This window comes from Gymnoscopelus microlampas (assembly GCF_963454915.1).
Source record: "Gymnoscopelus microlampas genome assembly, chromosome: 9".
NCBI classification, from domain to species: domain Eukaryota; kingdom Metazoa; phylum Chordata; class Actinopteri; order Myctophiformes; family Myctophidae; genus Gymnoscopelus; species Gymnoscopelus microlampas.
Window position 1 is genome coordinate 23,970,176 of NC_139946.1, and position 144,179 is coordinate 24,114,354.

General features: G+C 41.1%; 5 protein-coding genes and 1 long non-coding RNA gene across 22 annotated transcripts in view; 4 read left to right on the forward strand and 2 right to left on the reverse strand.

Moving 5' to 3' along the window:
• Positions 1-8,262: 8,262 nt before the first annotated feature.
• Positions 8,263-9,374, forward strand: LOC311052567. Its single transcript, XR_014601524.1, has 4 exons — positions 8,263-8,314; positions 8,746-8,829; positions 8,991-9,091; positions 9,332-9,374. It is a non-coding gene; the product is annotated as an uncharacterized lncRNA (long non-coding RNA).
• A 17,736-nt stretch (positions 9,375-27,110) lies between these two features.
• On the reverse strand, positions 27,111-39,463 carry LOC311052758 (torsin-1A-interacting protein 2-like). 6 transcript variants are annotated; one of them, XM_084067954.1, is made up of 9 exons: positions 39,249-39,463; positions 37,076-37,201; positions 36,427-36,585; positions 35,983-36,117; positions 34,478-34,631; positions 34,203-34,324; positions 34,069-34,116; positions 33,411-33,423; positions 27,111-27,900 (listed from the first exon to the last, which is right to left on the reverse strand). In XM_084067954.1, the coding sequence occupies exons 1-9, from the start codon at positions 39,313-39,315 to the stop codon at positions 27,135-27,137; spliced, it is 1,590 nt and encodes a 529-aa protein (XP_083924080.1). In that variant the 5' UTR covers positions 39,316-39,463; the 3' UTR covers positions 27,111-27,134. The 6 variants fall into 6 exon arrangements, with proteins under 6 accessions (XP_083924080.1, XP_083924078.1, XP_083924076.1 ...); XM_084067952.1 differs by having other exon boundaries at positions 34,203-34,334; positions 34,494-34,646; XM_084067950.1 differs by having other exon boundaries at positions 34,478-34,646.
• Positions 39,464-39,972: 509 nt separating this feature from the next.
• LOC311051710 (uncharacterized protein) lies at positions 39,973-49,413 on the forward strand. Of its 10 annotated transcripts, none has more exons than XM_084066307.1 (13): positions 39,973-40,074; positions 40,690-40,737; positions 41,247-41,384; positions 41,803-41,919; positions 42,082-42,153; positions 42,694-42,810; positions 42,990-43,061; positions 43,662-43,778; positions 44,215-44,352; positions 44,767-44,838; positions 45,103-45,219; positions 45,385-45,435; positions 47,392-49,413. In XM_084066307.1, exons 2-13 carry the CDS (start codon positions 40,719-40,721, stop codon positions 48,159-48,161), a joined length of 1,800 nt encoding a protein of 599 aa, XP_083922433.1. In that variant the 5' UTR covers positions 39,973-40,074; positions 40,690-40,718; the 3' UTR covers positions 48,162-49,413. The 10 variants fall into 10 exon arrangements, with proteins under 10 accessions (XP_083922433.1, XP_083922439.1, XP_083922438.1 ...); XM_084066313.1 differs by having other exon boundaries at positions 45,385-45,429; XM_084066312.1 differs by having other exon boundaries at positions 44,767-44,832.
• Positions 49,414-50,297: 884 nt separating this feature from the next.
• olfml2ba (olfactomedin-like 2Ba) lies at positions 50,298-60,011 on the forward strand. The gene is made up of 8 exons (XM_084067300.1): positions 50,298-50,807; positions 51,310-51,576; positions 52,334-52,441; positions 53,448-53,600; positions 55,041-55,257; positions 56,260-57,249; positions 57,880-58,056; positions 58,465-60,011. The coding sequence occupies exons 1-8, from the start codon at positions 50,643-50,645 to the stop codon at positions 59,079-59,081; spliced, it is 2,694 nt and encodes an 897-aa protein (XP_083923426.1). The 5' UTR covers positions 50,298-50,642; the 3' UTR covers positions 59,082-60,011.
• A 579-nt stretch (positions 60,012-60,590) lies between these two features.
• On the reverse strand, positions 60,591-114,781 carry atf6 (activating transcription factor 6). Of its 2 annotated transcripts, none has more exons than XM_084065779.1 (16): positions 114,487-114,781; positions 112,109-112,185; positions 108,367-108,445; positions 107,282-107,382; positions 106,216-106,339; positions 105,525-105,728; positions 101,072-101,247; positions 89,709-89,894; positions 89,393-89,484; positions 87,651-87,782; positions 84,634-84,729; positions 83,895-84,000; positions 80,849-80,919; positions 79,209-79,320; positions 71,561-71,645; positions 60,591-62,812 (listed from the first exon to the last, which is right to left on the reverse strand). In XM_084065779.1, exons 1-16 carry the CDS (start codon positions 114,593-114,595, stop codon positions 62,616-62,618), a joined length of 1,947 nt encoding a protein of 648 aa, XP_083921905.1. In that variant the 5' UTR covers positions 114,596-114,781; the 3' UTR covers positions 60,591-62,615. The 2 variants fall into 2 exon arrangements, with proteins under 2 accessions (XP_083921905.1, XP_083921904.1); XM_084065778.1 differs by having other exon boundaries at positions 84,634-84,732.
• A 7,745-nt stretch (positions 114,782-122,526) lies between these two features.
• Positions 122,527-144,179, forward strand: part of rxrgb (retinoid X receptor, gamma b) — a 49,781-nt gene continuing 28,128 nt past the window's right edge. The window contains exon 1 of one of the 2 annotated variants that reach the window (XM_084067055.1): positions 122,527-122,681. In XM_084067055.1, coding sequence (XP_083923181.1) covers positions 122,651-122,681 — 31 coding nt within the window. In that variant the 5' untranslated portion in view covers positions 122,527-122,650. Of the gene's footprint in view, positions 122,682-132,877; positions 133,080-144,179 lie in introns of those variants that run through there. The other variant, XM_084067054.1, reaches the window with a different exon arrangement.

A 144,179-nucleotide genomic window follows, 5' to 3' on the forward strand; every position in this document is an offset into this window, starting at 1 on the left:
AATCAAAATATCTTTAAGATGGTGAAACTGTATACTGTAGATAAGTGAACAATAGCGTTGTTTGTAAATGTGCTCTTGTTTGTAACTGCTGGAGAATCTGTATACTGTAGATAAAATTGTTCTTAAAGGTGAGAGATTGGTATCTTCAGTACACCTGACGAAGGTCGCAGAGGCCGAAACGTAGTTATTTTTACCGCTTTAATAAATACATATTTTGGGAGCATTAAGATTGTGTGCTCTCTACAGTCTTCTGTTTAACACCATCACTTTGTTTCACTATTAAAAGGGACAGGAGATAACTGTCTCCCTTTGAAATCAGAGCTTTATGCCTTGAGTTTATGATCATGTCAAGTGTAAACTTTAGGTGGCAGATTTTGGAGTTGGTCCATAATTGATAATGGATCAGTAACTAACTTTGTGTTTGTGGGTTGTGCTATATGGCCTCGCCATGTAACAAAGGCTCACCAGAGATTTATATGTAAGTACACCACAACAGGGAGTTTATCCAACAAATAGTGTATCTAAAGAGAAGCAAACATACCCAAAGTGTAAAAAAAGAGCACAAAACAAAAGGGGTAGTAGATTAATAATTCAGCATTTCTGTCACAGTATATATTGTTTTTCTCTTTTACTGAGGATGCATAGTCTTGGGTCATTCTACAAATGACTAAATATTGCCATCTACAGGTGGAAAAAAACGTATTTTCAAGTTGGCGGACCAATATAGTTGTTTTTTTGCTAGAACTAAATGAGATAGGCTACTGAACACATTTTGGATTGTTTAGTTATTCATAGAAAAGTAAGAGAGATGCTGTGTAATAATTAGACAGTTTTTGTTTTTATTTGGTTTTTAGTACTAGCTTAACATTACAGAACCAGTTGGAAACATCAGATCATTTATCTGATTAATATTAACCACTTGACCCAACTGTCTAAATGCAGCTTAGAAAGCTCTCTCTTCCAATGAATCATGGCAGACCCTGATGGGACTGAGAAACTTCAGCCAGGTAAGGTCCAGTGGTGGACGGTAACTAAGTAGGCCTACATTGGATACATACACTTCACTGTTAAGTTGCCTTTTTTCTTTCTTTTCTTTTTTTTCTTTCAAAATGTACAAAATAAAGAATTTGGTCTGAAAAAATGTTTAAATAACAAAGAATTTGGTCTGAAGTAACGTGAAGTAGGCCCTACACGATTTGCACAGTAGGCTACATCATTATGAGACCTACAATTCCCCATTTCTTGAGTACTGTAGTAGGCTACATAGGTATGGGAGGGCTGTGGTCTGTGGACACAGAAACCCACCTACCAGTGACATCATCATAGGCAGTTTATTAGGCATATTAGGCATCATATTAGCTTGGATTCCCCATCGATGATCAGTCACTGGTAGGCAGGTTTCTGAACTGTCCACACGCAGCCCTCTTCTGAGACACACACAGACCGAGTAGCCAGAAATGGTACCATAAGGAGCATTATAGTGAGGACCAATACACCAATTATATGAAGATAGGTTGAAAATTGGTGACGTCGTCCTTTAAGTAATTCTAAAAGCATTTGCTTTTGAATAACACCTATCATCAGCTCCCAGTACAGAACAGAAAACAATTCACTCATTTACACAGACCCACTTCTCTAAACGAAAGACTGAATAGTATGGAAGTCCATGGTCCAAATAAATACTTAATATTTCATCATGATTTTTATTTATTTCATTGTGTTTTTTAGTTGAACCAATGGACTTCCATATAGAATAGCAGCATCTTTGTTAACAGTAAACTAGGTCTACTGTATCACAGAATCCTGTAGAGGGCAGTCACATATAATGTTCTTGGATATATGGATTTAGTACAAAACAAGAATAAATCAGAGATAAGATTCCTTGAAGCAACCATTTAAAGACAGTCTACTTTGGCTTTTCACAGAGGAATGCGGTATCAGTTTAAACATCCAGTTCACAGTCAAAGGTGTTGAAATCCCTGGTTGAGGTTAAGCAGACTTTGATTTACACCATACAGTATGCATGAACACAGTGCAATAAGGAACAAGGAATTCCTTCTTCAGTCAACTGTCAAGTTGCAGGCTACATAGACTACTGCTATAAGGTAAGAGGAAAGGTAACTGTTGCTATCATAGGCAAAGCTGCTGTCACATTACTGTACAATATTTCCCAAACCAGTATTAATGCAGGTGGCAAGGCAGAGGCTGTATTGGTTTACTATTATACAGATAGTTTAACCAATAGCATGTTGATAGTTGTATGGCATTGTTTTACTTATGTTGTCCTTGAGACAGGGTGAATTTATTTACGTGAGTAGGCTATGCATCTATGACAAAGGGCCATGAACATTTTTTCTTTTTTACCTTTTCCTGAATTGAATTGAAAGCCAACCAAATATGTTGTTATAATCAGAACCTTTTAATATTTATAATTGGTAAAGCAATGTTGAAATGTTGAAATGTCTCTTAAATGAGGATCCAAATTAAATGTCATTCAGCATAATTTGAGTAGCAAAATTAAATAAAAATCAATAGTGATTCATATTAGAGGTAAGTTGAACCATTGTCTGAATTGATTGAATTTGGTTCACTTCAGGCAAATCTTTAGCTAAATTATTCACATGGTTTTAGACATTGGCAAATCACCAACATGTACAGTATGATATATATTTTTAGACCTGGATACATTTGTTCTGACATAACACAATATCTGTACTTTGAAATGTAGAAAATGTACTTCGCCAAGACGCCAAACCTTCAATCAGCTGTGCAAAAGAGCCATTGGATTTGGACCTGTAACATCATGTTTTATTCTATGTATATACTTAAATATGTATATTCATATTATTTTTGTTTCCAGATGTATATCTTCTCAGGGGTCCTTGGCATTTCAATTACCCTTCACATCTTTACAAATGTGTTAGGTTACAATGACGGTAATTTCCCAGAGTCTTGTGCATCGATGTTGCCACAACATCTTGCTCCTGACAGCGGTATCTTATATGAACCTCAACCTCTCAGCAACAAACCACCCTATGAGATCACATACACAAAGAGAACCAACTTGGAAGAGCCGATTACAGGTACAGTATGCCAGACTGGGGGGGGGGGGGGGGGGGGGGCAGTTAAGTGACAATTTAAGGACTTTTAAGACATTTTTTAATAACAAAAAAAAAGAAGAAAAAGACAATTTTCACTGCATCAAAAGTAATCAACAAACTACGTATACTATATTAACTGGTCAAACATTGGCCAAATTTAAGAAAGAGGCAAACATTTTGAAAATAGCCGATATACAAGCCTTGTGGCGTTGTGAGCTTGTGAATCTGCTATTTTCACAATATTTATCTATGAAACAAAAACAAACTCAAACTCAAACTAAATGTAATGCCTCAACTCCTGCATTCCAAGTGCTTGTCAGGGTGGGGGGTCCCTAGTTCAAATATGATTATTTTGGGGGGTCACGGCCTGAAAAGGTTGAGAACCACTGCTGTATGCTACAGATCAACATATTCTCACTCCCAACTTGTCAAATATGGCCACTTGAACTGCCACGGCACCACTTTCCAACACCCCCGATGTCCTCTTGGTGTGTGGTGATATTCTGTATTTGATTGAGACACAACTAAAGTTATGAGGGAAAAACACAGAACGTGTTGGACTGATTTATTTCTTCTCACACACTTCTGCTTATTTGTTTTAAATGGATATTTAACGTAATTTGATTGTAAGTAACTGAATGTAACGAAAATAAATATGATATAAATATATTGTTCTACCGTGGCTAAATATGACACTGTGGTATTTAAATATAGTAGCCTACTACCATGGGCATCTAGGCCTAAATTATGACGCCTGGGATATACAGTATAATAGGCCTACTGTATTATACGTATATTTGCCATGAGACGGGCGTGTCATTGTATTTTCATTTCCAAAAACAAGCAAATTACATGTCAGATAACAATAGCTCTGTAGCTATATCCGCTGGCACCGCTGGTGTCCAAATATGATACCGCGGTATTTCTGTAGAAGTCGAAAATGGAGACGAATAGAGGACGAAGGAAACTAATTGGCACTTGACCAAGCGGCTGTATTTGACAGGTTGGGAGTGAGAATGTGTTGTACAGTAGTGGTCCTCCCCTTCTCTTTCTCAATACTACAGCTGATCTACAACTTATTACCTGTCTTATTGTCACGTGTTGTGAGCTCGTAAATCGGCTGTTTTCGCCGCACAATGTCGTACAATGACCGATAAGGGCTTAGGCTACTGTATCTGTCTATCTTCTTTTCCAGTGACTCTTAAAAGCAACTCAACCAATCGTTTCAAGGGGTTTATGTTAGAGGCTCGGGACCAAACGACAAACCTTCCTGTGGGGACATTCACTTTGTTGGATGATAAACTGACTCGTCTCCTGACGTGCAATAGATTGCCGGTAAGCATTTATATATATATATATATATATATATATATATATATATATATATATATATATATATATATATATATATATATTCATTGTTGATAGGAGCAAGAGTCATAGTTGTTTATGTCTTTTGTTTAGCTTTCATTCTCATTTATCCATTAGATTTTGTGATAAATTAACTTTACTTGAACAAAAGCCTGTGATTCTCAAATCTAGCCATGCATGGGGACCCATACTGCTGCTAGCTTTCTATTCTAATTGTATTTAGTACCTGGGTTCCCAAGGTTTAAACTCCCTTATTATGGCTCTTGAAAACCCTCAGTACTCGACAGTAGGTCCCCAGCTCCAGAGTTGAGACCACTGGCTTTAACCCCAGCTATAATTCTTGACACAAACATACAGAAGCTTTAAACATATGTACGTGTCTCTTAGGCTTCTACTGTTAGTAGTAATAACAACAGAAGGACGACATCCATTCATGTTAACTGGACTGGAACGGAACCAAACATCTTTTTAGGTTAGTGTTTTAAAGGATCTACACCATGAATTAAAACATATATATATATATTTAATATCATATTGTTTATGTCCCTCAAACGTTTTTCAAAAGGTTTGAGCCTAAATCAAGCCTCAGATATACTCATTCCAACTAACTTCTCTCTGGCTTATAAAGCACTTTCACCTGCAATATTGTCCTGTTTGGCACGGGGCGCTGTGCATGTTATCTCCTGGTTCTGTGTGGAAAAAGTAAAAAAAAAAAAAAAAAAAAAGATTATTATTATTTAATTTTTTTGGTTGGAACTTTGGTTGGAAAAACGGGACGAATTGTACCCTAACGTGACGTCACGTCAGGGTGCAAATCAGTTTGGCCTGTTTTGAGACCAATTTACAGAAAACCCCAGATTTCCTGTGAAAGCCTGACTGTTCAAACTGGGGTATTTTTGGGGATAGAAGAGAGGTAGGGGAGACCAAAAACACACAAAAAAGAAGAAAAAGTTCAAATTCATGGTGTAGTCCCTTTAATAATTATGTAGGCTTATAAATAGTACTATCAAATAATATAATGGTCTATTGACTTTTGCATACTTGTTAATTAACAGAATAGTGTAATAATGTGTAATGCATGCCATGTATGTTCTTTATTTGTTTTGCTTATGTACAGTGTATTTGAATAGCCAGAAAAGTGCTCTATGAATCTGTGTGTCATTATTATTATTATTATTATTATTATTATTGTGTTTCAGAGACACATTTCTTGAGGAATACGATATGTTTTGGAATCCAATTAGTGAAACTGTACAAGCTCCAACTACAACCACTACTACAAATTCCCCAACTACACAGACCACCACAACTCCAACTGCACAGACCACAACTACAACTACACAGACCACCACAACTACAACTACACAGACCACCACAACTACAACTACACAGACCACCACAAATACAACTACACAGACCACCACTACAACTACACATTATCATTGTTGATATGAGCAGGAGTCATAGTTGTTTACATCTTTAGCTTTCATTCTCAATTTTATATCCATTAGATTGTGTGATAATTAATTAACTTGAACACAAGCCAGTGATTCTCAAATCTAGCCATGGGGACCCATACTGTTGCTATCCTTCTATTCTAATTGTATTCAGTACGTAGCCTACGTTTAACGCTTTACATGGCCATTACACGGCCTTGCCCATGCACCTTACATCTCCGACCTGTTAGTCCCTCTCCCTGCCACTAGGTTGCTTAGGTCAATCATCCATCCAACAGCGAGTCTCAGATCCTCAAACACGCCTAAAAACTAAAGGTGATCAGGCATTCTCTGCTGCTGCCCCCAAACTCTGGAACAATCTTCCACCACACATCCAGTCCAGCCCCACTATTGAAAATATTAAATCAAACTTAAACACCAACTTTTTCTATGAGGGGTGTCTGTTTAGAGATTGTTTTTCTTTTTTTTTCCTTGAATCTGTCTGTTTGCTTTTGATTATCGTTTCTGTTCATTTGTTTGCTTCCATTAATGTGTTGTCTGTTTTTTGTATTTTTGGGTCTATACAGTGTCTCATTATGTTTTGAGCTCTCTCTGAACTCTGTAATATGTGTCATTGATGTTGTTTTCTCCTGACTGGAAAGCACTTTGGATCAACTCCTGTGGTTTTTAAGCGGGCTATACAAATAAAGGTGTCTTGACATAATGTGTCTCTTAGGCTTCTACTGTTAGTAATAAAAGCAACAGACCGAAGACATCCATTCATGTTAACTGGACTGGAACGGAACCAAACATCTTTTTTAGGTTTGTGTTTTAATAATTATGTAGGCTTGATAATAATAATAATAATAATAGCTCAGGCTTATATATAGTACTATCAAATAATGTAATGGTTTATTGACTTTTGCATACTTGTTAATTTAACAGAATAGTTTGCACTAGCTTTCATAATTTCTGCCAGATCACATTTAGTCTGAAAGTGATGGTTGTGCATGAAAATGTGTGCATGTTCTATGTATCTAGTACTGTATGTATGTATGTATGTACTGTATGTATGTATGTGTATGTATACTATGTATGTAAGTACTGTGTGTGTGTGTGTGTGTGTGTGTGTGTGTGTGTGTGTGTGTGTGTGTGTGTGTGTGTGTGTGTGTGTGTGTGTGTGTGTGCGTGCGTGCGTGCGTGCGTGCGTGCGTGCGTGCGTGCATGCGTGTGTGCGTGCGTGCGTGTATGTATGTATGTATGTTCAATATGTATGTGTAATGTATGTATGTTCTTCATTTGTTTTGTTTATGTACAGTGTATTTCAAGACCCAGAAAAGTGCTCCATAAATCTGTTTATCATCATTATTATTATTATTATTGTTGTGTTTCAGAGCCACATTTCTTGAGGAATTTGGTATATTTTGGAATCCCATCAATGAAACTGTACAAGCTCCAACTACAACCACTACTACAAGCGCCCCAACAACACAGGCAGCCACAACTACACAGACCACCATTACTCCAACTATACAGACCACCACAACTCCAACTACACAGACTGCCATAACTACAACTACACAGACCACCATTACTCCAACTATACAGACCACCACAACTCCAACTACACAGACTGCCACAACTACAACTACACAGACCACCATTACTCCAACTATACAGACCACCACAACTCCAACTACACAGACTGCCACAACTACAACTACACAGACCACCATTACTCCAACTATACAGACCACCACAACTCCAACTACACAGACTGCCACAACTACACAGACCACCATTACTCCAACTATACAGACCACCACAACTCCAACTACACAGACTGCCACAACTACACAGACCACCATTACTCCAACTATACAGACCACCACAACTACACAGACCACCATTACTCCAACTATACAGACCACCACAACTACAACTACACAGACTGCCACAACTACAACTACACAGACCGCCACCGCAACAAGCCCAACTCCAAAACCTATCATCTTGGTAACATAAATTCAGCAACATTTTGTGAATTAATTTATGGCCTACCACCATTTATTGCACTAACTTCTCTCTCTCTCTCTCTCTCTCTCTCTCTCTCTCTCTCTCTCTCTCTCTCTCTCTCTCTCTCTCTTTGTTTATATTCAGTCCTTTCTTCGGCTAGGCTTAGCATTCTTGATTGGAAGGAAATGTTTCTACACACTACCTTGGGTAAGCTTTTTTGAAACATATAACTTCAATAATTAACTTCAACCACGACTTAATTAGACATACAAATTGGTTCTAAAATATATGCCTTAACATTGTTCACAAGTTCAACCTCCCCTTTCTTATTATCTACAGATAGACACAGAATTCATGCTTGATGGCTATCCTTACCTTCGTCTAAATTGGGTGAGGTTGAGAAATTAAAAATTACACATTTATGCACCCTTTACATCTTAAAGCTGCACTATGTAACTGTCCTCTTCTAACTCAGGTCTCCTGCGCAAGTGCTGACATTTTTACCATTGAGCTAATAGACCCTGCCTGCTTGCTCGGGATGAATTGAATCTTGACCTTCAGGTCAAACTTTGTGTCAAACCAGAAACGGGATTGTGTCAAAGGTCATGTCTCACCTAGACACAGGATCTATATGTCTCAATAGAAGAGCAGGGAGACAAAATACCAATTGTATAAGTTATATTGCATTAACATACTCTACCATACAGTTTGGATAGAATTACATTTTATTCCTTTAAAAAAAAAAGAGTTACATAGTGCCGCTTTCAGTGTGCTATGTGGGTTTGTGAATGAAGAAAATAATAATACTTACATTTTTGTAGGTGTGTGTAACCTTTTGTTGGATGCTGACTCTGATAGCTGAGATCATTGCCTTGATCATGTTTTTTCTGTTGGAAACCAGAAATGTGAGTGAATAATCTACAGCATCTGAATATGTACTGAGATTATTTGGACAACAAAACTGTAATTTACCCTGTGTGTGTGTGTGTGTGTGTGTGTGTGTGTGTGTGTGTGTGTGTGTGTGTGTGTGTGTGTGTGTGTGTGTGTGTGTGTGCGTGTGTTGCAGGTCACTCTCATTGCTCTCGTTTGTGTGGCGATTGTTGTTACTGTAGTGAAGTTGATATCAAGTTGTATCATCCTACCGCTCATTGGACCGAGTCATGAACTGTAAGTTTCTGCTGAATCAATAGAGACAGACAGACAGACAGACAGACATGGAGACATATTATATACAAAAACAAATCAGACAGATCCGTCTTGATCACATGACTATAGAGATACTGTGTACCGATTTGCGTGATGTATGGATAAAATCTGTAGGAGTAATATTTAAAAAAAATGTTTGCCTTCGGCCTGGCGGAGACAACTACTGTATCTGCACAAATGTTCTTTTTTGTTCTTTTTAAGGAAGGACATCTATCTTCGGGCTGACCAAGTGGTTTCCTTCATCCATGAGATTTTTAGCAGTAAGGAAATCCAACCATTTTTTATCTCATTGAAATGACCGGAATGTATTGCTCAGAGTGGAGCATTTGGGCACAGTCTTGGGGTAAATTTAGACTCTTAGGGGTTAATCTTTACATAAAGTTAAATTAATACTCAGGATCTCGCTGTGTATCATATCATGTTTCATAATGTTAACTGTCACTTATAGAAAATAATACCTGACTGACTCAAACACAGTTGCTGCCATCTTCGTGGGTTCGAGGGAGATAGAGGATTGTGCCCGGCAGAATAATACAACAGCCCTCTTGCTTCTGAAAGTGATGGGCGGCTATACGACTTGGAGGTTCCTGTTTTACATGTTAGTCTTTATTAGCCATATCAACAGAAAGAACAGGCTGTGCAAGAAAGGTGAATTTAGTATTTTTTGTTTTTGTTTTAAATACTATACATGTTTGTGCAGTGATTGGTTAAATAAATAGCAGAATAAACTCTTTATCATTATCATTATTTAGCCACTTTTTCAGTTGCAGGAAGTTTACAAATGAGTGACGTAAGGAAGGGTGGAAACATAAAAGTGAGAATCTACACTCTACATCAGGGGTTCCCAAACTGTGGTGCGTGCACCCCTTGTGGTGCGCGAGCGCCCACCAGGGGGTGCGTGACCTGAAAAGCCTATGGCGGTTCTATGGTGTTATTTTACTAATAAACAGGGGGGGGGGGGGGGTGCGTCATCTAGGTCAGGAGGTAGCAAGGGGTGCACAGCTAAATAAGTTTGGGAACCGCTGCTCTACATTAATGATGACATACTCTTGTAATAAGAATATTTAAATCATGGCAAGATAATGCATTACTATTACATTAACACTAATAATAATAATAAGTGCTTTTCACTTCTGTTATTACTTCTGAATTCAAGGTGGTGCCCAGTGGAGGAACAACAGGTCAGAACGCCTAACATTCATTCACATGGATCAATATATTTGTTTCTTCTCAAGAAATCATTGCAAGCTTTCCGTAATTAATTACAAAAAAAAAACATTTGGAGACCCCATGCAATGAAGTTTCTTTCAACATTTAAATTCTCAGTTTTTTGATATTTTGAAGCTGAACAGAGATGTAGACTAGAAAAGGTGCTTCTCGGAGCACAGGTCTCCGCCAGGTCAGGTAGGTTAGTGTGGGCCAGCAATGTTAGGAGATCGGACGGATGCGTCTTGATCACTTGACTAAAGAGATAATATGTACCGATTTGCGTGATGTTTGGACAACATTTGTAGGAGTAATATAAAATACATGTTTTTCCAAAATCGGCCTCCTGGTGGCGTTATAATAGGGCAATGTTGAAAGGGTGGCAGTCGTTCCTCAACGTAGTGCGAATGTGCATGCAAAGTTTCACCGCAATCAGATGCTGCATTCATAATTTGTGGCATTTTGTTAAAAACAGGCCACTCCAGCAAACTTCAGATGTCAATAGTAGCCAATCAGGATGGAATATGAAAAATCAAATAGATCCGTCTTGATCACATGACTATAGAGATCATGTGTACCGATTTGCGTGAAATTTTGATAAAATATCCAAAAATTAGTTTTACATAAATTGGCCTCCTTGTGGCAGATGTAAAAAAATGCAGGGCAAAGGTTTTTCCTGGGCCTCTAGGGAGTGCGCATACAAAGTTTTACACAGATCGGTGCAGTTATAGGTAAAAAAACAAATTGGCCTGTTATAGCGCTACCATGAGGCTGATGCAAGTTGCTCACAGAGATGGGCGAAAATACATTGAAAAAAATACTGGGTCAAACAATTTATCAAAATATAAATACAGGTCAGAGAAATGTATTTGAGATGCAAATACGTATTTTGAAAATACAAAATACGTATTTTGTATTTTGAAAATACACAAAATACATTTCATAAAAAAATTATGAAATGATTATTTATTTAATATATTGATTGCCAAATATTAAATCAATTGCCTGTCAGAATTTCTAAGAATAAATTGACCATACAAGCAGAGTGTTTTTGATGGTGTTGGCTTTGGAGCATGCAGCCTAAATGTTTACCATGTGTGTGAGAGCGCATGCCAGAGTTACCGTTATCATCAAAAACTAGACAATAACTATGGCATGAGACTGAATGCACAGCTGCCTCTACATCTGTACTTCAAAGCCTGCAAAACCGCTCTGCCAGCCTAATAATAATAATAAATATAGCTGCAAGCAGCGATAATACGGGGCCAGTGAATAGAGAGAGAGAGAGAGAGACATGGAAACGGAATAGATTGAAGAGAGAGAGAGTGACATGGAAACAATAGATTGATGAGAGAGAGAGATGGAAACATAATGGTTTGATTGGACATCTCAACCTACTGCCATTAACAGGATTCGAACTCTCAACCTTCAGACTAATAGGCTGCAACACTACCTATAGTGCTATAGCTTTGTCCAGGCTGATATTGTCTGTTGAAGATCATAAACTCTTGCCTTCTTTCATGAACCAAGCCCCTGTTTCACTAACACTAAGATCACTCGTTCACAAACCATTTACCAATGAAGAAATTGTACATCTCCTCAGAACCAAAACTAGTGAAAGTAGCCGATCTACAAGCTCACAAACCATGAGAAGTTGTGAGATTGTAGATCAGCTATTTTCAGAATGAAGTATGTCATACGTTGAAAAAACGTACTCTCAAATAAGCATTTCAGGTTATCTTTACCATTTGCATATGTATTCATTGATACAGTCATGTTGTTTGCAATTCAACTTAAATTAAGTCTGCATCAAGTGAGGCTTGAACTGGCAACCTTGAGATTGTGAGGCATTCATTTAAGGGAGACACCATTGGCCCAACAGACAAGTAACTGTGAAAAAGGAGATCACACAGATGATACAGTTTCACGCAAATAGCTGAAAAAATCCTGGGTTTAAGTGTTTTTCAAACTGTTCAAAATTGCGGACAATCTAAGGGCGGCACTTACTGGTCAAAGCGATAGATGTGTTCCTCATAAGTCAAGGCACATGTGTAAGCAAGTTTCACGACTTTCGGCCAAACGAGGCATGACTTATGCCTGTTTAAAGTCTGCCTTTTCAAAAAATTGCTATAGCGCCCCCTTTTGGCCAATTGGAGTAAGATTGGTTTCAGTGATATTTGGAATGACCCTGTACATTTCTGCAAAGTTTCAAAGAAATGTGAGTCTGCATGTATGTTTTAGGCACAGATGAATAATTTTCATAAAACTGTAATAGTTAAAATCTATCTCCTCCTGGGATTTTTGAGCAATCTGCACGAAACGTTTAACACTTGAACTTTGGACCTCTGCATACAAAAATTTCCAACGGATTTTCCATAAGTGAAAAAATGCAGAAGTTAGGAGCCAATGACTGTTTTTCATATAATTCAAAATGGTGGGCGATCTAAAGGTCAGAGGTCAAAAGTCAGACCACGAAAGTTGTCGGGCATGAAGAGACGCATGTGTGTATCGAAGTTTCATGGTTGTAGGTCAAACAGGGCATGAGTTGTACCTGGTCAAAGTTGGCACTTTCAATTCAGTGCTATAGCGCCACCCTTTGACGAATGAGTGTGAGAATTATTTCTTGGTAGTTTTTCATGAGCATCTACCATATGGCCGAGTTTCGTAAAAAGCGTATGCACAGTTAAGCCAGAACTGGCAAAAACAAGTATTTTTCAAACTGCTCAAAATTGCGGAAAATCTAAGGGCGGAGCTTAATGGTCAAATCGATACGTGTGTTCCTCATGAGTCAAGGCACATGTGTAAGCAAGTTTCACGACTTTCGGCCAAACGAGGCATGACTTATGCCTGTTTAAAGTCTGCCTTTTAAAAAAATTGCTATAGCGCCCCCTTTTGGCCAATTGGAGTAAGATTGGTTTCAGTGATATTTGGAATGACCCTCTACATTTCTGCAAAGTTTCAAAGAAATGTGAGTCTGCATGTATGTTTTAGGCACAGATGAATAATTTTCATAAAACTGTAATAGTTAAAATCTATCTCCTCCTGGGATTTTTGAGCAATCTGCACGAAACGTTTCACACTTGAACTTTGGACCACTTTCTACAAAAAATTCCAACGGATTTTCCATAAGTGAAAAAATGCAGAAGTTAGGAGCCAATGACTGTTTTTCATATAATTCAAAATGGTGGGAGATCTAAAGGTCAGAGGTCAAAAGTCAGAGTGTGAAAGTTGTTCAGCATGAGGAGACGCATATGTGTATCCAAGTTTCATGGCTGTAGGTCAAACAGGGCATGAGTTGTACCTGTTCAAAGTTGGCATTTTTCAATTGAGTGCTATAGCGCCACCTTTTGACAAATGAATGTGAGAATTATTTCTTGATCGTTTTTCATGACCATCTACCATATGGCTGAGTTTCGTAAAAAGCGACTACACGGTTCAGCCAGAACTGCGAAAAGTGGCAGAAGAAGTGACAGAATAATGCGAATAACAATACGTGTCCAGAGCAGAGCTCTGGCCCCGTAAATATAGCTGCAAGCAGCGATAATACGGGGCCAGTGAATAGAGAGAGAGAGAGAGACATGGAAACGGAATAGATTGAAGAGAGAGAGAGTGACATGGAAACAATAGATTGATGAGAGAGAGATGGAAACATAATGGTTTGATTGGACATCTCAACCTACTGCCATTAACAGGATTCGAACTCTTAACCTTCAGACTAATAGGCTGCAACACTACCTATAGTGCTATAGCTTTGTCCAGGCTGATATTGTCTGTTGAAGATCATAAACTCTCGCCTTCTTTCATGAACCAAGCCCCTGTTTCACTAACACTAAGATCACTCGTTCACAAACCATTTACCAATGAAGAAATTGTACATCTCCTCAGAACCAAAACTAGTGAAAGTAGCCGATCTACAAGCTCACAAACCATGAGAAGTTGTGAGATTGTAGATCAGCTATTTTCAGAATGAAGTATGTCATACGTTGAAAAAACGTACTCTCAAATAAGCATTTCAGGTTATCTTTACCATTTGCATATGTATTCATTGATACAGTCATGTTGTTTGCAATTCAACTTAAATTAAGTCTGCATCAAGTGAGGCTTGAACTGGCAACCTTGAGATTGTGAGGCATTCATTTAAGGGAGACACCATTGGCCCAACAGACAAGTAACTGTGAAAAAGGAGATCACACAGATGATACAGTTTCACGCAAATAGCTGAAAAAATCCTGGGTTTAAGTGTTTTTCAAACTGTTCAAAATTGCGGACAATCTAAGGGCGGCACTTACTGGTCAAAGCGATAGATGTGTTCCTCATAAGTCAAGGCACATGTGTAAGCAAGTTTCACGACTTTCGGCCAAACGAGGCATGACTTATGCCTGTTTAAAGTCTGCCTTTTCAAAAAATTGCTATAGCGCCCCCTTTTGGCCAATTGGAGTAAGATTGGTTTCAGTGATATTTGGAATGACCCTGTACATTTCTGCAAAGTTTCAAAGAAATGTGAGTCTGCATGTATGTTTTAGGCACAGATGAATAATTTTCATAAAACTGTAATAGTTAAAATCTATCTCCTCCTGGGATTTTTGAGCAATCTGCACGAAACGTTTAACACTTGAACTTTGGACCTCTGCATACAAAAATTTCCAACGGATTTTCCATAAGTGAAAAAATGCAGAAGTTAGGAGCCAATGACTGTTTTTCATATAATTCAAAATGGTGGGCGATCTAAAGGTCAGAGGTCAAAAGTCAGACCACGAAAGTTGTCGGGCATGAAGAGACGCATGTGTGTATCGAAGTTTCATGGTTGTAGGTCAAACAGGGCATGAGTTGTACCTGGTCAAAGTTGGCACTTTCAATTCAGTGCTATAGCGCCACCCTTTGACGAATGAGTGTGAGAATTATTTCTTGGTAGTTTTTCATGAGCATCTACCATATGGCCGAGTTTCGTAAAAAGCGTATGCACAGTTAAGCCAGAACTGGCAAAAACAAGTATTTTTCAAACTGCTCAAAATTGCGGAAAATCTAAGGGCGGAGCTTAATGGTCAAATCGATACGTGTGTTCCTCATGAGTCAAGGCACATGTGTAAGCAAGTTTCACGACTTTCGGCCAAACGAGGCATGACTTATGCCTGTTTAAAGTCTGCCTTTTAAAAAAATTGCTATAGCGCCCCCTTTTGGCCAATTGGAGTAAGATTGGTTTCAGTGATATTTGGAATGACCCTCTACATTTCTGCAAAGTTTCAAAGAAATGTGAGTCTGCATGTATGTTTTAGGCACAGATGAATAATTTTCATAAAACTGTAATAGTTAAAATCTATCTCCTCCTGGGATTTTTGAGCAATCTGCACGAAACGTTTCACACTTGAACTTTGGACCACTTTCTACAAAAAATTCCAACGGATTTTCCATAAGTGAAAAAATGCAGAAGTTAGGAGCCAATGACTGTTTTTCATATAATTCAAAATGGTGGGAGATCTAAAGGTCAGAGGTCAAAAGTCAGAGTGTGAAAGTTGTTCAGCATGAGGAGACGCATATGTGTATCCAAGTTTCATGGCTGTAGGTCAAACAGGGCATGAGTTGTACCTGTTCAAAGTTGGCATTTTTCAATTGAGTGCTATAGCGCCACCTTTTGACAAATGAATGTGAGAATTATTTCTTGATCGTTTTTCATGACCATCTACCATATGGCTGAGTTTCGTAAAAAGCGACTACACGGTTCAGCCAGAACTGCGAAAAGTGGCAGAAGAAGTGACAGAATAATGCGAATAACAATACGTGTCCAGAGCAGAGCTCTGGCCCCGTAAATATAGCTGCAAGCAGCGATAATACGGGGCCAGTGAATAGAGAGAGAGAGAGAGACATGGAAACGGAATAGATTGAAGAGAGAGAGAGTGACATGGAAACAATAGATTGATGAGAGAGAGATGGAAACATAATGGTTTGATTGGACATCTCAACCTACTGCCATTAACAGGATTCGAACTCTTAACCTTCAGACTAATAGGCTGCAACACTACCTATAGTGCTATAGCTTTGTCCAGGCTGATATTGTCTGTTGAAGATCATAAACTCTCGCCTTCTTTCATGAACCAAGCCCCTGTTTCACTAACACTAAGATCACTTGTTCACAAACCATTTACCAATGAAGAAATTGTACATCACCTCAGAACCAAAACTAGTGAAAATAGCCGATCTACAAGCTCACAAACCATGAAAAGTTGTGAGATTGTAGATCAACTATTTTCAGAATGAAGTATGTCATACGTTGAAAAAACGTACTCTCAAATAAGCATTTCAGGCTATCTTTACCATTTGCACATGTATTCATTGATACAGTCATGTTGTTTGCAATTCAACTTTAATTAAGTCTGCATCAAGTGAGGCTTGAACTGGCGACTTCGAGATTGTGAGGCATTCATTTAAGGGAGACGCCATTGGCCCAACAGGCAAGTAACTGTGAAAAAGGAGATCACACAGATGATACAGTTTCACGCAAATAGCTGAAAAATCCTGGGTTTAAGTGTTTTTCAAACTGCTCAAAATTGCGGACAATCTAAGGGCGGAGCTTACTGGTCAAAGCGATAGATGTGTTCCTCATGAGTCAAGGCACATGTGTCCAACAGGCGAATATTCTTTTCAGCCCAACCCAGCTGAGGTGGTCATATATAGGACGCAGGGGGGCAATCCCAGGTGAAAAACCTCACCCATTAACATCTCAACCTATTGCCATTGACAGGAATCAAACTCTCGACCTTTGGATTCACAGGCTGAGACACTACCTATAGGGCTATAGCTTTGTCCAGGCTGAGGTCATCTGTTGAAGATAAAAGTGAACCAGTGAAAGCAGCCGATCTACAAGCTCAGAAACATGTTGCTATCTGAAAAGTTTTGAGATTGTAGATCGGTTATTTTCACAATGAAGTTTGTCATACATTAAAAAAACATACTCTCTCCAAGAAGCATTTCATCATTACCTTTAACAGTTGCACATGTATTCAATGATACAGTCATGTTGTTTGCAATTCAACTTAAATTAAGTCTGCATCAAGTGAGGCTTGAACTGGCGACCCCGAGATTGTGAGGCCTTCATTTAAGGGAGACGCCATTGGCCCAACAGATAAGTAACTGTGAAAAAGGAGATCACACAGATGATACAGTTTCACACAAATAGCTGAAAAATCCTGGGTTTAAGTGTTTTTCAAACTGCTCAAAATTGCGGACAATCTAAGGGCGGAGCTTACTGGTCAAAGCGATAGATGTGTTCCTCATGAGTCAAGGCACATGTGTAAGCAAGTTTCACGGCTTTCGGCCAAACAAGGCATGACTTATGCCTGTTTAAAGTATGCCTTTTCAAAAAATTGCTATAGCGCCCCCTTTTGGCCAATTGGAGTCAGATTGGTTTCAGTGATATTTGGAATGACCCTGTACATTTCTGCCAAGTTTCAAAGAAATGTGAGTCTGCATGAATGTTTTAGGCACAGATGAATAATTTTCATAAAACTGTAATAGTTAAAATCTATCTCCTCCTGGGATTTTTGAGCAATCTGCACGAAACATTTTACACATGAACTTTGGACCACTGCCTACAAAAATTTCCAACGGATTTTCCATAAGTGAAAAAATGCAGAAGTTAGGAGCCAATGACTGTTTTTCATATAATTCAAAATGGTGGGCGATCTAAAGGTCAGAGGTCAAAAGTCAGACCACGAAAGTTGTCGGGCATGAAGAGACGCATGTGTGTATCGAAGTTTCATGGTTGTAGGTCAAACAGGGCATGAGTTGTACCTGTTCAAAGTTGGCACTTTCAATTGAGTGCTATAGCGCCACCCTTTGACGAATGAGTGTGAGAATTATTTCTTGGTAGTTTTTCATGAGCATCTACCATATGGCCGAGTTTCGTAAAAAGCGTATGCACGGTTAAGCCAGAACTGGCAAAAACAAGTATTTTTCAAACTGCTCAAAATTGCGGAAAATCTAAGGGCGGAGCTTAATGGTCAAATCGATACGTGTGTTCCTCATGAGTCAAGGCACATGTGTAAGCAAGTTTCACGACTTTCGGCCAAACGAGGCATGACTTATGCCTGTTTAAAGTCTGCCTTTTCAAAAAATTGCTATAGCGCCCCCTTTTGGCCAATTGGAGTAAGATTGGTTTCAGTGATATTTGGAATGACCCTCTACATTTCTGCAAAGTTTCAAAGAAAATTGAGTCTGCATGTATGTTTTAGGCACAGATGAATAATTTTCATAAAACTGTAATAGTTAAAATCTATCTCCTCCTGGGATTTTTGAGCAATCTGCACGAAACGTTTCACACTTGAACTTTGGACCACTTTCTACAAAAATTTCCAACGGATTTTCCATAAGTGAAAAAATGCAGAAGTTAGGAGCCAATGACTGCTTTTCATATAATTCAAAATGGTGGGAGATCTAAAGGTCAGAGGTCAAAAGTCAGAGTGTGAAAGTTGTTCAGCATGAGGAGACGCATATGTGTATCCAAGTTTCATGGCTGTAGGTCAAACAGGGCATGAGTTGTACCTGTTCAAAGTTGGCATTTTTCAATTGAGTGCTATAGCGCCACCTTTTGACAAATGAGTGTGAGAATTATTTCTTGATCGTTTTTCATGACCATCTACCATATGGCCGAGTTTCGTAAAAAGCGACTGCAAGGTTCAGCCAGAACTGCGAAAAGTGGCAGAAGAAGAAGTGACAGAATAATGCGAATAACAATACGTGTCCAGAGCAGAGCTCTGGCCCCGTAATAATAATAATGATTAGGAGAAATTCTAAGCAAATCAAAGTGCTATAACTGTATCAAACATCCACCACCACCAAATGACATTGAAAAAAGTGGCAATTATCTTTGAACTGCATGCTGTATATACATAGCATCACAAATAATATTAGGCTTGTCTGACCATTTATGTGTTATGCAGTAATTTACAAAAGTAAACTATCTATAATGCATAAGAAAACCAAACCTTGTGGCTGTGTTTGTCATATCCATGGACATGGTGAATAAACAAAGCTGCACTGCACAGATGCCACAACTTGAACTTTATTTAGTAATCAATTCACATCAAGTCAAAAACTGAAACTGACTCCACTATGCTGGCTTCAGTGGCTTGTAGGGGTCAGGTTTGTCAAAAATAAATAAAAACTTGGCATGGACATATATTCCAGAAGCACATAGGGCCTAGCCCTAAATTCCTGAAGGGTGCCACTTATTATGGACTTTTTAGAAGTGCACAGCTGACACTCAGCCTCTACCTTTCCAGTTTCAGTGTTATGCTTAACGATTTTATAATATTTCCCATCAAGCATTGCACGGTTAGACTTTGGTAGTATGACTGTGCCTGTGGCCTCTTCTGGTTCTGGTGGTGTGGCAGATGGGCCAACCCGGCAAAGTTCTGGTCCTTCACTGTCACTCATCTTTGACTTCTACCTCAAGAAAAATGTAGAAAGAGATTGATTGATTAGGCTTACCAGTTGCAAATTTAAACCAACATAAAAAAGTTAAGTTAAAGTTAAGTAAACAAGAGACTACAGACTAAAATGTATAGATTATCAATTAATTGCCATTTATAATTTAACCGATTTAAAATGTGAACAGCGTGACATTACTACAACAAAAAAGCACTTTATTAAACAGGCTTAAAAAATGAAGTGTGATTTCTCAAACAGTACAAAGGATAACTTTGATTTTACTTGGATAAACTCATAAAAGTGGTGACTCATCTAAAATGTAAATGGTGTGTCTAGTTTAAAGTATGAAGGACCAGGACTGCTAGGTGGCTTTTTAATGAGATTAATTACAGCCAGGTGTGTTTTGTGAGACTGAACAGGGCAAACAAAACGCCAAAAATAAAATCATACACCCACTGTTGAAATAGTGCAGCACCTGCAACATTTAGGCTCTACACAGTAGTACCAACATATTTTAAATTGTGGTCGTTTGGTGTGCCCTGTTCACATGTTTCCACCTGTTCTGCCTGTCCAGAGTCAGACATACCCAGCTACAGCTTCCCTTCACCTTCCACTACTACTATGGTAACATCAATACTAATATTTAAATGTGTCCTGTTGTAAGCTTGCCATAGCATGCAATATCTAATAATCATGTTTAGATTAATACATACCGGTTATCTCTGGGGAATTGTCCACGAGGATTCATTTAGTTGATGCAACTTGGAGGTCTGATGTGGACTCTGTTTGTCTCAACTCAAGGCCCGCCCTACTATGCCTCTCATTTGTGGTTCAATTTCAGGGTAAGCCAATCAGAGGCGGAGTAAAAGTGACATCACACATTTCTCCTACAGTTTAAACCTGTGTAATGTTTAAAACGTGTCAATTTGTGGGGGGGAAAATAAAAGTATTTTATGTATTTCAAATACAGAAAATACATACTACATTTGAAAGTATTTCATTTTTTCCATCCCAGCCAAATACAAATTACAAAATACAAAAAAGTATTTCAAATACATGGATTTCAAATACTGCCCATCTCTGCTCCTGCAAACTTTGAAAGCCATTCTAGCCAATCAGAAAAATCTGAAAGACCTGTTTCGTTTATTGACTATAGAGCTACTGTGTACCGATTTGCGTGTTGTTTGGACAAAATCTTTAGGCCCATGTGAAAGATTTGGGGCAGAGGTTCTGAATTGGCACCACAGACAGAATGGCGAAGACAATAAGTAAACAACAGTGCATGGCAGATGTGTAGGACTACATGCATGAACCTAATTTTATCTGCTATACTTAGTGGTATAATCTGAGAAAATTACCGAAAAGAATATTTTCGGTAATTTTACTGTTTTACTTTTGCAGTAAATATTTAAATAGATAATATAGTTATTAAATGCTGTGACAGGGCCTTGTGTTGAAACATTGTCACTTCATGACTGGCTTTGTTACACAAATAATTTACCAGACATTTTGTTCCACTCTAATTGGGTTAGGATTAGAATTATACTGTACTGTATATACGTGTAACAACCATAAGAATGTATCTAAATGATTTTTGGATTGTCACATTTTTTTTGGTCTTACTTTAGGATGTAAATGATTGAAAACTACATCTGTTTTAGTCTTTAATACACACATCAAGAGCACAATCTAATCTAAATACACTGCAGGCAGTGATTGATCAATAACAGAATAAACATTTTCTGTTGCAGGAAGCTTACAAACATGTGATGGATGGAAGGAGGTGAGAATGTGCACACTTTATATTCATGACTTAATGCCTTACCCAGTTGTGAGTAGGGATGTCTGATTTTATCGGCCTCCCGATATTATCGGCCGATATTAGCATAAAAATTGATATCGGGAAAATATCGGTATCGGTTTTTGAAAAAAAAAAAAATTTTTTTTTTTTTTTTTTTTTTTTTTTTGCTTTATAAATAAGTTACAGGAGTTCTTACTGTATATGGTGTGTGTGATATGAAATTTGAGCTTACCCTAATCACAATAATCCCCGCGTATATCGGTATCGGTTGATATCGGTATCGGTAATTAAGAGTTGGACAATATCGGTATATCGGTTATCGGTAAAAAAGCCAATATCGGACAACCCTAGTTGTGAGCATAATTAAATAACCGCAAGAAGTATCAATTCAATATAACAGATCATGCATTATGACAGTAATGTAATAAACATGCCTTTTTCACTACTGTCTGAATTCCAGATGGCACGAAGGCGCAGCAAAAGAGCCAGGACAGTCAATGCTGCCGTCTCTTTTATCTTCTACCTTGGAAACATTTGTTTTGTTGTGACTCTTATTGTCTTATTGTATCGCATAAATGAATTTATCCCGTAAATAGTAAATTAGGGGTACCACACTTACATGACACACGCAACATAAATTATTGGGGTATTATACAGTAACATGATGATATACATCTTGACTGAAAGTTACAGTAGTGGATACCATTTCCTTATACATAGCAATCATCATTGTTGAGTTGTACTCACTGGCTGTCTTCCACTCTATTCAAGGGTTTTGGGGAGAAGGGTCAATAATACTTTGTATTGCTGCATGATCAAATAGATATCTAAGACTGCTTGTAAATCCTTTACAAGCAACCCTCTCTAGTATCATGGAAAAGTGCTTTATAAATAAAGTTTATAAACTCAGATTCCACTACAAGAAAACAAAGATTAAAGTATCGTTCGTCTCTTATATATTGTCATTGTGAGCTCAATATCGTGTATCGTATTCTATTGTGAAATTAACCCTTCCATTGTGTTAGGGTCATTTTTTACCCGTTTTCAAGTTTAAATAGGTTAAAAGTACCCTTTACATTTCTTTATTGGAACAAGGCTTCATGATATCCTCAGAAACAGCTTTTAATGCAACAAAATTAATTACCACCATTTTAGTTCATTCTGATGGTCTCTACAAAAAAAAGTGACATCTGTGGTGTTGAGGGTCAAATTTGACCCGGCAGAGAAGTGTTGCTCAATTCCCCCCAAATTGTCAATATTCAATGTTTACATGTTTGAGAGTAAGAGAAACTTGTCCTCAAATTGCATTTGCTATTAGGAGTAAAATAAAGTTTGGATTTATGAAAAATAAATAACTTTTTACCTTCTATGGTATAAGGGTAAATTTTGACCCTTAACACCACAGATGTTACTATTTTTAATAATATTAACACATTTTAAAGTTAAAAAACTAAAACAAGTGTGTTCTAATATTTATATTCTAGAGTCTATTAGCTAGATAACATCATTATCCATTGTCTTCATTATAGGAAATGTAATGAGTGAATTGTAACATTTTTATAATTGAAAACGAGATATATTGAAAGATGAAACCCTAACCCTAACACAAAATAATATTTTAAAAAGTGTTTACCCTGGATATGAATGCATAACAAGTCAGCTATGGGGTGGGAGAAAAAAATAAAGAATTATTTTTTGAGTATTTTGAGTTAAATCACGGGTCAAATTTGACCCGCTAATACCAAAAGTGTATGCAGGTTTCTAACACAATGCAAGGGTTAATGTATCATGATTCGTGACACCCTTAATGTAAATGTGATCGTTCATATTTGTGTTATTATGGAACCAGTGATTTTAGCACTGGTTATCATTAAGCACTTTGTTGTTGCAGAGTGCTTACAAAAAAAATAGACTGCATGTGCCTTTTTGTTCTTTAACCACTTGAACCCTAGCATCCCTTTTCTGGGGTGTACATTTGGCAAAAACAGCCAATCTACAAGCTTAAAATGCATCGCAGCGTGATGCGTTGTTAGCATGTAGATCAGCTTTTTTCAGCGAAGAGATATATATAGCCATTGGGAATCCGGTCAACTATGTATAGGGCCCATGGGAACTAAGTATAGGGTTTAAGTGGCTAAACATCTATTTTAATTGATGGCTTATATAATTGTAATTTACAGTCATTTACAGCCACTTTACAATAATGAAATTGGCTTGTTATTTCTTACATACAGTAATGTCACCAAATAGGCCAGCTTAAGGTGGTTTATTCTTTGTCAGCTGTTCATTTCCTGGGGATGTGTTGCATAGTGTTGAGGTCAATAAGGAAGTGAGCAATCTTACCAACAAGAACTGCCATGAAATCTTCAACACTTCATGTGACAAAGTCAACATTTATTTTGACTTGAAGCTGAACTCTGAAATACTTTACTTGCCTGAAATGGGAGTTAAATATCTTCATGTGCCAAGCACCACCAGTCAGTAGACCAGGAATGTTAGCAGCATTACATCACACAGTCAAATGTGCCTACGAAAAACAAGGAATATCATTACAAAATGATGCCATCAGTTTATCATCAATGCGTATATGTTAATATAAAAAAGTATTCAATCAATCAATCAATCAATCAATCAATCAACCAAAGAATCAACACATGATGTGTCTTGATTTCCATATTTCTTTAATTGTAGTGCTGAAAGCTTTGTATCAACTTTCTTTGCATGACAAACTCTAGAAGCAGATAATGTGCTTATTGAAGGGAAAGCAATTCAAAATAAAAACCAATAGACCCCAATAAAGCATTATAACTAATCTATGCTTTATACATACATCTCTGATGGTCTATACATCAGTTGGACTGTTGATCTAATCATGTGGTCAATGTTTACTGAGCCTGGGGTATTAGTTAATTGTGGTATCGCCTGCAATTCAAAGTATGAGGATAAACACATTTCTTGATACTAAACACTATTGACATTATAGGAGATAATTCAATATTTAGAAAATAAATTAAACATACACATTTATTGTGTTTGAATGACATTCATAACGAGGGTGTGGTGCCGTTCCACAGGGTAAAGACTGAATGGCTCGATATCGTGTCCGTGTCTGTGTATCATTAACTCCTCTACATGAAGCAAAGGGTTTATGAGTCAAACAAGCCACTTGCATTTACTTTGCACCCACAATGACTCAGCCTGGGTAACCAGGTCACATACTCAGTCACGCCCATTACCTCAAACGCAATTTCAGTTCATAATAAAACAATAAAATATGTTTCCTCATGTGCTCCAGGGTCTGTTTTTCTCAAACCATTGCACATAAATTGCAAAAGCAATATGGCACCCCCTGTTGGAGCTCTGTTACAAATGTTATGATTTTCTGGACTGAAGCCATACCCTATCTTCACCGAATGTGTTGCCAGAGCAATTGATAATTAAGATATTGTGAGACTCATTGTATTGCAACATATGGAAACTCATGAAAGTCCCTGTAATTGCTGGCTGCCTTCGTTTTCATTATATGAAAAAAGAAGAGTGTATTACAGTATATGGAGGACCACTATGTGATTTGAATATATTTACTTCTGACATTTGTGAGTTTGGCAAAACAACAGCATAGTGTCAGCTCAAGTGAGGTAATGCCTAGAAAACAAATCTCTGGGTAAGATACAGAACAGACACATGGGTGTAGTAGATCACCTTGTAAATGACTCATCTTTCGCCTCTTTTTGTAACTTGCTTGTTCCTGTTGTTCGTGTTTTTAAATGTTGATTTGTGCGTACTGTGAGTGCATTCAATAATATATTTTTTAATGTGGATCCCAGGAAGACTAGCTGTGATCCTAACAAATTAACACATCTTTTTGACCACTGAGAAACTTCAACCCTGGTTTATACAAATGCATTAACACTGGCAAGTACCAAAATAATCTTTATTGAGAAATAATTCACAACTAAACATGTACTCATATGAGCAAAATCACTACAAAAAACCCATCTCAATATGACAGAGACAAGAGTGTGAAGGAGTGGGGAAATGGTCAAACCATTTAAAGCTACGTTCCATAAGTTTCATCATGCCTGTTGTCTCTCTCTCTCCAAACCGAGAGGCAACTGCAACGATGACTGAACTACAATAAAGATGGCAGTGTATCTAGTGTCCAATCCGGTGCGCCGTCTGCTTCAAATAACTTCACTTGACATTGTCATACCCAATACCAGGTTCTACATGGAGTAGGGGAGACCACATTCAACCACTGCAGATGTGCTATTATATTGTATTAACATATCTGCACTACCATACAGATTGGTTAAAGTACTTTTTATTCCTCAAGTCTTTTAACTTTTCATGTTGAAATATGTGGAAAACCTGATATTGCCATAATCAAGTAGTTCATAGTAAATGTCAAAATAATCTTCTCTGTGTGAGAATGTAAGGCACAATTTGTGATTTGCTGACTAGGATTTAGTCAAAAATATTACCATATCAAATATTACATTTGTAAATGTCATATTATAATCCCCAGCTAAATTTGTTTCAGAGCTCTTCATGTCAGAAGTAAAGAATAAACATTGTGTGAACAGTGTCACAAAATATATATACACATAGGTTTAAAAACACTCCAATCCAGATAACAGCATCACAAATATACTTACCAAATGCAGCATGGAATCAGTAGCAACTACGATGAAGGTTAAAATCAGAAGATACAGTACTAGAGCAAAAGCAAAGGAAATGATTTACAAAAGGGATGGAATGAAATTATCTACTGCTGCGTAGATCAAACTCTTTACACGATTGAAAAGTTATCCCTTACAAAGTGGTTGAACAAGGTGCTATCAGTTTGTAATTCAGACAAAATAAACAGACAAGATAAACCATAATAGGATATATTGTATAAAAAAGAATTGAGCTCATGTCATGAACAAACTGGATATGGAATAAAAACAAAGCCTGCTGTACGGTACCTCACATTGGTTGTCAAATGTCTTCTGGATTTACTGCCATGAAGATGAAGTACAGAACAAGAGTGGTATATAGTGCAGTTATGCCTAATTGTAACATTGGTCTGCAAACACAGGTATATAATAATATATTATCCTGAGAGGGGCGCACATGCGACCTTCAAATATTTCGCCTCCATGTCCAATGGTGGGGTTCGACAACACAGAAGGCAAACCTCCACATCACCTTTCTGGTATTTCTGCTCTTTTCTCCAGAACTCCTTCAGGAAGACTAGAGGAACAAAGCTCATTTGAAGCGGTATCCTGAGTCTGACATCCTCAAAGTTGCCAGTTCAGTTCACTGGTAGTCTCTCAAGCCAGACAACCATTCCACAAACTCTGAATGAAACAGAGTCTGTAACTGTATATATATATTTTTGGATTTTCATTTCTACTAAGCAGCAAGCTATTAAATAGGCTTCAACAAATTTGATTTACAGTACAAAATTGTGCAACTGGAAAGACAAAAAGAAACTCCTTCTCAATTTCATCGCTTCTGTTGCATAGACTGTTTAAGCGCAAGCATTAGAAAAGTGTGTGAGCCTACAGTCTGGCTCGAGAGGCTAGTTCACTGGCATCCCTTCTGCTCTACCTCGTCCTCTGCAGCCACTGGCAGGATAAGGTGTGAAATGCGGCTCCACAGTCCACTGAGCTTGTTCACGTCCATCTCGTTGAACTCAGTCTGTTTGTCAGTGCCCACGAAGCGTTCGTTAATGTAATCGTGCACCATCTCCTCAACATCCTTCAGGCTCTTCTGCTCCTGCACCTCTTCTTGGGGAAGCAGCACCGTGAAGGCCAAGAACACCTGCTTGTAGGCAGCAGTCTCGTGGTCACAGTAACGGTAGAAGATGAGGGTGGAGCCCGGTGGCAGCTCCTCGAATCGGTGGATGACAGCCACGGGCTTGTCCCCTTCGAAAGCTCCCCGCAGCTGGTTGTCAATGTCCAGCTCGACCTCGTCACTGTCCAGGTGGGCTTTACTGGCTCCGTCAATGTGGAGGACGGAGGCGTTGAGGGCAGAGGAGAAGGCAGAGGCCAGCCCTCCAGCCAGGCAGTGCAGAGTCTTCTCTGCCTTACGACCTGCAGTCAGGATGAGGCTGACGGGCTCAGTCGGCTGGTCCATTTGGAGATGCTTGCCTAGGTGGATCCTGCTCCTTTTCCACAGCTCAGCACGCTGGCTAGGGAACTGGGCCTCTAGCGCCGACATGTGAGCAGCAAACCCGTCTAGCGCCACGGATCTGGATGTACGCTCTCTGCCATCTGCATGCTGATGGAGTGCTGGGAACTTGTAGGCCAAGAGAGCTGCAGAGCCGAGTAGCAGTAACATGGGAACCAACCTCCATATGCACCCTGTGGAACGTAGTTGGACATGAGACGTAACATGAAAGTTAGAGTGTGATTACAAGTAGGGCTGCGGCGGCTGCCACAATTCAACTCAACCCACTTAAAACCCTATACTTTGTTGACCGTATTTCCATGGGCTCTAGTTGAACGTATTCCCATGGGCTGCATTAGTACATACATAACATTTTCAATGTTATTTGATTGATAAATAGTAGTAGCAAGAAAGGGTAGGACTAGATACATTTTTAACTTCATCCTATGATATAATTCAGTTAAGGTCCATACACACTGGGAGCGTTTATTTTGTGTTTAATTCGCATTAATTTAAACTGCTGCTTGCATTATGAGTACAGCTCACAGATGCACAGTGAGTGGGATTACACCGAGAAGATGAAGTGACGTAATTTTTCAGAACCAGGAAAAATTTTCTGCACAAATAAAATCATCAACCTGTAAGAATGAGGCATCACCAAAATAAAAGATTTAAGTGAAATAATCATGTTACTTTTTCCATGTTGTTTATTCGTGTTGCTCCTGGTGTGTAATGACCTTTAGATTGAACATTAACGAGACATTTTAGACTGACTACAGAGGAGTAGAAAATGTGACTGAACAAAAGCAGCACACATTACAAACGCAGTTTCAAGTGATGCTGAAAATTGTACTGTTGAGGTATGTGTGGCAGTAGCACAAGCACACTTCTAACTTCCATTTCGTAAACGGTCATAAGCCAATTATTAGCCTTTATTATTCCTCCCATATTGTTTACTATGATTCCCTTTACATGGGAGTCAGTCAGTCATCTCTATCTGGGCTGCAGTTAGTTCAAAATGCAGCTGCTGGTAACAGGAAGAGGGACCACGTCTCCCCTGTACTAGCTTCTCTTCACTAGCTGCCTACAGTTTAAGGTTTTTAAAGTACTCCCACGGATTGGCACAAAAATATATTACTGACCTCCTTTGCTCATCTTCTACCTTTAGGCCTTTAGGCGACAGCAGCAAAGTGGCAGAGAGGAGCGCAGAGAGTGAGATAGAGCTATGTGGTTAGCGGTTTAGCCTTTCCAAGGAGGGATAGCAGGGGATATTTCACAAATGGGGGGGGGGTAGACTGGAGTCGAACAGACTATGCTGTCGCTTGAAGGCTTATAGATCGTGCAACGCTGCATTACTCCCGGCAAAATCAAATGACAACGACATCACACACACACACACACACACACACACACACACACAACGTCTTGACCCAAAATTACACCAAAATTGTAACAAGTTACTTTTGGGGAAATGGTTAAAGGCAGACTAGGTAACTTTGAACCTACATTTTAAATGTACATATATTTATTTTGCATTTTTTTCCCCTCTATCAGCCACTACATAAGTATGCTTCTGCAGAAAGACACATCCCTCTGGCAGTATTTTGGTTTTGTTCCACTGTTTATGTTGACATTCATCTCTTGCAGGGACTGAAAAGTCTGTGGGGGGAGAGGGGGGGCTCCCGGAGCCCTTAAATTGATCCCTTTGAACTTCAAAGGGGTTGAGCACTGTGTTGATTGAATGGGCCATAAAAGTGTCAAACTCGTTAGTGTTCTCTGTAATCAATGAATGCATCAAAGACATAAATCACTTTAATACCTGTCAGAGAGGGGAGGAGGGAGTGTGTGTACTCACACAGATCTCTGATCCTGCCTAGTATCCCGTTAACGTAAGAATATTACATTTTGGTAATTAGTCATATTTTATTTTTTTAAATATTAGATTTTTCAATTTTTTACAAAAGTAAACATACAACACATTCAAATATCAATGGTTCCGTATAGCCCCATTACGAACCTCTCCCTCTGCAGCTGTATAGCGGAGGCAGAGGTTCGTAATGGGGCAAGTTTCCGTGAAGTGTTCCTTACTAAAAATGGATGGAATCAATTCAGTGAAGAAACGCCTAGGGTTGGTTCCTTCACTGCCCTCTGGCAGACCGGCAATTCGGATATTATTTCGGCGGCTGTAATTCTCGAGCTCATCAACCTTCTCAAGAAAAAAGTCATTTTCTTTACGCAGCTTGAGAACATCCGCATTCATCACTCCAAGTTTGTCCTCGGCTGTGCTGATGCGTTCTTCAGCCTTGGTAATACGTGCGCACAGTGCACTCACACCATCAATTAAACCCTTCAGTCCAGAAATGGAACGATTGATTTTGTCAGTTTTAGAGTCCAATTTGTCAGATAGGGCCTTGATACCCTGTCTAATCTCCTGAAGTATGCGTGAATCTTCTCCAGTCTCATCAGCTGGTCCACGTGAAGTCTCAACAACATTAGCAACAAGATGGTTGTTAATGCTAACAGGTGGAGCCGTCACCTCTGGTGTGGAAGTTTGTTCCATGTCGTCGTTATTCTGTCTTATTCTGGCTGAAGTGGGTCGTGTTAGCATAACAATGTCTTCAGATAGAAAAAGTAGCACTCTGTTTGTATTTAACGGTCCAAGAGATGAGTTAAATCAGGATAAATGTCGGCACTCCCGGACCCTACGTCTGTCTCAACTTACTGGAAAGGTAACCTCGCATAACCAGACTTTCCACCTCGGAGGCCACGCCTACTGAAAAAAAAACTCTTGGTTCCAGGTGTGGTGGGTTCTGGCTTTTCGGTATCGCTTTGTTTTGGTTCCCCCTGTTAGTGATTTGAACATTTTTACTTCTGATATTTGTGAGTTTGGCAAAACAACAGCATAGTGTCAGCTCAGGTGAGGCAATGCCTAGAAAACAAATCTCTGGGCAAGATACAGAACAGACACATGGATGTAGTAGATCACCTTGTAAATTACTTATCTTTCGCCTCTTTTTGTAACTTGCTTGTTCCTGTTCGTGTTTTCAAATGATGATTTGTGCGTACTGTGAGTGCATTCAATAATATATTTTTTAATGTGGACCCCAGGAAGACTAGCTGTGATCCTAACAAATGAACACATCTTTTTGACCACTGAGAAACTTCAACCCTGGTTTATACAAATGCATTAACACTGGCAAGTACCAAAATAATCTTTATTGAGAAATTATTCACAACTAAACATGTACTCATATGAGCAAAATCACTACAAAAAAAACATTTCAATATGACAGAGACACAAGTGTGAAGGAGTGGGGAAATGGTCAAACCATTTAAAGCTACGTTCCATAAGTTTCATCATGCCTGTTGTCTCCCTCTCTCGAGACCGAGAGGCAACAGCAACGATGACTGAACTACAATAAAGATGGCGGTGCATCTAGTGTCCAATCCGGTGCGCCGTCTGCTTCAAATAACTTCACTTGACATTGTCATACCCAATACCAGGTTCTACATGGAGTAGGGGAGACCACATTCAACCACTGCAGATGTGCTATTATATTGTATTAACATATCTGCACTACCATACAGATTGGTTAAAGTACTTTTTATTCCTCAAGTCTTGTGACTTTTCATGTTGAAATATGTGGAAAACCTGATATTGCCATAATCAAGTAGTTCATAGTAAATGTCAAAATAATCTTCTCTGTGTGAGAATGTAAGGCACAATTTGTGATTTGCTGACTAGGACTTAGTCAAAAATATTACCATATCAAATATTACATTTGTAAATGTCATATTATAATGCCCAGCTAAATTTGTTTCAGAGCTCTTCATGTCAGAAGTAAAGAATAAACATTGTGTGAACAGTGTCACAAAATATACACACATATAGGTTTAAAAACACTCCAATCCATAAAACAGCATCACAAATATACTTACCAAATGCAGCATGGAATCAGTAGCAACTACAATGAAGGTTAAAATCAGAAGATACAGTACTAGAGCAAAAGCAAAGGAAATGATTTACACAAGGGATGGAATGAAATGATCTACTGCTGCGTAGATCAAACTCTTTACACGATTGAAAAGTTATCCCTTACAAAGTGGTTGAACAAGGTGCTATCAGCTTGTAATTCAGACAAAATAAACAGACAAGATAAACCATAATAGGATATATTGTATAAAAAAAGAATTGAGCTCATGTCATGAACAAACTCTAGATATGGAATAAAAACAAAGCCTGCTGTACGTTACCTCACATTGGTTGTCAAATGTCTTCTGGATTTACTGCCATGAAGATGAAGTACAGAACAAGAGTGGTATATAGTGCAGTTATGCCTAATTGTAACATTGGTCTGCAAACCTAGGTATATAATAATATATTATCCTGAGAGGGGCGCACATGCAACCTTCAAATATTTCGCCTCCATGTCCAATGGTGGGGTTCGACAACACAGAAGGCAAACCTCCACATCACCTTTCTGGTATTTCTGCTCTTTTCTCCAGAACTCCTTCAGGAAGACTAGAGGAACAAAGCTCATTTGAAGCGGTATCCTGAGTCTGACATCCTCAAAGTTGCCAGTTCAGTTCACTGGTAGTCTCTCAAGCCAGACAACCATTCCACAAACCCTGAATGATACAGAGTCTGTAACTGTGCCTCCTGAATGCCGATAACAGAAAATGTTATGTGTTCGTCATTTCGGTTCACCAAAATAGATTTTTAAATATCTTAAAAATATATGTTTGGATTTTCATTTCTACTAAGCAGCAAGCTATTAAATAGGCTTCAACACATTTGATTTACAGTACAAAATTGTGCAACTGGAAAGACAAAAAGAAACTCCTTCTCAATTTTATCGCTTCTGTTGCATAGACTGTTTAAGCGCAAGCATTAGAAAAGTGTGTGAGCCTACAGTCTGGCTCGAGAGGCTAGTTCACTGGCATCCCTTCTGCTCTACCTCGTCCTCTGCAGCCACTGGCAGGATAAGGTGTGAAATGCGGCTCCACAGTCCACTGAGCTTGTTCACGTCCATCTCGTTGAACTCAGTCTGTTTGTCAGTGCCCACGAAGCGTTCGTTTATGTAATCGTGCACCATCTCCTCAACATCCTTCAGGCTCTTCTGCTCCTGCACCTCTTCTTGGGGAAGCAGCACCGTGAAGGCCAAGAACACCTGCTTGTAGGCAGCAGTCTCGTGGTCGCAGTAACGGTAGAAGATGAGGGTGGAGCCCGGTGGCAGCTCCTCGAATCGGTGGATGACAGCCACGGGCTTGTCCCCTTCGAAAGCTCCCCGCAGCTGGTTGTCAATGTCCAGCTTGACCTCGTCACTGTCCAGGTGGGCTTTACTGGCTCCGTCAATGTGGAGGACGGAGGCGTTGAGGGCAGAGGAGAAGGCAGAGGCCAGCCCTCCGGCCAGGCAGTGCAGAGTCTTCTCTGCCTTACGACCTGCAGTCAGGATGAGGCTGACGGGCTCAGTCGGCTGGTCCATTTGGAGATGCTTTCCTAGGTGGATCCTGCTCCTTTTCCACAGCTCAGCACGCTGGCTAGGGAACTGGGCCTCTAGCGCCGACATGTGAGCAGCAAACCCGTCTAGCGCCACTGATCTGGATGTACGCTCTCTGCCATCTGCATGCTGATGGAGTGCTGGGGCCAAGAGAGCTGCAGAGCCGAGTAGCAGTAACATGGGAACCAACCACCATATGCACCCTGTGGAACGTAGTTGGACATGAGACGTAACATGAAACATGAAAGTTAGAGTGGGGTTACAAGTAGTTGGTTCCCATGGGCTACATTATTACATACATAACATTTTCAATGTTACTTGATTGATAAATAGTAGGAGCAAGAAGGGGTAGGACTAGATACATTTTAAACTTCATCCTATGCCCTTTTTGAGCACTCTTGTGTTACATGTTTTTCATATGTTTATGTTATCTTATGTTAAGTTTTCTTTTTTAACAATGTCTGAAATTGAATTGAATTAAATCAATCAATCTCTTTGCTGAAAACAGCAGATCTACAAATTCACAATGCATCGAAGTGTGATGTGTTGGGAGATTGTAGATGTACTATTTTCGACAAATGTTCACCCCAGGATAGGTATGCTAGGGTGCTATGTGGTTAACCACTAAACTTATATTATAGTTCAAGGTTTTAAAGTTCAAGGTTTTACACCAATTCGCCACGGAAGCCAAAATTTAGTTTGCCACACAATTTCTATTGTTTTTGCATAAAGCACTAAAATAATTGTTTTTGTACCAATAACACAATTCATAATAATCACAATAATTGTCAGGCTACTCATAACCAAAGTTATCATTAGGGTTAAGTCTTTTAACCGTCAGAGTTTACCTCTAGAAGGTGATCCAGCACTTTCTTCGATGGCAGACTTCTTTACACCTTCAAAATAAATGCACTCTTATCAAAATAAATACAAACAGCTGACAAATAGACAACTAAATATTTGCACGGTGAAATGTTCTTACCTTGTGGTTTGTGTAGAATTTTCTCAGGTTTTCTTTTAGCAGGAATGTTATTGACACATTGTCGCCGTGTTGCATTGGACGCTTCAGAGGTGGGGGGCCTCTTTTTGTCAGAGTGGTAAACCCTCGGAATATCTTCAAATGTGTGATAAATATTATTAGCATAAGAAAATAATATTTTATATATATTATTATTGTAAATTCTTATTTTCAAATTTTTTATTTGGGCAATATCATCTAACACGTAATTATATATATTTTTTCAAAATCAAGGTTACACCAGTCTATAGTTACCATTGCTCTTGGCCTCCATCTTCTCTCTGTACTGTGCCATGCTGCTGTAGGAGCTGGGGACCTTGGACATGTTCTCTGCTGGTCTGCGCTGGGGAGCAGACCTCGTGAAGGTTGGAGGCACAGCCCTATCCGTTTCATCTGAACACAATGGAGCTAGAGTGTGACAGTAGTATGACAAGGATCAGTCGTTTCATGCATTATTGTTGCAATTTCGAAGTTGAAATAATTCAATTAAGGTCTGTACACACTGGGAGCGTTTATTTTGTGTTTAATTCGTATTCATTTAAACTGCCATTTGTGTTATGAGTACAGCTCACAGATGCACAGTGAGCACGATTACAACGAGGCGATGAAGCGACGTAATTCTTTTTCGTAACAAGGCTGATTTTTTTGCGCAAATAAAATCATCAACCTGTAAGAATGAGGCATTACAAACGCAGTTTCAAGTGATGCTGAAAATTGTACTGTTGAGGTATGTCTGGCAGTAGCACAATCACACTTTTAACTTCCATTTTGTAAACGGTCGTAAGCCAATTATAAGCGTTTATTATTCCTTCCATATTGTTTACTATGATTCCCTTTACATTGGAGTCAGTCATCTCTATCTGGGCTGCAGTTAGTTCAAAATGCAGCTGCTGGTGCCAGCCTAGGAAGAGGGACCACATCTCCCCTACACTAGCTTCTCTTCACTAGCTGCCTGTCGAATACAGAATACAGTTTAGGATTATTTTTTTTGTATTTAAAGTACTCCCACGGATTGGCACAACAAAATATTGCTGACCTCCTTTTCCCCTCTTCTACCTTTAGGCCTTTAGGCGACAGCAGCAAAGTGGTGGAGAGGAGCGCAGAGAGAGAGATAGAGCTCTGTGATTCGCTGTTTAGCCTTAGCAAGGAGGGATAGCTGGGGCTATTTCACAAATGGGGGGGGGGGGGGTTAGACTGGAGTCGAACTGACTACGCTGTTGCTTGAAGGCTTATAGCGCACACACACACACACACACACACACCGTCTTGATCCAAAATTCCACCAAGGCTCGAGAAAATTGTAACAAGTTACTTTTGGGGATATGGTTAACGTAAGAATATTACATTATAGTAATTAGTTATATCAAACGTTACTGGAAAAGTAATAATATTACAGTAACACAGTTACTACAGTAACGTTTACCTAGTTACTGCCCAACACTGTTCAACAGCATCATCTACGTGTTATTGCTGTTACTATTATACTGTATGCCTTTGCACCACAGGGCACATGAATGCATTGGTGTATTGAGGGCTTGACAGCCTATGTTTCTTCCATACAACTCAGTAAAGTCAACACCCAAAACATAGAAGCAGACAACCAAAGATTGAGACAGATGACAGAAGACTTAACCCAATATAAAAACAGGGTTAAGGTTGTCATGGATGCACATTGTTGAATAGTAACCAAGGGGTTAGTAACCAAGCTTTTGTGAGATGTATTTACACTTAGACACTACCGTACCTCTGTTGGTTCTTGACCGGCCTGTGGCCAGATCCTCAGCATGGATGGGTGGCCGACGGTGTAACACCACACAGGGGTTCATGCTGGAGTCCAAAGCTGGAGTGCTCTTGGGTAGTGGTGCGAAGACACGGGCAGCTGACAAAATAAGATGCCTGAATGAATTGCCAAGTTTTACAATACATAATTGTGAAACATATAAAGACTTTGATTATTTTCGACTAATTGTGTAACACTACTACAGGCTCAGCTTCTGTCCGCTCATAACAGATTTCCTCTATTGATCACTCTCACTCGTCTGGTTGACGAGGTCATATTAGATCACATCGGATTTCAAAACTCAAAAGACTACTTGAACAAGTTCCATGATCTAATCATGACATTGCCTAAACATCTAATCATACAAAATACCACAATGAAATGTCAAGTAACCAGGACAAATCTTACACCGCAGAGTAGTAACGCAGGAATCATCTGTTTGGGTCATTTCCTGGTCTTCAGCATTTTCTGAATTATCATCTTTTTCCTGGACTTCCATTTCATCTTCATCATTACTGTCACGCGTTGCTCCTTCAGTCTCCACTTTGCTCTTCTTGTTGGGGGATTCTGAGTTAGTCGGAGAAATTGAATTTACATGACCTGGAACCAAGTACCTTTAGGACAAGGGTTCCCAATTTTTTCATGCCGCGACCCCCCCAAAATAATCATATTTGAAGTGGGGACCCCCCACCCTGACAAGCACTTGGAATTGTAGGCATTACATTTAGTTTGACTCGATTCCACAGATAAATAGTGAAAATAGCCGAATTAAAAGCTCACAACGCCTCACACTGCGAGGCGTTGTGAGCTTGTAGATCGGCTATTTTCACGATGTTTGCCTCTTCCTTACGTAATATTTGACAATTTGACCAATTTGGTATTAAAAGGGTCTTAAAAGTCCTTAACTTTAGAAATGTTTAGATACCCTGTAAACACTTATACAAATGATTTGGGGACCCCCCCTGCGGGTCCCGACCCCCAGTTTGGGAAACACTGCTATATGATATGACAATTATGAAAATGCTGTATTACTAATGCATTCCCTGATTCTTCTTACCACCATCCTTCTCTGATTCACTGTCTTCATCTTTGGAACCGTTGACATCTATGGCTGGGATCTGGTTCTCTGTCCCAGATGTACGCTTCCTCTTTAGAGCAGCTCTGGATGCCAACTCAGCAGTCTCTGCAAAACATAAGTGATTGAGTTAATCCTTAAATCAGTCATTGTGAGCCAAACAATGCTAACCTGGGATAAAGACTGATTGCTACGTTCTGCGTTTTTTTGTGAGAAAAAGGCAAACATAGCGAATCAGTCTAAAACAACTCAGACTAATAAACAACTTAGGGAAAACTACACTTGTAGCCGCCTCTTTCCTGAATACCGATGAGTCAACCAGTGGTGTAACTAAGTAATTACATTTACTCAAGTACTGTAGTTAAGTTTAATTTTAGGTATTTTTTACTTTACTGGAGTAAAGTTCCAGTTTTCATACTTTTACTTCTACTCCACTACACCTCAAATATTGTACTTTACTCCACTACATTTATTTGAAAACGTTAGTTACTAGTTACTTTGCAGATTTTGATTATTATTATAAGACATACATTAACCACTTCAGCCCTATACACTTTGGCTATTTGAAAATAGCCGACCTACAAGCTCACGCGACGTGTTATGAGCTTGTAGATCTGCTATTATCAAAGGATTTTCATACATTTTAAAAACTTGTGAAATCTGACAGTCTGCATAATGACTATTTTTGGGGTACTAAGTATGATTAGATGCCAATACTTTTGTACTTTTACTCAAGTAATGTTTTTATACTGGACTTTTACTTGTAACAGACTATTTCTACATTATAGTATTGATACTTTTACCTAAATAAAACAATGTAATACTTTTTCCACCACTGGAGTCAACAACTGGCTTTTTGTGATTGCTATTGTTGTTGTTATTGTTCTCTTAACACAACGCGCATCCATAGCCAAAGTTTATACTGTATAAACCATTGGTTCTCAAAGTGGGGTCCGGGGACCCCCAGGGGTACTTGAGGGGTCCCCAGCTAAATAATTTATAGACCAATTATTTGTTTACAAACATTGGGACTGGACGCACAGGTGACTGTTTCATGTAATCAATTCCCAACAGATCCCCAAACCTGCTGTTTTAGGGTGAGCTTGTTTCAGTTCATTCAACCTCCTCTGTGTGTAGGCTAGTGGGGTGCGCCCTGGCGACACATACATACTTCATCGCGTAACGGTATTGCGCAACGAGAACAGCTGACATACAAGCTCACAACCGGGTCACGGATGTGACCGCTGTGAGCTTAGAGATCTGCTATTCTCGGCCGTTAGGCTCTGCGCGCGACACCTTCGCGGGACGGAGCATAAATTAGTCTTGACGGGCTGCAGCTGTGCGAGCCAAGCAGGTTCTGGTGCCATGATCATAGAGCGCTCCCTCTGTTCTTATGACAGCCACTGGAGGTGGAGTTTTGAGGACAACTGCTTTGAATTGTTATTATTGTTTACACACAACAGAAACCAAGGATTATATATTTCAAGAGCGAGAGATCACAGTAAAAATCCTAAGCATTCTTCCTCCACACTGGGAGAAAAACAGGATCTGAAAGTTTGATGGGATGCATTTTTACACGTGAGACTGTGACCACTTTTACATTGCATCTTATGAGCGGTGGGGTTCTTTTGCTGCCGACCTGCGCGCGCATACTGTTTCGTATCAGTGTGACGTCGTCTGTTAAGGCGTCTATTGGAACCAAATGGACCCTTACGGGTCTGCAACTCTGAGAGTGTACAAATGGAACCAAATCTGGACCCTAACGGGTCCATTTGGTTCCATTTGTACACTCTCAGAGTTAAATTAACATTGATTTTACAATGTGAATTGAGGTCCCATGATAGAAATGCCATTAAATGGGGGTCTGTATGGGGCCTAATGCACGTCAAACTGGGGGGGTCCTTAAATTACAATGATTGAGAATCACTGCTAGAGCCGTACAAATCTTCTCTTGTGGGGGTCCCTGGCTTATCTTTACAAATGGGGGTCCACGGGCTAATAAGTGTCAATTTGGGGGTCCTTGACATGAAAAAGTTTGAGAACCACTGGTATAAACCTATAAATAGCGGTGGGTGACAACGTTAAATGTGTTGTTATACATCGGACATTTTAGAGCTCTGAATGTGAAAGCGAAAGCTTGTGATAATAAACCAACCTTTGATCAGAGACGACCGTGTTCGTCGTCTCTCAGGAATCTTCTTCCCCGACTCCTTGTCGTCCATGTTGTTGTGATCAAACTGACGCTACCGTGTGATGATGATGCCAAGTGAACTTAGCTAGATATATTCAGACAAGAAAACATGGTCATTTCAACACAACACAACAGATCAGATCAACTTCCTGGTGGTGGTCGTTCCAAACGCAAACGGCTGTGTGCGCGCGCGGGGACGTTTTAGGCAGAACACCGGAAATGTATATCAGGAAGTCAAGTACAGCGTTGCCAGATTTTGCGAGAGAAATAACAAGCAACCAGGTCTATGAAAACAACATGTTCTGCTATTTTCCAAAAAAGAAGGGGAAAAAATCGTGGGGGAAAATAGGTCATTTTGGAACATTTCTTTTAACATTTTAACAACACAAATCAAGTATGGGGGCCGGGGGTCCCTGGCACAAAATATTTTCAGATGGGGAGGGTCTGTGGACAAATTCATATTAATCTGGGGGTCCTTGCCATGAAAATGTTTAAGAACCACTGGTTTAACAACATTAGGAACCAAGTTCAAATAATTAACTACACTTTAGAAGCAAGCCCCCCCAAAACAACAATTTACAAGCAACTTTAAAGAAAAACAAGCCCAAAGTCGCTTATAATAAGCGGACATGGCAACACTGAAGTCAAGTACCATGTATCACATGAGATCTCGTGCAGAACATGTAAAGGGAACCTAACCGATCCGCCTGTCTGTCTGTCTGTCTGTCTGTCTGTCTGCTGATATCATGGGTCAAATTCCACTGTATTGCTTTTGAAAAGAGTACGCCTGGTAAGATATTGAGTCATTTCTAAAATATAAATGTATTGAGATATGCATTGTGACGTAGTTTAATTAAAATGTGTTTGGAAACACCTAAAGCAAGTAACGTGATGTTTCTTCATGCTGAAAAGACTGGTGACGTATGTGTTAGCCTGATGTCAACAACATTGTGACAATATGGTAACAATATATTATAACTCTATGGTAACAATATATATTATAACTATGGTAACAGTATATATTATAACCCTATGGTAACAATATATTAGCTTTGGGAGTCTAGAAACGAGACACTGAACACATTTTTGCCTGTTTACAGTTTGTTCATAGAAGAGGGGTGTACTGTTTTGGTTTCGTTTTTAGCGCTAGCTTAGCCCTTGGATCAAGTCTTCAGTTTATCATAGTAGATGTCTTTTTATCAAGTGAGTCTGACTTCCGTATCATGGAAACGAAAGCAAACGTTAAACTCGATTTAATACACCTATGATAGTCTTGATCCAAGGCTAGCGCTAGCGTAACGTTACAGTTAATAGCCTCGGCTTGAACACCCGGAAGAAACATCAGATCATTTTATCTGATCTTTAACATGATTGAATATCACTTTACCCCACTGTCTAAATGCAGCTTTGAAAGCCCCTCACTTCCAATGAATCATGGATAATCCTCAGCCAGGTAAGATCCAGTGTTGGACGGTAACTAAGTACATTGGAGACTAGTAGCCTTGGACCAAGACTATCATACTAGATGTATTTTATGACTTTTACTTTAGTATCTAGATATGCAAATGTCAAAATCGATCAAATAAATCTATGATAGTCTTGAATATTGATCCAAGGCTATAGTATCCAATGTACAAGGTTATTTTTATTCTGTTGCATTTATTCAGTTTTTTTAAAAGCACTTCTTAACTTAGTTTTGATAAGTGCTACAGTGTATGTAAGTAATAGTTTTTTTGTATCTTACTATTGTTTCTCTTCCATTTCATGGATATTGTGTTGTGGGTATTTGCCCCTTTCATCTACATATGTTACAGAGAGCACAGGCAAATGTGGACAAAAAAGACACGTGTAGTAATTTGGGCTGCAGAAAAGTAACGGGAGCTGACAGTTTGCCAGTTCTGAAAAGAAGTAGAAATTGCTTATCAGTCAGGATATTTGACTCTCCATTACTTTTTCCTACAGGTGACAGTCAGCCTGAAATAGTGATGAAGCCTGACACTCCACAAAAGAGTCAAGAAGATGTAAACCGTGATAAATCAAGAGACGCAAACAACGACTCTATGGAAGGCAAAGGAACCGAGTCCATTCAGGAATCAAAAGGTTAATAAATAAGGGAATCTATTAAAACTAAAACAACTATAGAGTCATTGGACTGTTGAAGTAAATCATGACAGAAATGAATGCAGTGCAAGGATGTGTGAGCCGAAAATAGCGGATCTACAAGCTCAAAACGCATCACAACGCTTGTATATTGGCTATTTTCACAATTATGAAAGAGAACGTGACGTCACACCATTTGAAAGTAATAGCTGAAAAACTCCCAAGATGGCGCCACGTCGCCCGCCACCTGTCCATTGAACTCAATGGATGGGGAAGGGACAGACAGTCAGCCTGAAATAGAAATGTAACCTAGCTATTGCGTCACAGCTTTTAATTATCATAGAACACACAAGCCTATGTAGTGTATACTCTCCAACTAACAACCAGCCTTTTTTATTTTCTGCACATTCTCCATCAGAAGAACACCCCGTTGACACTCAGCAAAAGAGTGAAGAACATGGAAACCGTGATAATGCAGGAGAGACAAACAACGACTCTAAGGAAAAAGAAACCGAGTCCAGTCAGGAATCAAAAGGTTAACTAACGGAATCTATTTAAAATAAAACACTCACACGCTCTAAATTATCGTTTTTTTTAACTTTCTGGAAAGTGTTAGAATTTTGGGGGGAAATGACAAAATGTATCTTTGTTTCTCTTTACCATTGTTTCTCTTCCTTACACCTGCCCTTTTTTACAGGCTTCTCCACCACCTCCACAGGTTCATCAAACATGTCTGTTGAAGGAATTCATGCTGGAGATCAAGGATATGGTGAGAATCTTATCTACATTTTTCATTTTGTTTAATTCCCTTAATGTTTTTATTTGACACTGCGTTTTATACACTTTGTGCTTTGTTATTTTTATTCTGTTGCATTTATTCAGTTTTTTTTTTTTTTAAAGCACTTCTTAACTTAGTTTTGATAAGTGCTACAGTATATGTAAGTAATAGTTTTTTTGTATCTTACTGTTGTTTCTCTTCCATTTCATGGATATTGTGTTGTGGGTATTTGGTATTTGCTTTATCTACATATGTTACAGAGAACACAGGCAAATGTGGACAAAAAAGACACATGTAGTAAGTTGGGTTGCAGAAAACAAACTGGAGCTGACAGTTTGCCAGTTCTGAACAGAAGTAGAAATTGCTGATCAGAGAGAATATTTGTGACTCTCCATTATGTTTACCTGCCTTTTATATTTTTTTTAGCTATTACGTCACAGCTTTTAATTATCATAGAACACACAAGCCTATGTAGTGTATACTCTCCAACTAACAACCAGCCTTTTTTATTTTCTGCACATTCTCCATCAGAAGAACACCCCATTGACACTCAGCAAAAGAGTGAAGAACATGGAAACCGTGATAATGCAGGAGAGACAAACAACGACTCTAAGGAAAAAGAAACCGAGTCCAGTCAGGAATCAAAAGGTTAACTAACAGAATCTATTTAAACTAAAATCTATTTAAAATAAAACACTCGCTCGGTCTGAATTATCGATGTTTTTTAACTTTCTGGAAAGTGTTAGAATTTTGGGGGGAAATGACAAAGTGTATCTTTGTTTCTCTTTACCATTGTTTCTCTTCCTTACACCTGCCCTTTTTTACAGGCTTCTCCACCACCTCCACAGGTTCATCAAACATGTCTGTTGAAGGAATTCATGCTGGAGATCAAGGATATGGTGAGAATCTTATCTACATTTTTCATTTTGTTTAATTCCCTTAATGTTTTTATTTTACACTGCGTTTTATACACTTTGTGCTTTGTTATTTTTATTCTGTTGCATTTATTCCGTTTTTCTTTTAAAGCACTTCTTAACTTAGTTTTGATAAGTGCTACAGTGTATGTAAGTAATAGTTTTTTTTGTATCTTACTGTTGTATCTCTTCCATTTCATGGATATTGTGTTGTGGGTATTTGCTTCATCTACATATGTTACAGAGAACACAGGCAAATGTGGATAAAAAAGACACATGTAGTAATTGGGTGCAGTACGTTAGTCCGACAGCGCATTCCTCCGACAGCGCAGCGCTCCGACGTTTCCAATACTAAACCCGAACCAAACCCGCACCCTAACCCTAACCACACGCGGATGCCACATAGTCGGAGAAAAGGTCTGTCGGATTAACGCATGCCTCCCGTAATTTGGGTTGCAGAAAACAAACTGGAGCTGACAGTTTGCCAGTTCTGAACAGAAGTAGAAATTGCTGATCAGTGAGAATATTTGTGACTCTCCATTATGTTTACCTGCCTTTTTATATTTTCTGCACAATCTCCATCAGAAGAACACCCCATTGACACTCAACAAAAGAGTGAAGAACACGGAAACCGTGATAATGCAGGAGATACAAACAACGACTCTAAGGAAAAAGAAACAGAGTCCAGTCAGGAATCAAAAGGTTAACTAAGGGAATCTATTCAAACTAAAACAACTGTAGAGTTATTAGAGTGTAAATCATGTCAGAAATGAATGCAGTGCAAGGATGTGTGAGCCGAAAATAGCCGATCTACAAGCTCACAACGGATCACAACGCTCTGTGAGCTTGTACATTGGCTATTATCACAATTATGAAAGAGAACGTGACATCACACCATTGAAAGTAATAGCTGAAAACATCCCAAGATGGCACCACACCGTCACCTGTCCATTGAAACCAATGGACTTGTTTTTTCATTCTATTGTAGATTATTTATTCAGTTTTTTATAAAGCACCTTTTAATTTAGTAATTTGGGCTGCATAAAAGTAACGGGAGCTGACAGTTTGCCAGTTCTGAAAAGAAGAATAAATTGCTTATCAGTCAGGATATTTGACTCTCCATTACTTTTTCCTACAGATGACAGTCAGCCTGAAATAGTGATGAAGCCTGACACTCCACAAAAGAGTCAAGAACATGTAAACTGTGATAAATCAAGAGACACAAACAACGACTCTATGGAAGGCAAAGAAACCGAGTCCATTCAGGAATCAAAAGGTTAATAACTAAAGGGAATATATTTAAACTAAAACAACTATAGAGTCATTGGAGTGTTGAAGTAAATCATGACAGAAATGAATGCAGTGCAAGGATGTGTGAGCCGAAAATAGCCATTCTACAAGCTCACAACGCATCACAACGCTCTGTGAGCTTGGACATTGGCTACTATCACAATTATGAAAGAGAACGTGACATCACACCATTGAAAGTAATAGCTGAAAACCTCCCAAGATGGCACCACACCGTCACCTGTCCATTGAAACCAATGGACGGGAGGTGGGGCGGTAGCTCTAAATTATCGATGTTTTTTAACTTTCTGGAAAGTGTTAGCATTTTGGGGGGAAATGACAAAATGTATCTTTGTTTCTCTTTACCATTGTTTCTCTTCCTTACACCTGCCCTTTTTTACAGGCTTCTCCACCACCCCCACAGGTTCATCAAACATGTCTGTTGAAGAAATTCATGCTGAAGATCAAGGTAATGGTGAGAATTGTATCTACATTTTTCATTTCGTTGAATTCCCTTAATGTTTTTATTTGTTTTATACACTTTGTGCTTTGTTATTTTTTATTCTGCTGCATTTATTCAGGGTTTTTTAAAGCACTTAATTTAGTTTTTATAAGTGCTACAGTATACGTAAGTAATAGTTTTTTTGTATCTTACTGTTGTTTCTCTTCCATTTCATGGATATTGTGTTGCTTGTCCCCCTTTCATCTACATTTATATTTTCTGCACAATCTCCATCAGAAGAACACCCCATTGACACTCAACAAAAGAGTGAAGAACATGGAAACCGTGATAATGCAGGAGACACAAACAACGACTCTAAGGAAAAAGAAACCGAGTCCAGTCAGGAATCAAAAGGTTAACTAAGGGAATCTATTTAAACTAAAACAACTGTAGAGTTATTAGAGTGTAAATCATGTCAGAAATGAATGTAGTGCAAGGATGTGTTACCATTATTTCGCTTACTTATACCTTCATTTTTTTTACCGGCTTCTCCAAACTCTGTCTCCACCACCTCCACAGATCAAAGTGGCATGGAGATCAAAGAAACTCATGCTGGAGATCAAGGTAATGGTGAGTATTGTATGTAAATTCCTTATTTTGTTTAATTCCCTTAATGTTTTAGTTTGACACTGCGTTTTATACGCTTTATGCCTTGTTTTTTATTCTGTTGCTGATTATTTATTCAGTTTGTTATAAAGCACTCAATAACATAGTTTTGATAAGAGCTACAGTGTATTAAAAGTAAAGTGTGGAAAACAATCAACAATTATGGATTTGTGAGGCTGAAAATAGCGAAGTTCACAACTCATCGCAACATGTTTTGAGCTTGTAGATGGGCTATTTTTGGCATGAGATACCGGCGAGCAACAAGATATGAATTAAGCATGAGCTGATGTGGCCCTCTACCCAGAATGCATAATGCACCACAATCAGCTGATGGCCCTCCCAGCTCGTGTCACACTATACAATACATGATCATTATTCACTATTATCATTGTCGCAGCTTATAATTCTCTTTTAGAACACAGAAGCCACTCTTACTCTCTTTCTAGGGGTTGTGAAGGTGTCAATCTTGAGGATGCATTGAAGATCTGGGTCCTTTTTTACAAGCTTTTGAAAACCATTGGTCCCATTGTCTGTTATCATTTAGGGTCACATCAAGCTATTGCTGAGTGCCTAACACTGAGTAGCAAAGATGGATATTTTATAGTAATAGTCTAGATTAACCTCGTTCCCAGCCTTACTCATCTGCAAAGAGAAAAGCCCGGTCACAACCTAAATCAGAGAGGGTCTATAGGGGCAGGACTTCCGTCGTACGCGTTTCCCCCGGAAACTATCTTTTTCGACCAATCACATCACTTGTTTCATTCACGGAGAACATAAACAGATTTGTAAAGCGTCAACGTCATTTCCTGGGGCGGTACCTCCGCCAAATTCTTTAGACACTAAAAACATTTCAAAAGGATTGAAAAAATCACACCCAGTGTGAAGAGAGTGGTGCCTTTATGTGTTTTTACTCATTTTAACATCTTTTACGTATTTTTACTCATTTTAAGTATTTTTACTCAAAAGTGTGTGCGCGTGTGTGTGTTGCACTCCTGTTTGTGTGTAATTAGTGTAACTGGTTGTATCTTTGTGTTGCAATCAGCCCCAGCTGTTGAGGTCATGCTGAGGTCGCGCTCAAACATACATACATACAGACACACACACGGACAAAGTCACGTATAGGAGTGGTTGGCACCACTCAAAAATAAAGATGTATAGAGGATATGCGCATGCTTAAAGTGAATGGCACATCGAGTGGCAAATCGAGTGGCAAAGCAACATGCAAAGTGAGTTTAACATTGTTTAATGTTGTTTAATGCAATCAGATATGACTTTTCTGTTTGGATGCATGGGCTGTCAAAGCCAGAAAGTATTTTTTTGACACTCAGTAGGCATTCCTGCATAACTTCCGGGTTTGATGATGATGTCACACGCATATCCTCTATTCCCAATCAGTTTAATCCAAATTATGATATCGTTTTCATCTTGACTTTAACAACCAAGTGTAGCCTAGTTATTTCCAACAACAAAAAAAAAGATATACTAGAGAGGGTTGTGTAAAACTTCCTGGCTCTTGATCTTAGATTAGGTGTAGTTTTATTTGATGCAGACACAACATAATTGCTGTGATGCAACATTAACTAGTGTCAACGAGTGTCAGCTGGACAGTGACACACACCTCAGCTGTGCTGAACTGAAAGTGACTGGAGTTTTAAAAAAAAGCCCTTGAATATGACTGAAGACATGATAATGTTTACTGTGATTATGGTAAGCTTACATTTAATATCACAAACACCATAGAGTAAAAACTCCTGTAACTTAAACAGTCATTTTTTTGGAAATTGTGAATTGATTTAGAATCGTTGATAATAAGAATCGCGATTGTTACATGAATCGATTTTTTTCCCCAACCCCTAGTAACAGACATAATGGCAGAAGAAACAATTGACCTCTGTGCTGTCTGTGTTGTGTTCTCTGTAGGTAACAAGAAAGCGTGGGTTTTAGCCGGTGTCATACTCCTGCTTGCAGTATCGCTTCATGCCTTCAGCTCTCAGTCTCGACCTGAGCAGAAGGAGGTCCGGCCAGTAGACGTCTTCCTCAAGGAACTGGAGATGATCAAGTCAAAGTTCCCCACTCAGCGTCCTGAGCTGTGGCGGAGGGGCAGGATCCACCTAGGCAAGCATCTCCAAATGGACCGGCCGACTGAGCCCGTCAGCCTCATCCTGACTGCAGGTCGTAAGGCAGAGAAGACTCTGCACTGCCTGGCCCGAGGCCTGGCCTCTGCCTTCTCCTCCGCCCTCAACGCCTCCGTCCTCCACATTGACGGAGCCAGTCAAGCCCACCTGGAAAGTGACCAGGTCAAGCTGGACATTGACAGCCAGCTGCGGGGAGCTTTCGAAGGGGACAAGCCCGTGGCTGTCATCCACCGATTCGAGGAGCTGCCACCGGGCTCCACACTCATCTTCTACCGCTACTGCGACCACGAGAACGCCGCCTACAAAAAGATCTTTCTGATCTTCACGGTGCTGCTGGCGGGTGAGGAGGAGCTTCCCACCAAGCTCAGTCTTAGCACTGTGGAAGAGATGGTGGACGACCACCTTAAAAATAAGTTCCTCTCCGCCGGCCACCCCATCACCTTTGACAGGATGGACCTGGACAAGTACAGCGGCCTGTGGAGTCGCGTCTCGCACCTTATTCTCCCTGTGGCCTCAGAGGAGACCATGGAACCTGAAGGCTGTCAAGAGACATAGACACTAGCCTTATTTGAACTGCTCTTCTAACCACTTACACCCTCCATTCTTAGTTAAACGGACCTACAGTTGTACAGAGTTACAACTGTATTTTGACCGTTTTTTTTTCCGTCTACACCAAGGGTCCTATCTTACCCCTTATGCCTTTTTAGGCATGTTTTACTATTTTTAAAACATTTTAAAATAGTTCAAATAGCCGATCTACAAGCTCAAAACATGTCGATGGAGATCAGCTATTTTCACAATTTTTAAACATTTTCAAAATAGTAAAAAATGGCAAAGTTTAGGCTCAAGGGCTAAGGCGGCACGCAAGATAGGGCCCCAAATCTCTTTGCCAAACATAAAATTAGCTTGTAGATTGACTATTTTTGGTGAATGCTCCCCCTAGAATAGGCATATGCTGCTCTCTCTCTCATGTGTAAAGTCAAGTTATATTATAGCCCAATATCACAAATCATGTCCCAAATCAAAACAATAATGAAAACAATGATAAGTAACATTAACTAAATACACAAAGGAGCGCAGTGCACAGAACCCGGGGAACATAGATACGCTCCCATAACCCCTAACTGCCCCCCGCCTGTTCCTCCGTGGGCAGCACTCAGCTGGGTGAAGCTGAAAACTGAACTTTCCCTGTGGAATGAAATGGGTATTATTATTAAAAACACGTGCTAGCACACACATTTTATTGGTATTAGTGGCGTTCCGTGTGGAATATGGTTAAATGGCCTGATATGCCTGAGGTGCTTTTATTGTCATCAGAAAGGTAGCCACAATGGTTTTGGGCCTACTGTACAGTATACTACTGTATAAGGCCATATGTAGGCAACAAAAAAACTAAAAATGGAAAATCCATCTAGAAAACCTTGATCTCAAAAAATGTGTTAATTAACTTTGTCTCTGGCACTTTACTTAAAGTTTTCAATGTGTTTAAATTTGATTTGTTTTTATTAATTTGGAAGGACATTACAGCTGTGATTTGTACAAAGGATTTTAAAAACATATAGTTGATCGTGGTCTCAAATATTATGACATTTATAAGTATTGTTTGGTTGCAATCTACTAAATCATGTGAGGCAACACCCCTCTTGGTATTAAAGGTTATAGTACCTTTTTTCTTTCATTTTTTTTTTGTCTTTGAGTCGGGGATTTCTGATCTTCTAAAAATGTTTTGTTTTTTGTTCTTTTTAAATGACAGGACATGCATCAATGGAAAAAGTGCCTTACAAGAATAAACTTAGAATGTATTGTGCATTGTAGTGTTATAATTTCTATTGCAGCCAGGGGGCAGTACATCCATACTGGTCATCTTTTCTAACGTCAATACTCATGGAAAAGCTCCTGAATAACATTCCCTATCACTAACATTCTCATGCTTTATTGCTACTGATTATGTATCCACCCAATGCATTGGAATTAACTGTTGATTCTGTTTTTGTTTTTTTAAACCGAAAAGTAATTTATTAAATACAAGTTTAGTGTGACATTAGTCAGACTGTCTACATGTGGGATTACTACAGCAGTGGTTCCCAAACTTTTTAGCCCCGCACCCAAACGAATGAAAATAGCAAATCTACAAGCTCACAACGCATGGCATGTTGTGAGCTTGTAGATCTACTATTTTCACTAATAAACATTTGTTTTCGAATTTGTGGGATTTCTTAGATTTTTGGTATTTATTCATGAAATTGTTTTGAATGAATGAAGATTTTAGATTTGTACGGGTTAAATGTAATTCTTTTGAAATAATTGACAAAATAAATAAAGGGAATATTTACTCACGACCCATAAAAATGGACCCGCGACCCACTGTTTGGGATACAGCAGCCTACAGCATGTGTGCATCACAACGTCAAGTAGACCTATAATATGACAAAGCATAAAGGAGAATGATGGCTTTTGAATCCGTTATTTTTGGTTAGCGACAACGTCGTAGTACAGCCTACTGGATGTTGTGCTGAACAGTGTGCGCACACACGCGCGCGCACACACACACACACACACACACACACACACACACACACACACACACACACACACACACACACACACACACACACACACACACACACACACACACACACACACACACACACACACACACACACACGTATAACAAGCCTCCTCCGCCTCCATCCATTCGACACAGCAGAGCGTCGCACTGAGCAGAGCGCAGACTGACTGCCATCACATCACTGCGCTATAGCAGCAGATCTACTGGAGATGTGGCTCTCATCCTGAATGCACTGTTTTCTGACAGGAGGACTAGCTACACCTATATAAAAATAAATAGGATGAGAGCATGCTATGTTGCTTGATCTCACGTTCAATGGCTTTTATAGTTTTTGTTTTTTAAATTTCATTGCCAAACACCAGGCTATGAAATCATCAAGGCAGCTAAAATAATAATTGACAGGCTGTGCCTGATTCATTAACGGCATTATTTGTGTCTATATTGTTTTGTGGCTGCAGTGCTAGGCTATGGATAGGAATAGGATATGCGGTTTGTGCGTGTTTATCGCACTGTGCTCCGCTGCACCAAGAGATCGGCCATCTGAAAGTTTGATTCGGCCTGACATGAAGTATGATGACCATGGCGACCACCTACAAGAGGAGATAGACGGTCAGGAAAACATTCTCTCACAGGTAAGACAAATTAAATAAAAAACACACACTTTGTGGTTTGTCCATTGAAGCTATATTTACTATGGATTTGATATATTATTGCAATTTATGCCAGTGGTTCCCAAACAGTGGGTCGGGACCCATTTGTGGGTCGCGGGTCCATTTTTATGGGTCGTGAGTAAATATCCTATTTTTTTCATGAATCTGTCTGACATTTTTCCAAAAAAAATCATGAACAAATGCCTAAAAATTAAGAAATTCTGTCAATTCTAAAACAAATGTTTTAAGAAGTAGTGAAAATAGCCGATCTACAAGCTCACAATGCATTGCAATGCCAGGCTGTGAGCTTGTAGATCGGCTATTTTCACTGTAGTTTGGGTCACAGGGAGATTACATTTCTCTTTTAGGTCTTGACCTAAAAAGTTTGGGAACCACTGATTTAGGCTATATATATCTGCATTCAAAAGTGTCTTGATTGTTCGTGGTGGAATATATACAGATCCGTCCTCTTATCTCTTCGTAGCTGCTGGGTGATTATGACAAAGTGAAAGCCCTCTCGGAAGGTTCTGACTGTCGGTGTAAATGTGTTGTCAGACCCCTGAGCAGGAGCGCCTGCCGGCGGATCGAGGAGGGCAGCGCCACCGCCCAGGACTTCTACACTGTGGAGACCATCACCTCAGGAGGACCCCAGTGCAAGTGCGCCTGCATCGCTCCTCCGTCGGCCGTCAACCCATGCGAGGGAGAGTACAGGCTGAATAAACTTAGACAGGCTGGAAAAGACAATGTCAAGGTGAAGTGATGGTCATTTTACCATACCTGCTACTACTCCCCCAAAGCCAATACAGGATGGAAGGCTTCTGTTCCTCATCCAGGGGTCATGGCCATGCTGGCTTGTTGTGGTGGACATTTTTGTCAAAATTCTATTTTTGCCATGGACATACAAATGAGTGGAGAATAATATTACCAGAAACACATGAAGAGCTATAACTTTGGGAGTGCACACATGGAACCAAATGGACCCATAGGGTCCATTTGAGAATTTGTACATTCTCAGAGTTATGGTGTCCCATCCCTTGAAAATAAAAAAGTTTGAGAACCACTGTCCTAGTGGACTCTTAATGTGCCATAGTGTCATAGTAAATCAGTGTCATACATATTCTGAGGAAAACAACTGACACTCAGTAATTGGGTCTTATGATCAAAATAACAACATTATAATGGTGTGTAAAAACACAATCTAGAATTTGCCATGGACCAGGCCAAGTCTTGCCACGGACAAATGTGTCCCTGTACGGACATATTGATGACCTCTGCGATACAGGATTGGAGGCTTCTGTGCTTAGAGGCCAACCTGATCACTGGGGGGCAAACAGCATTTAAATTCAAGGACTCCCCTTCGCTCTGTCCATTGACCACAGACAGAGCAGTTGGATATATACACTCGCATAATTCTTGGATGGGTTGGGATCATATTTTATTTATGAGATTATTGGAGTTTGGAATAATGGGTAACCCATTTTGATGGAATCTACTTGATCCATTTCTAGCTCTCCTCCATCATTGAGTTGCTGGAAGGATCCTTCTACGGCTTGGATCTACTGAAGCTACACTCCGTCACCAATAAGCTGCTGGGCCGTGTGGAGCACATTGAGAAGGTAATGAGGTCCTTTGGGAGGAGACCGAGTAGTAGCCTACCTTCACACATATGAGCAGGATGTGCACAAGCTTCAGTAGTATCATGTAGTCACATGGAGTAGATTATTAAAGTAAGCCTATGAATGCACATACAAATGTAGGTTATTCAGGTGTACCAATCACAATTTATATAAATGTTAAATGTATATATAAAATAATAATAGTACTAGCCTAATCAGAGGAATGTCCAGGCTGATATTTCAAGCCATTCATTGTGTATTATTGTATTAAATTTGATATCTATTTAATATTTACTTGCTATCCTAGTTACTCTGTAGCACATGTTTTCTTAGCACTGAATCATGTGTTGGTTTCACATTAAACACATCACATTCACATCACATGTAATCATGTGTTGGTTTGGGTTCATGGTTCTTAATGTGAATTTGCACTTTGTAAATTGCTCTGGATAAGAGCGTCATGTACATGCCTGGATTGTAAATTGTAAATGTTGTGGGGGAAGACAGAATTGGCTACTGTTATCAGCTGGTACCCATGGGTCTAATGAAACACTCTCCCTGGGACTATCCAATTTATTTTAGGTTCAATTATACCATACCCATCTGACCTGAAAAACGGCTCCAAACTGTACCTTACAAGTTGCAAATTAAAATCTGCCTCAGGAACAACAACTTGAGCAGAGCTGATCTACAGTATAGGAAGCAAAAGTGAAACAGCGTATTCATTCACTTTTTATAGAAATTAACTTGTCTAACATCAATTACAGGTTTAAAACAAATGCTGGTATTGTAGAGTATGACAACTGTTTAAATATGACAAATGTGTGATTTAATTTATTACATTTGACACTTTCTGAGTTCAACTCTGTATTTATTGACTTATTCATCCTTAAATGTGTTTGTAGTCCTCAAACCAAATCCGTGTTCTTTCATGAAACTCTAGCAATCGGTACAATGCTCCATGTCCTATAACAACATATCATGCTGTGCCCATCAATTCATCCAGACAGTCTCTGTGAACCACAGTAAGGTTGAGGCAGAGCCCCAGAGGAGCCCTCTGGTCCAGCTGCATGTGACAGAGAGCCCTCCTGTCCCTCCTAATGACGTGCTTCAGGAGAAGAGTGACGTCGTCAGGGCTGCAGCATATCTAAACCCAGAGGCAAGTCAAACCTGGTGGGGTCCATGTGTTATTTGGACGGGGTGAAATAAAACATTTAAAAAATGTTATTGTATTTCTATTTTAGGCTATTTTACTGTTTTTATCATTTAGATAGGTGAGTGTAGAGAGGGACAGGAACTAGCTGGGGGTAAACGGAAAAGTTGTGCAAAACATGACACTGGCTGGAATCGAACCAGCACCTGGCACAGCACATGGGGCACACCTACACACCAGTAGGTGTGTCATGTTATCTTTGACAGACCTTAATTCTCATAATAATAACTTATGACATTCCTCATTATCTCATTCAACCAGAGATCTTAAAGTAAGGGAATTTGAAAATAGCTCACCTACATACAGTACTCACAATATACTGTAGATGAGCTGTTTTCAGCATGCAACACTTAAAACAGTTTTGTCTCATCGCAAATCTTTGTTCTGAACTAGGCATAACCACGTACACCCTATACATACTGTAGTTGATCGGATCCCCAAGTGCTCTATACTAGGCTCCCTCCAGTTTTAGCTCGGCACTAAATATCCTTTGAGCTTGTAGCTCTGCTATTTTGTGCCAAAATGTAGCCACAGAATAGTTATGCTAGGGTTCATGTGCTTCAATGAGCAATGACCAGTAGTGGTCCTGGATGGTAGTATTGATTGAATCCACATGTTGTAGCACTGTGTGGTCACATCTACAGGAGGGGAGGTCTAATGTGTCAAAGTATCTTAAGCTTTCCTCATGAAAAGGAATATTTTGCCCAGAATACTTGGACTGTAAAAACGGAGGCTAAATCCTGTGTACGTAAAGTGTGGGCTTCCAAAAACAAATGAACAATGATGTGTTCTTTCCATAAATCGTTAAGAATTATTGAGGTAATGCTAAGATTTGGCAAGCCCACTCAGTTCTTCACATCCGAGTGGACATTAGTGATCTGTGCAGACCACAGAGAAGTTGATGTAGGTAACGCCTTGCACTGCTGGACTCTGATCCAACTCCAGTGTTAAGATAAGATTACAGGCCCTGTCCAGCAGGGATGGGTGGACCTGGACTGGACGCCAACCTGCAACTGAATCAGTGCCATCATATAATTGTTCTTGTTCCAAAATTGTTTCCCAAGTTTTCAATCTTGCCTGTCCTCACCTCTCACACAAAGCATAGTCAAATGCCAAAATACTGAAAAATGTAATTAACACGGGAAACAATCCAGGTGGAAATTGCTTTCCAGAATACATTAGCACAGAATGTTTATCAGCCCACTTCACTGTTCAGTTTTTCTTCACAACTAATGAGTTTTTAACCTGATTTATACTGTACTTTGTCACGTACCAATGTCGCGCACTGAAAATAGCTGATCTACAGTACAAGTGGATCTACTATTTTAGGTCGTATGACAGAGTATAAATTAAGCATACAGTAAGACTATATTTTTTTCCTAACAGGAGAGGTATGAGGAGAAGTTTATTGGGGAACCTGAGTCCTTCCTAAAGAGGGATGCTCCTCTCCAAACCCCTCAGACGCACCCTCAGGAGGTGATGAACCAGAAGCATTCTGATGTGGTGAAGACTGGCCCCAATGGAATGATCATCAGAGGAATGACCTTTTACAAATCTGATCCTGATCCTATGGTGGCTGATGATGGGGAGCCCGGCGAGAACTGTAAGTGCCAACCCCGACAGAGGTCATCCATCACTTAACAAGACAGATAACAAGAAGCCCTTTGTCTGTAACTTGGTAGATAATAATGACAATCTAATCTATTGCGATTGCACACATAGGAAGACATTTCAGTATGTTGACAGATTTTATTTGAGGCACAGTGCTGTTAACTTCAGCTGTTGAACAAGAGCATCTGCAGATTGTAAATCAGGTCAGAAAGTGTAGAGACTGGTGAAGTATTCTCATAAAACTCAAGCTGGGGAAAAAGAAGCATCTCAAGCAAGCTGTTCAGTAAACTTCCATGTCTTTAGGTATGCTACAGTTTGTGCAGACACAAACATTGTTTTTTCTACTGTTTTGTGTGGTGGTGCTATTAGTGGTGCTTAGTGTGTTTTTTATTAAAGATGCAAATGCAATCCGTAAAACGTGTGTCCTACCAGGGATTTGAAACCGTGTCCCCCCACGCGAGGGCCAACATTTCTAGTGGTGAGCTAAGACAGAATGCCCACTTAGTCACAGGGAGACAGGCAACACCTCTTGTCAACCAGCAGTACATTTCTCAATTAAAGAGCAGGGAGCACCACAGTTGTGTATTATATTGTTTTAGCATACTCGATTGCATCTTTAAGTGTATGCTGTCACTAACTGCCACCTTGTGATGTCCTGTCACTTTGTATCTCCATATTTGTATGTTTTTTCATAAATTAATGTCCTATTTTATACTTATTTGTTTGATGAAAAATAGCCGTTCTACAAGCTCACAGCATGTGTTGTGACCTTGCCTTGTAGATCAGCCATTTTTGCAATGCCCAAAATCGGGAGGCAAGGTTGAAAGTGGTTAAGACTGTGCGTTTTATAAATATTTTAAGTATTAACAAGAACTTGTGACTACATACTATTTACATTGGATTCTGCATAATGAGTACTTTCTACTTTGGTACTTTAAGTACATTTTGATGCCAATACTTTTTACTCATGAGATGTTATACTCACCCTTTGCAGTTTTTGAGTATCATGGATTCAGCGGCGATGGCCCGACCAACCTCTTCATCGAGGAGCACCTCCTCCAGCACAAAGTGCCTCCCAGGCGCAGAGTACGGGTACGGCCTAAGGAATCTCAACCACCTGACGCCACGAAGACCAGCCAACCAGCAACGTCCAGGCAAACAACAATTCTGGGTGTGTCCAGTGACACCATGTCAACAGATTCAAAGACCGTTCAGTCGACAACGGAGAGTGTCACAACGAGGCCATCACCGACCTCACGGCCAAGCAGGAGCACAGCAGTCATGGGTTCAACTATTATTCCAACCCACGCTCGTACTCACAGCAATCTCAAAGCCACTGTATGGCCCATTCCCATTATGCTCAAACCAGTCGGTAGCACACCAAGCCTGGCCAGAGAAGATCCAATCAAAAGCACTGTTACTAAAACCTTGATCACACCAAAGCCCCCCACATACAAGTCAAAAGAAACCACTCACTCACCCATTACCACGATGGACATCTCTTCTCTGGAACCACCAAAGACAATAGAAGTGAAAGATGCAACACACACCTTTGCAGGCACTACTGAAGCTAAGCCCAGTACACCAAGTCTACCCATGGAGGATTCCATCACAGCCGTCTTAACAGATGTTGCCACGAGCTCTGAACCGGTCATACCCACAACAACCACCTCCACTGTGCTGCTCACGACCACAACCAGAACAGCAGCAATTACAGAGCAAGGAACTGCATCCACCCCCTCCTCTGGGCTGACTATGTCAACACAAAGGCAGACAACCGTACCATCTTCTCCACCCTTTACCAGGTCAATGACCACCACTACGTCTACTACTATTGTTCCTACCACCACCACCACCACCACCACTAGACAGACTGCTCCTGCCAAACGCAAGTACAGCATCAGCTGGGATGAGGAAGAGAATGGAAGGTCAGAACCAGACGAGTCAATGCAGAGGAATGAAGAACCATCTCCAGAGAAATCTGGTAGGTTGGATTTGTATGCAACATGTATGCGGTGCTTTCCTGTGGAGGAAGAGTGTAAAGTTAAAGGTGTTGTAATGTGATTAACCTGCTTGAATTACCTAATTAATTGGAGTTTACCCAATTATGAGTTCAGGGTGACTGTAGCTCAGTGAGTAGAGAGGTTGTCTGGTAATGAGAAGGTCACTGATTCGCCCCCCCGGCCCTGTTCTATGTGTTGAAGTGTCCTAATTAACCCCCAACTGCTTCTCCCCGAGTGCTCATCAGACTGTAACGATCTGAGCAGCCATCAGCTGTGTGAAGCTGAAACAGAATTTCCCCATGGGATTAATAAGGAATACAAATCTAAATCAAATAAGTTGACTTTGATGTACTGTATAGTGACATGTAAACTGTCGCCCACAGATGACTGCATATGAAATTAACTTTCACTGATTTCTACCGGTTATAAATCCCACTTATTTGACACCTAAGAATGCTAAATGATTTCTCCTGTTATAGATCAAACTGATTTGACACCTAAGAATGCTAAAACAAACCATCCAGTAAACATTACTTGCAAATGCTATTTGAATTAAGCCTGAAAACTGCAGACTAATAAATCTTCTGTGTAACTCTCTGGCTCATTCTCAGAGGAATGTAAAGACACGTTGGCAACAATCTCAGAACCAGTAACTCATAACACCTATGGCAGAAATGAGGGAGCGTGGATGAAGGACCCAAAGTCTGGTGATGACAAGATTTATGTTACAAACTACTACTATGGAAACAACCTGTTGGAGTTCCGCAACATGGAGGTCTTTAAGCAAGGTAGGAGTCAGTGGTCAGACCAAACATACACTTATAGAAACAAGCTTGAGGAATCCGTTTACTGTATACTGTTTACTGTACCTTCGCAAACAAGGTTATGTTTTTGCCCTCATTCGATTGTTTGTCTATGACCAAGATAACTGCCGGATCGCCATGAAATTAGCTGTGCACATTCGTGCTCCGAAGAAGACACCTACTGATTTTGGTGACACTGACCTTTCCTCTGGTGCCACCATCAGGCCAAATTATCACTTTTCAAATAAGTGAAATTCTTGAACCTTTAGTCATGAAGACGCCCACATTTAGGCCCCCAAGAGGGAAGTTTTATTTGGCCTTTGGCAGAGGCCTGCAAATCGACTGAGTACATTCTTGTTCATGAATGTTCTGCTTGTTTCTTTTCTTCTCTAGGCCGATTTACCAACTCCTACAAGCTGCCTTACAACTGGATTGGAACAGGCCATGTGGTCTACGACGGCGCCTTCTATTACAACCGAGCCTTCTCCCGTGATATCATCAAGTACGACCTGCGTCTGCGGTACGTGGCCGCCTGGACCTTCCTGCACGACGCTGTGTTTGAAGAGTCTTCGTCGCCGTGGGAATGGCGTGGGCACTCAGACATCGACTTTGCAGTGGACGAGAGTGGCCTGTGGATCATCTATCCGGCGCTGGACGACGAGGGCTACCTACAGGAGGTGATAGTTCTGACTCGGCTGGACCCGTCGGATCTCAGCATGCAGAGGGAGACCACGTGGAGAACGGGACTGAGGCGCAACCACTACGGGAACTGCTTCATCGTGTGTGGCGTCCTGTACGCTGTTGACAGCTACAACAAAAGAGACGCCAACCTAGCGTATGCCTTTGACACACACACCAACACTCAGATGATTCCTAGAATGCCCTTCACCAATAACTATACCTACACCACACAAGTCGACTACAACCCCAAAGAGGGCGTGTTGTACGCATGGGACGATGGACACCAAGTCACATACAACATCAAATTTGCCTATGTAAACGCCCCCTAGTCAAGGGTTTGATTAGCCTGGCATTGCCAGACTGATGATGGATTCACTCGCACGTTCCTCCACTGTATCAGTCTGGACTTTGGCCCATAGGCAGAGAGTATGAGAAATCAGAAAATTACCGGGCCAATCAGGGGCTGCTTTTCACTGTTGTACGGACAGCAGTTGAAACGAGTCACTGATTGGCCCGGTCATTTTATGATTTCTCATACTCTCTGCCAATGGGCCGAAGTCCAGACTGATACCGTGGAGGAATGTGTGAGTGAATCCACGTCATCAGCCTGGCACTGCCAGGCTAGGGTTTGATAGCCATTAGTTTAGAAGCAAAGTAATAATGTGCGTTGGGAGTGGATTGTAGATCAGTCCACATAGCCATCAGTATATTGTGATGAAATGCCCTTTTATAAAGTAAATTGTCTTGGTGATGAATATACATGTTGGGTGTATTTGTTATTTTCCTGAGAGAAAATGATTGTTTCTGTTTCTATTCGGTGGGGAAGCTACATGAAACGAATGCTTCAGTCAACACAGCACATTTACTGTATATACTGTAATATAAACCATTGTGAAATACATGAATGTAGAGAAATAATGTCACGGCAAGTCCAAATCAATACTTGGACACATGAAGCTATAACAATTAATTCAGAGGAACGCCCTCATCACAGCATATTGGACAATCTGTACCTTCCAACAGTACAACCAACCAGATTTTATGGACTAATTGTCTCATTCCATGTTCTGTTTTATACACATTTATTTTTATATTACAGTTTTCGTTGCATTCTTGTACATGTACCATAAGACTTCTGGCAGTGAATGGGTATCTGTTGACCTTTGTTCGATGAAAGCACTTATTACGTACTCCCTGCATTTCAGATTGTACCGTTTTGAAGAGACTGCAATAAAGGTCTGAAAATACTAACTGAAAAATCACTCTTTTGTTGGTTTAATTCACAGTTAAAGTCAAAGTGGCTATAATTACCTCCTGTGAGCTGTAATCCAATCTGCACAGTCAGTCAAGGGGGAAGGCAACCAGATCTATAAAAAAGAAAAGGGCTACAAAGGACACCCACAAGTATAGAAATATGCACAAGTCATATGCTACCCTGTAATTTCCTCCCTTACCTAAATTGAGAAACTGTAGTGCAAAATATCGAAGGGAGCAATCTCAACCCACTGTAAATATCAAACCAAGACTAGCCCATTAAAGGGATAGTTCACCCAAAAAATGTCCTACCTGAACCGCTGCCGGTCAAATTATTGGCTTAGGAATGCGACAAAAACAAAAAAAATATCCATATATTCAAGTCTCCATGGGGTGAAAAAAGTCATTTTGGGGGTGAACTATCCCTTTAATTTAAGACCTTAGGCCGAATCTACAAATGTCTTCTAAAGCAGTAGTTCTCAAACTTTTTTGTAATTCACAATTATTCAAGACTTTAAAAAAAATGTTTTAAAAAATAGCAGATGTACAAGCTCACAGCTAACTTTAACAGACGTACAGGTATATTCAGTGTAAATCCAGTGTTTTATTGACTCACCATTTTTGGTAATATATTATACAACAACAAAAAATAATTTAAAAAGTAATTGTGTTCTTCCTTTGTCCCTGACAAATCATGGGATGTAGTTAAAATGCAAAAATGACATCAACTGAATTAAATGTATTCTTGAAACAAACGGCAACAACAAACATAGAAAGGCTGTGCTTAAAATCACATAACTGAACGGGTCACACTATTTAAAGGATCAGCATTGCATGGGTATCTGTTGACCTAGAATAGAATTGTCCATGCAATAACACAGTCAAAAGGTTTACACTTTGGAATATGCATAAGATAGCAACATCCTACTCTACACATCTTCGCCAATAAATAACTATTACAGATTTTCCCACCATACAAAAATCCCAATTAAATTCCTTTTCACCCATTACCAGTAAAAACGAAGTCACCTACAATAGCAGGGGGACAGTGCTATTATGTATTATTATTTCAAATCTACAAAGGGATCGAAAATCTGTGCTTAACAGGTTCGGCACCACAGGAGTATAGGTAATAATTAATAACACCTCTATCCCTAAATAGTACTATATATGCTATCAGGAAACATTTTGTCACCCAATATTTCTTTAGATATTGCTTTTCACTATGCCACATTTTAAATATGGATCATTCTGTTTAACAATAAAAGTGCAATTAGGACAAGTGGACAGAGAGATCAAATGTGATCATCTTCATTTTGACCATATTTACCGATTCCAAAAGTTGCATCAATGTTTTTGAGCTCAGTGTATCACAAAATGTTCAAATCAGAGTAACCAATAGATTTTTTCATGGCGAACAAGCAAAATCCATCCCAGTTGAAGGGAACATTATGTAGGACACACATACAGTAACAAAATCAAAAACAATATCTATACATTGAATAGAATTATCTTTTGAAGGAAATTGAGGAAAAAAAACAATGTGCTCAAATGTACATACTTAGTTTTTCTTGACATTTAAGCGGCTATGTATGTGGCTTACATCCCAATAATAAGTTGACATAATTATTTCATATTAGTCCAAATAAATATGTATATTTCTTAATCTATTTAGGTATTTAAGCAAAGCACAGTGCAAACAAAGACCTTAAAACAAAGAACATAAATTCTTCATCAATACAATATTGAGAATAAAGCATTTCAATTCATGAATAAATGGAAACCCAAACCATCAAAAATAATAGTGGTTGCTATTTTCACTGACTTCCTGAGTATATGTCTCTACTACTATTATTTACTTCTGAGAAATAAAATACTAACCTTCATTCCCCAGAGGAAGAAAAACAACGAGAGATGTGAGTAAGAAAAATAGATCAAGAATAGTGTTCCCTTTCTGGCAAGGTCACACCATAAATCAATGTTAACAGAAAATTGTCATTTCAAAAGTAATGAAATACATTTCAACCAATGAAAAGCAAATTGTTCTGTCCCTATTTATTACGGCTTGGTGCACATAGAGATCCCAACCTTTTTTTCTTTTTTTTTTGAAAAAAACATGACATGCTACTCTATGCTTGGCCAGAAAGCAACAACCAAAAAGAATGAAGAAACATTCTATGGGGTATAAGTATTCCTGTTATGATGAGGTGACTCAGGGTTCAATGCCCTGCCTCCTGCTGCTCTGCAACTACCTTTGTGCAGGGCATCTGGGGATCTGGGGAAAAGTCAGCCTTACCACACAAGGAGACTACATCTGCCCTTGGGTCATCACAATACAGATTATCTCCGGATATCAAGGCTGAAAAAAGAATGCGGCCGACTTGACACTGACCATTTCAACTACTTCAGCCTTCTAATGACTGTGTTCCCTCCCAAGGCCCGCCCCGAGGTGAGCCCATGCATAATTCTGATCGAGATCAAAAGACAGACCAGAACAATTAAATCAGTGTATAAAAAGGTAAAAGATTAGATAAAAAGTACCAGAAGGAAAATATGTAAAAAGTTCCACCTTTCCTGAATTACAGTGAATGCATCAGTTGACTGGGTTCTCATGCGGAACCCATGAGGACCCCGACGGGGGGTGTGGCTTGGCTCTCGGCCGGTGAGGGTTGGTAGAGAGTGTCAGTGTGGTTGACCCGGAGCACTGGTGGAATGGTGGAGGACTTGATGTGGAGGATCCTGGTGTGTGTGACCTCACAGTCGATCTGCATCATTATCTCAAAGCCCTTGTCTGGTATTATGCTCTCTGTAATGGCAGAGAAAGACAAAGGATTTTTTGTTAAGTCATAGTTTTATTCACCTGCACAGCAATGAATCGCTGCGGTAGAGCAACAAAACACAATTACAAAGCACTTACAGAACAACACAAATAAACATTTGTGCAGGTGAGATTTAATAGAAAAAACCTCCAGGGGCTCATAAAAAAAACATCTCACCTCAAAAGTTAGGAATTTATATCAAGGCTGCGCTTTAACAAGAGATACAAATGTAATGCGAACAACCTCTGTTCATTTATTCTCAGTATGTCTAACAAGTGATTGGACATGGTTTTTGTCATGCCTTTCCCCAGTGCCCTTTTAAATGATAAGGGAGACAGCACTTTGGGTGGGGGTAGGGGTTGTTTTGTGGGGTCGGGCAGTTGGGGGTTGAGAACCGCAGCAAAAACAGGGTTACAAAGACAGCTGGAGGCCAGAGGTGAGTCACGCACTGGCTTTCTCCATCATGGAGATAAACAAAACAGCTCCAAACAAGAGGAAGACATGCAAATTTGAGGGAAGGAGAACAGAGAAGAAATGCTGGCAAGAGTGAAGGAGAAAAAGTGATCGCTGATGATGACTCAGGCATTTTGGTGTTTGAGAAAGCCCCAGGAGACTGCAACACTGCAGATGGTATAGGTCAGCACAATGAAATAAAGTTTGTTATACTCAGCTTCAAGGGTAAACAACATTTCCACAAAAAGGTCATCTTGGAAATTGGAACCCTAAACAAGGACTGTAATTACCCTTTATTCTGCAGAAAACTTAAATAAGGTTGTGAAAAAAACATACTGATGTTTAAACAAGCTGTGTGGTCCCTGGTTTGTGGAATCTCACAGTCTAGCTTAATTGAATGGACAGTTTTCACTGTGCCTTGGGGAAGAACACCTTTGAGTGGACAGGCTAGTAAAACTTCCTTAGCTACCAAAGCCCATAAACAGCATGTTGAAGGATCCATCCATGTCAGGTTTATTTACATTACTGCACAACTTGCACTTAACAGACTTCTGCCTCTTATGGCTCTCCCTATGAGCAAAAGAGATGAGTTGGTGAAGAGAGTGACAATAACATTCCCCATATGGACTGCATGGGAATGGCATGCCACCACCAGGTTTTGGTAGAGTCTCATATGACCAAGAAAGGCAGCTAACGAAGGCTTTAAAATGAGGTTGGTAAGAAACAGACGTCTTTTTCCAGAGACACCTGTCCAAGACATTAGTTTCTTGAGCCCTGCCATAGGGTTTCCATATACTTGGGAAGCAGATGCGGAATCATGTTTAATCAGATAGGCGGTTGCTATGTGATAAGTCCTTCTTCAGCTGGGGTATTCCATGAGTATTCATATCATTAGATGTATCTCTGTCAGTGAATGAGTCCATCCACTCTACTGGAGTGAAACTTGGCCTTTTCAAATGGCAATGATGTTTCAGCTGGCAACTTTGGCAGTCATCTCAAAGAGTACAAATTTACTTACTCACTTACTCACGGAATGTTTCCATAAAGACAGGAGACACTACGCGACAGTGTACTTCTTATATCTTGATAAGATTGTGCTGTATGGGTGTACAGTACATTTTCCTCCAAGTTCAAGTTCCGGTTAATTGAAGAAGGTTCCTCATGGCAAATACTGGAGATAAGCTGTCTTTGGTAGGCTATAAGTAGCAGTGCTGTCTGCTGACCCAGAAAAACAACTACAGTATAAGTAACAGGCTGGAAAATCAGGTGCACACTCACAGAAATGGCTTTTCTCTTTATTTCACATTTCGGGCCATAGCCTTTATCAAGGAAGCTGGTGTGAATTAAGAAGTTCCATTCAATACCACAGAAATTCCACCACTGACTGGTGGAATTTGAAAATGTGCTTTTTCCCCCAGTGACAATGATTCTTTTTCCTATTCCCAATTTGCCAATTCCCGATTCCCTGTGTATTCTAGTCCATTTCATTGGTGGAAAGTAACCAAGTACATTTACTCAATACAATACACACATATATATATATATATAAAGGACGATACAGCAGATTTCCTTTACTCAATAGTATTGGTATCGGCCTGGCTCTATTGGCAGCAATCGCCAGTGAGAAGCCAGCAGGGGACTGTGTCCTTGTCGCTGTACTAGTGACACCTACTGGTTGGCCCTGTTTTAGCAGAGAGGGGGCCTGGGGAAGATGATGTAAAACCTCTGTGCATGTTACATCCTCTCGGTGAAACTCCTTGCTGTCAGGTGAATAGATGAGGCACATGGAAGTCTACACCTTCCCCAGGCCAACACTGGTGGTTGGCAGCGACAGGGAGCACAGTAAACAGGTGGGAATTGGCAACAACTAAATTGGGAGAACAAATAGATGACAATCCCAAAATAATTTGAAAAATAAATAGATTCAAGTTTACAAAACAAGGTGCCTAGCTTTGGAGGAGGTCATACTAATTCAAAGGCCTGCCATGTACAGTATGAGGACCATACTGGACTGGTTACATCCATCTTTCACAAAATTACCAAAACAGCTTGACAGGGCATAAACAGTGGGACAGGGAACACAAAAACACACAGCCTGGAGGGCCCAACTTCAAAAGGCAGGTCTTTGAAGGGGCTGCCAAGACTAGCCCTCTCCTTACTCTTGCCAGGTCTCCTTTCTCCCCTTTTACCGGTGCCATCTGGAGACGTTCCAGAAAGTTCCTTCCTGGCCTCTTCAGTGGCAGAATGTGGGCTAGTGTGCGCGCTGACTAAGCCCTGTGGTGTGACAGCATTACATTTAGAGGAAACTCAAGAGGGCATCTCTGGAGGACAGTGTTTGCCAGCTTGGCATGGAGACTGACACCCGAGAGGACATGTTTGAGATGGGAGCTCTGTTTGTATCCAAAAGGAAGCAACTCATCAGTAAGCATAATCGCAGGAATCGTTAGAGGCGATTTGAGTCAATAGGAAGGAATTAGGTCTTAATAGGATGCTCATTAGGTCATTCAAATTACCTACTGTACCAAACTGGCCAATTTTCAACAGGGACTTGAAAATGAATGGCTCTATCATCATCATCATCATCATCATCACAGAATTTGATATTTATATTCATATGAGAGCAGGGAAAACTACAATCAACTGGAGAAGTAGAGAGCTACTTTAGGAATTTTATATAATTCAAGACGGTAAAAATATGACAAAGTCATGCAAGTGAAGGATGGTTTCACAACTTTGTGATAGGAGTAACTTGTGAGGGCTAAACTTCTGGACTGGCATGAGTGGCGTCTAGTCAAGAGGACTGGTGGGGAATAGGATTGTTCTGTTTAGATTAGGAGAGGAGGAAAATGTGACCCTGTGACTCCTTCAGCACTGCCAAACACTTAACCCACCATTACAAGCTGCCTATTAGCTACGCTAACTAGACATTTAAACCCAAAGAAGGCAAAACAGACTGCTGCATTGCGTGTGCATGTGTGATAATATCCCAACAGCCTATTCACCTGGAATTTAAAAAAAAAGTGACGTGATGTCAGCCCTGAAAAATCCTTCTGCTCAAAACATGTCGGTTTCAATTGATTGAGCTTCTTTCAAACTCAGGGGATCATTAAATAAACACTCCTTTTAAGGAGTTCAGCATTCAGCCATGAGAGATATTTTTAGAGGGAGAATCACAGAGGTCAAAAATGTCAAGTGACTTCAACAGAACTTCTGAACCGTGGATGTACAGTCAGACAGAGGCAGGCCGTGGCCTACATCAAAGTCCCTATCGCCGTTGTTCAGTGATTGACCGGGACAGACCAAAAGATCAGTACGTATTAGCAGAACCTATCCACCTCTAACAGATGAAAGCCATTTAGTTGACTGGAGGAGGGGGGGGCATTCCTGAAGGAGAGCTACAGGGAGCTGGAAAAAATTATCCTCCGCTCTGGAGCAATCACGCTGCACAGAGGGGACAGCATTTTTGCTTTTCTAAGGGTCTCCCCCCAAGCTTAAGATGTACACTCACACAGAATCTTTTCAAACAAAGATTACATGAATCTAAAACACGCCTATGAGACCCGAGTCATCTGAGGGACATATAGCCTATGTACACAGGGTTTATGAGGGCCATGTGTGCTTTGACCCGCCACCACTTCTTACTGGACAGATAAAAGGATTTCTGCCATGTCACCGGGATCTCAACAGCATGGTCTTGGCTCATCTCCCTCCCGGTTCAGGAACGACCTTCCCACTCCAGCTAGCACAGCAGAGTGGGGCTGCAACTAACACGGTTAACTTCATAATCAATTAATCTGTTGATTTTGTTTTTAAATTAGATTAATCTGCAATTAATTTTTTAAACCATAAAATAATGATGAAATAAGGTAATAAAATTACAAAATTATACTAAATGCACACCACATGTTATCTAGCCAAACACACATCTTGAAAGTGCTCAATGTGTTTACCCAGCTGTCAAAACAACGTACTTTTATAACATGGAACAAAGACAAGCAGTCCCATTTTGGTCAAGTTTTGAAAATAGAACATTTTAGAAATTGTTATATGGTAAACCACTAAACCGAACCAATTTGACTACTAAAATTGCATTTGATACATTTTCTATTGATCAATTTAATATAATGAATCATTCCACCCCTACGGCAAAGTCAATCACTGTCTGGCTTAAGACTCTTCTGGGAAATATACATATTTACTACTTTACTTTAAGTAAAAAAATAAAAAATGCCACTATTTTTAGCTCTGACTTCCCCCATTCCTTGTTCCAGCACTTTTCTCTAACATGATCGCATAAATATTGCCAGCAACAACCAATAGGGCTACAGTATGTTGTCCCTTCCTTGCTTATAATGCTGATTATTTAGGAATTGAAACATTTTCTACAGTCATACTTAATTTAGGGTCGTCTGTACAACAGCATCAGTGAAATGTGTTGAACACAAACGTAAACTCAAAACATCTGAACTGAACTCCTTGTTGAAAAACTGTTTTCAATCTTCTCTTAACAGAACGCCACATGAACAAACCCTTAAATTAGATGCAAAAGCAAGTAGTTTTCACAAATTGAGAGGGCAAAGACATCTGGTGTGAGCACAGAAGCACAATGTTTTGATTTTGTGGGTGAGAGCATGTATCCGTGTCAGATCATCCAAATCCAAGATCCTTTTCTTGTGGTGAAAAAAAAAACATATTACGAGACCCAGTGTCTCCCACTGAATGCAACCCTTGTTTGGCATTAGGAGCAATTAGTGGAAAAGGAGATCTAAGATTTCACTATTTGCCACTACTTCAATGGGCCATCTGACCGGTGTAGCTTCAGCATTCCTCCATGACAAGACCAACCAAGAACAATGTTTACCTTCATCAATCTTCATCTCCGTAACCCCTCACTACCCCCCGCCCCAAAAAAGCATTTCCCAATGGCCCAGTCTTCCATGCTGAGTAAGAGGATCATATTCCACTGACTCACTCCTCCCTGGGCTAGCTGAAACACAAATCGAATCTGTTGCTACATCCCGAGCCAGGGAGCCAGGGAAGGAGAGGGAGATAAGACCAAGACAAGAGGATCAGTGATAAAGATGCCAACTGAGCAGCCAAGAACAACAGCCTAATGTCTTTCCAATTACTCACACCCTACAGTACTTTGGCCCAGTCCGCCTCGACCAGAACTTCTCACTGATCAGTTCGCTGTATCCTCCTCCATACATGTGGATTTGTAGACATTTTTGGAGAGCATCGCACTCCCTTGGGTCCTCGTCAATACAAGCAAAATAAAATCTCATGACTGAAAATGCAATGATGATGTTTAGGTATTATCATTCTAAACCTATTGTTGCTGCTGTTCCTACATAACAGCCAACCAGTTGAAAAATAAAGCACAGATTGAGGCTTTTATGACATTTCTGAGACCATTCATGTTTATGGGAGATGCTTCTAAACTTGTATTCTATTGCTAGTTTGATCACTTCAAATACTCTTTAGTCTTAAAATAACGAATAACCGAAAATAACCGATCTACAAGCTCACAACACATCGCAGTGCGACATGTTGTGAGCTTGTAGATCTGCTATTTTCCGTCCCCGACATGCTTTCATAGAAGACATGCTGGCTTCTAAGGAATCCAAATGACTGAAATCAGTCATGGCGACGGAGAACTTTAATCCATGTACGCGCAAAGTTTGAAGTCGATCGGTCAAAGGGTTCTAGCCATGGACAAAGTCTTGTCTACAGTGCAGGCACAGATCATGACCTCCATGTAATGAAATGTGTCAGTGATCCAGCAGATATACTGTAGGGACCAGAGGATAGTACTGGTTAATTTGAGGCCAAGCACAAACAGATAGTTGGTTCTTAGGCAACACTTTGGCCACAACTTCACTAATGCAAGACCAAGGTGGAACCACGTCAGACATACTGTAGGTATTGAGGTTTTTTATTGCAGTACTCAATAGGAATGTAACAATATGTCACGATATTATGGGGCCCACGACCGGTTTCTATTAGGTATTTATGTATTTCTTTTACCAGTAGCGGAGGGAGCTATGAGCGTCTTAGTGGCGATCATGTGTGCAGGTGTTTGTGTAGATTAATTGATCTTTAGAACATCTCCCCTGTAAGAAACTATAGCAGATGTTGTGTGGATCAGTGAGGCTGCGCAAATGTTCTGCACGGGTGATCCCTATGAAGACTCCTGTCAGACAAATAAACTGGGATCAATTTGCTTTGCAGGTTGCTGATCTGGTGTGGGTCTTGGGCGGATACGGAAACTGTATGTGCATGTATGTGCGTGTATGTGTGTGCAAATGACAGGGCTTTAGACCGGATCACACTGGTCCCTTTGGAATGAAAACCAGGCTTTCCACATGGTGGAAACGCGAGGTTACTGACAAAAGCAAAACACTGTTGGGCGACAATCACCGCAGGAAATATAAACAAAATGAGAAGCCAATTGTAAAATTACCACCCAGAGAAGCTTGTTGAATCACAACAAGCTCAGGCCAGGCGAAATGACGTCCGTAGCCCCACTCCCCCATAACCGCCCGAGAGCTGAAGAAAAGAATAGGTTCAATATACACTTAATAGTGTTTTCTGTGGTTGACAACAATGGATTTAGGAGGTTAGTAAACACGCTGGAGCTGAAGTATAAAATTCTATCGAGACTGTATTTTAGTCAAACACCAGCTCTGTAAGAAGAGACCAAGGCTAAGGTGACACAAAGCCTAAAACATTGGACATTGGACCACTGGTTCTGGAGCCTGCGTGACCTGAACGACAGGACATATTCAACAGGCTGAAAGCAACAAAAATGCAGAAAGAAGCATTTCTAATGGGAGGGAGGTTAATGGTTGAGTATGTTAGTGTGTGCAAGTCTGTTGTCTTTCTGTGTGTGACTCTAGGCCTACGTGAAGGAGAGAGAGAATGAGTGTGTGTGTGTGTGCGTGCGTGCGTGCGTGCATGTGAGAGTGATCTTTTTTTAAGTGACTTTTTCCCCACGTTATCATTTGTCTTTTTTGATGAATATCGTATCATGGACTTGTTATCGGATCTTGAGTTTTTGATACAGTTATACATTCATTTTTAACAGCTTTGTGTGTAAGTCCTACTAGTGAAATCTGGCAATGAATGGCTGATAACCTATCCTTATCCAGGAGGCAGCAGAGGGAACAGTTCCAGAGAAAAAATCTACAAGATGACGGCTAGCATCTGAGCAGCTGTCTGACAGGTTACACTCTGAGGAAAGCCATTATTCTGTTATCAGTGTGTGTGTGTGTGTGTGTGTGTGTGTGTGTGTGTGTGTGTGTGTGTGTGTGTGTGTGTGTGTGTGTGTGTGTGTGTGTGTGTGTGTGTGTGTGTGTGTGTCAAACACAGCCAAATATAGCCCAGTGTATAATCAGAGGCTGAGGGGACATAATATGGAGTTAATTATGGTAAACCAGGACCGCTTCTAAGGGAGGATGACAAAGAAGACCCTGCACGTTGACACCACACCAGATGTCAAATAAGATGCAGATGCAACAAAATAATTTACACATTTTGTGTGAATGGCATGTATGGATTGCAGTATAAATGGCAATATTGCATAATTAACCACTTTCAACCTGGCATCCCTATTTTGGCCATGTGTCACTAAAACATTTTCCAATACAGCCACAATAAGCGATCTGCAAGCTCACAAGGCATCACATTCCGATGCGTTGTGAGCTTGAGCATGTAGATCGGCTATTTTTGTCATTTTGGAAGATTTTGGCAAAAATATACAAAAAAAGTAAAGTAGGATTGATATAACCATGGCACAAACTGTTTTGGCCGTCCGGCCTTCATCGGTTTGTACAAATAGATACGATTTTGTTCCATAATTGAAGAGGACAGGTAGGTATGTGAATCTCATTCCCAATTATTCGCCTAACTATTCAGCCTCACCATCGCTGTGGTCTCACCTTATGGTCTCGAACAAGCATTTCAGCTAGTCTTTGAACTAAGAGAATGTACTTTTCTGAGTGACCCATACCTAAAAATGCTAACACACTAGGAGAACACACCAGGTGGTCAGATTGGAATAACTACTGTACTGTACAAACAAAAGGATCAATATAACCTAAATAAGTTTTAAGAGATTTCCGACTTTGGCACTAAAAATACTTCCTTAGAGACATTTTTAGCTACGTATACTGCAGTACATTTTTGTGAGGAGAGGTGTTGTTGACTCTGTTCCCAGCTCACCTGTCATCTATTACATGTTGCACATTTCAACCAGAGGTCTGTAAAGAGGCAGTTCTTACCATTTATGTTCACGGCTGGCAGCACCACTGACATTTTGGGTCGGCGTCCTTTGTTGTGGTTGGTGGCAGGCAGTAGAAGATGATCCTGAGAATAAAAAGGTTACAGTGATTAATAGAAAACAATAAATCTTTTGGAAGCAAAATTAAATGGTAATGTGTGCTTTGGCAATTGTTGTACATTATATCATGTTCCGAGCAGTGGTGGTAAAAGTACTACATTTCTTTACTTCAGTAAAAGTATCAATACTACAATGGAGAAATACTCTGTTGTAATGCAGAAATACTCTTTTACAAGTAAATGTCCGGAATTCAAAATGTACTTGAGTAAAAGTACAAAAGTATTGGTATCAAAATGTACTTAAAGTACCAAAAGTAGAAAGTACTCATTATGCAGAAGGTCCCATTTCACAAGTTTTCAAATGGCCGAAATGTATATAGGGCTGAAGTGGTTAGTGTGTTTTGTAATAATAATCAAAATCTACAAAATAACTAGTAACTAAAGTTATAATTATAGTGGAGTAAAAAGTCCAATATTTGCCTCTGAGATGTAGTGGAGTAGAAGTAAAAATATTGAAATACTCCAGAAGAGTAAAAAATATCTCAAAATTGTACTTAACTAAAGTACTTGAATAAATGTACTTAGTTTCTTTACACCACTGGTTCCGAGATTGAGCTCACACATCCTTATGACCAACTCGGGTCCTGGAATTTACTCCCCCAGTTCAGAGTGATCCAGAAAAATACTTGCAGTACGGCAGAATAAAGGGGATACAGTTACAAGGGGTCAGGGGTCAAAATGGTCATAGCCAAAGGCGACAATTCACATGAAAGCCTCTCACACTACACAAGCTAATAACTGCAGCGTTCGGAAATCAAACTGCTCCCATATGAGCTTTTTTCTCATGTATCACTTCAAAGGCTTCAAAGCTAAAGCAGTTCAACACTTTCTTAACGATCAAGTGTGTGCATTGTGCGGCAACTGTTTTGTGCATCATAATCATAAGATGCAAGATTTTAATAGTACACACACCATACCAATCCACAGGAATTCATCTCATTGTGCACTGGATGATCACAGGACAGGGAATTAGGTGTCCTGCATAATACGTATTATTACACAAAGAATAAAAGAAATGTGCAAAAAATGACCAAGACCATCACTAAACAATGAAATATCAACAGTTTCTAAAATCTCTAAAAGACAGGTTAACCATTATTAATTAAAAAAAATAGTGAAAATAGGGGCGACCTGATAGCCGAGTGGTTAGGGCGCATACCACATGGGCTCTAATGCCTATTTGATTCCTGTCTCTCCCCACTGAACCTATCAAATAAAGGCCCAAAATGTACCTAAAATAGTCTTGTTTTTATTTATTTTATGTTTTGCAAATTGCGCCTATATATAATATGCCCAAAAAGGGTAAGCCAGGGTGAAAGTGGTTAATCAATCTAACCTTGGAGCTACTGTAAGTGACCATGAAAACACACAGGCGAACATGTTTTTCAAATGTGGTACTCTGTACTCAATGAGAGGGTCAAGAAAGCAAGCATCTAAAGTGGTCAGGAGAAATTGTGAGGAAGAGGAACGTCTGTATGTATGGTAGCAAACATGTGCGGGCCAGTCCTCTTGAAACTGCCACAAACAAACACACAAACAAAAAACAATGAAACCTGCTGCACTTGAGGCCACACACAGGACAGAGTATACTCAGTCAGCTTGATGGTGTCACTTGCCTCTTCCATGAATACCGCTAGCGACTAAAATCTGGACCTGAATTCAAAGACGCGTAGGCGCTTCCACGTATGAGGTGACAGATGTGGAAAATGTGACGCCATTCTTCGAATCTGGCATCAAGTTGGCCATGTGGTGAAAGAGTTGCTGCCATTAATGACAAAAGCAAGCGGAGATGAGAAAAGAAGAGCTAGGGGGAAAAAAGGGGGGAAATCATGTATCTATAGAAAAAAAACACCTCTGACCTTAACGGCCATCACCTTGTGTGGCTCAAGCGTTCTGTTCCAGAACAGATGCGGTCTATCAGGGGATACAGCTAAAAAACCTGCTGCCGCCATCATATTTTGGCTGCCAAAAGACTCTGGGTGAGATGATAAAGCGGGAGGTTGCAGAGCTGAGGACAAGTGGGAGGAGGGAGGGGGGTGGGTTGGTGAGGGCCAAGGTTGGGGAAGGTACAGGAACTCTGGAAAGACTTCAGATGGAGGGTAAAGTTGTACAAGACTAGGCAAGTAGTAACTGGGCAAAGTCGAGATTAAATGAGGTTACAGAAGGCGTGAAGAACTAAAACCATGCCAGGGCAGACAAGGGATCTTTGTACTGGGCATGGGCAAATAACTGTAGATGTACAATACAAATGGAGCAAGGGTAAGTAAGAGGGAAGAACAAGGCCCATGTCTGTATTCAGGGGAGGTAACTGCAGTGCCTCAACAGTGAACTGCAGCGTTGTCAAATCTGACATGGTCGGTGCCGCTGCCATGGAAACAGGTAGCCAAGCTTGCTGGAGACATGAGCCCAATTTATGCTCCGAAAAAAAGGTGATCTACAAGCTCACAGCGCGTCGCAGATGCAACATATTGTGAGCTTGTAGATCGGCTTTTTCCGGCGAGCGACACAGGCTGTGCGACGAAGTATAAATTAGGCTATAATGGCTTAAATCCCCACAGGGAGAAAATGGCCAGTGTTTCCACCACCTCGCCTCGAGGCACACTTACATAAAAGTCACAGGTGCTAAAACAACCCCGAGAACACATAAGATGACCACAAAATGACCGGTACAATACAAACAGTTCGAACCTTTTGCTTTCGTAGAAAGTCTACGTTTTCCATCACCTCAACGTGTTTCACTCTGTTTCCAGATTTTGTGAGAGAAATAAGCAACCAGGTCTAGGACAACAAGCCCAAAAGAAGCGACTATTATAGGGCACATGAGCACTTTAAACCTATATACCGTATTATACATCGGCTAATTGAAAATAGGCGATCTACAAGCTCACAATGCGTCGCGATGTGCCACGTTGTGAGACTTGCAGATATGCTACTTTCAAAAGAATTCTTGGGAAAAAAGTTTAAACATTTAAAAAAATGTGTTTAACTACACAAATCTGGTACTGGATTCCTTAGCACAATATATTTTCAGATGGGGGGTCTGCGGTCAAATACATAACCTGGGGGTCCTTGACATGAAAATGTTTAAGAACCACTGGTTTAACAACAGTAGGAAGCAAGTCCAAATAAGCAACTACACTTTAGAAACGAGCCCAAAAAAACGCAACCCTCAACAACCAATACTTACAACTTTACCAAAAAACAAGCCCAAAGTCGCTTATAATTAGCAGACATGGCAACACTGGTTTCACCCTGTGCTGTGGGGCCAGCTGCTTGTGACCTCAACGTGACCACGTCTCAATGCTGAAGATGTAAGACTGACCACACTTTCTATTACAGCCAGACCATGCCACATTTTGGGTCCGATGCCAATCCCCATTTTGGAGTCCTACTCCTGGACCAGTGGTTCTCAACCTTTTTAGGATGTGACCCCCCAAAACAATCATATTTGAACTGGGGACCCCTCACCCTGACAAGCACTTGGAATTGTAGGAGTTGAGGCATTACATTTAGTTTGACTCGGTTCCACAGATAAATATTGAGAAAATAGCCAATCTACAAGATTTGCGTTGCAAGCCTTTGTGAGCTTGTAGATCAGCTATTTTCAATTTCTTTTTTATTATTATTTGACAATTTGACCAATGTCTGACCATTTGTATAGTATAGTTTGTTGATTACTTTTGATGCAGTAATGGTCTTTTTTCATTTAGTCCTTTAATTGTCACTTCACTGTCATCTGGGGACCCCCCCCCCAAAATCATGTGGGTCCAGACCCACAGGTTGAGTACCACTGTCCTAGACCACCGACTATCGATGTTTTGCCTGATATTTTGTCAAAAAAAGAAAAGAAAAAGAAAATCTATTTGAGAACATTTTGACTTTAGCACACAAACTGAACTTTATTTTTTTTTAACTACTTAAGCCCTATTCAAACATGTTAAAAAATAGCACAAAAATAATAATTATTTTGAAAATGTTCTCCTATAATGAGAAGCCTGAAACAGGGATGCAAAGTTGAAAGTGGTAACAAATCGGGACACATCAGCTGCATAATTAACCATGTTGTAAAAAAAAAAGGTCAAATAATGTCCAATGTATGGGTCTGGCTCTACTGGCGAGCCAGCTGCTTAAGGGACCGCGTGTCTTCATTCAACATGACCACGTCGTCCCAGTGCTGAAGATGTAAGACTGACCGCACTATTCTATAAAGGGCACTGAGAGGCTGTGATGATGAACGCGGCAGGAGTCCAACAACAGGACACCAGTAGATTGGTCCTGATTGGCTTCAGCGTTTTAAACACATTTCAAATTTCAGCCCAGAGCTTTGGCTGTCTTGTAATAACATCACATGTGCTGGAACAAAAACAACAGCACGCCCCCTCTCAGGGACACACACACCCTGAAACCCAGGAAACAAAATACAGCCAAATAAACTGAGGGGCGAAAAACTAATACAGGTCTGTAAAAATTAAGAAAAAGGTCACATTTGACAACGGGAACAGTCATTTGTGTACTCAGCATGTCGTATACAGGTTGTTGAGCCTACATTGTTTCCAGTAGTGGAAAGTAACTAAGTACCGTACGTACTGTAAGTACATTTTTACTTTACTAGAGTAGTTCCAGTTTCTGTACCTTACTTCTACACCACTACATCTCAGAGGCAAATATTATACATTTACTCCACTACAATTATTTGAAAACTTTAGTTACTTTATAGATTTTGATTATTAGTATAAAACACACATTTCCCACTTCAGCCCAATATACATTTCGGCCATTTGGAAATAGCCGATCTACAAGCTCACAATGCGACGCATTGTGAGCTTGTAGATCAGCTATTTTCAAAAGATTTGTATTCAATTTATACATTTGAAAACTTGTGAAATGTGACATTCTGCGTAATGAGTACTTTCTACTTTTGGTACTTTAAGTACATTTTGATACCAATACAGTATTGATACTTTTACTCAAGTAAAAAATGTGAATACTTGTTTCCACCGCTGAACAGTAATCGATGTTTTTGTTTTTATGAGAACCCGTATTCCTGTTCCAACATTATAATTGTAATAGCGTTAGCGATTAGATGAGACCAAATCCAAACAGACAGCGAGGGAAGGCAGAGGTCCAGAACTCTGCTCCATGGAAAGACTTGGAGGGTCCAGCAGTGCACACATCTGCCCATCAAGACAATTATCATAATCTTGTGATGTTGAGTATGCGTGATCTTGTGATACTTATAATTATAATCTTGTGTTATCATGTTTTTTTATGTTAAATTGAATTAAATCATTTCTGCTAATTTGTCCTCGCTTAACCACTTGAACCCTAGTGTCCCTATTCTGGGGCTAACATTCGACAAAAATATTTAGTGCAGAACAGGAGGGGGCCTAGCGTAGAACCCTTGGGAATCCAGTCAACTTAATATAGGGTTTATTTATTTTTTACTTAAAAAAGGGTTTAATTTCTAATTTATAAATGCTTTAATTCTTATACTTCATAAAGCTATTTTTGTATATGTGTTCCCATTTATAACAAAATGATCCTCTTCCCACTATTACATAGACCAAAACCTTTTGGTTTTTAAATGTCTGTCCATGTTTCAAACTAGGTGCAGTTTCTATTAAAGTGAACTACCATGTGCCCGATCAGTGAAACAGCTGTCAGCAGATGAAGACTAGTAACTTGACCTTTAGAGGTCCTGAACCAGGATGCACCACTGCCTCCATTGTCCTTACTGTCACCATGTCAACTCTTGAGTCAAAACGTTTGGGAGATCTTCAGTGACAAAGAGTCTGTTGACCTTGATCTTACCAATGATGCAAGACTGACTGCATGCCAAGTCTCTGACCACACAGGCTGTGAGAATTCAAGAGCGCCCGGAGGTGCTGAGGCTGATGAGAAACAGAGTCAGGCTTGCTCCTCTGCACCACATTAGCGTGCAGTATTTCCCTGTTCAGACTGTGATCGCACGTGACTGTGAGGGAAGGGAACATGTCTTCAATTGAATGAACGGAACATGTCTTCAATTGAATGGAGGGCAATGAGCATTTCAGATTTACAGGGCTGTTCTCTTTTGCAGAATTAGTCATCTCTGACCCTTATTTTTCCAATAAACAAAGTTGTTAAGGCGGAAATTGACATATGTTTCTTGGCACGGCTCAGAATGACAATATCGTTAAACAGAGCGGCAAGTCCGGTGAAGAACATAAGATATAAAACTGCCTGGGTTTTTGTTGTAACAATAATTATAATTCTGGGAAGTGGTGAAAATGTTTCCAGCAGATTCCTTTTGTTTTGGTCAGAACAGATGTATGTAAAGTAGAAGTCACTGCACGTGCAGTCGTGCACCTTTCTTTGGGAAGACAATGTACAATGACAATGTTCAGAAAATCAAAGCAATCAGAGAATCCCCTCTGAATAAGTTGTCCAGTGTTTTTTCATACCAAGAAAGGGAAATTAATTGCAGTTATATAATCACAAAGAGGGGAAAAAGACTTCTGAATAAAGGCTAAGTGAATTAATGGTGACATGTGGTCATGCCCCAAATCCTAGAACATGGTTCTGATGATTACAAATGGCTAGACTGGAAAAAAAGGTGGGGGGGGGGACTACACCCATGGGTGTGTACAAGGTCAAAGACTTCACCCCTGACGCTGCGTCTTGCATTTCCATTTCAGATCTAAACCTCGACATGGAGGCGAGGACTGTTGAGAGATGCTAATGTCCCGTGCAAATGGGTTGTGGACGGCGTGCTGCCTGCAAGGCCGTGTCTCTCTGACCATTTCAAACCAATTAGCAGCTTATGTCTAGCGCCCAGCTTTGTGATCCGTTTCCTTTCTTTTTTTTATTTTCATCAATCATTTCTGATTCTTTCTTTCTCGCTTTCTTTCTTTTATGATTGACGTTTCATAAGTCAATCCATCTGCATCAAATCATGAAAACATTTTTCTCATGTCCAGCTCTAGAACGTGGAAAATATGAACAATTTGGAATAAACATTAATATGAGTAAAGTTCTAAACCTTCACCGAACCCCCTCTAAAACTTCAGCGTTGTTTCAGACGCTGTGTCGGAGCCAGCGATGACTGCTCCTATCAAATACGCCTCTTTAACACACAGCTGCGTGTTAAACATCAGTTAACATGTTCAAGGTCCTGGTGACATTTATATTTTTAGCTGTTTATTCTTCTTCATAGACTCTTGCTACATTGGAGGAATATGCTATAATATTTGTTCTTACGCCTCCTGAAATAGCATAGTGAGCTTTTAACTTGTGCCTAGCTATGCCCCATGTTTTTCTGTTAGTTCAACCAACAATGAAAAAAAGAAAGAAGATGAATTGATGTTTTTTAAGGAAAGCTGCGTATTAAAATGCCACAAGTAGTCCTTTTTATCCCTAAAAAGGACAGTGGACTGGTCACTGCCCTTTTAAGTTTTTTTTTACCATGACACCATCAACAGAAATAGACCTAGTATCCCTTTAAATGTGTATAAGCCAGAAAGTATGTGCTGTGCTCAAGTTAAAACTCACCCTGCGGAAAGACACCACGTAGAAAGTGTCGCCGCGACGATTGATTTCATCAAAGAAGTCACTGTAAGTCCGGTGAGGGGCGTAGTAAACCTGGAGCTCACTGCCCGGACTCCTGTTGGAAGATGACGTACAATCAGGGATGTGATCAGAGAGATACTCGAATGGTGCTTCCACCGTAGTCTGAAGACTCACCTGTTCAGACTCACCTGTTCAGACTCCACCCTAGCCCGTAGCACTTGCCGTAGCACTTGTCCTAGCCTGGACGACCTTGCAGGCTATGCAAAGGCTAAAATGTCATTTAGATATGCATGTTATGTAGATAGATGCCAGGTCATTTGTAAACCTGGCATCCTATAGTGTGTATAGTTTCAATGAACAGACATTACATTTTGTTGATGTTATACTGTTTAGACTGATGATAGGTTCTTGGTTTACCTATGATCCTAGATTACTATTTCTATGCACTTGATGCATTATTGCTTACTGTAAAACTGTAAACACTCTCCTATTTGGCTCGCTCCTAGGAGCCACACCGTAAAGAATATTTGCTGACTTAAAAGGCGGACAAGCAGCCCTCCACTCTGATATGAAAACAAGAGCTTAGCTACATCAAGTTCACGAAATCTGATCATCCGCTTTTCAGGGCCAAACATTTCCACTGAGAGCAGTAGCAAACTGCTCTCTCAGTAAACACCCCCACCAGATGGGCTATATTGGTGCATCTTGGTGGAGCCCTCATTGCCAACAACCCAGTGATGCAACTCTGATTTATCACTGGGAGACCAAACCTGATCTATTCTTGGTTGCGCATCATTTCGCGCACCAAAAATAGCTGATCTCCAAGCTCACAAAGCGTCTCAGTGCGACGCTTTGTGAGCTAATAGATCTGCAAGTTTCGATGGGCAACACTGACACGCAACTAGACATAAATCACGCCTGACAGACAACAGAAGCTCAGTGGTTTGCCGGGTTCAGCTAGTGTGGCTGAACTCTGCTACAGTGGCTCTAAACAAGATTTATACAATGGGAACACCATAAAACGGAGGAAAAGTGGGACAGCTACAAACAGAACCATCAAATTCCACTCAGACACGGATAAACATGTCAGAGTTGGAATCACGATTTTACACACGTTTTCTTCTGTCAGAGTGAGAGATCTACTGCACTGCAAAGGTTAGATGTCCATTTTGAAAGTGGGGATACTGGTTTGGGGTCCTGCAGACGTGAAAGGTTTTATAGACTGACTCGCATTGGGGAAAAACATTGTGAGGCCAAGAAATCCCTGGCTCTGTCAGGCAAATGCAAACCCCTGTGAAGCTATGTGCTAAGCTCCAACTTTAGAACCACCATGGCATAAATCAACTACACTATAAACAGGGATGTGATGAGGAACACAACAAGAGGAAAAGAGAGGGAAGTTGGTATCTCCCATTATAAAAAACCCTCTGAATTCAAATAAATGTGTATGCTGCAGCACTTTGGAAAACAAAACACACAAAGTGCCTCAGCTATTAAACTAAAGGCCATACTCGTAAAATAAATGAACACTAATAAAACAAAATCACACCCCAATATAAATTCCACGATAATAAATACAATCCCATGATATAATAAATATGTATATAAAATACTTGACTCACTTTTCCTCTGTGGGTTCAGTGTACTGGACAGTCACTATCTGGGCGATATCAGCCTCCTCATCAGTTGTCTTCTGTTGGGACGGGGTGGCATGGATAGACAGACACAAATAGAGACACAGAGAGAGCGAGACAGTGAGAGATGGACAGAAAGGAGCAGAATACAGCGAGTATAAAAGGTAATATATGGGCCTGTGTTTATCCAATAGACCCCAGCTGGTCAGCCAAACCCCTCGATGATACTTTACAAACAAAGCATTACTAATCTTCTCATAACACTCTCCATCGCAACCTCTCCCCTGACAAACTGGATGTAGTTTGATATTCATCAGAGCTTTTCTGAGGGGGGCTGCAGTGAGGGCTCTCCTGGGTTTAGCAGGATGGATTGCCCTCATTAAGGCAGGGGGGGGCTCAGGGAAACAGCAAACTGTCAATGCTTGTCCAGAAACGGCTAACACTTAAAAAGCTTGAGGAGAATCATCCATTCAAATTAGTCGAAATATAACTAAACAGTGGTGATATGTTTAGGTACGCCTTAGGATGCCAGGACTAGTTTGAAAAATGGAAAGTCAAAATAGTGTAAAAGTATGCATGCGCTGTGTGTGTGTGTGTGTGTGTGTGTGTGTGTGTGTGTGTGTGTGTGTGTGTGTGTGTGTGTGTGTGTGTGTGTGTGTGTGTGTGTGTGTGTGTGTGTGTGTGTGTGTGTGTGTGTGTGTGTGTGTGTATAAGCATGATAGCAGGCAGGTCATTATAGCGGGAAATAATGCAGCTCAAAAGTTGCTAATGTTTCTCCCTTTGCAGAAACATGAATGACCAATCACACATTCACTAACCAAGCCATTGAGCAGACATGGGTGACTGGACTTACTGGGACAGATTAAACAGAAAACACAAACACAAAAAGTGGGATGGGAAATGAAGAGCAGCAAGGCACTGACTCCACAGCGCATTTGTTTCCCCATTCTAAATTCCATAGACTTCTTTTTTAAATCACATAAATAAAAATACAAGTCAGGGAGGTGGCTCTGTATCATTTATGATATTTCATAATATTTGATACAGTCTGTGTTTGGAGAAAATGTACTTAATAGTATGACGGTACCCAGAAGAAGTAGAGTTGGAAAACTACATTAGAAAATCACTTGATTTACTGTCTGTGTTATTATTTAGTTTGATGAAACAACTGAAAAACCACAATGCTACTTTCATACACAAAGAAAGAGTCCAATGTGACAGGACATGACGCCAGTGGCATACGCCAGTGGGGGGCAGCCGCAATGTGTACAGTAGGGGTGTGCCGATACACTAATTTCACGAAACGATACGATACGATATTTGGCTCACAACTTCGATACGATTTCGATACGATACGATACGCACTTTTTTTATTATGAAAATAAATGGGGGAGAAAAAAAGGAAATGCAAACAAATAATTCTGTTTTTGCATTATTCAGACATGCAAACTTGTAGCTTTTCAGCCGTTTTGAATCCAAATAGGGCAATAGTGTGACACCTGACCCGAAAAAAAAAACATGTTGTCACCCTTTTCACCTCGGGGCTGTTTGCATGCCTGATTATTTTGATTGGTGTAAAAAAAAAAAAAAAAAAAAAAATTTTTTTTTTTTTTTCAAAACGATATATTTTTTTCCCAAAACGATACATATCGTCGCGAAAACGTATCGCGATATATCGCGGGACGATATATCGGCACACCCCTAGTGTACAGAGATTTAGTCGTTAGGTCATTTCTTAGCCTGAGAACTGTAGATTTGTAGGCGGCTCACTCTTTGGATAAAGTAGTGCTTTTTCAGTTGATGCTTTGTAACCATAGAACACTCACATAACACAGTTCTTATAATATATTATTTAAAAAAAAAAGTCTACTGGATTTTTGGAATTTTGAAAAGGGGATGAGTCCTCGTTAAATCCGCAGATGAGTTAAACAAGGTTCTGTCATCTATCCTAGCTCGCTCTAATGATTATATATTTTATTGATTGTTCCACCATCTGTTCTATGTAACCTAATAACACAGTTATTCTGACGGTAACGCAATCCCGACAATGTGGTTTTTTTTTGTAGCCAATAATCTTTTAATTCAGTTTCTTTTAAAAATAAAAGGGTGTAATGTGCAAAGCATTAGAGTTAAAAAAAAAAGGTTTCGTCATCTGTTCTAGTTCGCTCTAAAAAGATAATAACTTTTATTGTCTATTCTCCCATCTGCTGTGTAATCTAATAACACAGTTATTCTGACGATAATGCTATTCCAACAATGTCAGTTTTTTGTAGCCAAAAAGTTTAGAATTCAAATTCTTTTTAAACACTCTAGACTTAGTAACACGGATCTGAGTTGGCTCTGTACTTGGACAGTTTTTTCCCCTCTACACCTAATCCTTTCGCCAAAAATAGCATTTGTTGGCTAATGTTCCCCCCAGTGTATGCATGCTGGGATTCAAGTGGTTAAAACAAAGGGGGAAAAGGGGGAAATAAAGAGGGTAATTAAACAAATGCTGCCTCCATTCCTTAACCCATTAAGACCGGGAACGCATCTGTGTGTCATTTTTAGCTTCCTTTGGCTATTAAAAAATAGCACATCTACAATCTCTACGCGCTATGAGCTTGTAGATTTGCTTTTTTTTTTAATTGTGAAAAAGCAAATCTTTGAATATATATATTTTTTAAAGCAAACATTTGTAACTCAAATCTTCTACAAATGTCTTCTAAATCCTTTTTTTTAAACTTATGTTGCTATTATATCAGTGGTTCTTAAACGTTTTCATGTTAAGGACCTCCCAAAATGATTTGTATTTGGCCGAGGACCCCCATCTGAAAATATTTTGTTCCAGGGACCCCCAGAAGCAAAGATTTGAGTTAAAAATGTATATAGATTTGCAGAGAAAAAAAAATAGCAGATCTACAAGCTCGTAGCTCGGCACTCGGGCAAGCTTGTACAGTACATCTGCTATTTTTTAATAGGCCAAAGAAATCTTCCCTGTCTTCATGGGTTAAATCCCTTAGAGTATTTCAGAATGTGTCTGGCGGTGACTCACCAGGATGGTCCTGGTGGGTTTGTGCTGGTTGTTGTTGTTCATGCGTCTGGACTTGGTCTGCTCCACCTCGTGTCTGTGCACCCAGCCTCTCAACTCATGGGCCAACCTGCCAATCACAGTTGATCTCAGGTGTAAATGCACATTATAGATAGGCTATTTTGCCAAAGTTTAAATAGGGCTGAAGTGGTTAATGTTTTGTAATAATAATCAAAATCAACAAAGTAACTAGTAACTAAAGTTTTCAAATAAGTACAATATTTGCCTCTGAGATGTAGTGGAGTAGAAGTACAGAGTATAGAAAAATGGAAATACTCCAGTAAAGTAAACAAATCTTAACATTTCTACTTAAAGGAGTAGTTCACCCCAAAAAATACGCATTTTCTATCAATTGTAAATCTCCATGAAGCCTTGAATTCATGGAGATTCTTTACTTTTGGTCGAATTCCTAAGCCAATAATTGCATTCCTAAACCAATAATTTGATGACCTCTGGTAGGAGACTTTGTAAAACTCCTACCAGAGACTCCGTTGGTCATCAAATTATTGGTTTAGGAATGCGACAACAACAAAAGAAAACTCCATGAATTCAAGGCTTTATAGGGTGTGTAATTGATAGAAAATACGATTTTTGGGGGGCAAACTACTCCTTTAAGTGCAGTACTTGAGTACATATACTTAGTTACTCTCTACCACTGGCTATAAGTAAAGTGAGAGTAAAAGAAAACAGATGGAGCACTGACTCGTTGCACTTGGTCCTGTTTACAGGTGGCAGGCAGGGTGGAGGTGGTCTGAGGAAGACAGGATCCTTCACCACCATCAGGGCCTTATCTTCTGAACTGCTAACCCAGAAACAGAGAGAAGAAGAAGAACATGTGAGGATCCTTCAGCACCTTATCTCCTGAACTACTAACTCAGAGACGGAGAGAAGGATAACATGTGACAGAGAGAAGATAGATTTATGAGGCTTGTTACAGATGTTGGGAAATACAGACACTATGCCAGAATCTAATTCTAAAAATGACGATCTGTTAATCAAACTAAACGTTTCCACACAGTGAGACTATGTTTTTTAAAACACATTTATGTCCAAGATGGTTTCTTGTACAGGGGAGTAGAAACATCCATGGTGACAAACGGGTAGAAGGAGCCTAGACAACCCCAAAACACAACAAACGTGGTGTCCAAACGTGGTGTCCAATGTGGCGGCAATTACAATGCAATTCATTTTTCTTTACGCTTGCCACGTACAGAGCCCCATGCATAGTTTGAGTCAAGTAAAGCTGCAATCTGGAACTTATTTGAATGAATACAAACCATTGTTTTAACCATCCGTATTGGTAGAGTGTGTTAATACTAGAGGTGATCTCCCAACTGCGCCACTGAGACATTTAGACTCCGGTGTCGGGTAGGACACCTATTGGCTGACAACCAAGTAGTACTTTCTGAAGCTCATGAGTGCAATAGCTCTCCCAGTCAAGCGGGGATTCTGTCTTGTAAGGGCGGTACACATTTGGACTCCCGCGTGGGAGACAAACTTCCTTGGGCAGAGTCTCTGATAGAATATTGTCCATATGGAATAATAATGATATCAGTGGTGGGATCTCAGTTGATGGACAATGTTCATCCACTCACAGGAATATAATGCTTAATTTATTCTCCATTGTGCGACGGTCTCGCGCACCAAAAATATCAGATCTACAAGCTCACAATGTGCCATGATGTGACACGCTGTGAGCTTGCACATCAGCTATTTTCATATGAATCAGGCTCATAGAAAGCAGGCTTAAATTACGGTAGGCTTGAAGCTGCAATCTGTAAGATTTCTCTCTTTCAAACCCGGGTATCCTGCGCAAGTGCCAACATTTCTACCACTGAGCTAACACGGCAAGCATGTTTGGACGGGGGATCTAAATTATTCAGTAGAAGAGCAGCCAGGGATACCACCTCCAAACACCGCAGTTGTGTTCGTTACATTGTATTAATTATACAATACAAATTGGTTAATAACGTTGTATTCACACACAAAAAGTTATCGATTGCAGTTTTAAGGGGAAAGAGTCAAAAGTCAGGCTGTGAACTGCAGTGTAGTGGTGTGACGTCTGAGATGATGGGCGACACAAAGATCACAAACATGAAAGAAAGAAACCACTACTGTAGGCACATCACACAGGATTAGGGATGAGAGCAGATGAAAGGAGTGCTCCACAGAGAACCGTGGCTGTTATCATAGCGGGCCTCCAAACATTACGGATTAGCAGCACACTACTCCTCACATCTAATTGGCTGCATCTTAGATTACATACAGTAAAATCTCTGAGCGAAATATTAATCTGGGCCAGGTGATGATGTAGACTGTCTACAGGTCCGTGTCCACCTGCGAGGGCCTCTTTATCAAGATGGCCGCCGCAGCTTCAATTCCTCCCCCGGGGAAGGGGGGCGGGGGGGCTAGCTGGAGCTGCAGCGCCTCGCGATCCAGTTTCTAAATGGCCTAGAAACGGTTCCGCGAGACAGAACATGGCAGAACACGGAGGCTATGTCGTAACTCTTTGTCGTGGGTGCGTGTTAAGCTTGTCACACATGCACACATCAAAGCACACGTGCATGCATGCCCCACCCCGGCCCACACGCCCCCAGCACCATGCCCTTCACTAGGGCTGCAACTATCAATTATGTTCTTAGCGATTATTCTGTCGATTACGTTTTCGATGAATCGAATAATTGAGCTTTCTTTCACTGTGAGCTTGTAGATCTGCTATTTTCAAATGGCCGAAATATATATATATAATTTGGCTGAAGTGGTTATCTCCATGAATTCAATGCTTCATGGGGTGTGTAATTGATAGAAAACAAGTAATGTTTTGAGTGAACTATTCCTTTAAGTACAGTACTTGTTTTTCGGATAATTTATTTCATTTTAAATATCAACGAATCAACGATTCGACACATCTAATCGACTAAATCTTTAGCATGAATAATTCTTCCTAAATTCCTAAATTAATTATTTTAAATAAATCAATTAGCAATTATTTTTCATAATCAGTTAAATCGATTTGTTTTACACACCCACAACACACTCTTTCAACCCAAAGGGACCCCAATGTCGGGTTGCCCCCCACCCCCCCCCCCCCCATGCCCTCCACTGTGCTCGGCCCTGTCACCCTCTGTGTAAAGGCTAATGTGTTCCTTCCTGTACGCGTTGGGTAAATGGTGCTGGGGAACCCGATACAAGAGATGAATGGCTTGCATTAAAAAGCGTGACCCACCCCATGCCTACATGTGACACAACACAGGTTGGCCACGCTCTACATGCTGTTCAAAACAACAGCGTTGGCAGGAGGGAGGGGGTGGGGGGGTGGGGGGCGCAGTACAGGTAATGTACCAGACAAGAATGTTATTCAAGCAATTTACAAATGAAGTCTGTGGACTGGTGTCACGTTTCCAAGAAAATGGTAGAAATGATTTTTTTTCTTTTTGTAAGTCTTTAGAACAATAAACTGTGACTGGTAATGTACGGCTTTATGTCAAACCAGGCCAGACCCTCATACCCCTCCTCCGTTTCGTAAACTCAGAGAGCTAGGGGGGGCGGGGGTGGGGTGCAGGGTCAGTCATCGTCTGGCACGTTGTTTACGCGTAGCGGTAATGAGCTGTCCGGCATCAAACCTGGCCCCGTGCGCACAGGTGCATCCTGGTCCGAATGCCGACACGGTATGTAAATACGGCCGTCAGGGGGAAGGGTGTTGGCGGCTGAGCTCATTACCTGTCGGCGGGGCCGCTGCCGACGAGGTGCTCGGGGCCCACCTCGGGCTCCGTCTCCTGGGAGAAGCCCAGCAGGTGCCTGCCACTGTGCTGCTCCGTCTGGAGCTTGGAGCCGGGGCCACCCTGAAACAGACTGGAAGAAAAATGGACAGGTTGGAGACGGGGGGGGGAAATATGGGATACAGAAAGAGAGAGAAATGATATCGGGAAGGATTCGAAGAGATCAAAAAGAGAAATGAGGGTGAGGACGGGCCGAGGGGCCGAGGTATGGAGGAACATAATTGAAAAGAACAACACTGTAATGGACTGAAACCACATCCTGTGCACGGGAGGCTTTTAGTCTTCAAGCCATCAGCACAATCTGAACTCTGGTCTTGACTGAATAAGCCAAAGCACACGCTGACACAGACACACACACGCGCAACAGCACTCACTTTCAACAGTATCACTGTACAGGGTGGCATTTTCATTTCAAAGGGATCTGGCCTTGTATGTCAGCATAGCGCAAATTCCGACAGTGAACGCCAGTGACACATACACTGTGTGCGCGCACACACACACACACACACACACACACACACACACACACACACACACACACACACACACACACACACACACACACACACACACACACACACACACACACATCTGCTCTGAAGAACACAGCTCTACTGCAGTAAAATCAGTAAAAGTGTAAAATTAACTCTGAGGGGAAAATACGCAAATAATGTATTGTGGCTGTTGTTAGCACAAAGAATGGCACATCACTTGCAACCGCTATCTGCCTCGTCCTACGGTTCGATTCACTTAAGATTAAGACATTAACATGATCATAAAGTTTTGCAGCTGACTGCATTTGCCCTTTTGCATCTGACTGCAATTATCAATGTGGCAAATTATAAATGGTGGCTTTGCACTTACAGTAACTGTTTATTTGTGTGCTGAATGCTGATGCATCTTGGAGCTAAGGGGCTGTGCTTGAACGTTACTTTCAAGTAGAAATCGGACCATTCATGAATAACATTGGCTTTAATTGGCCAGTACTCACCAGTACAGAGTACAAGTTCTGATGACTCTTGTCCACCTGAGCACCTTTATTACTTCTAATTATTCTCCGTCACTTAAGTAAGTGGGGATGGGCAATCTAATTCCCCTAGTGCTTTCAGGGCTACCCACAGCCACCTTGACTGGACAAATCCCACAAAATTATGGATTTAATTTGGATCAAACTGTCACCTGAGTTTCCAAGATGGATACAGTGATTAACCGCTAGGCCAAAAGGCATCAATACTATATAGTTTCCCCTTCAAAATATTCACCCACTAGTGAGCAAATCTGGCATGACGATGCCTTCGCCGGGATGCCTTCACTGCTGCCATGATCACTGGATAGTCTGGGTGTGACAACCGTTATATAGTACATCCACTTCAGACGCTACTGCGTGTGGCTATTAGTGCTGGTGGTGGGGGTTTTATTGCAATGAGGTGAGGATGGTCCATGGTAATGTCAAAGTATACCCAAAGAATTTGTAGTCTTACTGGTCCATTTGTGTCCATTGGTATGCTCTCCGAGTTAAATTAACACAGAGGAATTTACTGTGTAGTCACAAAGGCCGATGCAACCTAAATTCCCATGCTACTAATTCTGTACATTATACTCTACAGTAAACCTCACCAGTCTGCTACTGAAACAGCACATTCCCAGTGAAGAACATATTCACACACACACACACACACTCACCTTGTTGGTCCCACATTGAGCACAAGAAAGACCAAAACCGCCATGAGAAGGACAGCCCTCCTCTTGGGGGCGACGGTCTGAAGAACTGTGTTCTGTAGAGAGAGGAAAGCACATCACTATCTTCAAAGCTCAAAAACTGAGTGGGGTCCTACTTCTGTGTCTCACACTGTGGTACTGCCAGGAGAACTGAACATCTGCCGGGCCTTGCCCTTGTTTGTCAGCAGCAATTCAGTGCGAAGTCTAACGTTTGCGTTTTGGTGCGTGCGTGCGTGTACTGTATATGCATAAATGTATCAGACAGTGCACCATCTCTCACCTCAGTCAGCATTCCTTCCAGCTGTCTCTTGAGGCAGCCGTTCTCGCTCTTGAGCACCTCGTTCTCGGACAGCGCCAGCTTCAGGCGGGCCTCCAGCGTCAGCAGGTACTCCTTCTTCTTCTTCCGAGACAGGGACGCCGACTCGCGGTTCTTGATCATCCTCTGCTGCCTCTGGGAGACCTTTGACTGGACGGAGGGACGGAGGGATGGAAGGAAGGAGGGAGGGGGACAAAGATACAAGAGGGATACAAAGGAAAATAATTAAAATAGAGATATTAATTTTCCCACTTTGTGTATTTTCAGATGAACACTACACCACCCATCACATCTGGATAACTGCGCTCTGCACCAATCCAAACAGAGCGATGGGAGGGGAAACACGCTGTTTATAGTGGAATACCCTGTCAAGCTATACATTTCTGTCTAAAGACACCTGTTGGGCAGCGGATCACAGACTCATCTCATGGTGTGACCTCATGTTTGTCTATATTCTTAAGGGCTTCTTGGATGAAATGGCTGGCCTTTCATTTGTATGATGATCCATCTTTTTCTGCCAGATCACCAACAACAGCTGCCAGCGTCACTAACAACACACAAAGGGAGGGATGACTTGTCTCACGCACGCAAGTGTACAGTACAGACAGAAAGACACATGCAGTACAGCAGTGGGTCTCAGACGTGGGATCTGGGGACCCCCAGCGGTCCTTGAGGACTAATAGAACCAAATAAGGGTCCATTTGGTTCTATATGTACACTCTCAAAGTAAAATTCACACTGAGGATTTTACATTGAAGATTGTCCCTGAGATAAACATAAATTGTATTACATGGGGCTCCATTGGCCTAATGTATATGAAACTGGGGGTCCTTGAATTTAAAGAACAGGAGAACTGTTGCGCCTTTCTTTGTCCTTTTGGTGAGGATTAACTGCAGGTGCGGTGGTCTCGAACAACATAAAGGTGAACTGACAAAAGGAGACTCGCTCACTGCATGGAGGTATAGGAAAAACTCCCTAGACGAAAATCATTTTTCTTTATTTTGTGATGCCCATAATGTGCTCAGTGCTCAGTGGATTAAAAAGCAAAACGTTTTAAGTCCTCCCAGGACCTTCGTCAGTGCTATAATGGTTGGACACAGACAAATACACTGCTTTTATAGGGTGCTTGATCACCTCAGCTCAGGTGCTGAGGATCACTACTCAAGGTCATCACCATGGCTACCATAGGGCGTGGACAGATCAATTGCAGACAGGAAAAAAACAGGATTACACATTTGTGTTACATTTCAAATGCAGTGTATTTGTCTGTGTCCAACCATTATAGCACTGACGAAGGTCCTGGGGGGTCCTTGAATTTATAAAGGTTGAGAATCACTGCAAGACAGTATACAGGTAACCCAGGCCATTATAGGCATGCTGCTTAATGCCGAAACAAGCATATAGTCTGTTGCCGTTATTCCAAAGGTTTCTCTTTCACCCTATTCTCTGCCACGTGCACGCGCACACGCACACGCACACACACACACAAAGAAGGGCAGTGGACAACACTAAGGAATGCGGCTCCTTAAAATTAAGCCTGTGAGAAACCCAGGAGTACTGGGGAGGGGTGAGGGAGGGATGATGGTAAGAAGGAAGGATGGTAAAAAGAAGCATGTCAGAGTGAGAAAGAAAATGGAAAGGGATGAGGGGAGGGGGGGGGGGGAGTAGGTTGGTGGGAGCTACATAAAAGCCAGGCTCTTTGTACATGAGCACTCTGGGAAGAAGTCTTGGGTCATCGAAGCCTCAGAGTACAGTAGAGAATAATAAACAGGCATGTGTCACAGAATAAACGATTCCTCTGCAACGTGACACAGGTTTTAACAAGAGGTCGTCCAATATATCAGATTGACCTGTATATATCGGGCAGATATTAGCATTTTGTACCATTGGGATCGGCGGCTAAGGGATTACTTTTAGGGTACAGAGCTACATTAATAATGGATAGCGGAAATGTTTGAGCGAGAGAAGCAAGAAATAATCTGCTGATACCGGCCTGTTGGCTTTCCTGTTCCGGTATGGGCCTTGAAAAATCCATATCGGATTACCTCTAGCTTTATTGCTCTGAAGACTGACGGAGCACCCCCAGCCCCACTCACCCCCACAACCCCCGCCCCCCGAAGTCTGCACGATCAAAACTTCTGCTGGAAATATTTACGGCTACATCCTCTAGAGGGATCAAGAGGTCACACTCACCGAGGCAGAACAGGGGTTATGAGAGAGGGGACGCTACACTCCGGTGTAGACGTGATGGAGTGACTGTTTACAGACAGTGTCATGCAATGAGGGATGAGGTCACATCATACACATATAAACACCAGGACACGGACACACACACACTGTAAAAGAGAAGGGGGAAAAAAGCATTCAGGCATAGTTCTTAATTACTGAAGTCAAAGATTTACACACTTGAGATGGTCTGGAAATAAACATGGGATTTTGCATAATTTTCCCATTTAGAATCACTGGATTTTGTTTATAGAAGCATTTCCTACAACCATTAGCGTCCAGATTTTTTTTGCAAAGGACACCCAACAAACAACAACAACACCTGAAGCAGTCTGTACAGTGGTACACAAGCCACTGTACAAGAACATCCTCGGTGAGATAGAAACCAAACTGCTGGGTGTGTAAAGTTCTGTTCACCCCACCTGACCCGACCAACGAGCATAAATCTTAACATGAGCAGCGGAGGCAACTTAACATGACCCATTGACTGAGGGGCCCAGAAACCTTCATTGTCCCAGCTATACCCGCTTCAACTACCCTTCCCCAAACAAAAACAACACCCACCAGTAAGCCCCTAAGTCCCCGGTCATAATAGCCCTGCTGGTGATTAAGTTATTTGGATCCTTGTATTTGTGTTCCTGTCTCCTGAGAAACCTCTCTCTCTTTCTCTCTCTCTCTCTCTCTGTCTCCTGGCTTAGAACTGGGAGCTGTGCCACCAGCCCGGAGCCTGGGAACATCATGAGTAAGCGGTTACCATGGAGCAGCGAGGGAGAAAGGGAGGGACTTCACACCGCTGCGGTGCTGAGGCTGAAGAGACGAATGTGGGGCAGGGAGCTAAGATGGAAGAATGGCACCTCTCTCAATTAAAGGCATTCAACCGTTTTCTTATGAATGAGAGAGGCAAAATACGAAACCCTAGGAAAATCTGAGCTTGGACAGGGGGGCAGTGCATCATTAAACAGTGTGTGCTTCCTTAATCACATTCAACCTGGCGTCCCTATTTTGGGCATGTCGTTATAGGCACACATTTTTTAACATTCTAAAAAGTTACAAAATAGCAAATCTTTAAGCTCACTATGCGTCACGATGCAACACGTTGTGAGCTTATAAATCTGCTATTTTCAAACGACACCATCGTACGACGAAGTATAAAATAGGTGGTTAACAACCACTTATGCCCACAACTAGAGTTCAGCAAGGCACTAGAGCTCCTAACCTAACCACTAGAGCTTCTCAGTGACCAAAATACAGTGGTGGCACTAGTAGTGAATACAGTATACTAGGTGGCTAAAAACCAGCCAATCCTGTGGGTCTCCTCACTCCCCACACCCGTAACAGCAAGGAATCCTTGCACACCTGGTCACTGCCCTGCTGTTCAGGCCTGCACATTCCACTGAAAAGGTCAAAAGGTTAAATCAGGAGGAAGTGCACGATGACCCATCAGTTCGTTCAAACGGGGCGGTCTTCACTTCACAAGGTCTTAACTTCACAAGAGGAAAACTTTTCTCGAGTTTACAAGAGGATGTTAACCCTGCTAACAGTGGCACGTGTGTTCCACAACCCACAGGTGTTATAGGACTTCTTTGTAAGGGCAAAGGATGAAAGCATTGACAACAAGGCGAAGAAAGGCGAACGTTTGGTCAAATTGACTGAGGCTATGTATGCATTTTGAATTGTTATTCACGAACGTGACACGAGGTATGCTTTGAAGAGATGGGCTTTACGAAAAACGCATGCATCTCCATCAGATGTTATATGAACTCAGCATAGTTCTACCACTTGAGAAACAATCCCTGACACTAACACTACACATACATATGTATTCTATATGTTCCATGTCTGTATTTATTATCTGATGCCTGTTATAGTACCTGTACACATGTTGCACCATTTTCTGCCTTTAATTTTCTCTGTTTTTGCATCCATCATCTGCTATTTGGTGTGAACCCACCATGTGGCCATGTACATTGCAGAATTATTCCAGGCAATCATGCTGTACCAAAAGTAATTTCCAGTTACCCGAACAATGCAGCAAATTATTCTATTACAACAAACAAAAGTATCAGAAACAGACCACAGTCCAACAATAGACAAATAGTCTCTGTGAAGCATCAGATTAAAATAAATAAATAAATAAAAACATAATAGAATGGAGCTTTGATTGCTGCGTTGAGACATTTTCATCAGTTCCATCTTCATCTCTCTGGGCCGACCCAAACCCTGAATTCACGTCACGCTCCACTAGTGTCCCTCCTACCCGCGGTGGGGGATTCGCTGAGGCCTGCAGCATTGCCAGGCTGAGATGATTTACACACCAGAACATATAAGCCAAATCCCTGAGCGCGTAGGAGGCCATTACATCGCAGTGACACAATCCCTGATGGCTGTTTACAGCTGTCACAAATCCCCTGTCCCGCACAACACCTGTCCCAGATATGTAATCATTAGTAGCCGTTTTACACCGAGGCTTACAGAGCATAACGTTGCCGTCGGGTGGAAACCTTGTATGTCCAAAACGTTCCTTGTTTATTATTATTTCAAAAACATTTTAAAATAGGGAAAATAGCAGATCAGCAAGCTCACAATGTGTCGCATCATGACGCGTTGTGAGTTTGTAGATGTGTTATTTTAAACTACTTTTGTGTGACACATGATGAAGTGAGGGCATTCATTTATGAGAAAACAAAAAGTTGAAATACAGAGATATAAGGTTTCTGCCCGACAGCAACGATAACTATAGGCCAGGATTCTGTGCACAGAGAGATGCAGGCAGCGACACATACACGAACACACACACACACACACACACACACACACACACACACACACACACACACACACACACACACACACACACACACACACACACACACACACACACACACACACACACACACACACACACACACACACACACACACACACACACACACACACACACACACACACACAAAATGCACCTGGTTAAAGCCTGCCATCTTTAACCAACCACTGTGCCGTATCCAAACCACAATGAGCTTATAAAATGAGCACAGCTGCAGTTGGTCCGAATAGCAGCAGACACACACACACACACATCATATGGCTCAAGTGTTTTTCAGTGGCCCAAGGCTGCAGCTGAGTTACGTTAAGGAACAATAAATCATCACACTGGACTGGTGCTGCAGAGCTGATATGGCAAGCTGGCAACCCTTCAAACTGTACCTACTTCAGATACAGATCTTTCCTTCTTTCTTTTTTTAAGTGCATCTGTGGAAGAATACTATTCACCAAGTCCAGTTCAAATACTATGCTGGATTTATGATTTAAATCCTTTGCCCTTTTTGAACTTCTGTCTGCAACTCTATCCTGAGAACCAGGCAAATAGTTTTTCACTGAGGTGTCGACTCCAAAAGGCCTTGTATAATTTTGCTCTTTTTTTCCTCACAGATCAACGTGTCTGACCCCTCCTCTTTAATTGCTTATTGTAAACTTTGTTGACTCGGCCGGCTTCACAAATGGGCTGAGAGGCTTGTTTGTCTTGGACTCAGGGGCTTGGAATTCCTCTCCAATGCTCTCGAGGTCTGGCACAGCGAGCGTCTCTCCAGACTCCATTATGCCCATGATGATAATTAGGACGAGTTCCTCTCAGCCAGTTTTAGCGGCAGAGTGTTTTCACAGTCAAAGGCCAACGTTCACAGAGACAACGACCACCACTTATGAAATGTTACTGAGGGGGTTAAGCACTTGAACCCCAGCATCCATATTCTGGGGGGAACATTAGACAAAAATAGCCGATTGACAAGCTCACTTGTGAGCTTGTCGGTCGGCTATTGTTGGCAAATACATTAGGTATAGAGGGAAAAAGTGGTCCAAGTACCAAGAGCCAACTCAGGTCAAGTGGTTATCATGAAAAATGACTCATGCAAACATGGTAGTCATTAGTCAACATACATAAGTCAACTGGTATCATAGGATGTTCACATCTCAGGGTTGCAATTTATGTTGCTCTCATCCAGAGAGAACGCGATTCATCATGTAACACTCTAGCAGCTGAAATTTGCAACGGTTTTCTGAGGAATATTTCGTGATTGTCTCACAGCAGAAGCAATCAATATATTCTACTAAAGAGGGACTTGAAGAAAAAGTGCATCATAAGAAGAATGACACAGCATTAACAAGAAAGTGGTGTTCACACAAAACAAGAAGAGGAAGACAAATGGAGAAGAGAGAGTGAATGAGGGCGCATTCGTCACTTAACAACGCGCCAAGAGGTCAGAATGCAGGGAAACCCACAAGGGATGGTTTGTGCTGCAGACAGCCGCCTGTGAGAAGAACTGAGCACACTGTTAGTCAGGGCAGCGGTGCTCAGTGACCTGGCTCTGCAGAGCATCCCGTTGAGATACAAAGACTTATAGTTAAAGGTTAGAGGAGCATAGGCCTGTGCGTGCTTTAAGTCTAATCAGGAGAGGGAATAAAAAAATGAAGGCCATTGTGCTTGAGCTGAGCTCTGGGCCTTTAACCCATTTAGACCTGGAACGCATCTGTCACTTTAGATGCCTTTGGCTATTCAAAAATAGCAGATATACAAGCTCATAGCGCGGCACCGAGTGCCGCGCTATGAGCTTGTAGATCTGCTATTTTTGAAAAATCGTGAAAATATTTTTTTTACATTTTTTTCCGAAAAACTGTTAGGATTTAGAAAATGTTTAGAAGCGGCCTCAGGTCTTAATGGGTTAATGGAACACAGTTAACGCTCCCGCCCTGAATACACGAACAAAAGGTTGAGGGAGACTTTTATTGAGAAACCGCAGGCTTGTAGTATAAACAAGGAGCGCTGTAATTGAGTTTTCGTGTTTTGCTTACGCCTGGTTTAAGTCTCATTGGCAGTCCATGCCGCAGTTAAGTAGTACCTTACAAGATCCCCTGAAAGCCGTGTGGTCTGTGTGTGACCATGCTGCATTGTCATTATCCAGGCCTAGGAGGGATGAGTGTGTGAAGGAGGGATACCGCACGTTACTTGATTGTAGGGATGGGAGGATATAAGATTTGATCTTTTAATCATGATAAAAACACTCAAGATTATCGGGATAATCGTGAATATCCTGAACAGAAGCGTGCCAGGAGAGTTTTTTGTTTAGTTTTTCGCCATTGCCACAATACCAGTTAGACTATTTTATTTTAACACAATTCCGCGCCATGACTTGTAGTTGTGCTATTGTCGCTATTTGTCAAACTTTTGTCACTTTTGTCACTTTACTAACTTCGTTAAACCCTGAGAAAGACTTTACTGCTGAAACGTTTGTTTCCTTTTAAATAAACTTTTTGCATCGTGGCTAAGAGCTGTGACCAGCACCTCATCAACGCAGGTGTGCGCTCCCTCCTCTGTGTTTGCCTGACTTTTCTTTTTTGAAAATTCTAGCCTGACTCACACAATGTTGCTATTTTTAATTTATCCTGTATTCATGCAGGGGGACCCTATAGTTTATGATGTGATGATTTAACATTGTTTGATTGTTTTTTACATTCATTCTACTTCTGTCTGTGTGATCTGAAAACAAAACAACGTCATTTACTGTGCTTTTACAACACATAACTACGGTAATTGAACCAAGGTAATTATTGGATATCAAGTTGATAGGTAGATTATTTTTATTAATGGATTTGTTACTCTCATTGTGATTACATGCTGGTTGTTTGCAAGAGTCTAAACCTGTTCTTGTCAGTTTTTCACAAAAAAAGACAAGAAACGTAAGCAAGTAAGAAATGTAAGATAAATAGGTGTGTGTGTGTGTGTGTGTGTGTGTGTGTGTGTGTGTGTGTGTGTGTGTGTGTGTGTGTGTGTGTGTGTGGTGTGCCTGCATCTTTCCACCCCAGCTGTCCTGACATCACCCTTTCGCGGTCAAAGGCAGCAGGAAACCGCCCTTTGTTATATCACAATGTCCGATTCCTTCTAAGACAAGGTCAAAAACATGATTTGACGTTACGTAAGACATGGGTCCTTCCAGTAAAACTCCCATCGGCACAAATAAAGCAGAGGCCAATAATGACTGTTGTATCTGCGAATGTTCTGGCTCCAGAAAACCAATATCCCAATGGAAGAATCATGGAAATTCATGGTCTACAGTGATGACCACTTAGATCATCATAAATCTGTTATATTTCTGAGTCCTAGCTGTTGGCTATATTTACTATGTTTGGTCATAGGATTGCCTGTTTTGCTTGCTTGGGGGTTGAGTTACTGGCCCAAGAGTGAGACTGAGAGAGCTGTAGTTGTATAACTCCTCTGGAAAAGACACATCAAACATCATGTACAATAACAATAATAGTGATGACAGGCGTTCCATTTTTTTCCCCCTGCTGTTTTATGTTACAGTATTTTATCCTGGAATATTAAAGTTAACAGTTTTTTAAATCCAACAAGCTAAAAATAGGTCAAGATGAGAGAATATATGTTACCGACAGTATCCAGTCCACGAGTGACCATAGCAACTACAAAATCATAGTTAACAAGCTATGCAAGTGCACACTCGCACGCCTGTACTCATACATTCATAATTTTATGCACTAACTATCTCCCTCTGTCTTAACACACGCACGCACGCACGCCTATCAGACCACCCCTTGAAAGCATGACCTTTATTATCATTATGAATAGGCTTTGCATGATAATTGCTCAAGCCATGGTTCTATTTAGGCTGCAACTGAGTGTACACAACCTTAGAGGAGCCCTCCACCATAGTCTGACAACCTCCCACCCAAACACCCAGGGAGAACGAAACAAGAAGCAATACAGTGGGGCTGGGGCAGAGACAGAGATAGAGAAAGAGTTTCTTACACGATCAGTTTGACTACTGTTAAGATTTCTATTAATCAGAGGCATGTGTGATTCTCTCAAAATTGCATTACCAATAAAAACTTTCAGATGAGGACTTTGGGCAACAGCAAGCCCATTAAAGCACACCTCCACCCACCTTTGTTTTCCTTTGCCAACCTGTAGTGGTATACATTGATTCCAGAGGCGCAATAGATGATTCTTGACAAATAATTGCATTTTTAGCACAAAGCTCAGCATTTTAAGCTCCTCTTGAAAGGGTATTTGGCTAAAAGTGATACCTAACACTATTATCCAGGTCCCATTGGCTAGTTGATTATCAAATCTAGGCTCTACCGTATTGGGTTTTATTTGATTTTATTATAGGTGAAGGTGGAGGAAAGTAATCTTCCACCTCGACTGTCCTCTGAGACATTCTGCTCGCTTTTGCTGTCACTTTCACTTTACATCACCTTAGTGAAAATACGCCTGGTTGCCATAGCGGTGTGACGTGTGATTTCCATCCACAACTGTGCATGGTTTGGTGAGATATTTAAGGGGAAAGGGGGGGGGGGGGGTGGACAGGAAGTACATCTGGCTAGAAGGGCGGACTTTAAACATGCCAGTGGTGGGCAAACACGTCTTCAAGACAAACTGATCAAATCCCAAGGGTCTTTTTGGTCGATTGCGGGGCAATTTGAAAACCCAATCAAAAACATTCATTCATATCAACACTCATGTTAACTGGTTTGAATGTGAGCGTCTAGGTATGTCATCTAATAATAATATAATAATTAGGTCCATACTCCATTGCAGTATTTGTCACTATACATTTGTATATACAGTGAAATGTGGTATCTGCATTTAACCCATCAGAAGTATCAGGAGCAGTGGGCGCTACGGGGGAAGCGCCTTGGGGAGCAGTTAGGGGTCAAGTGTCTTGCTTAGGGACACGTCGACTGGGGCTGGAGTGCGAACCGGGGACCTTCTGTTTCCCAGGCGGTCTCTCTACCCACTCAGCTACGGCCGTCTATTTAGTACTAGTCTATTACAGTACTTTTCAACCACAGCGCACGAGATGACGCAAGACAACAGTATTCAGAATGAGCTCAGGAAGAGACACCAAGAGACAAAAGACGTGCAATGTCCATGCAGAATGGAAAGAGAATTACACTTTCGACATGTGATGTCAAATGGAAAGTTTATGTCTCATCAGCAACAACAGTGCAGCAGGATAGACACTTTCTGACAGACCACAAATCATTTGTCAGGACCTTTCCAGCCGACAGTGAACTGAGAAAAATAAAGAGGGAATTAAAATCTCAACCATATGAAACTGGATCAAGTGCTGTCATCAGAATAAAAGTTCTATAAATTGCATTATTGTTGTGCTGTGCATAACACAATTACACATAACACATATTAAACAATGACTTTATGTTAACTTTATGTTTACTTAATCTTATTTACCTAAGTCTATGTTTGCATTATTCAAATTTAATTATTAGTAATATAATAAGACATAAAGCGGTGGTGGTTTTTACTGTCTGGCGATGGTAGAGCTCACCAGCCTTGGAAAACAATGAAGTAGATCTTGTGCCTAAAAATGTCGCCCACCCCTTGCCTATTCATTCTTCCCAGTTCCCACCCATGACAACCCCACACTTATAGGGAAAGAGAACTCAACCAATCATGGCAAAGTTATATCAAATACATACTGTATTAAGAATGAGGGATTGGGATCTTCATTTTACACAATTTACCATAATAAACAGGGGAAATTCTTTAATGACTATTAGAAGTGGAGGAGAAACTATTAAAACCTGATCCACATCAGTGGTGGTCCCAAGTATTTTCAGATGCAGACAGACCTCACAGATGACGTCAGGGGACCAATTTGAAAACAATGAAGCGGTGCGGTACAGTAGAGTAGGAGAAGGGGCTTGATGGCGGCGCCATTTCCCACATGGAAAACGTATCCGAGTATTGAAACCGAGATACTGAATTTATTTGAAGGGATCACTGCCAGCCCTTGCTGCTGTGACGCCTCATGTAGTCGGCTGCTGGCGGCTTCGTCTATTTGCCGCAGAAAAAAATCAACAGAATCCTTAAAAGGATTCCTGAGAGACAGGAATTGCCATAGAGTCTCAGAGCTGTTAACAATTATTATTTGACCTTGGCCTGACGTCTGTGTGCAATCTTGCCCCTTATTTCACACACATACACACAGAGTACAAAACCCTCACGTTTTGCAAACTAAGCTTAGATTTCTGAGCGGACAAATAAGAACGCTGTGGACAGGACTTACGTCATCATCTGAGGAGGGGGCTCGGAGTGTGACGGAGACCATCTGCGGAGCGGCGACAGTGCCCGTCACGGCCATGTCCTGGCTCAGCGTTGGCATGGTGACCACATGGCCCCCGACCGTCTGTGGTGTCTGGATCTGTAGCACCTGGCCTGGCTGTGTCAGCACCATGGGACGTCCTGAAAAACACACACAACACCACGCACACTTAAATTACAGGAGGCAGCCACACCGTAACTATACTTTTACTATTATGACCAGCTTTGGCTGTGATTGTGCATGTCTTTGTTCCTATGTTTGTGTTTATTTTTTAGTCTCTCTGTTTGTATGCATGTCTTAATTGTGTGTGTGTGTGTGTGTGTGTGTGTGTGTGTGTGTGTGTGTGTGTGTGTGTGTGTGTGTGTGTGTGTGTGTGTGTGTGTGTGTGTGTGTGTGTGTGTGTGTGTGTGTGTGTGTGTGTGTGTGTGTGTCTTTACTCTGTGCTTGAGTTCATGTCCCACATTTGTCTGGACAGAACATGAACAACAAGAACCTCATCCCTCGCTAACCCGTTGCAGCTGGCAGTCATATCATTCTAGCTCTTCCGAACAGCCTCCTTGTGCAGATGCCACAACCTTCCCTCATTCCCCAGTGACCCGCATTAACCCCTGGACTTTAACAAGACCCGCTGTGTGCTAAGTTCAGGTGGAAACGATGTTTACTGTCAATGACCCGAGGTCTAAACACACACTACATTCCTAACAGCGTTAGAGAGTGTTCGAATATGAGGGTGTGACCTTTTATGTATGCGTCTGCAGACTGTAAAAAAGAAAGGGACAAAGTGACGCCCATAGACTCTACAGACCGTAAATGAAGCCTATTTTTCAACGATTTCAAATCCGCCATCTTTCTATATCCGGTCCGAATATGCAAATAAGAAACCGTAAATGAATGAATGCTATTGGTTGGGACCAGAGCGGGGGTGGATGAATGCTATTGGTTGTGTAGCTTGTCAATCAAATCCTCACAAGGTAGCCACGCCCCTCCTAAAGCATACCCTACTTCATCATCAATTTTAAAATAAATGGGACCATAATTTACCAAAACGCATATCATGGTGATTGAAAGAAGACTTTAAACTTGCGACTGGAAGCATATAGTATTTATGACAATGTTTATTAAGGTAATAAAAATCAAGCAGCAAAAACCCATCCGTTTGAGCCTAATTCTTTCTGACACCAGCAGGGGTAAACCAGCAAGACTACAGGCCATTCATATGAACTGTCACTTCCTATACAGCCTCAATTTACAACTCAGAAGCTGGCCCCTTGGTCTGTATACATGTATGTATGTGTACAAATATTGCTTTAGCTAAGAGTTTCGATTAGTCCATATACCATCTGTTCTGTTTTAATCCGTTTAAAGTATCGACTGGGTGGGTTTTCCCCACATTGACAACAACATGAACGCCAACAAGTTTTAAGGACAGGCTATGAGACAGTTCATGAAGGTTGCTTTCCCATGACTGACACCATATCTTACCCTTATCTGACTTGTCCTGATGCAGTAAATCCCCCCCATCTATTGCTCAAAGTAGGTTCCAACAAACCATGTCTGGTATGTATCTGAACTTGGCCTTCTTGTGCGTGCATGTGGACGCACGCACACACGTGTGTGTGTGTGTGTGTGTGTGTGTGTGTGTGTGTGTGTGTGTGTGTGTGTGTGTGTGTGTGTGTGTGTGTGTGTGTGTGTGTGTGTGTGTGTGTGTGTGTGTGTGTGTGTGTGTGTGTGTGTGTGTGTGTGTGTGTGTGTGCGCGCGCGCGTTGTGTGAGTGGGCACAAACAAATAAAGATGCATGTCTGCCCAGTGCCCACATTTACACAGGCTTGTGGTTTGAAACCAAAAAACAAGCAAAACCACGACAACAAAAAATATTGTCTCCTGTTTATAGATGACCTGTTCACGGTTTACAGTAGCGGTCAGTGCTTATCCCTGCCCAGAGAGCCACAGTACCAACAGTCTGGGGCCATTTCTCAGCCAGTCCTGCAGTGTCTCAACCTCATTCTAAATGACTTGTCAGTGCAAATCGTAGCCAACAGTGCTAATGAAAGTAAGTCGTGCTAAGGCTTCGTCTTATGCCAAGCTGACAGAGGAGGAGAATTCATGTAGAAGACAGTTCCCACGAATTTGGAGTAAGGATTGGGTAAGTTTGCTGTTTGGAAATGTAACGCTGTGCATTATGCAAGGCTCCATAATTTAAATCCATCATATCAGAATCTGTTTATTGGTCAGGTATGTTCACATACGAGGAATTTGGAAAGTGAACATACCTGGCCTATAAACAGATTCTGAATTGGCGGCTATAAATCATGGAGCCCAGCCTCGCATCATAGTGCACCAATACATTTCCAAACGGCAAACTTTCCCCAGGCTCCAATGAATTCCTTTCAACCGTCTTCTTCAGTTATTATCCTCACATCAAGGAATATTTTACATTTTACTACATTATTTTTTGACTGCCAGAAATAAAACATCATTTGCCACAGCACTGCCAGCGATTTTCGAGTGTTTTCCCTAACCTTTGAAAAATCATAGAATATTCATCTCCAGTGTGATCGATCCCCCGATCGCTTTAAGAGACATATCCAAGGCTCGTAGAATCCGGGGGGAAAGAAACGAGCCGCCGCGATCATCCGTTCCATCGTTTTGGGCAGTTGAATGTAGGCTGTTTTTGCCAAAAAGCTACACAAACAGAGAAAAAGCCATTCTCCCAAATCGAATAACAAGGAATGAACGGGCTGTTTGTTTTTGCGCTCACGTGACACGCTGCTCCTCTGCTTCACAGAGAGCCAGACAGTGACCCATAGGAGCAAACAGCGCCATCTAGTGGAAAACCACCTAAAACACAAAATCTCGTCATTCTCGTCATTGGCAGACTTCACCGTAGCAAAATATGAGGAGAAATCTCGTCATTGGCAGTCAAAAAGTTATGTTTTGTGTAGTGTTAGCCGATGATTAACTTGAATGAAGTAAGGTTCTTAAAGAACCAAAAATACAGCTGAGCCCATGTGAACAATAGGCACGCTGTCTGAGACAGGAATATTTAAGAGAACACCAGCAGAGACCAACACCACCAGACACCGAGCAGACCTGTCTCAGTGCCTCATGCTCCCTGCTAATGTCCTCGAAGCTGGAAATCTTGCCCCTTCATATCTGTGCCATCTGTTATCATTGAGACAGGAGGGCCGAGTCTGCAGGACTCAAACATTCCACCCACTTGGGTTCCCGGCTGTGACATCAGCGTTTACATTGGCCTGCATTCTACTGAGGTAAGGGACAGAGATTATCTTAATTGGTATCTGCGAGTCAAGCGCACGCGTGCGCACGCACACGCACACACACACACACACACACACACACAAAAGTACATGTATAAGGAAAAGTGTTGTTTGGATCGACATTCAGACATTTTGCTTTGCAGGTTCCTTTCACCTTCAACAAGCCAAGAGGACTCACACCTCACATATTTTACATGTTTCTATCACACACACAACATACATCATTGTTTTATTAAGGGCCTATAGGCCTACACTAATTGTGTTCAAATTAAATATAAATACATTCCGTTAATTTAGAGTGGGACTGTGATGTAGACCAACTGTATGCTACTGTAGCAACCATCTTCAAAGTAAAGCAAGTGATTTCATATTTTGGTTTGAATAAACATTTTGCAGTCTCTGAATGACCCATTTTGGCTTTGCATCTCATACTAGCAACTCCACAACCAGGCCAAAACAGGCTGGGGAACAATGAACATAGGGATAAGGCGCCATCTTCTGGACAAGTTGCAACAGCAAAATCAGAAAGAAGGACTACGATTGGCTCTCTAAATTAGGGGAGCAACAGTTAATCGAACTAATCGATTTAATCGATTATAAAAAATAATCGATAATTTCATATAATAATCTATTTGATCCCTATTTTAGGCATGTCATTATAGGCAAAAAGTAAAAAAAAAAAACGAATGTCACAAAATCTATTCATCACTATTTTTGCATGACACTGTTGTGTGACAAAGTATAAAATAACAATTATGTGGTTAATCGATTAATTTACATACGTACGTAATACGTATGTATGTATTACATACGTATATGTATATATGTGTAAATGAAAATATAATATATATATATATATATATATATATTATCAAGAAGCGTGTTTTTTATGAATACATATATATATATATATATATATATATATTCTTAAAAATGTGATTAATCGAAAAAGTAATTGATAGAATAATCACTAAGAAAATATTTGGTAGTTGCAGCCCTATTCTTAATCATAAGAATCAAAAACAACATGTAACACACCTCACCTCAGGCTAGCCTAGCGGATTGTTCTGTATCAATGTAAACAATGATAGTATGGTGTGATGCAATCAAGTGCAACGGGGCGCAGTGTGGACTCTCACCTAGAGGGGGCGCTGGCTGGATGCTGATTGGAGCTGCCTTCACCACAGGCAGCATGGTGGCCTGAAGAGGCTGGATGATGATGGTCTTAGTCTGCAGGGGAGGTGTGGCGTGAGCCAGGGGGACTGCTGTGATCAGTGGCTTGGGCTGGATGGACACCTTGGTACTGAGCTGGATGGGCCTCTTGACTATCTGAGCTGGTTTGGCTGAGAGGAGACAGGAAGGAAGTACAGGGTGTTTGGTGACTAAAAGGCAGTTTGGCTCATATGTGAAAGGCGGACATTGGTGTTTTGGTTGTTACTGTTTGGGGAAATGTCCTTTTTACAGTTGCAATAAATGCAAAGTCAAACTCTCCACTACAACTCGTGAAATGATGGGTTTGTATATGCAGTGTGGCAAAAAAATACTGTATGTATTCTGTGTTTGTTTAGCTTGCCTCCGTCTAGAACAGGATGTACCTTTATGTATGTGTATGTCTCCTCAAAAGACCAATCACAGCTCAATCACAGCTCACTTCGCTACACGCATAACATAAATGGTTCTTCAACACACTGAATCTCTACCAGTTGATAAGACTACCAACTACAGCATGTACTTTAAATTATTGAAAATGCATAAGACAAAAACTCGAAGAAGACTAATCCTGTGGACAGCCTTATGTCAGCCCATGTCAGCTGACGGGGGTTGTCTCACCTCGCGCAGTCAGGCTGGTCCTTTTCGGGGCTCTCTTGGCTGGTGTAGGGGGCTCAGAGTATCCACTGGACTCCGAGCAGACAGAGACAGGAGAGGGCTGGGACTGTGGAGACAGGGCCTCATCCTGGAGAAGAGAAAGACCCAGCAAGCTTAGGACATTCTTTTTTTACAGCACTGTTAAGGATACGACAGAGTAGCAATAAACCAGAATGAGGTTGGTGCAACAGTATAGTGAGTTTTTAAGTACAATACGGGAATTTATGAGAGTAGAGTGAAGAAATGTGAGCCTGTGGTTTTGTCAATCAAAAGCAACAAACAGTTGAAGATCCACATTAACGATAGCTAAGGTAAGGAAGGAAGACAATACCATTAATATGTTAAAATACAAATGTCCTTGGCATTATATTCAAAGATACTGGTCGTACAAGAAAATGTCCTTGGATTCAGACACAGTCATTCAGTCAGCAGACAGACACCAGTGTTGGGGAGGTCGAGAGGAGGATGTAAACTTTGCCCTTGTTTTGACATGCTGTGAAAACATCTGCCTACTAAATTATGCAAATGTGTCCAAAGTTGTCAGCACCTTTTTTAAATGAGGGGGCGGGGCATATATCAGGCAGACAGTGAATAATTAGTTTGACAAGGTGTTTAAGGCAGTCATTAATGAAGCGTATCTGGTGTGTGTGTGTGTGTGTGTGTGTGTGTGTGTGTGTGTGTGTGTGTGTGTGTGTGTGTGTGTGTGTGTGTGTGTACACACACGTGGGAGCGTGCGAGTGTGCGTGTGTGCGTGTGTGCGTGTGTGTGTGTGTGTGTGTGTGTGTCCAAAAGAAGAAGAGCAGCATCTGCCAGCGAAAGTGATATGAATGTGTTGGAGCACCATCTGTGAGAAATCCCGTTTTCACTCTGTGCCAAGAGAGGCAACAATGTAAATACTCCCATCATGTAGACCAACAACACAAGGGAACAAAACAAACGCAAACTCTCTCTCCAATGACAGGAAATATATTTGCATGTAAAATGAGCACGTTAAACACAGTGCAGACGGCGAGGCAGGGGGAAGACTTACTGATAAGGAGTATGATGGGGACAAGGCTTCCACTGAGGCAGGAGAAGGGACAGAGCTCAGGGTGTGGGCAGGTGAAAGAGAGTCCACGCTCACCTCGCCATCTGGACGCACAAGGACAGTGGTACCAACATGTCACACGGGCTTACTGAGCTCGGCTAATGTAGTCAGTGGAGTGTACACAGGGAAGGATCCTTCATTCAACTCTGAGACTATACAAAATTGGCAATTTAAATAAATGATATTATGAATTTAGTAGCCACGATAATTGACAGCAGAGGGTAAATTGTATGTGTACTGCCAAGGGAGTTCTAATGAGAAAACAAATATTATAGGTTACCACACCTTTTAGGTTAAATATGCTGGTGTAAAACAAATAAAGATGGTATGCATTTCTTTCTCCTAATTCACAGAAAACATATCTCTACCTTTTCTCTGGCTGATTGTGGCCAATGATCTCTCCAGTTAAGGCCTGGGTCTACCTTATATTAACACACCATCACACAGAGCTCCCACTTTTTCAGGGTGCATAACTGTACAACATTTGAAGCAAATTCCTATTGTTGTCTTTATGTACTGTACTGTACTGTACTGTACTGTAACTTGATATGTCGCATCCATGACAGACCGATTTATATTTAGGTAATTCCTGAATAGACGTGCAATAAAACACTGCTATAAACTACATGACATTCAGAACAGCATAGTTTTATGTACAGTGATAAAAGTAACAGTACACATCAAAGAACACAAGAAGTTAACCATATAACATATAACAACATAATAAAAATGGAATACAATCTGTTGAGGTCAGGTCCACACAGAAGACCTACACATGAGCTCAGATGTCCTCTAATGCTACATGAAAACAGGTCTTTATCTGCCATGTTGCCAAACATGCCAAAATCCCAATCAGTGATACTAACATAAACAAATATACCACCACCAAAAATACAAATGACAGTAGAGGATGCATATTTTTACAATTTCAAAATAGTATATTTTACATCTATCTCTCAACATATCTTGTATGTATGTAAATAATATAAATTGAATTTATTCAGAACAATTCCAGATTGGGACTTTACCTGTACAGGTGCTGCCTGTGGCTGCTCCGTTCCAGGGAGGCAGGTCGATGTCGAAGTCCAGGTCAGGAACCTCGGTGGCCTGGGAGACATGTAACTCAATCAGATTCAAGTCTAGTCAAGACAATTTTATCTGGATAGTATATTTCATACCAGGCAAACTCAATATGATTCACATTAAATAAATAATTATGCAAACATTATACAAACAGATGTACAAAGAGCAGCCACCACCACTCATCCACCCACACACAGACATTTATAAACTCCACCAATCCACAATTAAAATTTTACATCTTTTAGGGCTCCAAACAATTATACACGCACGCACCTGTACGTGTGTTGAATAGTAAACACTGCAATGTGACTCAAATACTCTTTAGCAATTCAGCAAATTAAACTCATTAAACTGAGCACTGAAGGGCTGGTCTATTCAAAATAGTTAAATATCAGTGCTCATCATAATAAACAAATAATTGAACAACTCACAAGATTGAGCAAATATTGCCAGATGAGTGGCCCCAGTTCTGGTTTTACCGTTGCTTCTCTTGTCCTCAATGGGTTCAAATTGATCTAAAATTGCATGTGGGTATTGACCATTCATTGGCATGCAGGGACTGACTCACTTTTCCCCAATTTAAGCTGTTTATTTGCAATTTTGCCACAGCCTAGGGATCTGTAGATACGGTCGCGGCCTGGACGGACATGCCGTGGTTTTATTGTATTATTGTATATTGTATTATTATTGATTGTCAGTTGGTTGTCAGGGTGACATTCACAACCTATCGACAGACAGGCTCTGGCCAAGTCTGCTGCATGTAGAATGTGTCGCTAGGTATCACCAAATCAGTCATATGAACACTATCTGAACTAACTAACCAAAAGATTATTTTTAGATATGGGGAAGCAGTGACACACACACACACACACACACACACACACACACACACACACACACACACACACACACACACACACACACACACACACACACACACACACACACACACACACACACACACACACACACACACACACACACACAAGTAAACCAAAGGCTTGAGAAAATGAGGTCTTATGCCTGCTTTTAAAGATGACACAGCTGTAGCAGATCTCAAGTCATCACGAATGTTGTTCCAGAGAATAAATACATAGATGCATTAGTTATTCATCCTACTATAATTCTAGTAAGCTGACGGTGGGTGGGTGGGTGGATGGGGTCTTGGGTCTCCGATCAAACTGCGCATGCGTCGTTGCCAGGTTTCGCGAGAGAAACAAGCAGCGAGGTCTATGAAAACGAGACCAAACCAAACGAACCCTATAACACCAACATTGGCCCTAAAGCGCTTACAATCGGCGGACATGGCAACACCGACGCCGACGCTACACCATAGACCCCGCCCACTCTCTACTGCGGAAAGTCAACACTCCAGATTTTTTCCCCCACACACGATGCACATTAGCTCCATAAAGAACGGTTCTATGTCGTTCTCTTCCAGGATCGGGCGAACGTCCGCCAAGGCTCCGCTGTTTACCCTTTTGTATACATCGTATCCCAAAACTAATGGTAGATTCTAAACCGCACAGATGTTTAAGGTTTTGGTCGGCTGCATAATATTTTAGGTCGCCAGCGAAACTACCCGTTTAAATCGCTTATTTAGTCAGCCTGTGGCCATGTTTCCCATTGGAGCCAAACTGGGAGACACCGGCTACACGAGGCGCGCGGATACGTGCATCCCCCATACGCAGACTTTTAAAATAGGACTGGATCTAAAAGTGAGCGTGTGTGCGTCAAAAACTCTGCTGTGTTTCGTGTGTGTGTGTGTGTGTGTGTGTGTGTGTGTGTGTGTGTGTGTGTGTGTGTTTGCGACGACGGGGGGGGAGTAGCATCGTGCCTCCGTGGTGTGTGTGTGTGGCTGGGGGCTGGGGGGGAGATGATCGCCCGTGTGTGTTCGCGACAGGCCACGGGCCGCATGGATGTACCGTGGTGTGTGTGTGTGCGTGTGTGTGTGTGTGTGTGTGTGTGTGTGTGTGTGTGTGTGTGTGTGTGTGTGTGTGTGTGTGTGTGTGTACGCCATTCTCCGTGCTGTGTGTGTGGGTGGGGGGGAGATGAATCTGATCGCACCACAATTGCAACTTGGGTCCGCGGCCGTGTATGCGTGGACACGCACGTGCGCATGCACGTTAGGGAGCCACGTGTCACAATGTACTTTATTTGTACTTTATACACACACACGCGACGCCCGTGTGTGTGTTCGCGACGGGAGGATGTACCGTGGTGTGTGTGTGTGTCTGTGTTTGTGCGCGCTCCCGACGGGGGACGGCTCCGCCTGTTATATGCGCGGGTGTTTGTGTTCTGTGCCTCCACGACGGGATGTGCGTGTGTGTGTACACACGAATACACCATTGGTTCTCAAAGTGGGGTCCAGAGTTCCAGGGGGTCCCCAGCTAAATGATAGATTAGGCACCAAATGGACCCTTATGGGTCTGTCACTCTGAGAGTGTACAAATGGAACCAAATGGACTCTAAGGGGTCCATTTGGTTCCATTTGTACACTCTCAGAGTTAAATAAACATAGACTTTACTATATAAATTGGGGTCCAAGACATAGAAATGCCATTACATGGGGGTCCATAGCCCTAATGCATGTCAAACTGGGGGTCCTTGAAATTAAAATGGTTAAGATTCACTGCTAGAGCCGTAAAAAAAGACGTCTCTTATGGGGGTCCCTGGCATATCTATCAAATGGGGGTCCGCGGGCTAACAAGTGTCAATTTGGGGGTCCTTGACATAAAAACGTTGGAGAACCACTGCACTACACAGTACACACTCACTTTCGATCCCTGATAAACTGTCTGTTCTCGGCCATTCTCCGTGCTGATATATATATATATATATATATATATATATATATATATATATATATATATATATATATATATATATATATATATGGGGGGGGGGAGCCACGACGGGACGCGCGTGGGGGAGAAACCGCGCGACAGGACGTGCATTAACCCCAACTTTGCAACTACTTTCACCTGCGCCTTTCACCGGGTATGGTCTAATAATCATAATCATTAGTGCATTAGATGCATCTCCACCAGATTGTCTGATGTGTCGATCTCAGCTTGGTTTATACGGTAGGTAGTAATGTAGACCATTTAAAGAGTTGTAATAGTAAGTGGTACAGTTTTTCTCACCCCAGTGAGTACTCTGAATCAGAATCACTGGGCTAGGGACGGGACAATATGAAAATGACATGTCACGATTACTGTGGCAAAAATAATTGCGATTAATAACGATATTATCACAATAATCAAAATATGCTTAAAACTTAAAATGCCACTTTTGTCGCGTTCTGACTTGAACCCCCAGCATCCCTATTCAGGGGGGAACGTTGGCCATCTACAAGCTCACAAGGCGTTGTGAGCTTGTAGAGCAGCTATTTTTGGCGAGAGAGTGAAATAAGAATGTACCAAGTGCGCTCTTTACAGGTCCGTTTTATCAAGTATAGAGGGTTTAAGTGGTAGTGGATTTGAAGCTCGAACAAAAGCTAATTCATCCTAGTGTATGACGGAGGACAATTTCACTTTAAATTAATTAATATCTCTGCGAAACAATTATTGTGAGTCTTTTTTTACCATGCTAAACGATAATAACGATTATCGTCCCATCCCTACACTGGGCATCACCGTTCAGTGTCCAGTACCCAGCAGTTACAGTATTGGTTAGGTTACTTACATAGCCAGCATGCTCCAGGGCTTGAATGAGTTCATCTGTATCAGGCAGATAGTCCAGCTCATCAAACAGGCTGATGTCTATGTAAAGACAAGCATGTAGATCACGTTAAACCCAACACTTTCTTTTGTTTTCACAAACATCAAACAAACAATTCAGCTTCTCGATTGAGTGGTTCCCCCTACACAGCTCATCACTTATTATATAAAGTAAAGAACATTTAGAATCCTATGTTAAAATTGCCTAGAGGGTCAAAGAGAAGCTGTACAACTTAGTCGCCAAGAAAAGAATATGATAGCCTTTGCAATTGCATCCCTTTTGGCTAGGCGCCTGATACTGCTTAAATGGAAAGAAAAACTCCAACCAACTTTCAAATCATGGGTTAATGATAGTATGCATCACTTGACTTTGGAGAAAATTCGCTACTCCACAAAGGAGTGTACTCTTTACTCTACCTTTTTTAACATATATAGAGGATGAATGCTGCTTACATTAATGGCCCATAAAACTGACCCCACTGTATTTCTCTCTTTGTTTTTGTATTTGTCTTTGTATTATTATTTTTTGTGCATTTTAATTTTACATTTTTCTTTTAATTATATATATTCTACTGTGTATACTTGACTTCTTTGACTTGTTTTCATCTTTGTTTTACATTTTCTTTCAACTTTCATTGCAATTGTGTGTCTTTTGTTTGTATTGTCCTTTTGTGTTAATGGTACAACAAGATACCAGGGTCGTGGCTCATTCGGAGCGGGAACTTTGGGGGGGGGGGGGGTGGGAGGGGTAACATACAACATTTCTTGAATGCTTTTGTTTTATTGACCTGTATGTAAAAATAGAAAATACCAATAAAGAAACCTTGAACAAAAAAATGCCTAGAGGGTCAACCGACGGTGGACGTCACAAACGTAACATGCGGAACTGCGAGGCGCAGCGTTGCTCGGATCTGCACCAAACTTGTCACAAACACTGGTCAGGGTCTGCCATCAGAATAGCCAGATCAGGGGCCACGTGTGGCCCCCAGGGGCCCCACCAGGAGCCCCTTGGTGCTAATATGTGTGCCCCTTGGTTGCACACATATGGGGCACTACAACATTTCAAATGGCCATAACTAGGTGACCATTGCTCTGATCAGTGCAATATAGGACTGGTGTTGCATCATCGCATCGTGTTTTGCCCCGAGCCCTACCACTGTTCAATGTCAACTTCCTTGTTGTAACCCATTAAAACCGGGAAAGCATCTGTCATTGTAGATTTCAACCACTTTAACCATTATCTTATACTTTGGCTATAAAAAATATCAGATATACAAGCTCATAGCGCATCTGTTATTTTTGAAAAAATCTTGAAGATTTTTGCAAATCTTTGAATATACATATTTTCTAAAGCGAACATATTTTACTTAATTTTTGCTTTAATCTTTGCTTCTGGTGGTCCCTGGAACAATATTTTGAGATGGGGTCGGCAGCCAAGTACATATACTTTCCTTGACATGAAAAAGTTTGAACACCACTGATATATATCAACATAGGTTTTTCAGAAAACTGTTGGGATTTAGAAGACATTTGTAGAATCGGCCTGCCAGGTCTTAAACCATTATTTTATACTTTGGCTATTAAAAAATAGCAGATCTACAAGCTCATAGCGTGGCACTCGATGAGCATGTAGATCTGCTATTTTCGAAAAATCATGAAGATTTGAGCAAATATTTGAATATTTATATTTTTAAAGCGAACATTTGTAACTCAAATCTTTGCTTCTGGGGGGTCCCTGGAACTAAATATTTTGAGATGGGGGTCTGCGGCCAAATATATTTTGGGGGTCCAACAAATCTCGACGGGGAAACAGTGGGTTCGAATCAACCGGCGGCCAATTCTAGAACAGGTGTTGGAGTTTGCCCTCCATCACTGGCAGCACGCAGGGAGCAGGAGCAGGTGTCCTACTGGACAACACTGTAAGTATGCATATTATTCAAAGTCATTACTAAAGGGAGGGATATTGTATTTGGCTATTATTTGTTATGCTATGTTGATGAATTGAACACATACTGACCCACAAGTCTCCGCCAGGACTGTTTTGTGTTATCCTTTTGGCTCAAATGTCTTAATGTAACTCGTGCTGTTTACATTTGTCTTATAAAGTATTCAATCAATCAATCAATCAATCAATCAATCAAAAAGCAGAGAAACCATAGGCTACAGGAGCATTTTAATGAACGATTGCATTCAGAGTCAGAGTGGTTACATCATCTAATTATGTTGACAACACGTTGCAGCTTGTAGATCTGCTATCTTCGGCTTTTCGGCAACATACACCACATAAATTAGAAATTAATATTCGTGTTAAAAATGTGCAGTCCTAAATATAGTGACACTCACCCCACTCTCCATCCTGGTCGATGGCCATGATGCCAAGTCTGTCACTAATATTATTATTCATCATAGAATGCTGATGATTTTCGATGTCTACTGTTAAATCGGACGACATTCTCCCTCGAATACATTAGTAACAGATAAATAATGTTGATACATATAACTTGTAGAGCGATGGCCTTGTCCGCAGTGCTATGTTAGCATCTATAGTCCATCTTGCTGCTGTTTTGTTTTCGGGGTAAACTCAAGTGTCGTTGTGATGTACTACTATACTTCCTGATCGATCATCTGCGTCGTAGTTAGGTCGCTGTAGTTACACGTATGGTTAACCGTAAATCTACGGGTGCCGTCAAGGGATATACTTAAGTGGCGAACGTGATGCAACACCGCTATGTTACATTTACAACTATACTCCACACGATGGCAGCACATACTACATGTCTCCACTCTCCATCTAGTAGGGCAGTGGTTCTCAAACGTTGACATTTCAAGGTCTCCCCTTAACTCTGACAGTGTACACATGGTTCCATTTGTACACTGTCAGAGTTACAGACTTGTAAGGGTCAATTTAGAACCCCCCCAGAGGAACACAGAGAGTCCCTGTAATCCACTTGGAGAACCACTGGTGTTGGGCAAATTATTCAAAATGTTCCAAACATTATCGATATTTGTCAAAAAAATAGCAGATGTACAAGCTCGCAGTACGGCATGAAGTGACATGCCGTGAGCTTGTAAATCTTCTATTTTTGAATAGCCAACATATAAATGGATAAAGTGGTTAAAATGATTGTGATGCTATGTAAACTACTTTTGCAGGGGACCCCCTGGAACCCCCTCAAGGACCACTTTGAGAACCAACAACCACATCTACACACTGTAAAATCCTCTCGTGTTTAGCTCATGGGTCCATTTGGTTCCATTGTCTCAGAGTTACAGACCCTTAAGAGTCCATTTGATTACTTCTGTCAATCATTTAGTTGGAGACGTACCCCCTGCCCCTGGAACCCCCTTAAGGACTCCAGGGGGTCCTCAGGCCCCATGTTGAGAATGTATGGTGTAGTAGGTGGTCCTGTACAATATGGATGGTGACGTTCAAAACAATGAACGTATGTTCAATCAGTTGTGGCAAACAATGGCACTTTAGATGAATGGGATTTCCCACAGTGCCTCTCACGTCTTGGGGCAATACATGACAACAACATAAGCCATATAGATCTACAGATCCTGTCCAGTGCCACTTATAGAGATGTTCTGATACCGATACCAGTATCGGAGAAGCTGCCGATACTGATATCGGCGAGTATGCCAGTCTATGCCATTCCGATCAAACTTTTTTAATTTCAAGGACCACCATAACTCTGAGAGTGTACAGAGTTACAGATCCTGTAAGGGTCCATTTGGAACCCCCTCAAGGAACACTGAAAGTGCCTGGACCCCACTCGGTACCCCACTCGGTACTCTGTATCGACCATACGCAAGTTCATCGGAATCGGTATCGGGAACATCTCTAGTGCCACTGTCCAGGCTGTTTGTAATCAACACGGAGTAAAAAAAAACGAACAAAATGGGTCTTCACTCATCAAAATTTCTCTGTTCAAAATTATTCCTTCAGAATAATTCAGACCAAAATACATTTAAGCATAAACATCTTAGCGATGATTAAAAGACCTTTGCTATATACAGTTCTGTACAGTGTGTACATCTGTAAATATACTGCCATGAAACATTACACGCCTGGTAGGTCAAGTTGCTGGCATTCCATAATGCAGTGTCCTATGTAATAGTTGTGCAAATAGGCCTTCATCAGCTAGACAGCTAGACAGGATGAGTTGTCAGCGCAGTGTATGAGCAGCTCTGTAACAGAAGAAGCCTGCTCTTTCATGGAATGTATTCTTAGACTCTGGTTGTGATTCTTAAATGGCATGGTATTAGGTCACATTGGTGCGCTAGAAATTCAGTAGCAGGTGTACGACAGGCTTAATGGACATTTCAGGTCGGCGCGAGATTAACCTGAGGTGGACCTGTTATTGCGCTTGTGGATTCTGGTCAACTGTGGAAAGAATGACCCAATCGTTCCAATCTTAACTCCTTATAGGAAGACAAACACTAACAGAGGTCAACCATCTGCCTGCAATCTCTAATCCACATTCATTATACGCCTAATCAGACTTGTATTGATCCAATGACTTTATAGTCTGTCTCAGGGATGATGGGATAGGGACAGTTTGATTATAGAATTTTGTAAGCAATCCTATTTCATGATCCATTGTTAAGGCCCAGATTAGAAGAGTACATAATTAATGATCTGTATGGTCTGATCACACAGCAAAAATTATAACAATCAAAGGCTTTTAAGAAGATGACAAGAATGACTTTATTGCCAACCTGCATGCCTTTTCAGATGTGCTATGATGTTATTGATCATGCATTTATTTTGTATTTATTTTTTTCACTGACAATGTAAGAGTGCAACTGCCCACCTACTGGGTACCCTAAGTTACCTTACCTCAAAAAGTCAAAAGCACAGTAAATATCTGGGTGTTCATTTAACTATGAGAGCATACAGATGGAGCCAAATGGACCCATAAGGGTGAAATGGATTGGTTCCATTTGTGTTCTCTCTGGCTTAAATGAACACACAGGATTTTGCATTGAAGACCAAAACACTAGAAACAAATCATTGACGTGTGGAGCTCTTATTCCTGTGTTGTGCTGGTGATCTGGAGAGTTTGCCTGATTCCATTGGCATGGTGATGGAACCTATCATCCACTCTCATCATGTTGATTGTGTGTGAAGCCTTCTCCAGACAGAGACATCAGATTAACCTGCAAGGGGGCCAGAATGGTTTCACTAGAACATCAGTGGAAAATGGATTAGAGGGCTTTGGTTGCATTTGTGTCGCCATAGGAACTCGTACATTTCTTCTTTAATATACAATATATAGATGCAGTATTGATTATAGCCTCTTTGATCATCTCTCTTGTTTTGCTCAATATTGTCCAAAATGTCAAAAGATAAAGGGGTAATGATAACTACTAATTAATCAATCATGACTGCATGTAATTAGTACTTGTCTGACCCTGACGTCAAGGCCTCAAGAAGCAAAGGAAATACCAAACCTGACTGCCAGTATTCATGTCCATTGACAGGTCACTAAATCACCTTGATTATCAATAACATTCACTCAAATGTATCCCAGAGTTGTGACCTAACTGTTAGTGACTGTATATAGTATCATACAACTTTACCTGCACATGAAAGGCAAGCCTAGATGAAGGGAGATAAACAGCCTGGGGCAACTCCTCCCAATCCAATTACTTCTAGATCCGCTTCTGTTCACACAGCGCACTGCAAGGTTATTATAGGGATTCAACAATTAGGTAAGCATTACAAGCATTTAAAGCACAATGACTGTATAATTACTCCAGTGGAAATATTACACTAACATGCAATGACATCCATTGGCTGGCAGGTTGAGTGGCTTGTTTGCATATATCAGGGGATTGTTTTTTTTTCTCCCATTATAACTATTACCACTCCTTCCTGCTGTGTAACTGTGTAATCATCGAATGATTTTAATTCATGTTATGGAATATACTTTATCTCAAGGAATAATGTGTCTCCTGCACTCAGGCTTGTGAATGGTCCATAGCACAAACAATCAAGCCACATGGCTTGCGTGCAGGTTGTCATGACCTCTCCGATGGTGTCCTCAGATTGCTCCCTATGGTTCAATGAAAATCCATTCACGCTAGTTGATGATAGGTGAGGTAACGCTTGCATTTCTATGATTTTGCTTATATACTGTACTACATTATTGTTTGATTTTAACTCAGGACATTTATTCTTTTAACAGACGCCTGTTTAATGTAATATATTAGTCTAATTGGGACAACATAGTTTAATAAAGAGATACAAGTAATACAAGCAAAGACTCAAGTCATGACAATGCAGAAGTAAGACAAAGGGTGAAGGCATAGATATTGAGCCAATTATTGGGAGAGTGGAAATGCAAACCACCATAGGTACACATTTTAAAAATCTTCTTGCCATTCTATTGTCCATTCTGGACAATTCTATCAGTTGGCAGATAAACATAATTGGATCATCATTAGATCAGATGTAATCATTTAAATAGTCTTAACTACTGTATACTCTCCATACAGATGATACTAGTTCCTTTCACTGCATATTGTAATCTTCTAAGCACATCAGTTGATTCTTAAATTAATTCTAAATGTGCATCACCGCTATCATGCACAAACAATTATTTATCGCCTGAAGTGTTTTTCCCTAATATTTTCACTCCCTTGCTTATGCACTTTCTCTCCTGTTCGACCACACAACAACAAAAGTCTGAGTAATAGACAAATAGAGACTATTGTAATTTATACTTTGTCATACGACACTCAACAAAGTGTGGCTCAACAAAAATTATGTATTTGCAAGAAATTCACTCGACAAAAAATGAAAATTTGAACCGAAAAAGATTGAAGACATACTTTTTGTCGAGCAACTCTTGTCGAAAGTATATGCATTCGCCAGAGGAGTGGATGAGAGGGGCTTCTTATAAGCAAAGGTTCCCGAATGGGAGCTGGAGCCACATTTCATCTTTTGTGTCCCAGATTGATGACCTATGAGATGGATGATGTTCTCCACTGTTGTGTGGCATTGTCTTATCCAAGCCTCCACAAAGGGGTTGGTCACTTATCATCTCAGGCTTATGTATGGAGCAGGAGGCGGGGGTTGTCAGAACAGTGAAGAGGGTCCAGGCGGGTGGGGGTGGTGGGGGTCCCTCTGATAAAGCCTGATGATGGAGGTGGGCTAATGAGAGCAAAGGCAGATGGAGAAAGCGTCTCCCATGACAACCCGCCAGCACCGCCACACCACACATCTCTGGAGCCAGAGAGAGAGTGAGGGACAGAGACAGACAGAGCAGCAGAGAAGGACAGAACAAGACCGAGAGAGAGAGAGAGAAGGGGGGCTATGAGAGAGGTTCTGTAATGTATGTATTTATGTATGTGTATCTTTGTGTGCACGTTAGGAGACACAACTTCTCTTTGTGTATGTGTGCAATATGCATGCACACACACATGCACCTGCACATGCTCATGTTACATGCACCGTGTGTTATTTTGATTGCATGTATATATGGATGTTATTATGTAGCCTATATGAAGTACCTTTTCAGAGGGGACAGTTACTTAAATTCATATTGGCCTTTTTTGCTGCACAACTTGTGCTAGCAGGTGGCCCAGGTTTGTTAGGTTTGGTTTAGGATTAGGATTTAGGACATTGTTTGGTGGGAATGGTGCTGTGAATACAAAGGGATTAGTGCAAAGGGCTGCTTCATTGACTGTGTGTGTGTGTGTGTGTGTGTGTGTGTGTGTGTGTGTGTGTGTGTGTGTGTGTGTGTGTGTGTGTGTGTGTGTGTGTGTGTGTGTGTGTGTGTGTGTGTGTGTGTGTGTGTGTGTGTGTGTGTGTGTGTGTGTGTGTGTGTGTGGAGTCCGGGTGGGGGGTTGATGGAATCTGGAGGTGATGGATGGATCTGTTGGGCAGCAAAATAAAACAGTGGTCAACAGTCAACAACCTGGTTTTCTTCTTTTTTTTTAAGTCATAATGACTGTCTGACACAATTATTATTCTTAAATCATATTTATGCTAATTGCTGAAATTAGTCCATTGTTTGATAAAAAAAACACATCTATACACAGATATAGATCCACAATAGGTTTTGGACCATAATAATTGAAAAAATGTCCAATGTTTGGAATGGACAACAAGACGTTTTCTCCCAAATAAACTCAGTCTTGCACCATCATATGACTTAAACCATGCCGCCATTAGTAGACTCACAAAGAGAGATCTGACAAATGATCATTTTAATGTCCCTCTTTGACTTTAATGAATTTATACGTTATCCGGCCCTAATGGGGTTGGTGGCGGTGGATGGGGCTTATGGGGAAGGGGGCTAACAAATGAAAAGCCCTGATTAGTGTAGAATGAGTCCAGAAAAAAGGCCATTCATCTTGGTTAGCATCCTCCTGTGCTCTTTTTATGGGTCGCTGTTACAAGGACGGGAGCCGGGGTTGCGTGTCCCATTAACGGGGCAACGAAAGGCCCGCTGAGTGGTCAGTGGCCGGCGTTGACGGAGCGTCTGCCCGCTCCTCAGTTCAAGACTGTGAATGCCTCAGTGCGGCTTGACTCCTGAATAACCTTCTGAGGTACCGCAGGCTCACCCTTACATGACCCCACACTCTGAAGACAGATCTGGGGGGATTCCGGGGGGTCCTGACACCCGCACTCCCAGCTCCACTAGCCTACTAGGTAAACATAAGGAGAGACCCCAGTTCAGTCAGAAAAAAGTAGTAGGCCTATCACCAACATTTAGAGAGAAGGAGAAATCAAGGGAGAGAGAGAGAAAGAGAGAGAGAGAGAGAGAGAGAGAGAGAGAGAGAGAGAGAGAGAGAGAGAGAGAGAGAGAGAGAGAGAGAGAGAGAGGAAGGGGATGCAAGTGCACACCTTAAGCCTCTGAACTCCATATATTGGCAGCAGTAGGCCTAAAAGCATGTATCCGCATATATATTGAAAAAATTACAGGATTTGGCCACACAAATACATATACATATGCTTTAGGCCTACTTCAAACGTTAAGATATGATTCCCATTACTGTTTCAATGGTCTTTAAATATGGTGTGTGTGTGTGTGTGTGTGTGTGTGTGTGTGTGTGTGTGTGTGTGTGTGTGTGTGTGTGTGTGTGTGTGTGTGTGTGTGTGTATATATATATATATATATATATATATATACATACATACATACATACATACATACATACATACATACATACATACATATATCATATATATATATATATATATATATATATATATATATATATATATATATATATATATATATATATGTATATATATATATATATATATATATATATATATATATATATGTATATATATATATATATATATATATATATATATATATATATATATATATATATATATATGTATAAAATAAATAACTACAAGGCTACCTATCTGTGATTGAACAAATGTTGCCTTATCTACACAATTATTACAATTCTGTATCTCTCAGACTACTAAACTCAACTTTTTCACAAGGAAAGACAAGCAATTGGCAATTATACAACACACTCGGAGCCCGTCCAGAAATCACCATAAACCCCGTTGTTCTGTCTGGTCAAAGTAACATTTCGCTCCAGAACAGAAGATTGCAACACTGTATCGCCGCGAGGGAGAGGTTTCGTCATGATCGTGTTGGAGCTTGATATGGACAACTGTTGTCCCCCCTCACTGGGCCCCTGTGTTAGACCTGGAGAGTCCACATCCCAGGGCCCGGAGAGACGGGTCGCGGTCGGGCGTTTTGTGATTGGCCAGTTCGTTGTCAGGGGAACCATCCACAGATTATTTTTTGTAGCTAAACTAATAACTGATTTATATACTTGGGCGCCGGCTGCTATACGAAGGGTGAACCTCAGAAGGTTATTCAGGAGTCAGCCCATACGAAAATGGATGATGATGATCGCATATTGGATATACAAGCTCACGCTGTCTGACCTAAGTTATAAACTGCACACAGCGTAGATCTGAGTATTTAAGCATAATAATACAATTCATCTTACGTAAACAGTGGTTTCATTAACGATAGTTATTGTTGGCTTTTGGTGGCTGTCGGTCTGGCTTATCTCAACAAACAGTTTTTTTTTTATTATAATGACATTGCAATTACATTGTAATTATTACATTGTAATGGAATTACTGCCCACAGAACAGCATCACATATTTGAACAACATTTTCGCTACAAAATATTTGATGTGTTTGATATTCATGACCAAACTGTAATACTTCCCTTCTTCCCTGTGTCAGCCGTCTATGATTATTTACTACACGCCGTGTCAATCATATCAGCCGCGGTTGCCCTGACAACCAACACACCAGCCAATCACAGCGTGGCCGTACCTCGGGGCCATGGGATGCAGACCGCACGGAGACCTAGTGGAGAGAGTTGAGTCTCACCGCTTGGTAGGGAGTGGATAGAGTGGAATTCTCCGGGATGCTGCTGTATGTGACGGAGCAGGAGCGGCACTAAAACTGTCGGGAAAAACGGAGCAACAAACTGACACAACAGCATGGACAGCAATGATCCCTATTTACACCTCAGTAAGTAAACCTCCCCGAGTGGTTGATTGATTTCCAGCGCATTGACTAAACCTGTATATATGCAACGCTCTACAAAAAAAAAAATCATAACCCAAATCACACGAAACAACTTGGTGGTGGGGCGTATAATACGCCCCACCACCAAGTTGTTTCGTGTGATTTGGGTTATTATGACTGGATTGTTTTTTTAAAGAGCGTTGCATTCTGTTCCAAATCCATGGCGTCTTTTGCTTTCCTCCCCGAAGTATCATCAGCATGACAAGTATAAGTGTTGAAAGCGTCCGCTGACATATACATCGCCGATTGTACAGTCCTGTGTGGTGTGTGTCTGTCTGTGGTGGTCACGTTATGTTTTATTCTCAGTTAAACACACATGGCTTTGCAGTTGTGTGTCTATTCACACACACTCACACTGAGAGACCAATGCAACAGTCAGGTGATCTTGGCTGTGCGTTTCGGGCCACGGGGGTCAGAGGTTGGCACTTTAATTGCGCTTATGTAATTTATGGCGCTCGTCGCGCGTCTCTCGCTAAACTGTTTGAGACAGAAACACAATTTATTGTGTCTGGATGGAATGGGTCACTTGACCGAGAAGGGTACTAGCTATAGGCCTGTGATCCGGCCCAAAGAGTGGGGATTTTGTGTACCTTTTTTTTAACAAAGTTCTCGTGTGGAGATACTAGACACAGCATGTACGGGAACGGTGCTGTTCTGTGCTGTCAGTGTTGCCATATTTTGTGAGAGAAATAAGCAACCAGGTCTAGGAAAACAAGCCCAAAAGAAACAGCCTATTGGCCACTTGAGCTCTTAAAACCTGTATGCATCGGCTATTTCAAAAAGTCTTGCAATAAAATGTGGAATATTTGGAATATTCTTTTTGAAACATTCTAACACAAATTCTCCCTGCATGGCACAAAACATTTCCATGAAAATATTTGAGAACCACTGGTTTAAATAATAATTACAAAATGTGTAAGCAAGCCTAAATAAGCTAATACACTTCAGAAACAAGCCCCAAAATACCGCAACCACCAATATTTACAAGCAACTTTACAGAAAAAGAAGCCCAAAGTTGCTTATAGTAAGCCGACATGGCAACACTGTGTGCTGTCCCATAACCTGGTGGATGGCTTTGACGTTTTGCTGTGGACTGGCAATAAAAGCTCACATCTGTGACTCTGCACTTGAACCAGATTAGATTCGGTAATAGAGTAAGATTTATGTTTTTGTTTTTCCCCCCTAGATCTCTAGATCTTTCAATAAGTGAAGTAAATGGAACACATCGTAGGCCTACATAACATACCTTGACTTTGCAGTTATTACTTCAACAGGGGGTCCGGGACCCCTAAGGGGTCCTCAGAGTTAGGCTACTATAGGGGGGCCGCCAAAAGTTTGTGTGATATGATTGTATTTTTTACATGAACCACTTGAACCTTGTCATCCCTTTTCTGAGGACAACTTAAGCCAAAAATAGCAGATCTACAGCTTGTAGATCGGCTATTTTTGGCAAAGAGATATAGGTGTAGAGGGAAAAAAATAGCAATTAAAAAAAAAGTTGAATCCGAAACACAATTTTATACAATATAGAGGGGGTCCCTTCTTCATCTCTGTCTCAGCTAGCGGGTCCTTGGCCTGAAAAACGTTGAAGACCCCTGATCTACAGTATATACATGTATGGTGTATAGCCTACTGTGAAGAATAGACTCGCTTTGCCGGTTTTTGCAAACCCTTCAATCTGCTATTCTGTGTGCCGGGAAGTTGGAGCCCTGGGCTCTTTGAGCTCCAGCGAGTCACACACTACATGCATCATTTATCATGTGATGTTTTCTTCTCTCCTTGAATGATACATTCATTGCCAAACCACTGCACCACGAATATAGCATGAGATTATAAACCCCTCTGCAGTGTGTGTGTGTGTGTGTGTGTGTGTGTGTGTGTGTGTGTGTGTGTGTGTGTGTGTGTGTGTGTGTGTGTGTGTGTGTGTGTGTGTGTGTGGTGTGTGTGTGAGATGAATTCAGAAAGACAAGCAACCACTAAAAAGTGAACTAGATTAAAGGTGGTGTAAGTGATTGACTTTGGTTAAAACAAAACGTCTCTTTTATCATTTTATTTAATTAAAGCTCTATATTGTGATAGTAATCATTGTTATAGAGGGTTTGTTCAATAACGGGGGTCTCCACGCCTTTCCAGCTCTTTACTACACAGAAAATAAATGTTCATGTGGGTTGCCAATTTCAGCCAATCAGGAATGAGTACCCATTTATCAGCTTCAATTATAGTGTTAGAGTTAAAAATCTGTCTGCTCACTTATTTGCGTCATCTCTTCCAATTGCACTAGTTTATGCTGTATCCTGCATGATTTGTCTCTCCTGATTGGATACAATTGGTATCCCAACCTGAAAATAAGAGACAGGGAGACCCTGTTACTGAACAAATACACTATAGCAATGGCTGCTATCAGAATTTAGAGATATTGAACACTTATTTAACAACAACAACAAAAATCACTTACTGCACTTTTTTTTAAATGTTGAAGACACAATTGTGTCAAATGTAATGTTGTTATCACAGAAATGTCTGTACCAATTTGAGGGTTTTAAAATAATGATGAATGTGGGTCTCCAAGGGGAATGGGAGAGACATCTGGATAGGAGAGCATAGAGTGTGAGCACATGAGTTTGCATAAGAAGCCCCTTGGGCTACAGATTTCTCCTCTCTGCCTGCGTCTGTCCATGACAAAATATGCACATCATTAGGGCTCATTTAACCTAAGCCCTCTATTCTCAGTAAAATTGACCTGAGTTGCAACTGTACTTGGCACCGCTTTTTCCGGTCTATATGTCAAATCTCTTTGCCAGAAATAGCCGATCTACAAGCTCACAACGTTCTGCATTGCGACTTGTTGTGAGCTTGTAGATCTGCTGTTTTTGCCGAATGTTCCCCCCAGAATAGGGCTGCTGGGGTTAAGACTGCGTGTTTGTGTCACAAGAATGAACGCAAGACCGCAGATATATGAGCCTTGTATAACCTTGTATATATATATATATATATATATATATATATATATATATATATATATATATATATATATATATATATATATATATATATATATATATATATATGGCCGCGGACCCCCATCTGAAAATGTTTTGTGCCGGGGACCCCCAAAAGACATGATTTGTGTGAAAATAAAGCAAAATAATTGATTTGATTTAGATTTTTCAAATACATTCTAAAGTGGCAGATGTACAAGCTCGCAGTGCGGTACGAAGTGACGTGCGGTGAGCTTGTATATCTGCTGTTTTTGAATAGCCAATGTATAAAGTATGGATAATGGCATTAAAATGATTGTGATGCTGTATCAACACATTTTACTGGGGAACCCCCTCAAGGACCCCCTCAAGGAACCCCCTCAAGGACCCACTTTGTACTGCACCAACCCAGAAAAGACATAATATATGAAAATGTCATCTCAGGACGTCCGGGTGGCGCAGGGATAAAGTGCTGCCCACCACTGTTTTGGACACTGGGGTTCAATTTGTGCCGGGTTCGCGGGTGGGAAGCCAGCAGGGGAGGATGTTCTCTGTCGCTGCACTAGCAACTCCTACAGGTTAGTTGGGGCGTCTGTTCAGCAGGTAGCAGAGCTGAGAGGGATAGCGTGTTCCTTTGCGTGCGCTACGCCCTCTCTGTGAAACTCCCTCGCTGTCAGGTGAAAAGAAGCGGCTGGTGACTCCATGTGTATCGGAGGAGACATGTGGTTGTCTACACCCTCCCTTGAACAAACAGTAGGGGTTGGCAGTGACAGGGACTATACACACGGGGGGGGATTGGCATAATGACTGAAAAGGAGAAAATGAAAAAGATTGATCAAAAAAGAAAAGAAAATGTAATCTCAGCTGTAGACATTTGCCTTTGCTTTGACAAGAATGATTGTTGCAATTATGAGGATGCTAACGCTCAGAATGTGTGGCATCATGTGGTGCAGGGAGCCTGCAGCCAAGGCAAAGCAGTGTGAAGTCAGCAGCAGCATCCGGGCAAAAAAAGGACGCCTGGTGGTATCACGTGTGGATCGTTTCGCAGTCCACTCTCATAGATTCACTCTTTCCATTACTCATTCAGATTCTCCCAATGTTGTATGATTCTGCATGTTTTAATGCAGGCACATTCCGGGCTTTTAGCAGAATCAGCATTTTTTTTTTTTTGTTGTTGCAGGTTTTTTTTTATCAGAGTGGTGAACACCCACTTGGCTGCTCTTTAGTGAGGAGAGGGAAGTCACTTAGCTCGCAGATCTGCAAGGTACTTCCTATAAGACAAGCACAATGGTGTGTGAATGGAGAAAAAGAAAGGATGAGACAGGGGACGGGGGGTAGAGAAAGGTCATCGTGGTAGCACTGGTCTTAGATCAGGTCCAGTGCCTTAGTTGGGGCTGTGCCTCAAAGGCAATGTTAACAGCCCACGTTACTCTTCTCCACGATGACAATGGTCTGCAGTCTACAGTTTGCGAACTTTGCGTACACGTCTTCTTTGGAATGTTCATGTATTTATTTATTTATTATAATGGTTATACATATTATTTGTAATTATTTTTACTCACTGTAGAATTATTCATAATTAATAATATTCAAAATGACATAATTTAATACAGATTGTTGTGTTTTTCTTTTCATTCCACATGAAATCCGGTCCATGTGCAAATAAAGTAAAGTTAACCAATTGGGAAATTGGGAAATCTTTTGTGTTAAAATGCTCTCTTTAGACAAAGAGTGGAGAACGGAGTCCATTTCTACCATGGAGAACAGTCTTTCCTCACTTGAAAAACATGTTGACCCCATTAGTGATTAGCGAAAATAAATTACACAATATATTACACTAGAGTACACTGTACAGACGAGTGAGAAATTCTCTGTGGGCTGTCAACAGGAGGCATAAGCATAACGCACTGGACCAAAGCTACTCTGGTCTCATCACTTGCCAGGGTTCAGAGCCTCTTCTGCTTTGTGTTTGAGGAACTGTGCCATTACCCGATGAAGGCATTCTATTTTGCTGAAACATTTATATTTATAAAAGGTTATTTGTATTATCGAGGCTATATGAGCATATACAGCAATTTTGTTTTTAGTTCTGCTTTCCATAGTCAGCACTTCAACAATCCGGGAAGGGGCAACGTTTGCGTCTTTGAGTAACTGTGTCCCAATTTCGTGTGTGCACACTCACAGTCTCTCTCACACACACACACACACACACACACACACACACACACACACACACACACACACACACACACACACACACACACACACACACACACACACACACACACACACACACACGGACAGGGACACACCCTCTCACAGTCGCAGCCAAACTCTAGTTTCTAATATGGTCTTCCTATGTATTACATAGACTGGTGGAAAATAAAATGTGACCACAAGATCATGTGACTAAAGGAATGTGGAGGGGGGACCATTTGGCTATGCATACTATGAAACCCAGCCAGTATTAAGCCTGCTCTCCAACTGGCTCTCCCTGTATAGAACATTCCCCACCCACCCTTGTAAAGTTAAGTAAACCACACAGGTAGAGAGGTGGGGCACTCTGGTATTTGCTCAAGGATTCTATAGTGTGAGCATTGCCTCTGCATTGGCAAGTAGATTAGCACACAATGCACACACAATAGGTTTATTATTGGGCACATCTGTGGGAGTGTGTGTATCTGTTGATGTGTTTGGTGGATACTTAGTGTGTGTGGATATAGTTTTGTTGAAGCTTGTCTGTGTTTTTGTATGTATACTCGTGTAGGCATGTTTATGTGTAACCATGCATTCTATACAGAAATAAGGGAAAGAGTGGGCGTAAGAAGGCCATTCTGCAGGCTAATTGTCAGTAATTAGTCATTAGCGAATAAGGTCAAAGTTTGATTGAATTCCTGCTTTAATCAAGCAGAGAACCTTCCAAGGCCCGACTGTAGCTATGTTTGTGCTTGAGATGCATATATCCCTAGCTTTGCTTATTAAGCAATAACAACATGCTACACATGAGTGCATCACTCAAGTATGATTTTCCATTTACTAAGCACGCATTGCTGCCCATTCCACTGAAATTACATACATACATGAAATCCCAGTCTTTCCTCTATAATAAGTCAGCAATGACAAGTCGCCACAGAAAGAAAGAACACCATAACCAGCGCTGGACCTTTTTTTTCTGTCACAAAATGATGGGCCAGTGTTTGGTAATTGAGCTTTTTGCAATATATTCCAGTGAGAACAGTTTTAGTGTTGCAACTTGAACCAGGACCAAAAGTGCAGTGAGAGCAACTCCTATGAGGAACTAAACTAAACCCACCACAGCTACCACTGCTACGACATATCATAGGGAAAGACAATATTCTTTACCCTTAAAACTTTCATGCCATTTCCATGCTCTTAACTTAGACAAGTTTAGTTAATACAGTACATACATTGCAATTTAAAGAGATAACACCCCTAGAGTGTGCACTGGTTTGATAAAAAAGAAAACTGGCTGGTTAGTATAACCAGCAAACTCATTAATGTGATTAATAGATATGCAAGTGATGAAAGAAGATATGTGGCTAAACAGAGGAGCAAGCGTGATCATCCCAAGTAGCGTCTAGCATTCTGGTTTCAGGGCTACAGTATCTAACCACAAACTGTGCCCCACAGGAGCACAAATGGTAGCAACAGGAATCAGCCAAGTTCATTGGGTCTCATTAAATCTCCTATCCATCGACAAGAACATGTTGTAAGCCTCGCTTGGCTATTTTGAGAGCTGAGTGCCATAATCAGTGCACTAGTTCTATAACACAGACAAACAAGTGCGAGTACCCACTCACAGATACATGCAGGTTAATGCAATCTAGCCTCACAGAAAAGAGAAGAAAAAACATGTTTTCTTCTGCGGTTTTCTTTCATTTCTGTTATTTTCAGGCTTTCTCCTCTCACTGAATGTTCTAGTCCTTGAAAATGTCCAACAGACATAAGATGTCACATGTTTCAGTCTTCCTTCCTGTCAATGTCATTGGCCACACTGCCAAAAATCACATTCATTGTCCAGTACATAACCGCTAGCAAAACAACGAGGAGATAGAGGGAGGGGGGCAAAACAATTAGAGGAACAATATTTACTGGGTCATGTGCTGATTTATCACTGTGTTACATTCTGGCCTTTAAAAAAACAAAACATATTTGCAGCTTGTTTAAATGCATTTGAATGTAAAATTAGTTATCACTAATCTGCATGGTAGAGTATGTTAATACAATAACTATCACATCTGCAATGGTTGGAAATGGTCTCCTTAAAGGACACCTAATGGTTGACAAATAGTACTGCCTGTAGCTCATAAGCGCAACATCTCTCCCGGCCAAGTGAGTACTGCCTCTTCGATGAGTCCGGGGGACCCAGGTTTGAATCCTGGGTGTAACATAAAAGTTAGCTATTGTGTCACTTAATATAACACCGTTACAGCTCCATCCCTCAGCGAAACCAAACAAAGTAGATACCTGTTGATATAAGGATTACAAACTGTGGACTGGATCATTGCAGACATGAACCTTTAAAGATAAGACAGTGAACATGTGGTTTTACTCATATCCCTGTGCTACATTATGTAAGCTCAATCTACTTGTGCATGCATGTACAGTACCTCATGTACTATCTATAATGTCTAATTATGGATACCACCAGGGTTAATTTGGTGGGTTTTATGTGGGCCATGATACACTTTTATATAACACGGCATAAATTCAGGAAGGTCTTTATTATTTTAGATGCTCTCCGAGGGATTTGTTGAGCCTGAATGATTGACGAGGTCCTCTTAAATTAAATTTATATTCCATTGCGTGAGGGTGTCCTGTTGCAAAAAATGCACTCTTTTTCGCAAAAAATACACTCTTTTTGGTAATTTATACTTCGTACTACGAAATATAAATTAGGCTTTATCCTTCCCAGTCTTTCTCCTCCGCTTGTGTTGCGCTCCTGTGGGCTCTTGCCAGGTTACTGTCAGTGGAGAGATCTGGTTTCAGATGGCTATCCTTCAAGCTCCACAAGTGCTGTATAGACATATGATATAGTCCCTTGCAGGTGCACAGCACAAGAAACCGTGTCTAGTCATATATGTAAAGTAACATGCTACCCGCCTACAAGTGAAAGCGCACCTAGTTTTAAAGCAACATTTCACAGTAATCAGATTCAGAATCTGAACAGAGTTAACTAAATGGCCATTTTGATCATGTGTGTAGATTGCATTTCCTTTCGCTTTTTAAGCAAGCTAGGGCGGGCATAGCTGAATGGGTAGAGATGCCGCCTGGGAAAAAGAAGGTCCCAGGTTAGATTTCTATTCTGCTTGATGCTTAACCCCTAACTGCCCCCCCCCCCCAAGCGCTCAATGTGACCACCTGAGCAGCCATCAGCTGGGTGAAGCTGAAACTGAATTTCCCCCGTGGGATTAATAAGGTCTTCTCTACATTATCATTATTATTAAGTGGTCAACACAGATACCATGATATAAGCTCTCATAGCCGAGAACAAATTCTACTTCATTCACCACTACACCAAGTGCTCTGTTACTAGATCTTACTTTTCTTTGGATGTTCTTAGCTTCTTTAATGAAGTGTTTTTCAAACCTTTTGTGCCCAAGGCACACCTTTATTCATATCCATGCAACAACATCGCCTTAACACGTGTCATCACTATCATCACCCTGTAAATGTTTATTTTTATTTACCAATGCCAAACATTGTTGTGTTTATATCCTTGACGTTCCTCTGATAAACATAGTATGTGTTTTTCTTTTGTGACGTCTCAATAAATCAAATTTAAAATTGTTTTATATTTGTTTGCAGAAATTGCTCTGTATTGGGAAATGAGTGTGCTGAAAGTACTGATATAGTCAATAAGAAAATGTGTAACCTTTTGTTTGGTTATATTATATGCTATAATAATGTGTGGTTGTCAGAAAATGCCACGTCACTCATGTGTGCCTCAGCACACCGTTAGTATCATGAAGACCTTGACCGATAATGTAAAACTATTAATAAAGGTCAGCTTAGTATAAATGTACCCCAGGGTCGGTGTTGTGCTTTATTTAGTTTGCTTGATGGTTTGTCATGTATTGTTCCCCCATTGCCTTTAGAGTGTATTTTTGGACTCTTTGGCTCTGGATTTTACTTTGCTACGGTACGTGTTTGCTTAACCATCCCAGGGCATTGAAATAGACAGTTCCTCACTTCCTGGAATGCTAGGCTTTTAAACACACACAAACACACACACACACACACACACACACACACACACACACACACACACACACACACACACACACACACACACACACACACACACACACACACACACACACACACACACACACACACACACACACACACACGCACGCACACACACACAGAAAACACACAAATGCATAAACACACTGACAATGTGTTGCACTGTTTTAGCTTTAAGGCACAAAGTGACATAATGCATATGTAGGCAGTGTTCAGCGTATCAGTTAAGCACTAATAAGCATGTATGCAGGGCATACCCAATTACTTTCTTTCATATCAGGGAATTGCAGATAGGTAGAATAGAGAGGAAATTTAAAAAAAATGTTGCCTCTGGCTAGTCCATGCCTCTCCTTTTATCTTGTAAAAAAGCCTATCACATACTCCATAGTCCACAGTAAAATCCCTGTCTCTCCCAGACCCCTTCGTGTTGTCTTCCTCTTCTCATGCTCTGCAGCCGTGAACCCTTTTAAGAGAGTAACTGGACACTACTGATCTTACTGTATTCTTAAGTGTCATCCCAACCCACCCACCCACCCACCCACGTCTCCCCTCCAGTCCATACTGCCAGCCCCCCCCCCCTCCATGACAAACACCCGGGTCTGCCACCACAACAGGTGTCTCTGTGCAGATAGTTTTACCAACACCCAGCGTGAAAGAAAGAGGGGGGGGGGGGGGGGGGGGAGCGGGTGGACAGGAGAGGTGCTGATCTGTGCGGCTGCCGGGCAGCAAGTGGTTCCTGTGGGATTGATTGCCGGAGGAGGATAATCTGGGTAATCCCATAAACGAGGCAGGCGTGGGCGTGGCGTGGCTCCACCTCTTCCCCTCCAGTACCCCGCCCCCTTCCAGCTCGCTCTGTCCATGTTATGTCCTGCATGTCTGTCTGGTCGCTGGCTCACAGGGTGGACGTCCAGGGGTCTCCGCATGGTGCGCAATTTCACTTTGTCACCAGGCCAAGGCAAGACTCCCGTCTCCCAGTTGCGAGTAGTTGGCAGCCTCCCCGGTCCCCCACCTGCACCCAGAGGCATGTGGCATGCCACAGCTTCGCCTGTGTCTGAAGGAAGCCCTGAGAGGGAGTCGGGTTATTATGGCCACTGTGAGTAGTCAGGGTTTGTCTTGAGTGCGTGTGTTGTCTTTCCGTTTCTCCGTGTGTCTGTTTGTGTCTCTGCTCCCCAGAGAACTGACACAAATCAGGGATTGGATTCAGTCTGAAGGCAGCTGAAGCTGATTGTACTATAGGAGGATGTGACTGTCTGTTCCTCCATTGCAACCGCTGCTGTGATTTTGTGGTATGGAGAAACCCAATGCTTGCTCATATTATGACAGAAAAGGTACATTTGGTGCATTTCTTTAAAGCCTCTGAAGCCACGTAAAACCCTCTCAAGTGGTTATTTTTATTTCTGTCCTTAGGAGGGGGAAAAATCCCTAGGGCCACAGCGAGTTTTTCTCTAACTCTACTGGTGTATCTCTTTGATATATTTTATTCAAGAATGTAAATAGGCACTAAGGCACTTAGCAAACCCCTTAAGCTCTGAAATAGCTATACCCTGAAAATCTTAAGCAGTTCGTTCAAATGCAGGAAAATAGTTCATGAGCTGCAATACATTTGTACTTGCTGCAGTGACGTCTACTGCAGGCTTGCTACTGGCATCTCTGTCAAAACATGCGGTTGAGTCACTGACAGCAACTGACAGGGGTCAGGTGGTCAGTAAGGTGAGGCAGTTCATCAGGAGAGCTTTCCACTTTTCATCCGTCTCATCTCCTCTCCTCCATATCTCCTGATCTGTCTCTCAACACCTCTCCCTTCCCATTATCCTCTGCTCTCCCCATTCTCTCCTCTGACTCTGTTTGTGTCTGCTGTCTGTCACTCTGCAGCCTCCCATCAAACCCCTGCCTCCATTTAATTGTTTATCCTTCCTGTTTTTGAAGAGGTGTGGGAGGTGTTGGTGTGCACACTAACACACACAAACTGTAGACAGCCATTGCCTAGCCTCACTGAGTGTGTGCAATGTGCATATGTTGCGCGAGTGTGTGAGTGTGCGTGTGCATGTGCATGCATGCGCATTTGCGTATCTGCGTGGGGAATAGAATTATTTTCTCTACTGTCCTTGAGCAAAGTAAGTGACATCCCTGTTCAAAGCAAGAGATAATTGCTCACTGCTGAAAATCAGTAAAAGAAAAACAACGTTCAGTGCGTTCTGGAGACCTGGTTTGAACTGACTGCGGAGGATGGAGATGATGACATCAGAAAATCTCCCAGGAAACGTCTAAATCTAGCCCTCGTACCACTGCCTTTAGGCTAATCCATGTACTATGAGATGATCTGCATGTTCTGTACATTTCTTTTCACTCAGGGATATCTCGAGTTAAATTAACTGTCAGGATTGTGCTGTGCATGTGGGCCGGTGTCCTGCTAGGATGTGGTCAGAGTCTCAGGTCAGGTCAGGCTAGTCAAAGTCTCTGGCTTACCCAATGGATTAGTGTGTTCCCGATGTGTTTTGTGTCTGGTGTGTGTGTGTGTGTGTGTGTGTGTGTGTGTGTGTGTGTGTGTGTGTGTGTGTGTGTGTGTGTGTGTGTGTGTGTGTGTGTGTGTGTGTGTGTGTGTGTGTGTGTGTGTGTGTGTGTGTGTGTGTGTGTGTGTGTGTGTGTGTGTGTGTGTGTGTGTGTGTGTGTGGGGGGTGTCTGGTGTGTGTGTGTGTGTGTGTGTGTGTGTGTGTGTGTGTGTGTGTGTGTGTGTGTGTGCGCGCGCCAAAATGTACATGGCCATTGGATTGATTGGGGGGTGGGGGGGTGGGGGGCTGCTTCCTGGGCAGCAACGGAGGAGCAGGAATGCATCGTCACCTCTCCGCCCCCTTGCATCCCCCCTGGCCTGTTGTACCCAGAATGGCGACAGACAACTTCTAGGAACTTAGAGAGGGGTTTAGCCTAAAAAGATCACGCGTTTGAGCCTTGGTTTGTTTTAGAAATACCCCCGCCCCCCCCCCACTGTTTGTTTGTGTTTCCAGAACCGCTTGGTCAGTCTGTTCTATCTGTTCAGTGTGATTGGAATCGCTTGGTCGGGTCTGTCCAGATCTGCTGCTGTTGATGTTTGAGCTTAAAACATTATCTGTCTCCCTCTCTTCTAAAAAAAACAAGGAAAAAAACACATCCATTATCTCCTGTCTGTCGCCCTCCTCCGCCTGCTCATCTATCATCTGCTCTTTACAATGAGACAAATCTCCTGCTCATGCGCGCCGCGCGTGTTGGGATGTGAGGAAATGACAATTCTGCCCTACATATGGGAATATGTCATCACGGCTTCCTCTTCATGTTTAGGAAACCACTGCTTGCGAAACAGACTTATAGATAGAAGAGACATTGAGAAAGAAAGAGAGAGAGAGAGAGAGAGACAGACAGACGGACGGAGAAGCAGAGCAAGAGGGTAAGAGAGAGAGAAAGGTCAGAGAGAAAAGGGAGAACAAGGGGCAAGAGAGAGAGAGGTTGTAAAATGCTGAACTTCTCTTCAGGGTAAGTCTGTGGGTTTATTGCAGGGCAGAGTGTAGGGTCAGTGAGGTTCACTTGCTTTGAACCTTGTGGGAAGTTTGTATGCGACGGTCACGGCCGGGAGAAACACCTTCCCTTTTACTGCCATTTGTTTTTGCACAAGGGGAAGGACACCGCACAAATGCTCCGTCTATGGCATGCGGCAATCTGTTTCCACTGATTAGTCTTAACTAGCATGGCGGAGGGACAATTCTATCCTTATTCGTTCCGGCTCTCTCTCTTCAGAAGACAAAATAGGAACAGCAGCTCTGAAAGTGTCCCAGAATGGTTTGTTGTGGATGTGTCTGACAGCGGAAAACATCCCTGCTTTTCTTTCTTTGTATATATTTTTTTCCTCTGAAATATCCTTCTTTGTTTTTGTTTTATCTCTTCAATCATGGCTGAGATATACAGGACAGAGGACACAAGGGGCTTTTCTCAATTTATGATCTAATGTTCTCAGCCAACAGAAGAGATTAGGAGTGTGTGATCATGTGAGCTTTGCAGAGGGAAGCTGTCATGGAGGGAGTGTGACTGTACCCCCCCCCCCCCCCTTCCGTCCCTCCCCCCCTCGTCGCTCAAACCCTCTGTCCTTCCCCTGCTCCTCTAGTGCGCCACCCCCCCCCCCCCCTCCTCCCCCCCCCCCCACACACACACACACACACTCCCCCCGGCCTCCCACCTTCTTGACAGCTGGCCTGCCGAGTTGCAGATACTTACCCGGTGATAAGAGGATTTACTGACACAATTGATCAGACATCAACCTCATTTAGCAAATAAATTAGTGTTTTGTAGGCTAGTGAGTGAGTTTGTGTGCGTGGAGATAATTTATGTATTTTTTCTTGTACTTCTTTTCCCCCCCCCCGTGCTTTTAAATGTGGGTTGGCAAGAGTGTGTTTTGCACGCATTTATATGTGTGAGAGTATAGAGTGCTTGTGTCCGCGGAGGGCTTACAGCCAGTGAGTTGGTCTGGCAGTGAAGAGATTTCTTAATTACATGTCCACTGTATCTAATGAGCTCCACAGGCTGTCTCTGTGATTGCTTTAGGGTGCATTATGCTCTCTGTCACTCTGTCCCAGTGCTGCCAGCAACGCACACACACACACACACACACACACACACACACACACACACACACACACACACACACACACACACACACACACAGTCACTCGATCACAATCATACTCACATGTATGCAGATCATGCATGCATACATGCAAAAACACGCACAGGAACACACATGCACACATGAACCACACACATGCACACACAAAACGCACATGGGCTGATCAATTCACATGCTAGGGATTTGTTTACATCTCGGTAGGTAATCAGATAGATATTGAGGTTGGCTGGAGTCATTGTGTAGCAATCTGCCGCTAATACCACGCCCATCCCCATGCCCACTCCCCACCACACACACGCCCGCACCGCACACACTTCTAGTCTGCTCTCCAGACAGGATATATTATTAGTTAGTGCATGAGCTTATTGAATTACCATGCGGCGGAGCCCTCCATCCAGGCACTGCCCTGTAATTAACAATCAGGGATTTAACCACTTTAACCCTGGCGTCCCAATTCTGGGTATGTCATTATAGGTGAGACATTTTACAAAAAGCTTTTTGAAAAAGGACAAAGTTTTGTGGTTAAAATGGTTAAGTGGTTAATTGGCTAAAGAGACTCTGGTTTGATGTTTATTCCTCTTCTTTTCAACCCGGTGGCTGTCATATAAAATCAAAAGGAAACTGTGGCTCCAAACTTGTAGTTTGACTGCCAATGACGAGATTTCTCGTCATATTTTGCGAGAATGAGTATGAGTTTTTGTGTTTTCAGTGGTTTTCCACTAGATAGCGCTGTTCGCTAACCTGGGAGTCACCATATGACTCCCAGAGAAGCAAAGCAGCAGCAAATCACATGATCGCAAAAAAAACTGCTCATTCACTTCCTTGTTATTCGATTTTTAAGTCAAAGAGTTAAGTCAGTGGTGGAGTGTGCCATCCGGTCAGTGGAGGCTGATTGGATGGTGCGCTTTCGACAACACGGCTGTGTGCAGCTTACCCGGTTTGGCTCTGGATGGAGACTTCTGTTGAATGTCTAACCCCCCTCTCTGTTTTCTGCTTCCTGTCTCTCTACACTTTCATAAAGAGATAAAAAATAAAGAGAGAAAAACATATATATACATTTTAAAAACATTTGATGATTTTTGCATGGCTGATGCAAGGCTGCGGTTTTGGTCCGCCATGTTCAAAAAGTTTGGCCTGCATTCTTTGTGTCATAATGTGTCTGCTTTGCAAAGCATGATTTCACAACCTTCAGTCAAATTCATCATGTTCCATTCCCTTTGTGCACTGTGTCTGCAAACATTACATAACATTATGCTGTACTGTAGCCATACTGAATGCCACACGACTTGAACACAGAGAGCTTGTAGAGTGACTACATATGTAGTGTGATATACTGATATTCTCTATATTAATGAATGACTGAATAAGGTGCCCAGCTCACATGGGCCTAAAAGACACCACTGTACCAATAATTCCATTCAAAACTAAAACATATGGGTGCCAGTTAGTGCACAGACCATATACTCCTTGTATGCGGACCTAGGTTTGAATCTGACTCTTGTCATAACGTTGTCTCTTCTCTCTTGGTCCTTGGTTTCCTGTCTCCCTACACGTATCCGAATTAAAGCATAAAATGGCACATATAAATCTTAAAACAATATGTACAGTATATGATATAGCATAAGACTAGAATAACACACTATGGCCAGTTGGCCACAGAGAATACTCAATTGGCAGGACGGCATTATTTTCAGATAACTGCATGGCTGCGGTGTCATTCTAAATGAATATGCATATTACAAATGTTATCGTATTAATGGTTATTTAAGCTACAGGCTATCAATAAGAACAACATGGATTTCAATATAAATGTAAACCCTTTGGGGGAACACAAAATGTATGAGTTGATATTCTGGTAAAAGACATGACTGTCGTCAGCTGACTGATTGTGTTGTACTCATTTCTAGGTCGTTACTATGGCTCCCAGTTGCATGGAGTGGTAATGTGATGGTTATTCCAAGGCCGATGAAGATAAGGACCACACAATCTTTCTCCGCTTTGTGTCAGGGGCTAATTAGCCTCTGCATTGTGCCTTATTTGTTGATAAGTTAACTGCTCATACTGTAGTTGATTATCCGTTATATACATTATACTGTACTTACAACTCATTCATACATCATTGGACCATACACTTTAAGGAACCCCATCAGCTGAATGGGTAGAGAGACAGCCTGGGAAGCAGAAGGTCGCTGGTTCGATTCCCGGCCCTTGCAATGTGTCGAGGTGTCCCTGAGCAAGACACGTAACCCTTAAATGCACCCCCCCACGCTCACTTGAGAAGCACTCAGCTGGGTGAATCTGAAAACGGAATTTCCCTCGTGGGATGAAATCGGTCAAATGATTTATTGGGGGGTGACCATAGCTGAATAGAGTCTGAGAAGCAGAAGGTCCCAGGTTTGAGCCCCGGCAATGTGTCGAGGCGTCCCTGAGCAAGACACTTAACTGTTACCCCCCTGAGCCGCTTGGGCAGCAATCAGCTGGATGAAGCTGAAAACTTAATTTCCCCATGGCAATCAAATAAGTCTAATTATTATTAACACATTTTCACTCTCAAGTCATCACACACTGACGCATGGTCAGGACCGTCTCAAACGCTTAAGGTGGTTAACCAAGTGTCAGTGATGATTTCGCAATGAGAATGTGTTGCATTGGAAGGCACTTCTTAAAAGTGGAGTTAAATGGAACATATAAAAACATTTATTGAATACTTTATTAGTCACAAAATGTAAACAGCACGGAGTGCAACATTTCGGCTAAAAGGATAGCACAGATAAGTCCTGGGTAAATGAACTATATATATACGTTATATACTGCATGTTGAAGCATGCTGTCTGCATTCAGTGGCCATATATAACAACTCAGAATATGTAGATGTCATTTTATGAAAGAAAAAATTAAAATAAATACAATAGCATATCGTCGCTGTCGGGCAGAAATCAAACTCCATTTTTCAGCTTTTTATATTTTTTTATATTTAAAGTCTGCTTATTATTGTAGGCCTATATAAGCAGTGTCATGAAGCATCAGGGCATTAATTCCCACGTTGTGATGCATTGTGAGCTTGGAGATCCATTGTCAGCTGTTCTTATCTATGATGGACAAAACCTCTTAACTCCACTTGAGCTGGATTGGGTGGTGATTATATAATGACACATGCAAGTATGTGACAATATATACAATCACAATACCAACTTTGATGAGGCAGTATTGCTTTGTTTTAAATATATAATGTTTTCTTAATTTCCTGAAAACAATATATTTAGTTGTTTCATTTCCTGAAAAATGAACATTTTGGATCTGTTTTTTGCCCAACAGCAGAGATATATTATATATACGTATACTACTGTGCACGGTTTGTGTGTCTGTACTGTGGAAGAAGTCATGCAGTTGCCTATATGTCTCTCCAATGTTGTGAACACAAACTACTGTACATTTCTGCTACTGTTGAGCAATAATAGGCAATTGCAGTCGTTCTTTATTCATTGTAATGCTGCTACTGTCATTTTATGGCATTATTTCAATCACTTAAAAATATTGCTGAAACATTGCCCCTATCTGGCAATGTTTCCTGATACGATCCTCCTTTGAACTTGGTTCTAGAGTTTGGCAACAGGTGACCTTTGAGATGCAATGTTAGGGGTCAAAGGTGCCCTGAGCCTCTCTATCAGTTTGTTTTCTCTCAGAGATTGTTGCCGAGCTGTTTAGTACACAGTGAAATCATCACTGTTCATTTAACTCTTTAGAGTTACAAATTGACACGTTAACAGTGAGGATTTTTTGCTGTGTAGTTACTGTAATGGCAGCTCTCTCAGACAGGATGACACAAGATTTATAGTTGTGAGATGTTTGATTATTTTTTTTTTATTATTATTGCTTTTTTATCTCTCTGTCAAGGTCCTCTGTCTTGCTTAAGAGGGTTTTATTTTGTGTCTTCATTCCCGACTGTCTCTTGTTTGTGAAACATGGGTGTTGACAGACCGTCAGTCACTCGCATTCCAGGGCCTTCTTTGTATAGACCCATTTACATAGAATGGCAGTAGAACAGACCCTGAGGGGTGGGTCATTCAAGGATAGCGCCCTTGAGCCTCTACGGGCCGATTTAAGCTTCCTCCGCTGAACATGTTGGCTTCCTGCCACACACGCACACGCGCGCGCGCGCACACACACACACACACACACACACACACACACACACACACACACACACACACACACACACACACACACACACACACACACACACACACACACACACACACACACACACACCTCCACACAAGCATGCACACCTCGCCGGCCATTCACTTTCAGGAATCCCATCAGCTGACTTGTGTCCATGTGCTACTACACTCCCCACTGGATTCCACTAGATCAGAACACTGTACTGTATATACTACTGTAAAGGCAGCAGTAACCCTGCAAATAAAAAAAACTCACAGTACGGTACAGTATAATGCAATACAATACAATACCAACCCACTGTCAGACAGCACAGAATGTTGACATTGCTGTACACCGCAAAATCATCAGTGTTATTCTAAATCCCAAGAGTTAAAAAAATCCATTGGATAATTTTGGATAATTGTTTTAACCCATTAAGACCTGGAACTGTGTCATTTTTAGATTTGAGCTAAAAAGCATTATTTTACACTTTGGGCTATTCAAAAATAGCAGATATACAAGCTCATAGCGCGGCACCGAGTGCCGCGCTATGAGCTTGTAGATCTGCTATTTTTTTTTTATCGTGAAAATGTGTGCAAATCTTTGAATATATATATTTTTAAAGCGAACATTTTTAACTCAAATCTTTGCTTCTGGGGGTCCCTGGAACAACATATTTTGATGGGGGTCCGCGGCCAAATACATATAATTTTGGGGGTCCTTGACATGAAAAAGATTGAGCACCACTGATATAGAAAAATGCGTTTTTCAGAATACTGTTGAGATTTAGGAGACTTGTAGAATCGGCTTCAGGTCTCAATGGGTTAAATTAACACTGGGGATTTACTTTTGTGAATATACCATATATATATATATATATGGATACATTTTTTATTACTGCAGTTTATTGGAGCACATTTTTGTGCAGGGCGCTGCACACAAAATATGCACTTCAGAATAATCCTTCATAACGTACTCTCAGCTGGCCGGCAATAAATCTAAATATAGGCTACTCACAGGTCACATAATTTTCGGTGGTGAGTGCGTCTGCGGTTAGAGCCAGCTTTGGAACAGTTGATTAAGCCTTTGAAGAGATCTTGTACAGTCTCCTCCCTGGAGCTTTTCAATTCAAGCGTTAAGATTTTACGGAATGTGACAGTCGCTATGTATTCCATATACATCTTTTTGGTTAACGAACGTCCTGGTTTCACCTGCATGTGCTGACGTGACCCTCTCACACTGAGGCTAGTAATAATGGACAGATGTTGCGAAGTCTCTGTAGGCATCTGCATTTTGAAATGTGTGTGCATTGTTTGGTGTTGATGCGTGGGAGGACAACTTGGAGTTGCACAGCTTGCATTTGACCTTGTTTTCGTACATTTTTCATAACAGTTCTGCACAGAACCTCTGATACTGTACATGCCAATCTCTCCATCTTGCTTTGTATCAACCCCTCCTGTGAAAGTGTCCGTGGCATGTGAGAGACAGAGAGAGAGAGAGAGAGACAGAGAGACAGACACATACTAAAAGAGAGAGAGAGCACACTTGCAGAACAGAAATGTGTCTGATTTGCAGTGATAGTTATAACTAGAAAAAGTGCTTAGCTCCTTTCTTCTTGAAAGCCCCCCCCCCCCATACCCCACCACACCAACCAAACAGTTCCTACACAAAAGCCCCCATATCCCCATAGATGTGATATTGTTTGGTTTAGGAGCTGTGAGACTGTAAACTAATTGAGAATATATAATTATGCATAAATACAAGAAAAAAAACATTAAGAACGAGGAAATTACCAAGCATCTTTTCCTGTATAATGTTGTGTAATTATTTTTTTATATTGGTGCATATCGGACAAGATATACACCGATACCAATATATCTGTATATCCTTTATTCATTTATTCAATGACATTAATAACATAACCAGTTGCAGCTCAGGATGTAGAGCAGCCGGCCGGCCGGCCGCTTGGGAAACGGAAGGTTCCTGGTTCAATCCCCGGCTCCCCCTGAGTTAGTTTCGAAGTGTCCTTGAGCAAGACACTGAACCCCAGCCTGCTCCCGATGAGCAGGTTGGTGCCTTGCATGGTTTCCTCTGCCGTCGGCGTGTGAATGTGAGTGTGTATGGGTGAATGTAATGCACATTTGGAAAAAGGCGCTGCTATATAAATGCACCATTTGCATTAAAAATGGTGCTTTAACCCATTAAGACCTGAGGCTGATTCTACAAATGTCTTCTAAATCCTAACAGTTTTCTGAAACACTTATGTTGGTATAATATCAGTGGTTCTCAAACTTCTTCATGCCAAGGATCCCCAAAATTGTAATATATTTGACCCCCATCTCAAAATATTTTGTTCCAGGGACCCCCCAGAAGCAAAGATTTGAGTTACAAATGTTCGCTTGATTTGCACACATTTTCATGATTTTTCAAAAATAGCAGCACTACAAGCTCATTGCGTGGTGCTCACTGCCGCGCTATGAGTTTGTGTACAGTATCTGCTATTTTTGAATAGCCAAAGTATAAAATAATGGTTAAAGTGGTTAAAATCTAAAATGACAGTTGCTTTCCCGGTCTTAATGGGTTAAGTTTGATTTCTACTTTGTCGTACAACACATGTCGAATATAGCTGATCTCCATCGTACTGCGGAGCATGAATTAAGCATTAATACTGTGGTTGTCAGTTGTTTTTTTTTCTTGGGACATCAGCAGGGTTTATGGACTCTTGATCTCCAGCTCCAGAGAGAATGTTGACACATTGTTGGCTCGAGGGACTACAGGCCTATTACTATACAATATGTCCTACTCAGCACCTCTAGAATAGAATGGGTCTTTTCCTCGCCCTCAGGCATGGCTTGCGTGTGTGTGCGTGTGTGCGTGTGTGCGTGTGTGTGTGTGTTGTGTGTTGTGTGTTGTGTGTTGTGTGTGTGTTGTGTGTGTAAAGATAGGCGGTGGCGCACAGTCATTTGCAGTACATCCAGTCCTCAGTTGTAACATAAGACTGTACACCACATAAATGATCACTCCAGGAGGTTGAGTGCATGCTTCCAACTATAGCAGTTTTAAAACCGACATGAGTGGACATTATGTAGTGCTTGTAGTACTGCTTTCTGATATTGTAGTGCCGTTTGGTTATTACTAGGTATGCACAATATTGACATTTTGGCCAATAACAGGTTATTTCTATGGTCAGGGGTGTGATTTGGGGTTCCATGGGATTGCAATTGTTCTCCCCTAGCTTTCGCATTTAACCTCAATTTCAGTTCTTTTATGCATATATTTTCTTTACCTCAGAAGATTTTTTTGCAGATTAATCCGATTTTAGATTGGCACTGAGTGCATCTCAGTTCATGCCCGTCCATCTACAGTACATGTGACATCGATCTG

Bases quoted from the DNA above. Each gene is read 5' to 3' on its own strand.
- atf6 (XM_084065778.1), bottom strand. From the start codon at position 114,595: ATGTCGTCCGATTTAACAGTAGACATCGAAAATCATCAGCATTCTATG. The intron at 108,446-112,108 runs GTAAGTAACCTA...CATGTCTCCCAG, and splicing joins CCCTGGAGCATGCTGGCTAT to GCCACCGAGGTTCCTGACCT. The intron at 79,321-80,848 runs GTGAGTCAAGTA...ATCTTCCAACAG, and splicing joins ACTGAACCCACAGAGGAAAA to GAGTCCGGGCAGTGAGCTCC.
- olfml2ba (XM_084067300.1), top strand. From the start codon at position 50,643: ATGGATAGGAATAGGATATGCGGTTTGTGCGTGTTTATCGCACTGTGC. The intron at 50,808-51,309 runs GTAAGACAAATT...ATCTCTTCGTAG, and splicing joins AGGAAAACATTCTCTCACAG to CTGCTGGGTGATTATGACAA. The intron at 53,601-55,040 runs GCAAGTCAAACC...TTTTCCTAACAG, and splicing joins CAGCATATCTAAACCCAGAG to GAGAGGTATGAGGAGAAGTT.
- LOC311051710 (XM_084066307.1), top strand. The intron at 41,920-42,081 runs GTTAACTAACGG...CCTTTTTTACAG, and splicing joins GTCCAGTCAGGAATCAAAAG to GCTTCTCCACCACCTCCACA. The intron at 44,839-45,102 runs GTGAGAATTGTA...AATCTCCATCAG, and splicing joins TGCTGAAGATCAAGGTAATG to AAGAACACCCCATTGACACT.
- LOC311052758 (XM_084067951.1), bottom strand. From the start codon at position 39,315: ATGGACGACAAGGAGTCGGGGAAGAAGATTCCTGAGAGACGACGAACA. The intron at 37,202-39,248 runs GTTGGTTTATTA...TATGTTTTGCAG, and splicing joins ACGGTCGTCTCTGATCAAAG to AGACTGCTGAGTTGGCATCC. The intron at 34,117-34,202 runs GTAAGAACATTT...TTTATTTTGAAG, and splicing joins AATTCTACACAAACCACAAG to GTGTAAAGAAGTCTGCCATC.